General features: G+C 41.2%; 1 long non-coding RNA gene across 1 annotated transcript; it reads left to right on the top strand.

Annotated features, from left to right (window-relative positions):
- Positions 1–39,507: 39,507 nt before the first annotated feature.
- LOC122893460 lies at positions 39,508–143,497 on the top strand. The gene is made up of 3 exons (XR_006381636.1): positions 39,508–39,552; positions 119,882–119,979; positions 143,461–143,497. It is a non-coding gene; the product is annotated as an uncharacterized LOC122893460 (long non-coding RNA).
- The last annotated feature ends 682 nt before the right edge of the window (positions 143,498–144,179 follow it).

Below are 144,179 nucleotides of genomic sequence, written 5' to 3'. Positions count from 1 at the left end.
AGCCAGCAAACCTGCAAATGTAGGCCATTTGTTATAATACAGGAGTGGCTGGCAGTGTGCACTGTGCCCACACAGCAATTTAGAATGGGGTCAAAGCTTTGTCTTTGTCAATAGAGGATGTGTTTTAAAAGAAAGCCCCAGAAAGTTGAGTTGCCTGGGACATGTTGGAGATCATTGAGCATTCTTGAATCTCTTGAGGTAGAGGGAAAGTCTGGAATATTCCAATGGTGGTGATGATGATGGCAGCGATGATAATGATGGTAAACAGTAACATTGAGAGCCAGTGATGTTTCAGACAATGTCTTTGGGCTTCTGTATATGTTATTTCTTTGACTCCCTGCAACAGTCCTAAGATATAGGAACTATTATTATTCTAATTGCTTTTGTAAATAAACTGAGTCAAGAACAGTTTAAGTGGTGAGCTAGGAGCCAAACTCAAGTGGCTGAGCTCCCGAACCTATGCAAAATAAGATTGTTGCTAAATTAAAAAATTGAAGGACTTGACCAAATCAGGAAGAGTAAATCCCCAATTCAGAGGCTTTAGGAGTATCCAGGAAGACTATATTTCCTGCTTCTTTTCCATCTTTCCAGGCCCCTAAGATAGTACTTAGCATACAGAATAATGACAGTAATATTGATTGCTAATACATTCTGAGAACATACTCTGTATGTTGGATACCTTAAGCCTTTTGAAAGCATTATGCCGTGTAACCCCCTCGTCACCTCCTGAGTTGAGCACTGTTATTACATTCCACTTGCAGATGAGAGATTTCAGAATTTGCCCAATGTCATTGAACAAGTTGACATCAAAGCCTTTACTCACACATTTGAAGGCACTTAATACAAAGTACTTGATCTCCAAGTCTAAAAGTGCTAGGAGATTCCACAGATCCTTGCAAGACACTACAAAAGCATGTCTGTCCCCTTACAGAAATAACCCCAGTCTTAGTGTGGCTTTCAGTGGCTGAGAATACTTCCAGGATATTGTGTGCAGAGCTGCCGTTAAACATCCTTCTATGGCACCAGAGTGCAATGGCGCAGACCCAAGTGTAACCAAGAGCAGAGAGTCCAGGTAGGGTCAGGGCTGGACTCACTTCTCCCAAACAGCAATGAACTTGATATTCTTCCTGCCAATTCCTGATGTGGAGTCCGTTGGAAATAACCACAAGGCTCCCTTTTAGAGACTTCTTTATAATTCCACAAAAACGAATTACCAAGAAGTAAAATTCTGAAGTCATTTAGCTGTATATCCTGTAAGTATAATTTTAATAGCTTCTTTTCCATTAAAGCTTTGTTCTTTTTTCTCTCTCTCTATCTCTCTCTTCCTAACAAAGCAGCTCTCTAGCCGATTTCCTGTCTGTGGTTTTGAGTTGAGTTAAAAGTCGGTGGGTTGAGCCAGCAGCCCACGGTGAGCCCTCTCCGTACCATCCGCACACCTCATTTAGCACTGAATCATGCATTCTTCTGTCCTAATGTGTCTCCTGTATTGCAGCTTGTATTGTTATTTAAATTTTTGTGCATTTAAGTCTTGTCTCCTCATTTAGCTTGTAAGTTCCTTGAGGTCAGGGACTATGATTTATTCTTTTTTGCAGCCCCCACAGCGCTGTTCAGTACATTGCCAATGAAACATATTGAAGGAACTCTCTCACATGCTGAGTTCTCTGTGCCTCGCACATTGTGGTGACTTCATCATCTTCCTAAACTTGCAGTCCCGTCTCTATTCAAGACACAGTGATAGGTCCCCAGGAGGGCTCAGTAACAAATAGTGGGTAAAGGTCAGACTGCTTTGGTTTATGTACCAGGTCCACCACTCATTAGCTATCTGACTTCAGAAAAGATTTTAGCCTCTCTAAAGCTAAGTTTCCTCAAATACTGTGGTGATAATAATCATGCCTGCATTCTAAGTTTGGCTTAAGGATTGAGGAAGTAAACACATGTAAATCGCATCAAAGAGGCCCCGGTGTTTGGTAAATGATCAGTAAGTGGTAGCTGATGTTATTACCATTATCAGTGACCTTCAGCCAAAGACCACTAGGAGCAAACTTGAAGTTGAGCCACTCATGTTTATTAATCATTGCAGTGGCAGAGAATGTACCTCATAAGTAATCATGGGGCATCTCAGTAAGAGGGCCTTAAAAAGAACTAACTGTAGGATTTGGGCTTGTGGTAGATGATTTGGAAGCGGGTTTAAGGAAGCAGGGTTTGGCTCAGGATGGGTCCTGTTAGGAAGTAGGGATAATCCTCTGGGAATCTAAGGAAATCTTATTTAGAAGGAGAGATTAGATAGAAGTCAAGTCTCTAAATAAGTCTTACATGGAAGTAGGGAATGCCCGACAATGCTATGACTATTGGTTAAGAAGTAGTAGTCGCTTATTAACCAGGAAAGAGGGAAGTGTGGTTATTGTTGTGGTTTGGGCAATGTTCATGCTTTGACTTTATTCAGATGTGATTATGGAGTGGTCTTAGTTTTGTCTTCATGCATCATGGTCACCAAAATGGTCTTGTCTGAGGTTGATGCTCTGTGATATTTTTTGTGTTCAACAGGAGAACACCATGGCCTAGCTGAGAGTATTAGGCCAGTTCCTGGACTTACAACCATCCTATAAAGTAGGTATTATTATTAACAATTTACAGATGAGGAGACTTAGGCTGGGAGAGGCTGAGCAAAGTTGACCAACATTACAGAGTTGGAAAGTGATGGAATCTTATGAAAACCCAAGACTGACCAACTCTGAAGTCTGTGATGTTCAACTCTATGAAAACAGCTGACTGAGGATCCAGATTGGGCCTGGTGCTTTGCAAGTATGATCTCATGTATTCATGATCCTTCTCTCGAAATCTCATCTAGCATGAGATGCAAGACTAAAATAAACACCTATCATATAAAGCAGATTATGATACAACTATGTTATAAGTGTATAAAAAAGGGAGTCATACACTCATTTGTTGAATATTTCCTCCAATGGGGAGGCACCATGTTAAATGCAGATTTAAAGTTGAGTGAGTGAAATAAATTATATCCCTGACCAATTGCAGATTACATTTTATAGGAAGGAGAAACATTAAACAATTAGACAAATAAATATGTAATCATACAATCAGAAAAAAGCAAAAGAAGATCGGGAACAGACCTCTCTGGTAGAGAGCAGCAGTGTGAGGTGAGGACAGATGGTGGCCCTAGGTAGTCAGGGAAGGATCTCTGAAGAAGTAACATTTCATCAGGAACCTCACAACTGAGAGCAAGACAGCTTTGAGAAAAACCAAGGGAAGAGTATTCCAAGCAGAGGGAATAGAATGTGTCAAGGACCCATAGCTGGAGAAAATGAAGGAACTCCTAGAAAGGGAAGAGGATCTAGGGTGGCTAGAATATAGGTTGAGATGAGATAAAATAGGCAGGCAGATCATTTAAACCCTTATAAGTATTTTTTTTAAGATTTTATTTATTTATTTGACAGACATCACAAGGAGGCAGAAAGGCAGGCAGAGAGAGAGGGGGAGGCAGGCTCCCTGCTGAGCAGAGAGCCTGATGCGGGGCTCGATCTCAAGACCCTGGGATCATGGCCTGAGCTGAAGGCAGAGGCTTCAACCCACTGAGCCACCCACGTGCCCCAAACCCTTATAAGTTTAGTTAGAGAATCTAAAATTCTTTCCTCAGTGCAGTGGGAAGCCATTGAAGGCTTTTAGGTAGAAGGATGAATTAATTACACACTAGAGCCTATGAAGGGTTTAATAACAGCGGGGCATTGGAATCGGCCCATGGAAGATGGAAACTATGAACAAAGGTGGAGAATGGCATTCCAGAAAAAGCAGGGCATTAAAAAAAAAAAAAAAGGAAAAAAAAAAGAAAAGAAAAGGCACAGAATGGGGAACTTCAGAACATGTTGGGAGCAGCGAGTGATTCTGTGCTGCTGGAGAAGAGAGTTTTCCTGAAATTGGAAAGTGCAGTGGGAAGACAATCTGGGAAATTTTTGTTGGAGTTCAGCTGTGGGGCTTAAAGTCTAAATTTCTACAGAGAATGAGGAGTCATAATATCGAGAAATATAGGATTAATAGATGAAACAAAAGCCTTAAGTTCTTTTTTTTTATGTTTTCTTATTTCTATGGATTGATTTGTGCATATTCATTGGGTCTTTCCAGATTAAGACCCAGTGATAACAGAGCCAGGGAGACAGATTCAGTTTGCCTACAAATACAAACAAAGCAAATACAAGCTTTGAGGTTTATGATATTGAGAAGATTCATTGTCTGTATTGCTAATGCTTTATATCATGATTATTGTTATTAATGAAGTAACTGTTCTCAAAAAGTCTCATACTTCAAAGTTTTAGCTGCTAAAGAAGGCTAATCAGTATTCTGGACAAACATGTGGTCTTTTCTCTTTGTACAACAAAGACTTTTGAAAAAAAGTCTTTTCATAATACTGTCATTTTTGCCATATTTAGAAGCTCAAAAACACAAATTTTTGTACCTGAGTAGCTTTGTCCTCTGTTTGGACAAAATACCAGTATGGCTGTGGGCCTACTGTCTACTCCTGTGATAGGACCATTTGAAATCATAGGGAGGGAGAAGATTTCTGAGATCTTACGCTCTAACTGTAGGGTGTATTGTAATTGTTAGGATTCTTTTAATTCTAACCTATTTAATCTTGCATGGAGAAAATGTGTGTGTGTGTGTGTTTTTTTTTTTAATAAAAAAGGGGAGGCACCTGGGTGGCTCAGTGGGTTAAGCCTCTGCCTTCAACTTAGGTCATGATTTCAGGGTGTGGGGATCGAGCCCCACATTTGGCTCTCTGCTCAGCGGGGAGCCTGCTTCCCCCTCTCTCTCTACCTGCTGCTCTTCCTACTTGTGATCTCTCTCTCTCTTTCAAATAAATAAATTAAAACCTTTTTAAAAAAGGGGGGGACGTCTCTTATTTTTTATCCTACTGTTTATCTACCATACATATGTTACCATAAATCAATGTCTTCTGGTCAATCACTTCTTTCACCTCTCAGTCCATGGACTTCAGTAGAGCTGGCTTTTCCTTTGGCACAAACCTGGCCATGTAATTCAGGTCTGCCAGCCAGAGAAGCACATTTTTCCAGACCCTAGGTATTGGTGAAGTATGGCCAACTGAGAAGCAAAAGACTTTTACTGACAATCCTGTTGAAAGGGTCTCACTTTTGCCACTGAGAATAAACTTAGCAGGGAATAGTGCTGGGAGATCCTGGGAAACATCTTATGAGTATTAGAGGTGAGCCTGCCAAAGAGCTGAGAGGAAGTTCTGCTAGGGACTAGAGCTGAATGATGGAGAAAGAGAAACAGTTCATTACTTGAGGCCTTGATCAAGCAATGCCTGAAGCTGATATATCCCGCATTGTTCATTAATATGAAACAATAAGCTCTCTTGCTTAAGTCAATTTGGTTAAACTTTTCTAGGCTTGCAACTGAAAAATACAAGGGGGTCGTGAGGATTTTATGAAACTAAAGAACAGGAGTTCTGATGGGACTCAGAAAGGGCATGGAAGAAAAAAATAGTGACCCATGCAGAACCCCAAGCAGTTGTCTTTCTCTCCTCTCTGCTTCTGCCTAGGTGCCTTTTTAACATTTTCTCACTGCAGACTGGTCTCCTCTCTTCAACAGTTGCCTTTGCAGCACCTGGCTGTCAACAGCTCCTGGCGAGCGCATTACCCCTCAGTCACTGGAAGAGATTAACCAAGTCTCTCTAGGTTCTAATTCCAAATCCCCTGGAGAGAAGGCCTGAATGGCTTGAGATGGGTTGGGTAGTTTCAGGAATAAATTTTAGTATCTGCGCTCTGACCTCTATTATTATCAGCGCTTTGGATGGAAAATGTTCAGCTTCAGAAGAGATATATTACCTCCACTCTAAAGTCACCCTTCATTTGTCAGAGGTTTGGGAATAGGCAGCATGAAACTCATGCTTAGCACTGATAGAGATGAGCAGTCATGTCCAACAGTGAAATGTTTCTAACTTTGAGAGGAGACTTCCATAGTCAGTTCTTTGCAAATCTGGGCAGGAAAGATGGTGACCAACTGTTTTCCCAGGACTGAGGATTTTCCTGGAACAAGGGACTTTAGTGCTAAAAGCAGGACAAACCTGGATAGTTGGTCACCCCAGATTTGCTGTGGCAAGCTGAGTCTTTATCCTTAGACTAGGGCAGAGTGCTGGCCTCATGGTACTCCAACTAAAATTGCGGTTTGAGAAGTCACACAGTGGTATCAACCACCTTCTCCTTGTTCATACTTCTATTGGCATCCTGTATCTCGTATCATTGGACATAAATTAACAATCACTCAGTAACATTTCTGTCTGAGAGGAAGTTCTACTAGGGACTAGAGCTGAATGATGGAGAAATCATCCATTGGATTTGGATTGGATTGGTAGAGAAAAAAAAAAACATGTTCTAGTTTTGGCCTGGGATGTAGGGCTCATTGGAGAGGAGGTGGCTGCACAGAGCAGAGGCAGAGAGAACATATATTGATGTGACTTTTCCCTGGGCCTTTTGGTCCTCTACGGGGCTCTCAACTGTCACCAACACTCTATGCAACTCTAGGGACCTTGTAGTAGAAAGATGGATGCTCACTTCTGGTTCCACCATTGCCCTTTAACATTTAGACTTATATCACCATCATGGAAGATTTCCAGCTTACATTCTAGGGCTTTAATTTAGGAAAGTGGTGGGTGGTAGCGTGGCCGAGTGGTCTAAGGCGCTGGATTTAGGAAAGTGGCTCCTGACCTTGGCTGCATCACTTGGGTAGCTTTCAAAAGAAATACTCTCATGCCTCCTCCCTCCCTCCGCCCAGGCTAATAGATCAAAATCTCTGGAATAGAAGTTCAGGTTTTGGCAGTTTAGAAATGCTACCCAGGTGACTGATTCTAAGGGACAGCCAGGTTAAGAACTTCTGGTGTAAGGGACTGGTTACGAAGAATGGACTCTCTTGGTTGCTGAACCAAATTCATCAACAAGGCTCCCTTGTTATCTTGAAAAAAGCAAAGCCAGTGCTAGGTGTCCTGGGACAACATCTTGGTCTCCCAACCCAGAGTTTCTGAAAGCCTGCCTCCCTGAACTGGCGCTCATACTTCCTGTATTATCCCTCCTCACTCCACACAGTGCTTGGTTACCCTCTTCATGTTAACCTGTCTTCATCTTGTCCAAATAAGGCGAAGTAGGGCTGTGATTCACAAAAAGCATTGTATTGCAGAGTGGGGAGGATTCTAGGCTCCAAACAATGAAGATTTCCCAACACTCCACTGTGATTCAACCACCCATTTTTGTTCTGAACAGCAAAGGCCAGTGAGATAGACATCATTCAGTATGGACTTGGTTGCTGAAGTCCCAGCTTTACGCTTGTGACTCAGAGGACAATGCCTAGCAAAGGGGACCTTTATGAGCCGGATAAACACTCCAAAGATGTCAAATATAGTAATTCTTTCCAAAAGGAAATGGCATAGGTGGAGACAAAAGGGCATTAATAGGGCCTCATCCCCTATGCTTCTCATCATTAAGACCTGACACTCCCTCCAAACCCTCCATCCACAATCTGATGTTCTATGTGAAAAGAATGACACATTTGGGTTAGGAGAGAAAGAAATGATGGAGAAATATGGTAAGAAAGTGTGGAAAAGTGTCAGAACCTGTTAGAAACAAAATGTTTGGAGCCTAGATCACCAAAAGGACAGAAGTTGGGGGAAACCTATCTTTTTATTCCAACCAGTACCCTCAACTTTGAGGGGAGGGACCTGACTTTGTTTGAACAGCTGGAACAAGGAGTATAAAGTATAGTCCACTTGATATGTCTGGGTCTGCCCCTTTCAAGAGCTATTAAACCTCTAGCACCGGAGAATGACTGGCCTGCAAACAGCCTTGGTGCTTGTTGACTTTACTCGCTCACCTTACTAGTAGACAGATGGGGAAATAGAGGCTCCAGGACAGGGAAGGGACTTACCCAAAACATTTAAGCTAGTTCAGGGTGGGGCAAGGACTAGCTGCTATGTCTCCTGACTCTGGAGACAGTGAATGTTCTATTTAGAGATGGGACTTACCAGGAAGAGCGACAGTGAATTCCCACATCCTCACCCACTGCCAAGTGGACCCTACATTCGGTCTTTTAAGACAGGACATTTCCTTTACAACTGTAACCCCCCACTCCCAACAGGATCAATTCTAAGTAAGATTGTGAGATAATCCCTGAACCTACAGATGGATTTCATTTTGGAAGAAAACATCACACTCACAATGAGATTACACTGAGGACGTTCTCCAATTTTGCCATCCTGCTGAATGACTGTTTATTATATCATCATATGTCATGTTGGATTTTTCTGTTTTTCTTTTCTTTTATTCTTTTTTTCCTTTTTCTGAAACAGTAAACCACATTATTTCAGACCAGCAAGACGTGTCCAGATGGACTAGTGATTATGATAAATTTGACCATGTTTTCAAAGAAAAATGTTTTCATTATTTGAAGGGATACTTCCTAAACCTAGTTAGAAGTCTCAATTTCTTATGAGAAATCCTTAAGGCATCTTCCTTAAGTAACGTACCTTCAAAAAATATTTTTTAGTGCCTCCTATATGTTGCTGTGGTCGTTGTTGGCATGACAAAAATGGAAATAGTTAATTTGTGCCCTTAAGAAGTTGACAGTAGAGCAGGGATAGTAATCAGTTAATGAAGATGACAGTAGTTTCTAGAATACGAGAGTCTCTAAGATGGCTTCCACATGGATCTTTTCCATACAGCTTATGCCTCTTCCAATCTTCTGCCTTAGAATTTTCTTCATGCTTCTATTCTCGTATCCTCAGCAAATCTTTTCAGTACAGAAAGTAAAAGGGCAAGATCGGCCCAGCTCCAGTTCCAGGGATTGCAAATTCTAACTCAGTAACAAGATTTGATGAGGTCTTCTTTGCACACAGCCACCCCTAGAAGAGCACATACCCTCTCATCCACCAAAATAACCAACATAATGCATGTATCTACTGATCTGATAAAGGCAGCATCTCACACCGTGCTGATCTCTGTGAAAGACTTGAGGTTGTGCCTTCCCTTGGCTTCATCTCTAAATCACCTCCAGCCCCGAAGTCCCAGCCTGTCCCCAGGCGGCAGGGAGAAGGGGCTCCTGTTATCTGGCTTTGCTGATATGCCAGGCTAATGGCACGAAACTCTCTTGGCCGTCCAGAATGGAAGAAACAGAACACCAATTTAAATCATGAAAAAAGTCAGTGAATCTATCATCATTAATCTTGCTGTCAGTTTTAATTTTGGGGACATTACCTCACTCAACACCAGTTGAAAAGAGCTGCCAAAACCGATGATGTCATCATCACTAGCTCCGTCTGACCCTGCCTGCTGATTCTCAGAGCTCGGAGCAAGTTAATAAATCCCCTGGCACTTGGACACACAGTGGAGTTTTATTACAATGAAGGTATAACCCATGATGTTGTTTCAATTAAATGGCCTGAGAAAATACTTTCTTGTGTTTAGCAAAACTGTAAAACATAATTATCCTCATGCAGTTGGGCCTGTTCATTGTGCTGACGTGATGATTCTCTACCCCACTGCCCCCACCTCGAGCTCTCTCTCACACACACACACACACACACACACACACACACACACACACGTGTGCGTGCGCAAGCCTCCGAGAGGAGTGGAAAGAATTCCAAACATGGCTCTAAAGACAGCTGAGTATTCCACACAAATGTCTTTTCTAGGTCACCACCAAGAGACCTGGCCGGCGGCTGTGGTACCTGCAGAACTACAGGGAGGCATCCAGAAATCTTTTGTGTGAAAGGCAGCTGAGGGAATTCTGGGGCTTGGCATTTGAAATCTCAGTAAGAGCAGAACATTGACTCTCTTAAGAAGGGGCTAATACACTGGGGAAAACCTGGAGACCAACAGCTGCTCACTCCAAACTTGGACCTCGCTGCTCTTCAAATATTTATGAATAATTTCCTTCGACATGTTTGCTAACTGTTAAGGACATTAGTTTTTGCTGGTTCTTACTCATGGCCCATCTGAAGTGTCTTGGCCTGAGCCTCCTGTGAAGTCATCCTCTTGAACAGGCGCCATTGTCCTAGGGGCATTGCCATAGCGTCGGCGCATGGGGCCATAAACACAAGCCCTGGCAGATCCCTGTCCTTTCAGCTGGAGAAGAGCTGGGCCATAAGGTGAGAAGGCTCCTTCTTTCCAGTCCGGTTTTCTCTTAAGCAATGTGGCAAGTTTGGAGGATGCCACGCTTGGTACATGATGTAAAAAAGCAGTATTTTCAAACACCACTGCTTTGGCTTGATTATCTCTGTTCTTCAGCACTTCCTATATGATATTCTGCATGTGTGACTGCATGAATGTAAACATGCACACACACACACACACACACACACACACACATTCACACACACCCGCTTTAAAGTTTTCAAGTGAAATAAGAATTGATAAGCATAAGAAACCTGGGCTAGGTCTCCACAAGTTCGCTCCCTCTGACTTATTCCAAGTGACTCCCTACACTCTCCGCCCCCCCAGCAAGCTCCCATAAATGGCCCTCATCAATCATGCCAAATGATACAGTTGGCTTTGCACAGAGCACAAATGAGGATGAAGGGAAGACCCCCAAGCTCATTTTTCATGACCATCTCAAATAGGAACTGATCCTGGGTCTCCAGGGGTGAGCGAGCAGTACACAAATTCACTGTCCCTTTTGCCCTCCCAGATGGAGGCCCTTGGAGATTCTTTATTATTATTTTTAATGGTCTAATATAAAGTATATCCATTCACAAGATACATTGCCTGATCTGAGAATCCCTAACTGCATCCTGTTAGCAATTCCTGCTGTTTATGGAGTTTTGTCTTGACATACTTGTTAAACCTCAATAAATGTGTTTTTAATAACCATATGGTATTTAACATACAATAACTGTCTTATTAGGTCTAAATTAAATTCTTGCTCGTGACACTTTATTTAAAGTGTGACAGTCTTTTCCTGGCTAAAAAGGGATTCAAAATATCCACTGTGGGCACACTTCTTTGGGGGAGAACAGGATGTTCAAAAATCGTATGTTTTGATGATATGATTAAAGCAAAATTACATTTAGAAAAAGTCCTACATGGGGGATCCGAGTGAAAATGACAGTGGAGTTGTAACTGTACAGGAGATTGACTAGGTAAAAGCTCACATTCAGAATGCAATTATTTCATGCGTGATGCACGTAAGTCTCCAAGGTATGCTAAGAGACTCCTTGTCGCTTATCTCTCCTTTTGTTCTTCATGTTCTTTTTCACTGCCCAGCATGAAGGTGGTAGACGGTGCTGATTCTGGGCAAAATAACGAAGAACAAAAATGAGGTCGCAATGCACTTATGCTCTTTATAGGTGACCTTTACCCTTTTTTATTGTTTTTTGTCACTTCAGTCATTTTGTCCCTTGGTTACTCAGTTTCCCACCTAAGTGCCTGAAAAGGACTTACATAATCTTTCATGCTCCAGTGCTTTCCCTAACACTTTGATAATCCCCAATGTGGAGGGGTGAGCGGACAGAAAGAGGCTTGCAGACGACTGGCTGGGGAGATGCCTGCCATGGTTGGGTTTTGTTCAGGCAGGGAGGCTGCCCAAAGTGCTTTGGAGAAGTAAGAAGTGGAAGGTGAGTGTAAGTCACCCATGGGACTGGGTGAATGAAGTACAGGGGAGAGAAAGTTCCAGGGGGCAGTGACAGAAGTGAGAGAGTGACACTGAAGACAAGGACCAGCTGCTGCAGGAATCCGAGAAACTGAGCTGATGCCAGGACATGCTCTGTGAAGGGGGTGGCCTCTGAAGCCTTAGTTGGGTAATATTAAGCCCTGGTGAAAACCGAGGTCCCTTCAGTCTGGACAATGGTTCTGGAGTCCCCGACCAGCAGCTTCAGTATCTCAGAGAAACTAGTTAGAAATGCACATTCTGGGGCTCCACCTCGGATCTACAGAGCCCCAAACTCCATGTTTTATAAGTTTCTCAAGAGATTTAGGTGCTGTAGCTTTTTGAGATCCTCTGCTCTAGAACAGGCTTTCTCAGTCTTAGTAGTACTGACATTTGAGACCCAATAATTCTTTGCTGTGGGGGACTGTTCTCTTCATTTTAGGAGATTTATCAGTGTCCCTGTCCTTCCCCCACTAGATGCCAATAGCACCCCACTCCTCCCCGGCTGTGAAAACAAAAATGTCTCCAGGCATTGTCAAATGTCCTCAGGGAGCGAAATTGTTCCCCCTGGTTGAAAGCCACTGCTCCAGAAGAAAGAACAGCACGTGAAAAATCACAGCATTAGGAATCTCAGGGCGTGTTTGAAAAATAATGGGTATTCCAACACAATGGGCATTCTAGGTACAAGTAGAGAAGTGTTGTAAAATAAGCTACAAAGGGAGGCCCGAGCCTGAGTTTGGAAACTAGTGAACACTGGGTGAATTCGTTTGGACTTCATTCAGAGGGCAGGGACTTCAGCGAAGTCCCTGCAAGAGTTAGGTAGAGGGTGATCTCACCTAAATCGCTGCCTTGGACTACATTAGATTAGAGCAATGGCTTGAAGCTATTGTGAGAAATATATTTGTAGAATGATGGCCCAGGGCATATACATATACCTTCAGCAAAACTTTTACAAACAGTCTGATTTTTTTTTCCTGTTCTGTTCTCCTCTATATTGCTCTGTTCTGTTCTATTTCTTTTATTTCTTTTTTTAATTTTTTAAAGGACTTTATTTATTTATTTGACAGAGAGAGAGAGAGAAATCACAAGTAGGCAGAGAGGCAGGCGAGGGGGCGGGGAAGGAGTCTGCTCCCTGCTGAGCAGAGAGCCCAATGCGGGGCTCCATCCAGGAGCCTGAGATCATGACCTGAGCCAAAGGCAGAGACTTAACCCACTGAGCCACCCAGGCGCCCCTATTCCTTTTATTTTTAAAATGCCAGTTATGACACACTAAATGATTTCATAACATAACACAGTGCACTGCTTGAAAAACACTGGATTAGAAATGAAAGACATTGGAAACAAGGCCGCAGAGAGGAATATTTCAGTTACCCAGGAAAAAGATGATGGAAACTTGATACGAGGGTGGGCATGAAGCAGACGGAAGAGCTGGCAGGGACGTTTCAGCTATAGAGACTGTAAGGAAGAAAGAGAAGTCAGAAAAAAATATCATGGCTTTTGTCAACTTTTGTAATTATTTTTATTTCTTTAGTACAACCAACATGCATAGGTGCCTAAATAATAAAGTTGAGGAAGGTTTTCTTTGTTATTTCTTTACTCATTTTTGGCAGGGAGGGGAATAATGTTTCTGGCTATGGGACTGAAGGGTTGGGGCTGCCTAGCATGGTAGAAATGTCCAGGAAAGCACAGGAAAGGTAGGCTGTGGCATGGATGAGGGTTAGAGGTGGGGTCGTGGATTTATGAGTCGTGCCCGTGCAAGGCCTGGTGGATGAGGTCACCAGAAGAGAATGTGGTTTCCGACACTAATAGCCTCTCTCTGTGTATTGATATCTATCTGAGTAATAATATTCATTTCTAGTGTAATAAAGACCCACTCAGCAGATGGTATCACATCATAAATAAGTCAAGGCAAGCCCAAGATGTGATCCTTGCCCTTTGAGAGGCCGTATTTCATTTCGGCCCCCTGGTTTGAGCTGAATAGTATTTTCATGTTTATTGAGCACCAACTATCAACCACATACTATTCTAAGTGCAGAGACTAAAACAATGGACAAAATAAACACCCCTGCCAGCATAAAGCTTATTCTCCAGTAGAGGGATACAGACAATACATAAAACAAACAGACCAAAAAATGAAATACATATCATTTCAGATGGTGGTAAATGCTGTAGAGAAAAATAAAGCAAGGAAGGGGAGGGGACGCCAGATGGAGGGATCGCAACTTTAAATCAGAGACTCCTCTAGAAAAATTGGCAATTGGGCCCCCTCGGAGCCCCTGGTTTCTTGGGATGACTGACATGACCAGAGATAAAAGCATCATGAGACTAGCCCTGATGGTTTCAAGGCAGAGCATGATGGAAGGCTGTGATGGACATGGGCAAGAGGCAGAGGGTGGGGATCTTACTCGGAACACTTAGCTCTGGCTCCTCTCTTCACTTCAGCTTTGGAGACACAGAGGCCAGGGGAGGGGTCTCTTCAACATGGATTCTTGCCTTCATCTTACTACATTCCCATTTATTAACTCTTCCTTTCCAAAGTTCTTTCCCATCTTATTTTCCATTTAGAAGTCATAAAACTCTCTGAACATGGGAACTCAGAACTTAATCTCATGACAAGTGGGAGACAATGGTCTTGTGTTCTAGGTGTGACTGCTCATAGCTGACTGTGGGACACTGTTTCTATGGGATAAGAGCTATACCTCAGAAGAGGATTTTGTGGTCAAATACATTTGGGAAATGCTGAGCTAAACAAGTATAATCCTGTTTATACTAAACAAGTATAATGGAATTCTTTACTGCAAGACATCACAAAATCTTCAGTGTGCTGTTGGGCATTGCAAATCTCCAAGAAGGACACAGAGTATGCATGATTTTCCAAACTTATCTGGCCGTGGAAACCCTTTCTTAGGAAAAATCTCTCAAGGGACTGTTTTTCCTAGGTATACACTTTGGGAAATAGTCAACTGTCTGTATTGTATGAGGGTGGGCAAGTTATTTAGCCCTCCTGAATCTTACTCTCCTCATCCATAAAATGAGAATGTTGGCCTGCTGCCCAAAGAATGTCAGCAGTACCACAGGACTCTGTTGTTGGCCTTGAAGTTGCTCAGGATTTTATCAGTGACCTCAGTGAAGAGAAAAGAGATAATTATCACATCTGGAGATGACACAGGGTTGGGAAGGGTGACTAATAGGTCAGATGACAGAATCAAGACTTAAACTTATCTTGACATGTTAGAATGATAGGCCAAACTGATTTGCAGAAAATTTAATAAGGATGAATATATGTTCTGCTTTTAGTTTCAGAAAATTGATTTTTAAAGTATAAGATGTGGGAGAGTAGGTTTGACAGCAGTTTATGTTAAAGAGAGAGAGAGGGACAGAGAGAGAGAGCGAGAGAGCTGAAGATTTTGATTGACCACAAGACCAAGATGAGCCATCAGGGGATGTGGCTGCTCTAAAACTGAAACCAGTGAGGCTTTATTAACAGAAATAATTCCATTCCAAAGGACCTGTGGGCCCCCGGGGCTGGATCTTCTGCTTAGTTGCTACCTCGAGTATTAATATCTAACATTTTTGAATGTTTATTATTTGTTTGTCACTGTATCATGCATGTTGTGTGTATCATCTGATTTAGTCCCCACAATAGACACACGAAATGCCATTATTATCATAATAATAATTTCCATTCCACACTTGAGGACACTGAGACTTAGAGATGACATCGAAAGTGAGTTATGGAGCCTGGATTTGAAAGTAGGTAGATTACATCCAGAATCTGGGTTATTCTGGCTTCTATCAAGATGGCAAGAGATCTGGGAATCATAAAATTTGAGGGACTAAGTGACGTTGTTTAAATGGATGAAAGAACCAAAAATAGGCACAATCTCCTAACATATGAAAACTCTTCAGTTGGGGAGGCATCAACTCTTGCTATGCTACTGTATTGGGTGGAACTAGGAATGGCTGGTGGAAGTCACAGAGAGAAAAATTTCAATTCAATATAAGGAAAGACTTTTTAAGGGTTAGAGTGATCCAAACTGGATCGATAAACCTCATTGAATAGCATTCTCTTTCTTTCTCTTTCTCCCTGTCCTTCCCTTCCCTCCCTCTGTTCCCCTTTCTCTCTTCAGGTGGTACATGATCATGGGTTCCCAATTTTGGGAAAATATTGAGGGGCATTAACTGGGCTAGTAATTAATTAATTGAATAACTCAATATGTTTATAATTCTTAAAAAACTTTGGGTTACGCAAAATAATGTGACACACTCCCTCCTTTCAAAGAACTTCCTATTAAGTCAGTGAGAGAGACATGTAAACATGTAAACAAAGACATGTAAACAAATTATAGGTGATCCTAGACCTACAGTAGCTTGACTTGTGAGCTCTGCTTTCATGACCCTTTTTAGCCTAAATATCACCCTCTCAGAAACAACCAAAACTCATGTTTTGGGTAGTACAATGGCTGCCAAAGATAGCTTTATTACCTAAGGCATATAGAATGATTTTAAGTAGGTGGCACAAACTAATGGCATCAAATAAGACTGACTCTCATAATGAAGACATTAATTTCTTTTAAAATTCTCTTTTAATCCTTATGATTATGTCAGGACAAAGTCTTAAATTCATATATGCATGGATCCTAACATAGCATTTTAACAAAGAGAGACCAGGTCCCAAGTTTATGTCTCATCTATAAAATGGGAGTGGACAGGGTGAAAATAGGTACTAATCATAGGGTTGTAATAATTAAATGAAATGAATAATTAAATGAAATATTATATGTATGTAAAACAAGGCCTGGCATATACCAAGTTCTCAGGAAATACTGCATGTTATGTTTGCTTTGTTGCTATTGTCTTCTTAGACAAGCAACACTTACCTGGCTAGAATTTAATAATATGGCTTTGTTTGTATTAAATTTAATTTTATAGTTAACAGTTACCTTCTATATATTTTAATCGATACCCATTTCTTTTAAATTAGATTTATGGACGTAAAGAATCATAATAAAAGTGGTGCATGGAAAAGGCACAAATCACCCAGGCAGAATTGCAAATGAACACAGTTTAGAAACTACAGACCTGGATGATCTCTAAGGGTCTTTGTAGTTCTAAAAGTCAAAGATTGTACTGATGAAGGAGAGAAGCCCAGAGAGAATAGAAATTTTACCCAAGGTCACTGGGCTCATTAGTGGCAGAGCTAGGAGCAGATCCAAGACCTCCAGATGCTCAGATTCATGTTCTCCCCTCTGGGTCTTGCTCATGGTCCAAAGCCCTGGGACTTCTCAGCTGAGACAGTCCTGTCCCCTGGCAAAAGGGGCACTGACAGGGGTACAGTCTCACAAAAAAGTTCTGCTCACTCCTTCTGACTGCAGCAAACAGTGAACCATGTCCTAAAACCAAGCTGCCTGCTGGAATCTTGCTGCGTTCGTACCGAGTCCTGACACCACGTTCAGCACTGGGAATTTGGGTGGGCCTAGAGTGCCTTTAGTATTACTGCTCTAATTCAAAACATCCAAATTATTATTTTCTCCACAAGATGAAGCCAGGGGAGTGCTGTTAAGTGGAGAGAAAAGTGTTTGTTACGCTAGGCGTTCCAACAAAATGTCCTCCTTTGCCATTAAATCATAGCATTTCTAAATGAAATGATATTTTGCAAACTTTGGCAGTGCCTGAAATTTGGACATTGTGCAGATTTTTTTTTTCTTTCTCATTTTGTGCTTTTTCTCCATGTAATCCAGAGGACTACTATTTGCTGGCTTTACTTTTCTTATTTGTCTTTCCTTATGATTCAAGTTGTCTACTTTCCCCAAAGACCTCAGATAACTTCATTTTCTGCTCGTAACTTATCATTTCTAATAAATGGTGAGGGTGATAGAGACTCAAGAATATAACCATTGCCCAGATTGGTTGTTTCTCAGTATCCACCTTTCTCCAGGATTAATCATGAGGGACTTCCTAGGAAGAGATCTGTTTGTTACCATGATATCCTCAAACAGAAAATCAATGAAAATTGATTTATTAAAAATAGATATATGATATGTACATGATATATTAAAAATGTATGTATGCCATGAATATTACTCAGCAATAAAAAAGAATGAAATCTCGCCATTTGCAAGGATAGACCTAGAGAATAGAATGCTAAGTGGAATAAGTCAGTGAGAGAAAGACAAATACCATATGTGGATTTCACTTATATGTGGAATTTAAGAAATAAAACAAACAAGCAAAGGGGAAAAAATGAAAAGAAAGGGGCAAACTGAAAAGCAGACTCTTAACTATAGAGAAAAAAACTGATGGTTACAAGAGGGGAGGTGGGCTGGGGGGAATGGGTGAAATAAGTGATGGGGATTAAGGAAGGTACTTGTGATGACCGCTGGGTGACGTATGGAAGTTTTGAATCATATATGGTACACCTGAAACTAATATTATACTGTGTGTTAACTGGAATTTAAATAAAAGCTTAAAAAATCAAGTTCATGTAAGATTTTTAAAAAAATTAACAAAGGTGTATTGACATGGCAATTAAATCCTCAAAGACTGAAGTTGACCAATAAAATCTATGAAAATTGGCTTCGACCGTGTTAAACTCTCTATTGGACTAGTGCAGTCTTGTACACTCTGTGTGAACAATACTAATGTATATCCACCTGTTCTGCAGTTACTTCTGTTTCCATGAGGCTGCTCTGGGTAGAATTGATGTCCTCAGGTCCCAGCTTCTCTTTCCTCTCTTGGTCTTCACTGACAAGGGCTGCACTACTCGAGAAAGTAGTTTTTGCATCCACAGCCCCGTTGCTAGAGCTCAATGTCTCAACTTAGCAGCCGGGGAAATCCATTGACAGGCCTGGGGTGTGTCTGGTTCTACAGCTGGGCTGCTTTCCTCCTATGAGACCTGAGGGGCATGGAGTAGGTCTGAGTTCACAAGTCAGAAAACTCTCCCAGCAGTCTGGCTTACATTAGGGAAAATTCCCCTTGGGGAATTGAGAGGCCGGACTGGACTGTTGCCCTGCTCCCTGGCTCAGGAGCACACCATGCCTCTTCTCTCAGCATCTCTGGGCAGTGTTTCTTAGTAGGCTTGGCTCTATCTCTCTTTGGGCTCACTCTTTCTTCCTTTCTTGCCAGCTCTCCATCCCTAAACAATTATTTAGGCCTATAACCTAACTTTGGAATGTTTGGACTCAGATCTCAAGGCACAGAAATGATAAATAAGAACGACTCTGTTCCTTGGATTGGCCTGGGAATGGGAGATTCTCATTAATTGAGTATCTTGGTGTTCATTCATTTACTCATTCATCCATTCAACAAATATTTATTAAGAACAGCGCCAAGCACCATTCTAGGGACTATCTGTGAACAAAACAGACAAGAATCTCAGCTGACGTGGGAGCTTACAGTCCTGGGATCAGGACCAGCTTCAGAATTTGCAGGGGCCAGTGCAAATGAAGATGCAAAGTCCTCAGTTCAAAAATTGTTAAGGATTTCAAGACAGCAACAGAAGGGCATTAAACGAAATGTGAGGGCCTTCTAAGTGTGGGGCCTAATGGGACTTGCACGGGTTGCACACTCGTGAAGCCAACCCTGGCAGCGATAAGTGACAAGTTAACATGCACCCCGCAAGTGGATGGACAAAGCTCGGGTGGAACACAGTAAATCTACTTTCTACGAGGGGGACAATTGTTGGACTTTCCTTTGGTGATTCAGGGGTCAACACAGAATATTTCTGGGTCTCGGGTCATGTTAGATTATCATTTGTCATTGCACAGTTGAAGCGTTGCCTTTGTGACCTCTGAGTATCCGGATGATGGCTTTATGGACAGTGTGTTTGGGAATTTGGAAAGAAATAAGCAGCCCACAAATATGATACTCTTTAAGATTAAACTGAGTGGAGATCCTTCACCTGAAAATCCATTCAACATCCAAGCAAATAGAAGTACACAGGCCCTATGAATACGGAAATTGTTATAGCTGTAGATGTCAATTATTCTGGTAATGTAGGACAACCTGTTTGAAAGGTCCCAGTGGAATACCAGTGCAGTAAATTGGCTCAGGGGTTAATTTCTCAGATGATCTGTGTAGATCCTCAATGTGATTTTGAATGTCTGACTGCAGATAGCTGTGAATGGCTACTCCATCACCTCATGCCCCCAGCTTGCGCCAGCTCCTTCCTTTACCTCTGTTCAAATGTTTCCCTTCCATCCAAAAGACAAGAAAAGAGAGCCAAGTCTCTGACAGACTCTGTTAATTTCATTTCCGGAGAAAAATACCAAGAACATGATTTCCAACTCCAAGCCCAACTGACAAGGACGGGAACTCACATGAATGATGTCTGGCATACTCATCCTGGAGTTTCGTGAAAATAGAAAACTCATGCAGTCTTTGAAAATGAAAACTGACTGAGTAACAGCACTGGGTAGAAGAAGTTTCGTTCTCAAGGTGACCATTTCACAATTTGGACTTTTGGGGGACTCTTCTGTTTAACACGTAATGTGGCTCATCATATTATTGACTTCAAGGGTGTGGAAAGATCACTGAGTGAGGAGTCTGAATAACTGCTTTTGAGTCTTTATTATTAAGTCAAGTTTCTAGGTCTCTGAGCCTCAGTTTCTCATCTGTAAAATGGGGGAGGTAATAGTTTGCTACTGAATTGCAAAGTTCAGATTAATAGTATGTATGAAAGTACTTGCAGCACACAGAATACCTCACAATTGTAGGGTTAATAATCATTGTCATTGCTGTGGTTATTAGTTTCTATTCTCCAAAGTGAGTTCTTTAGTTGGCAAATGCCAAGACGGATGAAAGCAGGTGAAGCCTCCTGATTATTCCCTCGTCGGGGGGGCGTGGGTAGAGTACAAGATTTTGCCTGACGGTGATGGTTGAGGGCCGCTGAATCCTGTCACAGAAAATTTAAAGGCCCTCCCCTTTTTCATTTCCCTCCATGGACTTCTACCTGTAGCAATAAAAAATCCTGTGTTCGTGCCTGTGTCGCTTCATTTCAGGAGCTTGACTTTTATATGAGTCTTGGTCCCTGTGTGGGGCTGTTGAGTATTATTTCTGCCTCATCTTACCCACAAAGAAAGGGAAGTATGTGGCATTAAATGATTTGCCCGGGTCACCCAGAAAGTCAGTGCTGAAGTTTATGAAAGAGTCCATTGTTTTCTTCGTTCTCCATCCCAGTCACCAGAGGAAATCCCTGCGGAGTGTGGTCCTAGTGGTCTGATAGTCTGTCTTAGTTCCTCACCAGGACCAGAATCCACGGCTATCCCTATATGGACATGCATTTGACCTCCTCCCTGCCCCATTTAACTGACAGAACTTGTTTTCCTGTAAGACCAACACATTGTCAGCACACGGGGATTATAAGCAACATTCACCACACGCAAAACCCTTAAGGCTATATACTGGCAGTCATGGGGAGGGGACCTACCCCCATGACAGCAAAAGTACAAGCCTAGAAAATAAGATTGGAAGAACCTAGGGAAGGCTGCTCTGAGAACCATTTAGAGCTGACTTGAAATCTCAGGGTAGCCACTCACTGGCTGTGTCACTCTGAACAAGTTACAAAACCTCTCGGAACTTCAGTCCCTTCACTTTGAAAGTGGAGTCTTTTGCATCTACCTCAGGAGGATTGTTGTGAGAATTCAGGGAGCCTATACATGTGTCCGTAAATGTGGGCATACGTGGAGAGAAGATCGAGAGGAAGACAGAAGGAGAAGGGGAGACTACAAGCATGTGTTTAGCACACACACACACACAGCTTCCTTCCCTCAAATTGGCTTACTATCGATCTCAGCATTCTTGACTCCATGGCACTTCTCAAGGACTATCATAAAGACTGGTTTTGTGGGCTGCCTGGGTGGCTCAGTGGGTTAAAGCCTCTGCCTTCGGCTCAGGTCATGACCCCAGGGTCTTGGGATCGAGCCCTGCATTGGGTTCTCTGCTCAGTAGGGATCCTGCTTCCTCCTCTCTCTCTGCCTGCTTCTCTGCCTACTTGTGATCTCTGTTTGTCAAATAAATTAAAAAAAAAAAAAAAGACTGCTTTTGTTTGAATTGGTAACTACTTTGTATTCACGGAAAACTGATAATTAGTACTCAGAGAAGTCAAATGTCTTATGACTTCTTAAAAGAGGATAGGACCTGGAGCAGGTGGGCGTCGGACATTGTGTCCCAGTAGCCCCTATACTCTCCCATCATAACCTCCAAAGGACTCATTGCTATTGCTTGTTTCAATTTTTGTCTTTCCTGCCAGGCTTTCAGCCCCCTGAGGGCAGGGACTGTTCATCATTTCTCTACTCACACCAAGCCTACTACCTGCATATTCTAGCAAATCAATAAATGTTCCTGATGACTGATTGATTATAAGAGAGGCTAACAAGAATGAGGTTTGTGGATGCTAGGTTTAAAATGGGTTATTAAGAAGCTAAGTGCATTTCAGGTCCATTTCTGTCTTTTTAGTATCCATGTGCATAGAGCCGCCTGGTTCTCCACAGAAATTCCTTGTGAAAATAAGAACCTTGGTCTGGCAGAGCCATGTGTTCATTCATTCCCTCATTCAACAAAATACTTTCAGCATCAACCACACACTGAAGACAGTTCACGGTACCGGGATACATATACGAGTGACCCAAAGAAAACGAAGTCCCTGCATTCTAGTAGATTACAGTCTAGTGGGTGAAAACAGACAACAAACAAACAAAAAATACCCCATGTGTCATGTGATGCTAAATGCTGTGCGAAGGAAAGGGAAGCTGGGAGGGAGCCAGAGAGTGAGAGAGGTTCTAATTTAGGTATCTGAGGTGCTCTCCTATATTAGATAGGAGGATGGGAGCGATCACAGGCAAAGGGCAGTTTCAGCAGAAGCCTCAAGAAGGGAGGGGCTGAGGCGGTGGGTATTAGAGGAGGCGTCGGAGGATCAACCAAAGTTGATTGTCATGATTGGCTTTTGCTCTGATGGACGTTGGAAGCCGTTGGAGTAAGAAGGAAGCTATTAGAGCCACTACGGTGGTGTCACAGAAAATACGCTTCTGAGAGCCTGCTCAGGGCAATCCTGGCTCCTCTTTCAAGCAAACGCAGGTGACCATTCTTGTCTTTGGGCTAGAGAAACCGTTGGGGCTTTGTTTTATATCTTGGCCAAGAGTCTTGTGAAGTTTTTAATGATGGAAAATGCAGACCTGCAGATACGATTCCCATACTACCTGAAGGCCAAACACCTATTTGCTTTGCCCAGGCTGCTGCAGGGCCTGGCCGGGACTCCTCTGTTCTGAGAGGTCACTGGCCAGGAATCGGTCTTGGGAGCCAACCAAGGCCGATGCCAGCCCCCTCTCCACGCTCACACCCCAGACTCCTTCGCTGACAAATGGCAGAAGGGCTAGGGCAAGGGAAGACGAGGCTGCCACCCACCCACCGAACACACACTGGAGCAGCGAGACAGTTAATCTTCCACCTAAAGAAATGTTCAGGCAGCTTCAAGAGGACATATTTCCAATTTCTCCTGAGAGGAGAAACTGATGGGAAATTCGCACCTCCCAGTCAGTCCTCAGTTCACAGCGAAGAGCTCGAAAATTCACACAAGGAGATGTGAAGCAGATAAACAGAGCCGAGAGCTCCTCTGAGAAACTCAGAGACGCAGTGGCAGCTGGAAAACCTTGTTTTCCTCAGGTTTCCAAACTTCCCTCAACGAACCTCGCTGTTGGTCTCCGTCTGGTGTGAGATGATTAATTCTTTTAAACGATGTAGGGCATCCCAGGGATCCAGGGTTTCTTTTCTCTGTTCTGAAACTAGAAAGAAACAGATTTCATCACTACCTTCTCGTTGGTTTTGTGATCTGACCTCGCCCCCATAAATATTTATGCTGGCAATTGAAAATGACCAAGTGATGCTGTATTTACCTGGGGCAAGCTTATCCTCATTCATTCATTGTTTTTCTTTTGTACCCTATCTGCTTTGGCTATGGGACATACTTGTCTGCTGATCTAAAGATAATATTCATGTATTCTGTAGTCCCAGGGGTGAGGCAGTGCTTGGTAAGAGTAGTAGGAGCTGACCTAGACCACGGGACTACAAGAAAGTCAAGTAGGTTGAGTGGCTGCTTAGTTTGGAATTATCTCCCAGGGTCTTGTGAATTATTCAGTGATCCAAAATTATTTTTATTAAGTGCAGGGTGTTGGGGTTACAGAAATGAATAAAATGTGACCCTCAGCCTCAAGATCACAGATTGGCAAAAAAAACGGTATGAAATTAGGAGACCAATGTGACAGTAGTGTGTGTGATAGTGGCCTGCCCAGAAGTTCCCCACTGCCCCCCCACCTCCCTTCTTCCCTTCCTCCCTTTCTTCCCATCCCCCTTCATTACATATTATTGAGCACTTACCTGAGGCAATTTCCAGTTAACACATAGCACATTAGACCAAGTTGTTACCCTCAACACACTGACTTTTTAGATTATCCAATGTCTCTGTGAGAAATGGGTTTATTTTAGAGGATCAGTGGCTCCCAGATTACTGTTACTTTTCTTTTTTTTCACCCCTTCAGCTGTAATCTCTGGAAATATCTCAGCAGACTGTATGCAGTTTCTGGGAGTAGGAACTCAGTTTTTCCAATTTCCTTCTACTTCCTATTTCTCTGGCACATAGTAAGAGCTCAGTAAGTATTGAATGAAGTGAGTGAGTAAATGAATAAAATACCCCAATTACCACAGAGTGTCTGGGGAGACTTGACATTCCACCGGAAAATTGGATCCTCATAGGGGGCCAAACCAGATAACTCAAACCACAGCCAGAAAATTGACTTTGGTGTTTGAGTTGTAGGCCATAGATATAACTCAATAAAAATATGTGGCTGTGTTGCCCAGGAGGTTTCTAGACCCATCTAGGAATGATCCTCACTGAAAGTATTTTGGCAGCTCTTTTGTCAACTCCTTCCACTGCTTGAAAGCTGGGTTTTAGTAGCAAGACTATTTTACCAACTCTTACCTGGAAGGTTCTGATTATGCCCAAAGGGAGCCTGGCGATGACACGATGGAATCCACTGAGCTTACTGTCCATGCTGATCCCATACCCCGTTGCTCTACCTTTAGGTCTTTGGAGTCTGGCTTGCTCTGTGTCATGTGCTTGGTGTGGTAGAAGGGGTGGAAGCAGCTTGAATTTGAACGTAAAGGATTGAAGGTCAAGTGTCCATACAGGTGGTGTGATCTCGAGTTCTGTATTAGTTTCCCATTGCTACTATAACACATCACCACAAATTTGGGGGCTGAAAACAATACAAATTTATTCTCTTTGAGTTCTGAAGGAAAAAAGTAAAAAATGAGTCTTACGAGGGTAAGGCAAAGTGTTGACAGGGTTGTTTCTTCTGGAGACTCCCAGGTAAATTCATTCCTTGCCTCTTCCACTTCTAGAGACTGATGGTATTTCTTAATTTCTGGCTGCACCAACCCAATCTGAGCTTCTGCGGTCACATTGCTTTCTCCTCTCCTATGGTCAAATCTCCGGTCTGCCTCCTTGTTGCAAAGACCCACACACTGTGATGACGTTGGACTACCCAGATAATCCAGGATAATCTCTTCATCTCATGATCCTTCTGAAATGTCCTTCTTGTTATGTAAAGTGACATTCACAGGTTCCAGGGATTAGGTTCCAGGGATTGGAGATCATTGTTTGGTCTACTATAAAGCTTTTAGTCTTGCTGAAATTATGTATACAAATTATGGAATAAAAATGAATAAATATTCACATGGTTTCTACATCACTCTTATACTGTAAAGACCACTGAAACACAGTTTATTTCTGTTGTTGATATTGTCATTACTACTCCTCTCCTGAAGAACCCCACTACATTTGCCTGTCAAAGCAAGTTCATGGTCCTCAAACAGGATTGTTTTGGTGAATTCCCCCATCCCTACCCAGGCTCCAGTAAACTGTGAAACAGAGAAATTTGTTTGATTGTTACATTTCTTAAGGTGCACTTTGCATTCAGTAAAGTGAACAAATTTTAGCTACAGCTCAATGAATTTTTATATTTGTATGCATTTGAGTAAACAGATTCAGATCAAGATATAGAAAATTCCTAGTACCTTAGTCAGGTTTCTTCAGGCCTTCTCCCTCCCAGTCAGTTCCCTCAGGTAATTACTATCCTGTCTGGATGGTTTTTTTCTTAGTTTGTTCTTTTTGGTTTTTTTGTTTTGTTTTTTTGTTTGTTTGTTTTGTTTTGTTTTATTCAACAATTTGTCCTTAAGATTACTTTATTTTTTTGCAAAAAACAGGAGTTTATTATTTTTTCGATTGCTGTATAGTATTCCATTGTATGACTATGCCATAATTTATTTACTAATATTTGGGTTGTTTACAGTTTGGATGATCATAAGTGAGGGTGTCCTGAGCATTTTTGTACATGTCTTTTGGTGGATATAAGTCATCATTCCCAACAACCAAGGAAGTCCTTCATAAAGGAGAAAAATAGGGAAACGCAAAGCCAATTTCACTTTTAAATGCAATGTTAAAACATAAACTCTATCCAGACCCAGATGTGGAGTTTTAGAAACACATAACATGAGAAAGTGTTCTTATCCAAGTTAAGGATGTCAGCTCAAATCCAACAGAAGAATGTCTGAGAAGTTCACCGTCAATTTCATGGCCATGGTTTTGTCTGGGGCAAGAACTTGGTTCTCTATAGGAGCTGTAAGCACCTATCAAGTCCATTAGCTGACCTGCATCAGTTCAGATAGAAAACTCTGGCAGGAATGGAATCAAACTCTGGGCTGTCTCTCTCTCTCTCTGAAGAAGGTTGTCGGGTAGGTGGTAGTGGGCACAGTTCAAAGGCAAGTAGGGAGAACTGTGGTTGAAGAGAAAGGAGCAACCATGGGCAGCTTAGGGCTATGGAAATGTTGAAACAATCCATGTCAGTTTATTTTATGATCATTCCTCAGAGTTTCCATCTCACATTGGATTTTTTTTTTTCTGGGGCAGATTAAGAAGGGGAATCAATTAATGTGAATCTCATGTTACTGTAAACAGTTGGAGGTCTTAATTGGGCCAAGAGTGAGCAGGTGGTCCTTCCCCAGTCAGCTATCCTTTCACCTGTCAGTCAAATGAGGAGAGGGCCTCCATCGCTCATTAGGAACCATTTGTCACCTCGAACAGAGCTTTGAAAGGATTTCTTTGAACTTTGTTTGGGATTGATTTTCTGCATATGCTGAGCTGTTACAGACAAACTCTGGGCAACAGCTCCTCTGTAACAAATGCATTAAAAGAAAGGGTGAGAGGATTTTAATAGCCTCTAAATTACATAGCCTAGAAGGCTCAGATTCTTTCCCCACCCCCGTCCACCTCACCAACCCTCCACGTTCTGGCATTGCATCACAATGAATAATAAGAACTCTACCCAGTTCAAGAGAACTGTCTTGAACTTCTGCTTTTCTCCTCTTTTGAATTTTTCTTATCTGCCACTGGCTCCAGGCTAAAATTGATTCATAACAATGCTTAATTAAGAAAGGACTTTATTTATTTTTTTTAAAGATTTTATTTATTTATTTGACAGAGAGAGATCACAAGTAGACAGAGAGGCAGGCAGAGAGAGAGAGAGGAAAGCAGGCTCCCTGCTGAGCAGAGAGCCCGATGCGGGCCTCGATCCCAGGACCCTGAGATCATGACCCGAGCAGAAGGCAGAGGCTTCAACCCACTGAGCCACCCAGGACGTTATACCTTGGCTTTTTCTCTTACTTTTCAAGGAACCTTCAGGGAGGGGATTTACCTTAACAAGGGCTGGTTGGGAGCCCTACCCAGATGGTCCTAAAGATGCTCTTTTAGCCTTTCTTCCATTCTGACTCTTCTTAAGGTCAGGGGCCATGGCTGGTTTGCTCAATACTGTATGTCAAGTGTGCTTCCCTGTGTCTAGCACAGAGGTGATACTCATTAAATATTTATTGAGTTAATTAATTGATTAAAAAATAACTAATTGTCACTTTTGCCTTGCGATTGGAAGGTAAAGACACATTGTAACTTGTAACATTGTAACAAGGAGAGTAGCCATTGTTCATTCGCCAAATAAATAGTTGGGAGAATTCAGCTTTTATTTCTGATTTACTTGTTTTATTGAATATAAGTAAAACTTACACATTGGGGAAATTTTGGAAAACATACATAACTCTTAGGAAGTTGTGATATCCCCTTCCGTGGAGCAGGGTCATATTTAAAGAAGCATGAGTCATCCAGCCAGAAATAACCATCTTCACCTACATTTCTGTCCTATGTGGAAAGCCACTGAAGAGCTTACAAAGTGGTAACTCTTACTTAAATCTCTTCTTCCCCTATTTCTTCTTTGAAAGAGAATATTCAGGGTCTCCATTTTTCTGTCTGTCCCTCTCTTCTCTTTCACCTCCCCATCTCCCTCCAGCCCCCTCCCTAACAGAACATTGATCCCAGTGGTGACGGCTGCACCCATCAGCTTCCCAGTCCCCTTGCTTTCTCCACCATGGGAAGGTAGTTCTGTTGTGGCTCTTAAGTGCATTTTCAGAGATAATCTGTCTAAGTAGCTTCAGTTCTTTCTCAGAAAGCAGGGATGGATGAAAGGATGGAGTTCCCCTGCCATACACACATTAATAATTATCATTCCATCTCATGTATAAAATATTAGAAAATTCAATTTAAATCAAATCTCACTATACACACATAACCATTTTGTACTTTTTTGGTGACTACACTATAAATTACAGTATTGTATTCTACTTTCTAACTTAGTGTTTTGAGCATTCTCCCATGTAATTAAATCATACCCCCCAAAAATGATTTATAGGTGCTGCCAATACTCAGTCTTATGGAGGCCACATTGTTTTAGAGAATTCTCCTATTGTTGGCCATTTGGGTTGAAGTGGGTTTTTTTATATTTCTCTTCAATTCCATGCCACAGAGAAGGCATTGGCTCTAAAAAATGGACTTTGCCAGAAGACAGGAACCAGCATAATGAAAGGGGGGCATTTTCATTATGGACCTAGGTCTCAACATTTACTATACACATTTCCCTCTTGCTGGTTTGGCCTCCTGGGGGTCAGAAACTGAAGCTGTAATCAGTGGAAGCCAAGTGTGCAGGCTGCCAACTTGACTCACATTAGGAAGTTCCCAAATCTCCTGGGCTGTATCTTTCTTTAGAACCTGACAGATCCAGGCATAGTGCAAATTAAATAGGATGAGCGAAGCCAAATCTCCCCATCTTTCAAATTTCTAAGCGTAGGTCTGAAGCAGCAAGGGGACTTTTAACACTGACCTCTGGTAAAAAATGATAACACACTTCTGTTAATGGACCTGGAAAACCCCCAATTGCTAGAATCAGTGTAAGGGGAGCAGTGGTGGTATTTTGCATTCTCAGTTTTATTAGTTTGGTTCACTCTACCAGATTTTTATACTCTGTTCCATAGGAACTATGGAATGCCTATAAACTCTGAAAACTGCACTGAGCTTTGGGAATTGATCCAGTTCTGGTTGCTAAAGAGATAAAAAATAGAAAAAGAGGAGCTTGTCGGAAGATAAGCTTCATTTCCGTGCTTGACGGTCTTCATATGTGAAGCCCCGGGACCGTTCTGCCTTAGTTTATTTGTAAGGGAGATAAACGAACAATCATCTTGGTGGGAGTAGCGGGGAGGGGTTGTCTTTCACATGTGTCCTTCATGTCCTGCCATGTGTCCTTCATATCCCACTGCTGAGTAATCACTTGCTGACTGACATGGGCTTCCTGTGGGCAAAGGACTTTGGTATAAATCCATAAATCCAGATCCACATGGAAAGCCAACCTCATCCTTGAGATCCCTTCAGTGTTGGTTTTTGGCCAGAATCATGTTTTTGGATCACCAGAGAAGGCATGCTTTTTGGTGTGTTTCCTTTCACTCTGGCTAACTTTCTGCCTTTTTGTTAAGGAAAGGAGGTAGTGCATCATCTCCCTTGTGTGCTTACAAAGGTGGCCATCCTGGCATCATACGAAAAAAAAATGTGAAAAATGTGACCAAAACTGGGGTGGTAACATTAATAAGTGATCAGGTCCGGATGTATGGGAGACAGGTGTGAATGGGACACTAGTGTCTAATGGCTGTCTCTTTGTGGATGTGTCATAATTTCTTGACACTAAACATGGACAAACCAGAGGTTGTGTTAATTGGGAATGACAGCCTGTATCCTGCCTATGCTAGTGTTTTGTTGAGGTTGACAAAAGTTGACTAAGCCAGATACTGTGTGCTGGGAATTGGGCATTGTTTCTGACATGGACCTATCCTTTTGTACTAATATTAGCTCTTTAATGAGGTCATGCTGGTATCAATTTTTAATATATAAAAATTCGTAAATATCTGACCTTTTAGCTGCCGAGGAGGCCTTCACAATCTTGTCATCATCTGCACAGATTCCTGTTTTGCATGTTTTTCTCCTATCTTCTTTAATCTCCATGCTTTTTTATTGGTCTTTTTACATTTTTTTTTAAATTCAAAAATACCAGAATCAACTTTTATGTTGGAATTACATATCATTCCACTGATTTAAGAGCCTCTTTATTGGTCAGCTACCTCCAGGAATGGGATTTAGATTCCTCCCATCTCTGTGTTAATCTATTTATATCATTCTCTCTTTAGCGTCATGGCAACTTCAGATCATCATAGAAAGCATAGGGTTATTCTGGTAACACACTCTGTCCAGATCACTTACCCAATGAAGACCAGCACACACACACACACACACACACACACACACACACAAAACGAAAAAACCAAAACACTCTTTTAAAGACTTAGCCTGTTAGGGTGCTGTGGCAGATCCTTCCACCTTCTGCCTTGAAGCCAGTGCTGAAAGCAATCATTTGAGATACTGCGTAGGAGATACAAAGTATCTGGATCTAGCTTGCTATTTATGATTTTAGCACATCCATGCTATCAGAGAAACAGAATAGCTCTGTTTAAAAATCCTCGGTACTCTCGGGTCATTCCTTCATCTGCCTTATCGCATGTATACGGTGATAACTGATACTGAAGCTAAACTCGCAGAGTCCTGACTCAGCTATCACCAAAGAGTTAAAGAATGGAATTCACAGCTTCGATTTTCCTCACCTATACTTTGGGAATAATAGTTCAATGCACAGCACCAGGTATTGGCAAAAGTGTAAGTTAAAAATGACTGGATGGCTAGGGTACCAGGAGTTGAGACGACAGCCGGAATTGAAGATGTGGAGTAGCTTCACGAGACAATTTGGAGCGAGAGAGGAAACTGAAGCAAAATGGGTAATGGCTTAAGGTGTTGACTCTTGTGAGAATATTTCTATTTAATAAACTGGAATATCTTAGAGAACGAAAGGATTGACTCTGTAATGATAGAATACCAGGCCAAATGACAAGTGGTGAGAATAATTTGGGGGCAGGGGTTTTAGCACAGAGCCCTTAAGTCACCGAATAAACTATCCCCATTAAGAAGCCTCTTTAAGCTGAGTTTTGATAGTCAATGCCCTTGGGCACCAAATCGTTGAAATAAGGCAATTTCTCTGAAAGAGTAATTAGTGCCTTGCTGTAGCACTGCCCCTGGGGCCCTTGCTTTGGGACCACTTTAGAACTGAGACTGCTTTGTCACGGAGTGCTGCAAGTGATTGTCAGAAACAAATCCTCTTGGCATCCCTTTCCCTTGCAGCTGATGGTTTTAATTGGGCAAAATCTGGAAGCCTGATAAGAGTGAGGTGCAAAACCAGCTTTGAGTAATCGAATCTGCACCCAAGTTTTGTTGTTTTGTTGGCGGTGGTGTAGACCAGAACATGCACGGCACAGGCTCTTGACCAGACTCACAAGGATGTGGCTGGAGACATGGACTTCTCAGTGCTAAGTTGTTGTCATGGGCTGTTGTCACCTGTTTGATCCCAGGTGCCACTGGCTAGATACATTGGGAGATAGCTGATGGTGGTACCTGGCAAGTCTGGCAGTAGAAAATGAGCAAAAATTCCAGAAAAATTGCCAGATGCCATCCATACCATATTCCAGAAACTTCCCTGATCTGGTTCTTTCCTGCTTATCTACCCCAGCTCTCCACTATCCTCCCGTCATTCATTATTCTCCAGCCATAATGATTTCCACCCTCCTGTGTTTGGCTCTTTTTCATCCTTCAGTTACCATCTTCAGTATCACCTCCTAAAATCATAATCTCCCAATCATTCTACCTAAATTCTACCTATTACTCTACCTATTATTACTTCAGTCACATAGATTATCTGGAATTTTCTCATGAATTTGTGTATTTCTAGCTTATTTCTAGAATATAAATTTCTTTGAGAACAGAGGGTGTATCTGTTTTTTTCAGCACTGCCTTCCAGGTGCCTAGAGCAGTAGCTGGCATACAGTAACTGCTGAGTAAATATTTCTTGCATGGATAAATAAATAAGTGGACAAACAGGGGAGTCAACATGGGAACTGAGAGGTAGATATAAAGATAGCTTTGGGGCATAAGGCCATGAGCTGATCATTAAGAATTAAGCAAGAAAATAGTTATTGGGACCAAGTAAAATGTCAAGCTGAGCTTAGCAGTAAATTGATTTGATGAGAAGCCACAAAGCTGGTCCTTAGATTTGCTCTAATTAGCAGTCACTTCTAGGTTTATAGCCTGTAGTATGGCTGAGCCTATATGAGGCTTAAGTCCTTTCTAGAGATGGGTGGCTTGAGCTAGAAAACTAAGTGGACATTATAAATAAAATCTGAAATCAGAACATCAAATCCCAGGCTAGCATTGGTGCTACCCCACTCCTCTCTGCACTCATGGCAGACATTGCTAATAGAGGACAACACCTTTACGGCTAATCCAGCAACCACTGAGCACTAGAATGCAAAGTCCATTATGGCAGGACTTTTTTCTGTTCATTGTTTTACTCTCTGAACCTAGAACATTGCCTTTTACTTGTAGGAATGCAATAAATACTTATTGAATTAAATATTTGATGAGTGACTCAATCAGATTTGGCAAATGAGATACATTTTATTTGCTATCCCTGACCTAAAGCAAAAAAGATAAGGAATCAAAATTGGATTCAAAGGATTGTTATCACAAAAGAGTAGCAATTATTCTGACGATCCTAAGAAGTGTTTCCATGCTGAGAACAGGCAACTGCTTCACCATTACCCTAAAGGACAAAGCCTGGGGCTGTTGCTTCAATTGGCTATACATTTGAAGCAAGTCAGCTAAGATCCAAGATGCATTCTCTTTGTGTCAAATTACACTACTTAGCAAAAAATGCTATTGCAGTATATCAGTTTATTGTCATATACTACAAGGACACCCATTCAACATTTACTTACTGTCTACTATACACTTACATTGTCCTCCATGATGAGATTTTTGAGCCTGACTTTCTGTTTCCAAAGAGGAGCAGTTCTCCAGCAGTCATTTCTCAAAGAGTGACTGTTCAAAGAAAGATTTGTCTGGCTGTGATTTTATCTATTAACATACTGTTTATCCATCACAGGGAACATGGCTGGAATGGGCTTCATATGAAAGAACAGGATCTCTCTCTCTCTCTTTTTTTTTTTTTTTAAAGATTTTATTTATTTATTTGAGAGAGAGACTGTGAGAGAGAGCATGAGTGAGGAGAAGGTCAGAGGAAGAAGCCTCTGGAGCTTCCTCCATGGAGCTGGGAGCCTGATGTGGGACTCGATCCCGGGACTCTAGGATTGTGACCTGAGCTGAAGGCAGTCGTCCAACCAACTGAGCCATCCAGGCACCCCAGAACAGGATCTCTTTTTAATCCATTCATTTATACAATCAATTTTTTTGAGAACCTACTATGTGTTAGCCCTGTGCTGAGGTCTACAGTAATGAAAAATGTTTAATAATGAGAAAAAACAAATCTCGAGATAATCTCAGATAATGACAGATTATTTGTTTCAGTGGGGAAGGGGAAACAGGAACTTGATTAGAATGGGTTCAAGAAGGAACAAGATATTAGGAAATAAAAAGGTAATACAAGATAATTTTTTTAGGTGGGTTTTATTTTACAGTAAAGTTAAAAAAAGTGGTTATAAGAGTAAGAGTGCTGGGGTCAAGGGTTTTATTAAGGTGAGAGATCATTTCAGAGCTGATGGCAGTGATCCACTGGATGGGGAAACTTTGCAGGAATGATGTCTTGGAGGAGGCATGAAGGGCCAGGAAGTAGTAAGTACATGCACCTCTACCAGAATATAGCTTTTCTTTTGAGGAAGGTCAAGGCCATTTTATGCAAGAATGCTAACTTGTCCAGGAAGAGATAAGACGTTCTTATTCTTGTTCCCATCTGTGTTTCTTCATGCCAACCTATTGTCAGCCACATTGGGGAAACTGAGGCAGTTTAGTTAGCTGGCTCACAACTGAACCTGGAGATGCCGAGAGAAATGAGGCAGAATTCTTGTCTTCAAGGACATCTCAGTAGTAGACTTTGGGAAAAATTCATCCCTCTCTCCCTAATAAGGAGAGGTTTCTCTCAAAGAAAGATTTGATCCCGTAGTCGATTTCGTTGACTCATTTTAAATCCAGATTTTTACTAACCTTTCTTTCTTTTACACCCATTCTTGAGTATCTTGCCTTGAATTCAAAAACTTCAATTAAGTATTCTTGGCTAATAACTTCACCATGAAAATATCTCAAACTATTAAAGTCTTGAATAAAGTATTCTGCTCTTGACACTCCCCACAAACCTCATAGGATTTGAAAAACTTGAAGTATGCAGAGGGAAATCAGACTAAACGCTCACATATATTTTATTAGAAACATTTCTTTAAAAACATGAAGACAAGAAAAAAAAAAAAAAAAGACCAAATTCAATTTTTGAGCCTGGCACTTCAAGTTCTCTGCAGATAGCTCTATTCTAAACAGGAAAAATAAAATCAGCTTTGTTCCTGAGCATATGCTTTTGACATTTTTTTTTCCTTGAAGTCTGTGAATTATTAATAAACTAATTTCTCTTTATAGTTCAATCTTTGGAGATTTAAAGTGTTCACTCAAATGCACAGGGAAGAGACAGAGAGCTTCAGTTCCAATCAGCTCCAATCCTCTCCAGAGATGCTGGCCTTGAGGTATCTCTGAGTCTTTGATATCAATCTTTGATCCGACTGGGAATTTCTGATCATTTCTAGAACTAGTCTGTTAATACTACTTAATGCCCTGTTTAAGCTGGGCCATTTCTGCCAGCTGATTTTATGCTTTCACTTCGCTCCTGAGATATTTTATGTGTGTGTTTATGGCATATATATGTACATTTATCTCTCCATATAGTTATACTTGATGGATTATTTCTTGGCAAGTTGTATTAGAAGACAGGGTTTTTGATAACAGAGGATGCCCAGTGCATTGACAGCTCTTGTAATAAACCACGCTGGAGCTAAGAACCACCAAGAGTGCTTCTGCCCTCCTCGGTAGATCTTAGTGAAGAGAACTTTTGGCTGTGTTCTATAGAAAATAAGTTCACAAACCCCAGAGTTTCATGACAGTGGAATGGATGAGCTCTGCATTAAGTTCCTTCCATCTACCCTGCACCAGTGAGCATGTTAAAAGGAACAATTGGTTGACCGGCGGTCAGAGGAGGTGAGGGAGAGAGGATTCCTCCACCAGGTGAGAGTTCATATGTATTTTCTAAAGATTTTATTTATTTGTCAGAGAGAGAGAGAGAGAGCACAAGGCATGGGGAGTTACAGGCAGAGGGAGAAGCAGGCTCCCCGCTGAGCAAGGAGCAGTTGCGGGACTCGATCCCAGGACCCTGGGATCATGACCTGAGCTGAAAGCAGATGCTTAACCTACTGAGCCACCCAGGCATCCTGGGAGTTCACATAATTGAACTGAAATCACTTCTGACATTATAATTCCATTGCCTCCTGTGGTTTCAATGTATGGAAATTATCATTCTTTTTTTTCTTTTCTTTTTTTTTTTTTTCCTGTAGAGGGAGAAACTGAGACACTGACTTTAACTGACTTCCTGGTATCCAGCATACTGTATTAAGGAACTGAGCTTGCTTTCCTATCTATTTGATAGACCTTAGGGGGATTCAGAGTCTGGTTGAGGTCTTTTGCCTTTCTGATCTCTAGGCTATTTTATTGATCCAAAAGGAGAAAAAGATGGAGCAAACACTGGCCAAGCTATACGCACCAGCTCCTTGCCCCTCTCTCCCTTGATACTCTCGGAGAAAAGTGGCTTCATACTGAACCCATCCCTGCCTTTATTTTTTCTCTTCCGTCTCCTTTGACAACCTGCTGGATTACCAGTGTACAGTGATCCAGCAAGAGGCTCTCTAGGCCACCATGTTGAAAGGGCTGCTTAGCAGGAGCACCAAAGAATTCAGATTCTTTCCCAACATTGCCAGCTCCTGTAGACAGCAAATTTGCCTCCCTCCTGACAAGGCTTGCATCAGAATCTGAGTCACAGAAGGGAAGGGGGAAGGAGGAAGGGAAGGCAGAAGAAATGAAAGCTTTTCCTTTTTTATTTTTGAAACCAGTTCTATTCTGGGACTTTATTTACTTTTTTGTTGGGCTCCAGGGGTTAAAGGGCTCACAGTAATGGAAACTGGAGGCCACCACATTATTGCTCTTCCTCTGGACTCTCTGGGCTGATTTACTTGGTGCTGAGTATCAGCTTCCTCAGCCTTTCTCACCCAGGACCTCAGCCTTATCCAGCCCTATGAACTCCCTCTGTCCAGGACCTGGGAAAACACAGCTCAGGTGTAGCCAGTGCCAAGCTCGGCCAATGGAGGCTCAAGCGGTTGTCCATATGACACTGTGTTCACTTTTACCAGTGTTTACTCTTGTCCGTCAAGACCTAGAAAGCTTTGGGATGAAAGAACTTGTTTGTCAAAGAAAAACTTTTTGTATCTTTTGTAAGATTTGCGGTATTTCCAAATTTCCTTTTAAATGGTTTGGTTCTCCCTCTTCTTTCAGTCAAACTCCTGGACCTCTTCCAAAGAAATATTTCCACATTCCACCATTATTCATATTGTGGAAATGTGTGTGCAAGAGTGTGTCATCTCTTGTGGATTTGATATAATTTGCATCAGATCCTTCTCTGGAAGGAACAAGAATATCTTGGGAATGGCATGGAGAGTCCCTCACAGCACCGTATCAGGGTTCTCCAGAGAAATAGAACCAGGAGCTGGCTCACATGATGATGGGACAGGCAAGTCGGAAATCTATAAGGCAGGTCAGCAGACTAGAAACTCAGGCAGGAATTGATGGTACAGTTGTAAGGCACACATTTTTCTTCACTGGGAAGTCTCAGTTTTCCTCTTAAGGTCTTCAACTGATGAGATAATGCTTACCCACATTATCTGGTGGTAAACCCAATTAATTGTAGATGGTAATGACATTTAGAAAACACCTTCACAGCAATACCTAGGATAGCGCTTGATTATTTCCCTGGGTTCTAAGGCTAGCAAACTTAACACGTAAAGTTAATCATCACATGCACCAACAAGTACTCTCACTTATATTTACATACTCTCTCCCTAAATCATTCGCTTCCCTCGAGAATTCCACTCCCCACCCTAATCCAAACTGCTGTCATCTCTCCTGGACGAGTGCAACTTCCTAATTCGTCTCCCTGCCTACACTTTTCCCTCCACTCTGAAACTGATCCTCTACCCCTCTGCTTAAAAGCACTCCATTGCATTAGCCTGGATCTAGGCTCTCACTCCTTAACATCACCAAGGAAGCCCTTCAAGGTTGGGTTCTGCCCGCTTCTGCATACTTTCTGCATTCCAGCCACACTAGCCTTTCATGATCTTGTGTCCATCCCTTCTGCCATGGGGTCTTTGTTGGCTGCTTGTAACAGGGCTGTGGCTCCTGCTGGACAGCTTGTTCCCTCCTTCTGGGCATAGGTACCTCCTACTTATGGCCATTAGTCAACCTAGTCTCTTCTCCACTACCCCGAGTAGATCGAAACCTCTATATATTATCATAGCCCATGCTTCTTCGTTGGAAAATATACTATGTTTGGCAGTTAACATTTATTTGTGTGATTATTTGATTGATGGTGTATGCCCCCCCCCAACTCAGGCATTGCTCTGTGAAGATAGCAGTGATGATTAACTTGTACACCCCCACACAGCTAACGTCCAGTATGCCAGTATTATGTTGATTCACGGAGTATACTCAGTGATTATTATTGACTGAATATAAGAATGAATTGTGCTTTTCATGACAGAGGTCATGGAAAGGATGCTACTTACATCCTGCCCCTTTCCCCTACTCATTTTCAATTCTTGTTCCCACATCTTGAACACTGTGGCTACAGTTTTCTCTGACTTACAGCCTTCCATCACGGCTGGACACTAAGACTAGGAATTTCAAAAAATGGCCCAGAAATCAGTGGTGTTCATTGCATTTCCGCCCAGTTGGCTTCTCCATTAAGCTTGTCTGGTACCTAGAAGAGGCATAAACCTGCCCAGATAGCTTGTGTCCTTAGTCCACCATACATTTTTATAGCTTTGAAGATAGCCCCAATATTTTAAAATCAGCAGATTTCATCTAAAATATAAATTTATGATTTTTCTCTTAAAAAATGTGTCTTCCCTGAGCCTGCCATCTAATATGGCAAAAGTCAACTTGAGTTGAGTAGCTACTGTCTGTGAGTTCAGCTGAGAAAGGACAGGTGTCCTCCCCTGTGGACCTCAGAGTTTGAGACCCTGCTATAACTGACAATAAGGTACCGACAACCTTACGTTTTCCTCTCTTTCTTCTCCTCTTGTCAGCAATGAACTCCAAGGAACATCTTCTTGGGGGGAGGGAGAGAATGCAGTAATTTGAAAACAAAGAGCAATTTGATGTTGAGTCTGTGGATTCTCTCTGCTATGGGCTCTGACCCACCACAGCAAGGCTAACAAGCTGTATTGTTCTCTTAAGCCTTTTGATTTGGGTGGGCCAAGGGTGAAGCAAAGCTGTGAATTTACAAGCAGTTAATCTACAAAAACTGAAGCAATTGCTGTATCTGCTTTTGTCTGTAGAATGGGAGTGAAAATACTTAGCAGAATGGACAGCCAAAATGGCACAGAATGAAGGCCATGCGCACAAATTTTTTATGGCCTTACTTCTCCCGGGAACTTAAGAAAATTCCCTGAGCTTGTGACCTTCCATTGGATGCAATACAAAGGGTTGTTATTTTCTTGATTCTCATGCTTAAAGGGGGAAAAAAAAAAAAAGGAAGTCCAGATGAAAGTTAAAAATAGGGCATGTGAATTTAACGCAACTTTCTCTGGGATTGTAAGTCTGGTGAAAGGAAATAAAGAAGGAAGAAAAAATAGACACTGTATTAAATGAGCTTCCTGGAAAAATGTGATTTGCTCACAAATATTTATCTAGAGAACTCGTCAGACTAATTCCTCATTAACGAAAGTATCCTGGAATGTAGGTGGAATCCATCCGAACATCCTCAAAAGAAACTTGATAGCTCAGAAAAATCCCAGGCTTAGAGACATTTTCCCTGCTCTGTAGATCTTTTCCAACTACTCTTCTCCCTTAATAAGTACTTTTTTCGTATTATCTAGAACACATACATATAACACTCTCACCTTTCTGGAAGTCAGAATTTTGCTTTGGGTTATATGGCTGAGCGAGAAAACAATACGCACACCATTCCCCAAACCCAAGGTCTATAGTAAAAGAGCCTTTTCAACTTAGCAGCTATGATTCCCTTATAATAAACAAAGATTGTATTCTTCAATTTGGTCGAGGGCAGGGGTGAAGAGTCTAGACTTCCAACGCGGCCTCTGAAGCATTATTCCAATCAGGGAATTATGTTGCAGGTGGAGACACGTCCCTGGGAAAGAAAGCATCTGTGTCCATACAAATGTCATCAGTAATAAAGAAAGACGGGGAAGCCATGTGATTGAGGATTTGGATCGCATCCATATCAGATCTGCTTTTCGGTTGTAAAAACAGTAAGTTACCCTCAATTATTCTTATGCATTATGTGAAAAACTTTTCTTAGCTTTACCAGGGTCCAGAAAGAGACACAAGAACCTGGTGACTGCTTTAGAAAATGATAGTTTCTGAATTCTGCCTCAAACTCCAAATGCCACTTCCTGGTTCAGAAGCAAGAAGCTTGGGGGGAAAATAAGTTTAAGCTCATAAAAACACTCAAAGGGCATTCTGGTCATCAAACAGCTCTGAGCAAACTACATTTGCAAATGAATCTGAAAACATGTGGATTCAATTTTCCTTGAAATGCCCAGAGGTTAAAAAATTAAGGGGGGGAATGCTTGGCAGAAGGAGGCTGGGGTTTGGCTATGTGCACAAGTTTCTGAGACATAAATTGATTGTTTTGCCAGAGAGAAAATATTACCTGGTCCCCCTTCTCAATCACATCTCTAACTTAATTATCAATGGCCCCGTTTCTCATTGTGCCTGCAAAGTGGACAGGGGAGTTGAGCTCATCTGAAAGAAAGCAAGTTTAATTCATTCCCAGGGTGGCCTTATTCATGGCCGACCCAGGATCCCAGGACTGTCATGGGTTTCAACTCAGTGACACAGTGGCAAGGAAACCATCTGCTGGCAAAGTCATTTCTCTTCTGCTGATCGCTTCCCATCTGCCTTCACTCATCAAGTTTTACCCCTCTTTTCTCTTCTACCAACCCCCGAATAATACCTTTTTTTTTATGACCAAATAAACACAGACAAATGTGGAACTGCTTTAGAGCAAATCCAAACTGTTTTAAGAGATCATGAAAATAGAGTGGGTGGGGGAAAAACTCCATCTGTGAAAAAGCAGTGATTAGCCTTAAAACAATGTGAGGCCAACGGCACAGAGTCCCATTACAAGATGATGTGTGGTGCCTATGAGTGGCTGTTCCTGGTCTCTGAGGTAGCAAAATTGTCACATGTTTCTGTTGTTGCCATGGCAATAATCTGTAATTGTGCAGAAAATCCACAGAACTCGCAAGCAAGTCCTTAGTGGATTGGGCTGAGAGGAAAGCAGCCCCACGAAAGCCCTGAATTGATGTGGTTGTGCAAGTGTGTTGGCCAAGCGGGTCTACTTCAAGCTGACCTGATTTTGTGGATTTCCTCCCCCCCACCCCCAGCCCCTATCCAGCTACGGTGAACTCCCTCTGTATGTACGGTTTTTGCACTTTTATGTTCATCACCGGTGAGAGGTATAAATCCTAGTCAGCTAGGGAAATGCTTCAGCTCACTGCTTAGAATTCTGAGCACACAGTTTGGGATCTATAGAGTGGGAATCATGGCTGCTGGCCCCTCTAAACCTTAGACTCACACTGAAGACAGAAGCCTTATTTGTCCCTGAAGGTGAAAAACCATTAGAGTGTCCACAAGGCCAGGTGGCTATTTTTCCCCCAACAGAGGCACTGAAAACACACTGGGCAGGCGATGAGTGCAGCAAGGGTGTGTTGTTCCTGGGGTAGCTTGGCAACAGAGTACACACACATGTACAGCACATCCATCCGAAGGCGTGCCAAGACTCGCCTTCTAGAAGGCAGGCTAATACAAACCATGCCCAGAATATGGCCGGGAAACGGAGGGTAAGTAGCACTTCTCCTTCCTGCGCTAGATGCTGGATGACATTTATGTTGTATCAGCCGTCAACCCCAAATGGTTGAGGGCATGAGCGAGTATGGGGGCCCCTGTCAGAAAATCGAGCAGGAAGAGGGGTCAGACAAATCACTCTCATGTTCCAAACTTCAGGGAGAATCCCATGGGAATGCAGCTTCCAAGTAGATCCCATGAGAACATCTGGGATGAAGATACTCACGCCAGGCCCTAAACCCAGACTCGTTAGTAATAAGGTTTCATTTTTTCCCCCTCATTTATTTATTTATCCTCTCATATACTGTGAGTATGATTTGTTTTCCTTCTGCAACTGGAGAAAGAACACCGAGTGTACATTAGGATGCTTTCTCTCAGATACCCTCTCCTTTGAAGTTACTCCATTGCAGGCAACAGAAACTTCCTTTGCTTAATTTAAGCAGAAAGAAATGTAACATAGGAGAGTGGAGGGCTCATGGATTTGGGAGAAAGTCTTGAGAATCAGACTAGGAAACAGGAATCTAAAAGCTTAAGGATCTAAATATACAAACGGTCTCATCGTAGTTTGTCCCTAGAATATTGACTTTCAACTATTTCACTTTTCTGTCATTTTTCTCAAGATTTAAAATCTTGGGAAAGAGAATCAAAAAGGCCTAATTTAGACCATAAACCTAGTTCTCTCTTGGTGGGATGGGTGTGAGAGGAAAAGAAGAGAAAGTGTAGATCTTAACTTATAGAGTCTCATCAAGATTCCAGAGTGGGCGAGAGATAATTTCTCAAAACAAATCCTAAAGTGCACTCAGGCAGGGAGGAGATTGGGTATGGTGATAGTTGCGGTGTTGGCTTGGAAGAGAGAGCCCAAACACAAATGTTTAACATTGTACCTTGGAAGGAAAGACTCATAGTGGAAGTGTCGATCAACCGGCTTGCGTTAGTATGCCTGAGTAGAGATTTACTAAGAAAAATTGGAACAGAGGGGTAGGTGGACAGAGAGTGAGTGAAGCAGAATCTAGAAAATATTTTGTTTGGCATCCAAAAGAATTTAGAAAAAAGACAACAACCTGATTTGACACCAGCCATGCTAATGGGGCAGACTTCCTGCTAGTCAAAGCTCCCGGTTAATGTCCACTTCTCAGCACGCCTGATTACGGGTTGAAGTTGACCGATCAGCAAACTACTCAATTATAAGCCCATCTTCTCCCCGTGGTGCCACTAATTAAAACAGGAACCACGTTGCAGCTCACACACTCCATGGAGTTCTACCTTCCAAAAGCTGAATTAGTCACCACAATTAGCTGTTGTCCGTGGAATCAGCCCGCTTTTTCCCTTTTTCCAATCCCATTCCTGTTTGGTGTGAATTCATCTCTGAAAAAGCTTCCCTTGGGATTATTGATCTCCCGGTACCCTCAGCTGTGAGAAAGGAGCACATGTGGCGGGAGCTTTGAAATGCAACCTCAAAATGCAGCTATGTGGAAATCTCAGTGTTCTGGAATGCTCTGACCTTTTGTCCTGCCAAGTGCCTTTTTTTTTTTTTTTTTTCTGAAATCATGTCGTGAAGGGTATTCCTACATGAACTTAAATTTTAATAGGAGAGGAAAAAAAGTAGACATGGCTCTGTACCTATCCATTTGCAAGAAAGCTGTTCTTCAGGCAGCTGGGACAAACTATGACCTTTTTTTTTGTCTTGATAAACATAATGGGCCACTTCGGTAACTTCAGCTGTAAGTGCACTTCTCTGTAACAGGATGATACTTCCATGTGCAAGCGTGGAGAGCAAAAAGATGTTGAGAAGCACCATGGTGACAGGCTGGCAGAACAGGGCTTGCTACACAACTGCTGATAGTATCCCAAACTCTCCTGAATGCCAAGTCCATGGCTTCCTGACCAGGGAGGAGAACTTTTGCAAACTGCTCAAGGTCCAGTTCAAATCTCCATTAGTATTAAAATCAATACCCCTGGCTGGAAACAAGATGACACTTCTGGTAGCCTTCCAGAAAGACTGCCAGTTAGCCTCCAGCAGAAAGCTCTCTGCCTGCACTCCTCTTAATGTCCGCTTTCCCTTGAAAAGAGGCAGCTTTAGGTGCCTTTGCCTTTTAACAGAAACTTTCCCATTCAGCATTTGATCACTCTATTGTTTTTCCCCAAACACACTTCTGAATCTCTCTATCAAAATACTTTCTTCTTAAAACAACTGTGCACATTTAAAAGTTTCTAAGAAAATCACTGCACGCGATTGTAGAGGGGTGACCCATCTCGGGGTCACGGCACAGATTCAGTGCCATAAATGAGAACAGAATGTAGCTCAATATTCCATATAACACAATGGTTGAGTGCCTTGACTTGGGTTAAAAATATTTTCATTTCATTTATGAAATTACTAGTTAATTCATCTCTTCAGTTCTCAGTTTCCAAATCTGTAAAATGAAAAGAATAATAATGTCTACCTCATATAATTATTGGGAGGATTCATTGAAAGGAGGGTTAAAACACTGGGCATAGTGTCTGTCACGTAAGAAGTGCTCAGTATATGGTGAGAGTTATTATGAACAATGTGCATCTCAGACAAGTCTCCCAAGCAGGTGACCAGTCAAAGTGCGCGAGGAGGAAGGAGTGGCTAGAGTTCTGGAGCCCTTATGATATGCTCACAGTGCATGAACGCAGGAGTCTTGATGGTCTGTGTGTCTCCATATTACCCACATCTCCTTGCCACTTTGTTTCTACCACTTCTAGCTTTGATCCAGTCATGCCTTCAATCCCAAATACCCTGTCTTGGGTAAGATGTGCCCAATGGAATATGGGGAGCTGCATAGGAATAATAAAATCACACTTATTTATTAAGATTCTTTATCCCATGTGGCTTCAAGGTACTAGTCAGATGACAAAAATAGAGTAGGTAACACAGACATACACACGTACACAGGTTAAACCAAAGTCATCCTGTTATAAGGATACGTGTTCTCCAAGCCAGACACTCAGTGACTATCCACTTATTATCTATTGATGGAGCATCTTGGAGATGGAGATCATTTTGTGTTTTCCATATGTTACTGATCAATTTAGGTTGGGATCACAAACTGATATCAGCCAAAGTTCAAGTCAGTTCAGAGATGGAGAAACGGGGTCCACAAGTGGGCAGTTCCTCTAAGCCCATGCCTCTCTGACAGTCCATACTCCAAGCAGGGGCTAGGGCCTATGCTAGCAAGGATTTGAAAAAGCAGGACAGAGTGATATTAGGGAGATCGTGGGTGGGGTGCAGGAAATAGCGTGGCTAGCTCTCACACTGGCTCAGGTTGCTCACTGTCATATACAATAAATCTGCAGAAAATGTTAAGGCAATTAAATAAAATGAAGAGAATACAAATGTGGAAAAAAGCTATTGTAATTGGATATTCCAGAACTTGAGACCCAAGCATAATGTTTTTATAATAGTGTATATAAGAGAGTGTTCAATTCAATAACATAACAAGGATTATGTAATTGAACAACATTATTTCAAAATATTTTCTGAGTTGGATCTTATGTCCCAGCATCTCAAATACACACAGTTCTAGTTATGGGAATCTGCAGTGTTAGGACAATGAGCTCCAGCCCATGGAACATCTGGCTTCAACCAATGTTGCCAATCTCTTCTTTTTATGAGCAATCTATTTGGAAGGCCAGGTTTGCATGCTTGGTTCATTTGATTCACAGATCATTTGGGCCGCTTGTTAGAGCTAGTAGCCAGAGGTACCTGACTTCAATCTGTAAGAATACAAATGGTTGTGGTCTTTCCAATTAGCCACTTAAGTATATTTTGGGTTCCTGGTACCTACATAACACTCCATGATGGATCATGATCAAATCATTTACAAAAATACATATTGAGAAACAATGATGACACAAGTTCCCTGCTCTCACAAGCTTTCAGTCCAGCAGGGGAGACAGACATTGGATAAATCAACACCTAAATGGTTATTTAATTACAGTTATGAAGAATGATTCAGAGGAGGAGGATGGATGCTCACTTGGGCTGGAGGTCAGGCAAGGCTTCTCTGAGAAAAGCAGCATTGAAGACATCTAAAAAGATGGCTGTCTTGGTCAAAGGTAAAGGGAAGAGGCAGGAGAGGAGAAGTGCACTCCAGAGAGAGGGAACTGTGTTTGCAAAGGCCCTGAGGCAGAAGGGATAAGATATATTGAGGAATTAGAGGAAGGCAGATACGGTGGGGGTCTGAGGAGCTACAGGGAGCTTGGCAGAAGACGATGAGAAGGAGGTAGCAGGTTCGAACTGAGGACAACGATCTTGTTTGTAAAGGTACCACTTAACAGAGAAGCAGCTACTTTCCAAAAGTAAATTTTGTTAATCAGGCTCTCAAAAAAAAAAAATATATATATATATATATATATATATATATATATATATATTTATTTATATATATATTTATTTATATATATATTTATCTTTATCCTTCCAATTTATTCTCCTTCCAATTTATTCTCACTACTGGTGAAAAAAAAAGAAACATAATTGAAGATCTGTCCTCCTCGTTGCGGGTTGGTATAAAGCACAACACATTTCTGTTATCAATGTTTCCCAAGTTTCTGCCATTCGTGCGTTAGGCGGGGTTCTCCAAAGAAACAGTGTATATATCTCTGAGTTATTATGAAGAATTTGGGGTGAATCTGAAGGCCAAGAAGTCCCAGGCTCTGCAGCTGGTGAGCTGGAGGTACAGGAGGGCCTGTGTTCCAGTCCCAGTCTGAAGCCTGAGAACCGAGATTTCCAACCATGTAAGTTCTAGTCTGAAGGCTGGCAGGCTGGGGACCCAGAAAGAGCAGATGACTCAGTGTGAGTCTGAAGGCCAGAGAAGACCTAGGTTCCCAGCTCAGCAGGCAGGCCAGAGGAGTTCCCTCTTATGCAGTCCTCTTGTTCCATTCCTGAAATTGATCCAGGCCTGAAATTGACTAGAAATGGACTAGATGAGCCCTGCCCACATTTGGGAGAGAAATCTACTGACTAAATCCACCAATTCAAATGTTAATCTAATCCAGAAACATCCTCACAGACACACCCAAAATAATGCTTCATCAAATGTCTGGGTACCTTGTGGCCCAGTCAAGCAGGCATGTAAAATTCAGTCGCACAACCCTAATGATTTTTGCCACAGTCATGTGACACCATATCCTAGTTTGTATCATATTTTTGTTTCAATAAAATACTCTTTTTTTTAAACACTTTTACTTGTAAATGGAACTTCCAGTCACCACTGTAAATGGAACGTCAGTATTACCTGCCGTAAACTGAAGGCATACATAAAAATAGAGTGGTAACAAAACAGTATTATTATATATTTGATCATCATTGTGGCCTACTGGAGTGCTTAGCCTGTGGTCTCTTCTCCATTATATAAAAAGAGAGATTAGCAAGAGATGGAATAAAAAAAGATGCTCAAATACCCAACGGAGACTTTTCCCCTGACTCTCAATTGGTTTCAAAGAGAATTGAAAAGGAAGTAATTTTCTCATCGTATAATAGAGTGTAAGTAAAGTCATGTCGTAGTGCCACATGAAAACATCCACAAACCACTGGTGGCACATGGCCCACACTTTGGGAACCAAAGTTATTTCCTAGATAAATGTAAGCCAAAAGCGTACAGTCTTAATTCATTGAAGGAAGGCAGGCCAGTCCTTGCCATGGCAGTATATGGGTACTCTGCTTTTTGGAAATGAAGTAGACACTTTGATAAACTAGGCAGTTTTTAAATAGACAAATATCTCAGACATAAGCCTCTTTATCTGGACCAGGACTTGGCCCGGGTGGACCCTGAAACTAAGGGAATCAGCCAGAGAGAGTGACCTCAGAGAGAATCTTGCCGAAGAGTCGGGCAGCCCAGGGGTCACAGAGTCTGGGGTAGTGGGGTGGTGGATGACCACTAACAGAGGTGGAGTGGAGCTTGACAGCGGTCACAGAAGACTCTTAACTAGTATTCAGTAAGCACAAGCTCTAAAACTTGTTGATGCCCATGTCACCATTTTCAATTAAGGTGCCAGCCTGTTGCTGGTATCAGTAGAGACAAACTGTTGGTGGCAGAGACTGGGAATCAAGGACACGATCTTTGACCTGGGGAGGACTCATGAGAGCCAAGGAAGATCCGAGTTTCAGAAGGAATGGCCTGTTAGGCTGTTATTGGGTCAGAGCCTGAAGCATGAGGAGAATGAACAGAAAGATTCAAGCATTGAATCTGCAGGCACTTGGCCACCAGGTATGAGGTGGGCATTCAGCAGCCTCATGAAGGTCAATGCAGAAGGGACGCTGACCAGGTATTGGTTTGTATACACACAACGTAGCTAGCCTAGGCCAGTGGTTCTCAAAGTACAGTCCCCAGACCACCAGCAGCAGCAGCATCTGGGAACTTGTTAGAGGGGTGAATTCTCTAACCTCACCTCCTAACTACTGTACCAGGAACTCTGGGGTGGGGGTCAGCAATCTGTGTTGTGAGAAATCTTCCAGATGACTCTGGTACATGCTAAAGTCAGAACTACTGGTCCAGGGCAAAGGGGTAAGTCTAAGTGTGCACAGCTAGGGGGCAACAGGGTTACTTTCCTGGCAGGGAGCCTTTAATGAGAAGGCTCTCCCCTTGAGTCAATGTTAGTGTTTATCTTATTAATAATAATATTATTATTATTTTCTCTTTTGGGTAGAGACTTCTGGGAGAATTTGAATACATCTCCTAATATATCTGATGTCATAGATGAATATCTCCTAAGGGTTTTTGTTTGTTATTTTTTTTTCAATTTATTTATTTTCAGAAAAACAGTATTCATTATTTTTTCACCACACCCAGTGCTCCATGCAAGCTGTGCCCTCTATAATACCCACCACCTGGTACCACAACCTCCCACCCCCCCCAACTTCAAACCCCTCAGATTGTTTTTCAGAGTCCATAGTCTCTCATGGTTCACCTCCCCTTCCAATTTACCCGAATTCCCTACTCCTCTCTAACGCCACTTGTCCTCCATGTTATTTGTTATGCTCCACAAATAAGTGAAACCATATGATAATTGACTCTCTCTGCTTGACTTATTTCACTCAGCATAATCTCTTCCAGTCCCGTCCATGTTGCTACAAAAGTTGGGTATTCATCCTTTCTGATGGAGGCATAATACTCCATAGTGTATATGGACCACATCTTCCTTATCCATTCATCCGTTGAAGGACATCTTGGTTCTTTCCATAGTTTGGCGACTGTGGCCATTGCTGCTATAAACATTGGGGTACAGATATGTTTTGATTTAAAGCAAGGACTCCTCTCTATTAGCCTATGCCTAATGAGGCCCTCAATACTTGTCTGACATTGCAGCCTGCAGCCTCTGTCTTGCAGTCCTTCATGCAAATAGGGCTTAGTTCTGGTGAAGAGGGTGATTGTGCAACAACGAAACAAAGATCTTGGCAGATGGAGGCAGCATAGGAGGTAGTAGGAGAGGTGTTGGAGCAGAGGCACAGACAATGGATCCAGACAGACCTGGGTTTGAATCTTGGCTTTGCTAAATGTTGGCTGTTCAACCTAGGGAAATGACTTCATCTCTTTGTGCCTCTGTTTCCTCACAGTAATAAAACAATTTCATAAAGTTATAGGGAGGGTCCTGAGAGAGAATGTATACATGTGAAATGCAAGCTTACTTTAATTGCTTAATAGATAGATGTCAAGAAATTGGATCATTCTCTAATTCTTTCCCGTTTCTTGGAATCCATAGCAGGGTAGTTTACTGGGCACAGTCTGACAGATCATAGCCAATACTTACTGAAGTCTTATCAGTTAGATGATTTTACTGCATGTAACCAAAAAAACCTGGCAACCAGTGTAAATAATAAACGATTACCTCCTTTAACAGGAAATGCAAAGAAAGGAGGGGTTTTAAGAGGGATGCAATCAGAGCTCCAGCCCTGATGTTCTTGGCTTTCTCTGCTCTGTATGTCCACTTTCTCAGAGTGACCTCTTTTGTGGTCACAGGATGACTGCAGTAGCTGACCATAGGGGCTTCTCTGCTCAGATTTAGCAAGAAGAGAAAAAAATGTCTGTAGTGACCTGTCTTACTAGACAAACATACGTCATGTGCTTTCCCCTAGAATAATAACATGTACTGATTGGCTGGTTTTTCGGAAATCTGGAGGTTTGATCCAATCACTGACATCTAATTATAATGATTAGTTAGTCAAACTAGAACCATGTCTGAAACTTGGGAGATAGTAGTCTCAGCTTCCCCTGAGATTCTTGAGTGAAGAAGGATGAATAGCTAGAAATAAGAAAAGGAGAGCTAAAGAGGATCACTCCACTTTCCTACCTCCCAGGGACCGTGCTTAAGCATTTTATATTTAATCTTATTTGATCTTCACAACTACTCTACAAAGTATTGCTCTTTTAGCAACAAGGTGAAAGCACTCATTTGCTGTATATCACTGGCAGGGTTGACAGACCAGAATGCAGACTCTGACCCCAGAGAACCCAGAGCCATATTCTTCGCCTTTGTCTTGCCCAGTTGGCTGGCCTTTTTTGGGTGGGGGCAACACTTCAGGATCACAGTGCGGGGCATCCAGGGTTCCTGGCACTGGCCCAGTGAGGTGGACTCGTTTTTACCCCATGCTGAGGAATGATGGGAACACTCTGGAAAGAACTCCAGCTCAGATCTCAGGTTTCCAGTTATTTGTCTGTTGTTACCAAACACTAAAGACTTTAAAAATGCACTGTGGTCATATAGGCAGGAAAAATGACCTCATGCTTGCAACCACAAATCCAAAATGCTCTGGAATCTGTAAGATGAACTGCATTTTAATTAGAAGAGAGAAAGAGCAATGAAGACGTTTCTTTGGATATTTTTTCAAACCCTCCCTTGGCTTGCCTTCAGGCCAAAATGTGACAAGTGCCCTAAATCTGATAACAAACACACACTTCTGAAATCATTGTTAGCTTTCCTAAAAAGAAAAAAAAAAATCACATTAGTTTCCTGTTACCAGTAAGAGTTCAAGAATGTGTAGCCTTGAAATACAGCACATGGGGACATGGGGAATCATCCCCCATTAAATATTAAAAAGTAAATGTGGAGCTTTCAACCCATTTTCCTCTTTGCTTAGAAGGTTTTTTATTATGCTAGGTCCTCAGAACCTTGAACCAGGTGATATTAAAGAGGCTTATAATTTATCCCTAAAACCTAGTCATCAGTTATGGTTCATGTATTATTTTTAACCACTGGGTCAAACTTCCTAGCTGTTGATGAAGTTTTCCCAACCAGCAGTAGAGAGTGATCACGGATATCAGTGAGTTATTCTATCTTACGATCTGTAAATAGAAACTCTTACTTAACCTTTGACACAGAAGCATCTTAATCAAAGAGTGATGTCAGGGAAACGAGAGAACTTTTACATGTTCTTTGCTTATTATAAGGTACACACCTTCCTGAGAACCTAATATGTATTATTTCATTCAATACTCTCAACAGGTCAATGTGATTTTTATTCTATTATATTGATGAGCACAATGGGACCCGAGAAGTTAATTAACTACAGTTGACAAACAGTATGGGTTAAACTACAGTTGACAAACAGTATGGGTTTAAAGTGAGTCCACTTATATGTGCATTTCTTCAATAAATATAATATAGTACTATAAATGCATTTTTTTTACTTATGATTTTCTTAATAAAATCTTCTTTTCTCTAGCTAGTGTTATTTTAAGAATACAGTATGTAATACATATACAAACTATGTGTTAGTCAAGTATTTCTGTTATAGGTAAGGCTTCCAGTCAACAGTAAGGTATTAGTAAAGTTTCGGGGCAGTCAAAAGTTATACCTAGTTTTTTGACTGTGAGGGAGATCAGCACCCCAACCCCATATTACTATTCAAGGCCAACTGTATATGTAAGTTAGAATTACTTCTTCTTATTATTATTTTTTAATTTTTTATTTTTTTTGCTTTAAATATTTTTTGGGGAAAGGACACTACACTTGTACTCAATTAAGAGAAACATTTTTTACAGTCTTGAGGTCTTTTATTTTCTTTACATTTATCATGCCATGAATTCATAGGGAATGGGTTCCAATAGTTCGGGCTCCTGTGTATATATGTATATACATATATACATATGTGTATGTATGTATATGTATATATGTATACATACACACATACGTACACATATACATACACATACACATATATATACATATATATGTATATGTTCAAAAGTCTTTTGTTAGATTCAGTAGACATAAAATCATTCCATCAAACTGTTATGAAATTTATAAGTCCTTTCAAATTCTGTACTTAATATGAACCAGTAACAAATAGCCATGGAATGGCACTATTTTATGATTGACATTTTGAGCAACCATGCTTTAAAGATTAGGCTATTTATTATCTCACCTCGAAATAAATCCAGGGGTGATCAGGGTCAACTACCTAATCATGTTATCAAGGACCCAGACCTTTCTACCCCTCATCTTGCGATCCTCAGTATTGTCTCTCTTCTTGGTTCAAGATGATAGCCACAGTCCTCACTGCATTCTCAATGAACAATTTCCAAAGCAAGAGGGCAGAAGGAGAGGCAAAAAGGGTTTCCACTTGGGCTACTAACACTTTTATTAGGCCCTATAAACTTGCCCCAAACAGCAGTCTGTTCCTGTCTTTCTCTGGCTATGGATAACATGACATAACTATACCAGTCTCTAGGAAAGGGTCGTAGACATCCCTTGGTTGGCTTAATCAAACTGTGATTTGTCCCCTCAGGCTGGACCCAGAGCCACCTGACCTAAATTAGGACTTTTAAAACCAAGATGGATGCCAGCTCCAGGAATGTGTTTAGGGAAACCTTGCTATTTGTTTATGTTCTGGGCCTGCAGTCCTGATTTATTCAACTTACAAACCATACTCCTTCTGTTCTAGTAGAAGGTTTTCCTTCTACATATGGTTTTGGCTTTATGATCTGTGTCCTGTTAATCATTTGTACGAAGCTTTAAAACTTATAATGTGCTTTCATGTGTATTATAAACTTTGTATGTCAAAGCTTACATGTTTGAACTAATATTATGTCAGAGGGTAGAATTTCAACCCACAGATGATGTTTGAGATCGTACAGCAAGAAAGGGCAACATGAGAGCTCTGGCCGAGGGCTTCTGGCACTCTTCAGTGAGTTCTCCTTGAGGTATTTGACCATTTGCTCTGTGCTGATCAGTCAGTAGCATGAAAACCACAGTCAGCTAATCTTGGCAAAAGGTCAACAGATGATTTTGGGGGTGAATGGACAGGTTGTGTCACAGATATGATCTATTTTGGACCATGCTGAAGGGGATGGTCTTCTGTAGGGTGACCAACTATCTTGATTTACTTGAGACTAAGGGACTTTCCGGGATGTGAGACTTCCAGTTTTAAAGCCAGAACAGCTCCAGTTTCTCATTTTTTTTTCCCAATTTATTTATTTTCAGAAAAACAGTATTCATTATTTTTTCACCACACCCAGTGCTCCATGCAAGCTGTGCCCTCTATAATACCCACCACCTGGTACCCCAACCTCCCACCCCCCCCCCGCCACTTCAAACCCCTCAGACTGTTTTTCAGAGTCCATAGTCTCTCATGGTTCACCTCCCCTTCCAATTTACCCAAATTCCCTACTCCTCTCTAACGCCCCTTGTCCTCCATGCTATTGGTTATGCTCCACAAATGAGTGAAACCATATGATAATTGACTCTCTCTGCTTGACTGATTTCACTCAGCATAATCTCTTCCAGTCCCGTCCATGTTGCTACAAAAGTTGGATATTCGTCCTTTCTGATGGAGGCATAATACTCCATAGTGTATATGGACCACATCTTCCTTATCCATTCATCCGTTGAAGGGCATCTTGGTTCTTTCCATAGTTTGGCGACTGTGGCCATTGCTGCTAGTTTCTCATTTTAAAACAGAGGAAGTCCCAGGAAAGCTAGGATAATTTGGTCACCCTACTTCCTGGCTTCTGTCTACTCTCAAAATATGCGTTAGTGCATTTTTTGCCAGACTAACTTCACAGGCCCCTACTTTTCCCAGCGAATCCATATACAATGCATCTAGCTTTGTCTTGCGAATGGCATTTTCCCCCCCACAATTAAAATATCTAAATTAAGAGAACCACAGATACAGCTGAGATATTCTTTGCATCTCCCACAGCTTTCATGATTTCCATGGGAATATTTTGGAAATATTTTTTCCTTGATTGTGAAGAAAAGCATGCAGGAAGACCTTGTCGACTTTTATTTCTGCCTGCTTCTTTCCTGTCTACTACCAAGTCCCACATAGGCACATCGCACCGGGTCTTAGAACCCACTCGTTGAGCGGAATGTATTTGAACATGATTCAGCCTTTCGTTATCTACTCCTTAAACTACTCTCTATTGGAAATTACCTAGGGCCGTTTAAAAAATGAAAACAAATAACAAATTCCTGGGCCCTACGCTATGCCTGTACGCTATGTCTCTCCTTCCAGTGAGAGTGGGTAGGAAAGTGGAGTGAGGGTTCAGAGCCCAGGGACCTTTACCTCTCACAAAGTTCCCCAGGCATTCCTGACATGCTGCCAGCTTCCAAAGCAACTGGCTAGGATATGTCATTCAACCTGAGTGACAACTAAAATTGTAATTATGCTGCTAAAAGAGAACCTTATGGAATCGCAAAATTGCTCATTTGTGCCTTTCTTCCTTTCTCTCCCCCTCTTTCCCTTTCTTCCTCCTTTTCTTCCTTTTCTTCAGTGGTAGCAGTTCACATGAATGTTGGGGGCCATTTTAGGAAATGTTTGTGGAATGACTCTTAGAAATCTTTGAAGTAAATTTAAATATGTCTTCTAAAAATTCAGGCTATTTGCCACTTCGTGTCTGCAGGGATTTGAAGCTTGAACAAAAGCTTGAAAAAGTTGATCCTCAGGTTTATTCCTAGCAAGGGACATCTCAGGCTGTGTTATTCTTCCACTGTCATCGTTTCTCAGGTCTCTTCCTTCTCCTGCCTTCATAGTCCTCGCCACCTGAAAATCCGAGGACAGAGATGTGATTTACATTGCTCATTAGGCCACTGGTCTCTTGGCTGAGCCTGGCAACAGGAATGAAAATTAGTGACAAATCACAGCCTTGCTTTTTCTAATATGACAAAGGCAAGCCCCATAGCTGTAAAAGTTCTCATTAGGGCCTCTTTAACTGCTCAGACTGATGCTATTTTTTAAGCCACCAGAATAGTTAATACAATGTGTGGGACAACACGATTTCCATTGGGGCACAATCAAAAAGGAAGCTACTTTCCGCACTTTCTTTAATCTCTCTCCTTACATCAACCTGAAGCAGTGCAGGGGACCCCTGGGATTCCTGCTCATCAGCCCTGCCTCTTACAAAAGGGAGATTTTGCCTAGACAGTTCCAAAGAGTCCTGATTCAAAGGTAAAACAATTAGTACACATTAATCATCACAAGGATGGTACGAAAAACGTAATCCTCTTAGAACTGGAACTAATTAAACTGTAAGTAGCAATATAAAATAAAGCTTAAAAAAAAAAAAAGACCCCACAAATGCAAGATGAGAGGACACTGCTCTGAAGTCCCACGTCTCACTGCCAAAGAGGGTCCCCACGTATCTGCTATCTTTGGTCTTGATACAAAGCTACCCTGCCTTCCTCAGTTGCCTGTAAAACCCAAAAGCTCTTCAGGCAGGGACCATGTAACCATCGCCTCACGAACCTAGGTTTGTGAACACCTGGGAGATGCAGTTCCACAGTCTGATGTCAGATGGATTTTTTAAAGGTGGAAAGTTGCCTGAAAAGCCTGACATCGGCCCACAAAGAACTTCTCTAAGGAGAGAGAAAACTATTCCTTTTTTTTTTTTCTTCTTAAATGATCTTTGCTCAAATTTCCAAATGAGGCCAGCCCCTCAGCCAAAGTTTGATTTAGGCAAGGAATGTCTGCCTCCCTCACACACCACTCTATGGTTCTTTTTTTCTCTCTCTTTTCTGGGCTTTAGCCTATGAGGTGCAAACTGTCTGGGAAGAAAAGCCACACCAAAAGCTACCAAAAGTAACTTGCTTTCACACCCTATAACAGCTAGAAGGCATGTAGGGTGTGTCCACCAATGGGAAAGATACAAAGATACCAAGCGCCAACCAGAAAGATACAAAGACACTAAGTACTGCTAATTACACATTTGTACCCTTTGGTATTTTTCTTTGTTCTGTCTCCATCCCTCCCTCCTTTTTATACTCTCCCAGGTTCCCAGCCTTATCCCAGTACTCCTTGTCATAAAGACAGTCATTTCTAATTAGTATCTTTCTTCTTTGAGCCAACAAATCTCGTTTGCTCTGGATCTTCAGAGTATCTGAGCAGTGACTCAGATACTCGGAGTACCAAGGGTACCAAGAAACTCATGAGCTTCTCTCCTGCTCTCTCATAGAACAGATGATGCATTATTATGTCAGACAACTTCTTTCTTACAAAAATTAGGATAAGATGGATCAACAGGAATGAAATGAACAGAGAACCCATCCTATCACTGAAGATGTATGGAACTGGCTATTTTATTTGTGCATTAAAAGGGAATTAGAAAGGAGAGGACGATTTTTAAAACAAGGGATTTGTTTTAAACAAGGTTGTTAAAAACAAGGGTGGACTTTCATGACAGTGTGGGAACTCCTGGAGACAGATGTATCTTCCCAGAACCCTTATATCCCTGCTTATGAAGTTGGAACTTCTTCCAGATATAATCGGGGTTTTTTTCTACTGTGAGGGGAACCCAGTTTATAAATTTACTTCCTCTTGTTTATTTCGAAGTTCATGTTGCTAAATAAATGCCGAAGATTTTAAACTCTCTGTCTTTGTTCTCACCTTTTCCCACTTTCTTCCTCTCAGTATATCTCCACTAGCAACAAATAACATGATGCTAGGAGGAAGGCCAAGTAGTCATTGGCCTCGGCTGAGACTCACGCTTGCGAACTCCCCAGAGTCCTCCTATCTCAGTGCTGTGTGTCTGTAGGACATATTAGGGAGGCGTTTGGTTTACCCACCCATGGCAGAGTTCAGGTCATGTGATTATGAACTTTGTGCCCTTTCCAAAATGGAAAATATTCAGTTTTTGATGAGATTATTAGCTTTCCTCCTGTCCGGGTCCAACAAATGAAAACCAGATTTGCATGTATAAATAAAAATCAAGCGCTGAAATGATTTATTTAGTAAAGTTACTGTTTTGGAAACTAAATCCATGTATCGTGTCAAGATCCAATCTGCCCTTCACTCACATGGCAAAGGAGACTTCTCCGGGGTCTACTAGAAAAAAAAAAATATTGGGATCCTATTAATAGTTCACTCCTGCCACGTGAGAATTACAGTGGAATCCAGCTATGAGAATAAAAGCTCAAGATAATGTTTCCGAGAACATCCTGATAGTAGCATGTGCTATTTCTTATTGTATTCAAGATACACATGAATAACTCTCCCCCAGAAGGAAAGGAAACAAAGCAAAGGGCCACATATTTTCCCACTGTGTAAATTTCCTTCCTCAACTAGAAATAGTTAAAATTGGAAGGCAAATCCTATGGTCATTACATGTCAGAACGCTGACATGATGACAACTGCAAAGGCGTGTCGGGCTACACTTGGCGTGCTCTTTTTAAAAAAGACAATAGGCATTGAAAATTAAGCACTGCATCAAAGCCTTCCAACTCTATTGAGACAAGTCTATGGAAAACTCAAACCAAGACGCAGGGCTGTTCCTGCGTAAATTATGTGGAGGGTTCGATGCATGGGAATTGCATTGTCTAAGATGCTCTGGAGACAACATACAACTCTGATCTGAGTGGCATGTCAGAGCTAATGACTACAGCTAGTAGGGGAACCATCTGCAGCTAATTTTCGTCATCCTTGTGGCATTAAACTAAGGCTTGTAATTTGAATCAACTCTATAAATGCTCAGGGACCTCACTGTGATGCCATTCAATATACAGTGGGCTTGGATAGTGGATAGTGCCAACCCGGAACCTGTATGAGGTCCAAAGACCAGAGAGTAGAATGGACCAGAGGGAAAGGCCAGGCTTTAGACCAATCCCAGCTCTGTTATTTGCCAGACAAATGGCTTTAGGTCAATTATTTAATTTCTTTAATTCCTGTTCAGTTTCTTTATTTGCAAGATGGAAATAGAAATAGCTAGCTTCCAGGAGTAGTGAGAAAATCCAAAACATTGCATTATATGGTGGAGACTTGACAAATGCTACCATTTATTTATGTACTTACTTATTTGCTCACTTATTTACTTACTATAACACCTAATGCATCTCTCTCTCTCTCTCTCTCTCTCTCTTTCTTTTAGAAGATTTTATTTATTTGACAGAGAGAGCTAACATGAACACAAGTAGGGAGAGACAGAGGAAGAAGCCGATTCCCTGCTGAATAGGGAGGCTGACGCTGGGCTTGATCCCAGGACCTTGAGATCATGAGTTAAGCTGAAGGCAGATGCTTAACAGAATGAGCCTCCCAGGCACTCCTGTAGAGCCTAATGCATCTCTATACAGCAGTGATTCTTAATCTGTGGTCCAAAGACATATGAAACCTAAACTCACCCACCACCACTGAAATTATATGCATTGTCTCATGGTCTATGATCAAAATAAATGTTAAAGTCACCACTTTCTGATTTGGCTTCACCTATGTGTGGCTCCTACAGCACGGAAAGAAAAAATAAAAACACTTTGTGATTCTTTCCTTGTTCAATATATGCTGTACCTAGTTGTCTTCTAAAGTACAGTTCTGTGTGTGTCTGGATATGTGGATGTTCACATGGACATTCATGCTTCTGGGTTTGGGGAATGTTAATTTTATAATAAACCACAAGTTTACTGAGAAAAGACAGAACAATTGTGAGACCAAAAAAGTTGATGACAGATGTACACATAGAGAGAAGCCTGGGATACTGTGGGAAGAACACCAAGGAAGGAAACAAAGGGGATGTGGAGAACAGAGCTCAGACAATGAAGAGAGCCCACTTGGAGGTCCATTTTGCCAGATACTTAGCAGACACAGAACCCCAATGGACTTGAGGGAGGGTTGTTACTAGTAATGTATGATTGGGTGCTAGATACAGAAAGGGTATTTGGAGAGTCAGCAGGAAAGAATATATGTTATCCTTAAAAGACATGCCACACCAAGTTCTGGAAGAGAGAAACAAATGCCCAAGCTAGGGACCAATTAAATAAATTAGATAAAATAAGGGATAATTCAATAGGCAAAAGACTCAGAGATCTAGAAGAAGAAGAGAAACTCATAGACCTGTTACTTCTGAGTTCAGCTGACTTTCTTTGATTGAGATGCCAATGGTTACCTTGTCCTAGGGCCATGCCATGTTTGGTGCATGGTGATGAGGCAGGGTAAGCATGTCTCAACATGCTGGCTAGGGAATGAAGTCAAGGACTTGAGTTAAAAAATACACATATGTGTGTATTCATATATATATACACATAAATGCATACATACATGTGTAGAGTGTATTACTCAAGTTCTTTTTCTTTTTTTTTTTTTTAAGATTTTATTTATTTATTTGACAGAGAGAAACAACACATGCACAGGGGTGGGAGAGGAAGAAGCAGGCTTCCTGCCGAGCAGGGAGCCTGATGAGAGGCTCGATCCCAGAATGCTGGGATCATGACCTGAGCTGAAGACAGCCCCTTAATGACTGAGCCACCCAGGTGCTCATTACTCAAGTTCTTGACCAAAATCCTTGAGCTTCTCTTCTGCAGGATATAACTATGTGAGTGCATATGTACATATATAAATACAGCGGCAAACATGCCTTCGTGTTTACTGTTTGCTAGGCACTGTGCAAAAAATTTTAAAGCTCATCCCCATTTAATCTTTAAAACAACTGTATGAGATAGGCATTGTTATTGATTTCCATTTTATAGAGAAAGAAACTGAAGCATACTAAGGTGTTTTCCCCGAGATCACACACTTGGTAAATTGTTAAGTTGGGACTTCAGCTGAACAAAGGTGATGTTGGAGACTGCAGTATAAACTGCTGTACTATGTAGATACTTCTAGGGAAAATCGAGTGTTTTTACAAAATGCTAGGGTGATAATTTAAGCAGCAGCAGAAGAGCAGGGGACTCGGGTTTGAGGTTTGAGGCCGACTCTGAGTCTCATGGAACCATTTCAAAACACACCCCAATGTGAAGGTATGACCTCTTAACCTCATACTGTGCTCTGCCATGTTTTATTACTTCTCTGTGTACACAGAACTCTAAACAGAGAGGAGAGGTCAGCTTAGGAAAGGAGCATAAAATTATGGAAAGCCCTTTTATTTTTTCTACACTAGTCCCATAGGTCTGAGAAAGTCAAGGACTTGATATTTACCACTCGTTGGCTCTAAACAAAAGGAGATCCACACTCAGAACACAAAACAGAAGGAAATGAAATTCAGTACCTCCCAGCCATCTTAGTGATGTGGAAGGTCATACTCGAGCTCATCTTTGATGGCGGCTGGTTACTTCTCACGAGAAGTGACCAGCAGGGAGGAAGGGTCCCTTCTGTTATGAGCTTAGAGAATGTCTTGACCTTTACAGATGTCTTATGAAAGGAAGTCAGTATATTGCATATGCCTGAAGATTAGAAATTTGGTGAATTTTCTCAAAGGTCACAGAGGCTTCTGAATGCCCAATAATTCATCAAGTACTATACACTGTTCTGCCTCAGTTGCTTGCATTATCTTTTTTTCCCCCTGGAACCTCTGCAACTGGCTCCTCCCTGCATATTACTTCCACTTCCCACCCCCCTTTATTTATTTATTTATTTATTTATTTATTTATTGACTTACTAATGAGCACTACATTGGAACCACATTAAGACACAGATTGAACGGCACCTACCTGAGAATAGGCAGACACATTTCTGCTTCCTAAATACAGCTGCTGAGGTTATTTGGGACTTCCTTGGAGAAATAGGGATGTTAGAACACATTGATTTGGATGAACGCTAGTAGCCTTAGGCATGCAAAGCACTGTTCATTTCTTTGCTGAGGTTTTGGATACACTCTGAGGATATCACAGAATTCAGAGAAAATCTGTGACAGATTGGATGCTGGTAGATATGTTTATTTCGTTTATAATATTTTGTTTGTCTATATGTATTTTTTTCCTGGCCAGCATGCATTCCCCACCATTCCTAGTTACAGGAACTTCTGGAAATTACTCATGCCTGTCATTTTCATCACTATATTCTAAACTCATAAAACAATACCTGTCATGTAACTGGTATTCCATGAATACTTGTTGAAGAAATGAATAGATGGCCAAGTGTGAATTTGTGTCACTAACTAGATGGCCTTATCATATTCCAGCCTTGAGTTCCTAACACAGTGCATGATTATAGCCAATCCAAACAACTAATGTGAGCCACTCCTGTACTTGTTGTGTAGATGGGCTCTGAGATGCCATAAATCATATAGAGGAGCTACCCAAGGTTAAGTGTTCCTTTGGGGATCACACCAGGACAAAGGCATGTTGGGAAGGAAAGGGGGGCAGAATCAGTTACCCCTGTTCTTTAGTGTTGCCTTGGTTGGCAACACTGCCCTTTGATTCATCAGGACCTCCTCCCTAGGACCCCCTAAGTTGGTCTCTGCTGTTTAGTAAATGTCTATTCATGTACACACTGCAGTAAATATTTCCATTTTAACAGGAACTTCACCCCCATCAGGCATTAGTCCAAAGGAGAAAGCCTAATAGTGGACTCTTCAGAGAACATAACAAGCCAAAACAGGAGAGTTATTTGGAAGCAAGTGATTATTTTCTGTTCTTACTCAAATTCCATCATTTTGGCATTGTCTTTCTCTACCTCTACAAAAAGGGAGTCATTTCCTCAGTCACTATGGTGATATATTTTTATTTTTAATTGGAGGGACAAAGAGACTCTCAGGAAAGGAACCAGACCAGCCTAATTGAAAGAAATAAGATTTTTAAAGAATCCCTTTAGATTCTCGCCTACTTCCTACTACCATTTCAAATCAGCATTCTTAGTAACTTTGCTTTAGAAGAGCTCCCCCTCCCCTGTGGGTTTGTTTTTTTTTTTATGAGGAAAAGCAGCTCCACTTGTTAAAAAGCCTTTGCAGCTAGCGTATTTGAAAACTATATTTTATTTATTGATATTTCTAAAAAAAAAAAAAAAGACATACATTTTTAACAGAATTTTTGTTGAAGTTATATTTATGTGATATCAGCCCTTGGATAAAATGTGATAGTGTATACATAGTATAAATTAATGAAGTTCTGTACATACAGGATGAAAATTAATGATATATGAATTTCACTGTATGTATGTGTGATGCTCGATGTCCTCTTCCATGACTCTGGAATGAGCTGAGGACAAGAGTCAGCTGCACTGGGGTTTAATTCTCACTCTGTCCCAAACTCTCCTTGAGCCCTTGGGCAAATCAAGTTTTCTGAACCTCCGTTTCCCAGTTTTTAAAAGGATATTATTATAATTTATAGAATAAAAACACTGGATATGACCATCTGAGTTTGGATTCTGGAGAGGCTCTTACAAGCTACATGATCCTGTGAAACTCATTTAACCTCCCTGATCTCTTCATAAGTAACGGCATCTCCCTCACCAAGTTTACCTATTGAGAGTCATAATCTATGGACTCGTGCCTTAAGGTTGGCTATAAGAGGACATGGTAGGCAAAAACTCCCATTGTGATAACCAGTTTACAAAAATACACTTTTAAAAAACAAAAGCAAGCTATATTTACAAAGCAATGGGAACTAAATTAACATTGCAGAGGAGGAAGATCCCTAAATAGGACATTCAATGGCTTCTGGTAGTTTTCTTAATTGGAGACATTTGCAAATTCTAGGATTGGCCCAAGAATTGGACTTGAACCAGACTGAGGGATTTTATATAGGAAAGATAAATCAGCAGAGGTTTCGGCAGTCAAGAGCTGGTGTGATAAATCAGAAAATATAAGAGCCCCTAACATAAGAAAAATTTGCTGAGTTCTTGGAGGATATGGGAAACTGAGTGCCTGGGTGAGAAAGGAAAAGTGAAAACACGCACACTCTTGCAATGCACGTTAAGTGTGGCCAGTTGTCATAGTTTATCCGGGACCAAGGGGCTCCCCGAATGTGGATCTTTAAGTTTTAAAACAAAGAGAGTTCCAGGAAAACTAGAGTGAATTGGTCACTCTTAAGTGTTTAGTGAAAAAAAGTCCTGCTAGAGTGAGGAGGCCTAAATACACAGTCTCCTCCTCAAGGCACTTGCCAAATATTTAATTTGCAATAAGTATGGAACAAGAGGACTGAATCCAAAATATGCAAAGCTTACACTTCCAGCGTTGAGGAAGTTAAGCCTCAATCAAAAGCCTGGGCGGGCCAAGCCTGAAGAACCCAAGAGGGAATGAATCTTACTAAAGCTGAAATCCAATCATAATCCAACCGATAGTGGATGCAATTATAGTGATCAGCTCCTCACTGTATCTGTCCAATAGGGAAGGGGAAACTCTTACTGGTAGAAAGCATTATGTGGAGACCTTATGGTTCTTTTATCTCAATGTTCAGAAATAAAATAAAAAGAAATAAAATAAAAATTACTAGACCCCAAAGGAGCAGGAAAATGTGAGCAATAATCAGGAAAAAAAAAAATAATAAAGACTGAATAGAGACATACCTGTAGAAACCTGGGTATTGGAGTGTATGTGTAAGGAGTTTAAAATGACTATGAAAATAAAAAAATAAATAAATAAAATGACTATGATTAGCATGCTAAGGAAAATAGTGGGAAAATTGACAAAATAGATAAAAAGATGGAAAATTTTAGACTTTTAGTCAATAATTATAGTACATAAAAATGATCAAATGGACATCCTAGAATTGCAAAACATAAATATTCAAACAGCTGTCTGAGATAGTAGAAGATTTAAGTAGTAAATTCACAGCTAGTTAATGGACAATATCCAAGTTAAGGCACAAAGGGGAAAAAAAAGGAATAGGATGAACAAGAGGAATATGGGAAGCAATCAAAAGATACAAAATCTCTAGTTAGTTTCAGGTAGAGAGGAAACATTGAGGCAGAAGGAAATGTTTGAATAGATAATAGTCAAGAATATCCAAAAACTGATGAAAACTGTTAACCCACAGATTCAAGAAGCTCCTTAAACATTAAGATAAAAGCAATGAACTACATAGTCATATTTTATTTAAGCAATTAAAAATTAAAAGACAAAACGTCTTAAAGACAACCAGAAGGGGGGGAAACAACAAAAAACGATTGCCTTAAAAAAAAAAAAAAAAAAACCACCAATAAGACAAATAACTAACTTTTAATTATTACTGTTATTGGGGTCAGAAGACAATGGAATCACATCATTAAAGTGACGAGAGGGGGGAAATTGCCAATCTATAGCCCTATATGAGAAAGACCTTTTTAGATAAACCAAATATGAGAGAATCCATTGCAAGCAAAGAGATAGTCCAAGAAATATTGTAGGAAAATCTTCAGGCTGAAGGTAAATGATCCCTAATGGAAGCAGGAAGAAATATAAAACATCAGATAAGATAGATAGATAAGTGAATGTAAATAATTACGAACTGTTAAAAGCAAAAATAAAACAGTCTTGCAGAGTTTATAACATTATAGAAATAAAAAATAGGTAAACAATAGCACAAAGAGTGGAAGAGCAAAAACAAGGTTGTGAAGCTGAACTATTTCTTTTGTTACTTAGGAAGTGGTAAAAGTATTAACATAGACTTTTAAAATCAGGGTTGCATATTGAAATTTCTAGGATAATTGCTAAAAATAAAATACAGGAATATATAATTAGAAGGTTAATAGAGAAGAAAATATTAAATAAAAACACTTGAGGGATCCAAAGGATGCAGGAAAGTGGGAATAAAGAAATAAAGAATAAATATGAAAAAGAAAAAAACAGAAAGCCAGGAGGTGTCAGTAATCACAATCAAGGTAAATGAATTAAAAACTCTTTACAAAATTGAGTGTTTTGAAAAGCCTTATCTATATGCCATTTATAAGGGATAAAAGTTAAATGTAAAGTTGCAGCTGGGTTGCAAGTAAACAGATGGGAAAAGATGCATCATGAAACACTAACAAAGCAAAGTTAATATCACCATACTTATATTAAATAGAATATTTTATTGGAACATAGCAATTGCTCAATAAATTATTAGCTCAAATTATTAGAAGAGAAAAAGGTTATAAAAACCTGAAATAAAATGATTTGAAATTCTAGAGATGGTTTTTAAATTTTTGTATTATTTCTTTCAAGCTACTTTTCAGAATCTACCACAAAAATTTGGTTTTATTTGCTCAGGTGTATTTTTCTACTGATTATATATTTGTTGACATGTTACATACCACAATTAAAGCAAGATTCTATCTGCATCTTAAATATTTTCAATTTGGATTCCCTAAAATATACCAGGAGGGCTATGACACGCCAGCATGCTTGAAATTCAGGTAGCTGTGAAAAATCAGATTTTGGAGGTTTAATCCTTAAATTCTTAAATCATCTATGTTACAGACATTGAAACACAAAATTCTAAGGAGTTTAGATCTCTGCAGGCATCCACTTATTTTACAAGTGAAAGAAATGTAGCCAACAAAGATAAGGGTAAAGTGTAGATACTTGTTCCTGAATCATTGCCCAATTTTTTTTTTTTAACCTAACTATCATAGAAGACCTTTCTGAGACTCATTTAACAAGTATTTTGGAGCATTTTCTATATGAAAAGCACTGGTCTAATCATGAGGTATACAATGAAGCAAGGCCCTGCTATCCACAGGCTTTCAGTCTGATAAAGAACATAGATATTACATTTTTAAAAATTATTTTGCTAAATATTTAATGAGTAGAGTAGCATATAGTGAGCTTTTAAAAGAGTGGAATTCAACCTAGTTTAATTTTCATGGACGACTTTCCCAATGAAGGGGGTTAGAGTTAACAAGGGAAAGAGGAAAGAAAATAATATTCCAGAGGAATAGGAGAAAGTCTGATGACCTGAGATAGGAAGAAGTTTGGTGCCATAGGACCTGATAGAAAGCCAGGGTATCTAGAGTCCAGAGAATGTGTTCATGTGATAGGGAAATTCAGGGTGGGAGGTATAGTGAGACTGGAGATTAAAGGCATAGAAATCATAGGCCAGATCATGAGGAACCTTATAAAGCTTGCTAAGGATTTTGGAGAATATTTAGAGAACAATTAGGTATCACCAAAGAAAGGTAGAAAATTTTTCAGATTTATGGTGTGTGTAGTTTTTTTATACTATGATTTTTTTAAGCATGTGTATTTTCTTTTTTTTTTAATTTAAATTCAATAGCCAAATTAGTTAATTAGTTGCATATAACACCCAGTGCAGGTGATAGACATTAAGGAGGGCACACAATGTGATGAATACTCTGATTTTCAAACTTGTCTGTAAGATTCATGAGGACAAAGATGATACTGATAACATTGAATTCTCAAACCCTAACACAGTGCCTAGCACATAGACATTGAATAAATAGTTGATAAAATGTGGAGGATGAATGGATGGACAGATGGGTGGATGGATGGATAGATGGATGGATGGATGGGTGGATGGATGGACAGATGGGTGGATGGATGGATGGATGGGTTGGAGGGTAGATGATGGATGGGTGGGTGAGTGGATGGATGGTTGGGTGGATGGATGGATGGATGGACGGATGGATGGATGGATGGGTGGATGGGTGGATGGATGGATGGATGGGTGGGTGGGTGGATGGAATAGTACGGGAAATGGATTGAAGCAGATAAAGTGGAAGTGGGAACCAGTTCAGATACAATAAATGTCTAGGTAAAAGATAGTGGTAGCATGGCAGGAGAAATAAATGATAGTAGCAAAGATAGGGTGAAATGTACAGATTTGAGAAATTTTAAAGAGACAGATTCAACATAACTTGTTAATGAACTGAGTATCATGGCTTGGAAAGAGGTATTAATGATGATTTCCAGTTTCTATTATAAATACTTGGGTGGATGGAGGTGCCATTTATTAAACCATATAGGAGCAGGTTTGAAGAAATATTGTGAAAGTCCCTAATGTATTTTTCTGCCTTTCTGCAGAGACTGATGTAAACATAATTCGATCTCTCTTGGATGGCTGAGGAGTTTATAGGAGCAAAGCATCCTTATTTGGCTCAGCAGGGAATATTGCCCAGGGGTATTGACAAAGACACAGAGCAATAGGCACTAAAGCAGCACCATATGCAAAATAAATAAATAAATAAATAAAAATAATAAAAATTTTTTAAAAATTGAAGGCTTATTAAATTTGTGATTTATTTTGGAGTGAGGTGTTGTTTTCTGAAATCAGTTTGTTTACTTAACAAATCTGTATCTTATTCTCATAGATTACCATATTTCACGATTCTAAGATACAAATATTTTCACAAATGAATTCGCGATGTGTCTTACTATGCATAGCACCTTCCTGAGATCTACTGCTTGTAGCAAGGGCATGCAGGTAGTTTGATTTGGGGGAATGGGTTTCCAGAGCCAGAGTGAGTGTGTGAACAGGGCAGGAGGGAATGCAAGGCAGTGTTATTGCATGGCCATGGCTATAGGCAATGAGTAATTCATCCTGCACCTTCTGTGAGCAGCCTTATAAAATTTGGCTCAGAACCATCTGCCTGAGGATGTTGTGTCTAGCTGGCCACAGGTTGCTCCACGAGGCATGACATGTCCACAGTTTTCATTGCACTTATTCCAGTACCAAGTGCAGGCATCCCATACTGCAGGGTCAGAGGAGTTCTGAGGCACAGAGCAAGATAGAAATGGGCCAAAGGCTGCACAGAGCTGTTGCATGTGAAGTGGTGCATAAAAGGCCTGTGTAGTTTATGGTCTCATTGCAGTCCTTTCTTTCTTCCTGCTACTTCCAGTAATGGTGTCCCTTAAAATTGGTGCCATCTTAGATTTAATGGAACCTGGTAAAATGTTGACCTTACAAAGATGAATTTTGTTGAAGTGAGATTTGAATGAACAACGCGTTTGTAAAACTAAATTTAAGCCATTGGAGTCTACAAGGCAGTGCTTGCAGTCCTTCTATTTCTTGCATTCATTGGAACCATACCAGTAAGTTTCCATGTCCGAGAGTTTGTCCACTGGTGGAATATATTTTACCTGAAAAGAACAAGTAGAAAGGTAAAATGCTATTCTATCATATAAACTGTCATGGAGGAAGAGTTTTCATTTTTGTTCTTAAAGAAATGATTCCTGGGCGCCTGGGTGGCTCAGTGGGTTAAGCCTTTGCCTTCGGCTCAGGTGATGATCTCAGGGTCCTGGGATCGAGTCCCACATTGGGCTCTCTGCTTGGCAGGGAGCCTGCTTCCTCCTCTCTCTCTCTGCCTGCCTCTCTGCCTACTCGTGATCTTGCTCTGTCAAATAAATAAATAAAATCTTTTAAAAAAAAATGATTCCTTTTTTTTAAGTAAAAACTTTTCTAGAACCCTATTATCTGTTTTATAAGGAATAAAAATGGGCCAAATGGAGACAAAAATGGAGATGAAGCTGTATTTGGAGGTTCCAGGACCCCACAGCTATAATGACTCCTTATCCCCTCTGTGGGGCTTCTGAGGTTTCTCACAGGGAAACTAGAGTTCCACCAACAGGATTAGGAAACTGTGATTCACAAAAGACTTGCTCCTCCCAACCCAAGTCATTTATTTAGTGTCCTTTCACTCTTATTTTACAAATAATTCTAGCGAATTTGATAATTTGGTTTCCTAACTTATAACAGGTTTATCAGCAATAAGTTACATTTAGAAAAATAGCTACTAAAGGCTGACATGGTGATCTTTATACAGAGAGATAGCTGGAGGCTAGAATTTTAACTGCAAAATTAGAAAAAAAAAAACCCAGCCTTTAAAAAAGGGACAATATTCAGGTAAATTTGGCAGGTGGACAACGATCCAATCCAACTAATTATTTGTGAGTGTGTTGGAGTACTTTGGGAACATGGAGGAGATATTTAGGATTTTAAGAGCACTTTTCACATCCTCTATTCAGTATAACTCTTAAGGTGCTGAAGTGTATAACATAATTTATAACAATTCTCATCAAAAACAGCTTAAATCAAATAGATTTGATATACACTGTGTCCAGCTTCAGTTAGGTGGAACATTTGTGTGAGGAGAGCACTTTATTTCTTGAAGTTATTGAGTAAATAAGACATTGCTGTGTGCATTAGTATGCTTCCATCTCTAAGTAATAGAATATCCGACTGGAACTGGTATACAGAAAAAGGGTGCAGCGGAAACTCAAGACGTTTCAGGTAGGGTTTGATCTAGTAGATTACTGATACTACAAGGATCTGATTTCCTTCTGTGCTCCAATTTGCTTTCCATGTCCCCATAGGTCTGGCCCACTTAATGGCCACAAAATAGTGGATCGCTTCCTTATTCATGTTCAACAAGAGTTGGGTGGAGAGTACTGAAGGGAAAGAGAGGGGAGTCAGTTCTCTTTCCTTAATCATTAAAAGATTCCTCAGTTTAATTGGGACAACAGTTTGTACTGTTTGTATATCCAACACTGATACGGTAGGGATACTATAGCTGTGCCAGTAGAGATGAGGTTATATAAATTGATTTAAACCAATTAAAGTCTACCTCTTCAGCCAGAGATTATGTTAATTCCCATGAGCCCCTTGGTAACATACATAGAGAAATAAATGTTTGCAATGGTAAGAGACCATATCTACAGCATTGTTTTCTGAGGTTAAATATTGATCAACTGGGCTCTGAGCTCCGTAAAGTCGGGAATCATCCCTCTCTTATCCATTGCTATAGCCCCAGGACGAGGAGCAGGGGCTATTATCAGGGAAGCTTAATAATATTTACTTATTTATGAATAAACAAAAGGATTTTTTTCTGTTTAGAGAAATGCAAAAGATTTCAATTTCATTTTTCTACTTTTTGATGTTCCCTGGTTACTTGTTCTAGCCTAACAAGAAGCAGGAAGTATAAGCAGCCGTTGTCGCACAGGAAACATTTTCTCCTGAGATGCTAAGCACTAGGTCCAAAAACCAAATAGGATGAAATCCGTTGGAATAAGGTAAGATGAAGTCACTTATTTCCCCAATCATGGATATCAAAAAGAAGAGAGAGGAGGAGAAAGAGAAGGGAAGGGGAGGGAGTAAAGGAAAAGGAAAAGACAAAAAATAAGAAAAAGAAGGAAGCAAAGAAGAAAGGAAGAAAGAAGAAGGGAGAAAGGGAAGGAGGAAGGGAGGGAGACAGAAAGGAAGAAATGATGGAAAGAAGGGAAGGAGGAAGTTTTAATTAGAATCTGCTTCCAGGGCGAAGACACTTAGTCTATGATCTGAATTTGCTGTGTGTGTGTGTGTGTGTGTGTGTGTGTTTCTTTTCCTGAGAGAGTAAACATCAAGCCTAGTCTGAGGCTTTAAAATTGACCAAAGAGCTATGAGAATGTGGATAGCAAGCTATAAATCACCCAGTCACTTGGGTGTGGATAAAAATCCCAGGCCAAATACCCAAGTGTCCACTTCATAACAGGAATAATAAGGCTATGTGAAAACATGACGCAGACCCCGGGCTATAGGTGTTGTTGTTGTTGTTATTGTTGTTGTTGTTTTTGTTTTTCTAGAGGAATGCCTGGCATGTTTATATGCATGTATTAGAATTGTATCCAAGGAGGGGAAAAAACAATTGACTTTCTGACTTTATAGTCTGTCATTGACTTTTAAGGTATTTCATAAAATGAAGTAATAACTTCAAGATCAAGGGCATTTTCCTTTGGGTCTTCATCAATTATTTCACTTTCTCTTGGCAATGGCCTCCACCCACTTCTTCCGAAATATCACCGGGCTGACATCGCACTGGAAAAACTTACTCCTTCTCTTTGCCTTCCTGAATGCGTGTTTCATACATTAAATTGTTTTAATCATTTCAACTTTTACTAGAGTTTGGCAATTGGATGCTTTGCTGAATTGTGTGTTCTCAATTTAGTGTTTTTAGAATGTATTTAAGTAAGTTCCAATGCACTTAGTCATTGCTATTCAAATGAGGGAACCATATTTCAAGGAACAGGGCTCCGGGAGAAAGATGAGGTGAGTAATGAGTGATAAGCAAAACCCATCTATCAAGACACATTGGAGGCTGAAACAGATGGTGGAGAAATGCCCCTGAGTCCATTCCCGCTTGCCCTGAAGGGCCTACCAGTTTTATTTCCAACAAACATACACCTTGGCTGGCTTCCTCTCATAGCTTCTGGCTGATGTTTCCTATTTTAAGATCTCAGAGAAGTGGGAAACTCGCTCGTTTCTCAGACTTCAACTCATAAAAAAGCCAGCCCTGTGGGAAAGATAAAGGCCAAACTTAGGAGCCCCAAGCAGGTGCTGACATTTATCATTTACTGGAGGGAGGGGCATTTACTGGAGGGAGGGTTGGCACCGCACCCATCCTTAGCACTGGTTTTCTATAGAGTGTTAGGAATAGGACAAAGGAGCAGAGACACTGAGGGCAATATTCAAAGCAAATAAAGCTTGGCCTCTTGGCCCTACTTTTATTACTCATCCTCCAGGGGCCCAGGGCCATTGTGGCCTCGTGATTGTTCAAGTTCCAATGTTGAACTGAAGTTTTTTTGAGAAATTCACTCCACTTCTGAGATTCTACGTCTTCACATGTAAAGTGGACAGGATGAAACCAGCTTCTCAGGAACGATGGGTGGCTCGCGCAAGATAATGTGCATAGAGGACCTCATAGAGACAGTCATAGGTTAATTGTGCTTCTTTTTTTTTTTTTTCCAATTTATTTATTTTCAGAAAAACAGTATTCATTATTTTTTCACCACACCAAGTGCTCCATGCAAGCTGTGCCCTCTATAATACCCACCACCTGGTACCCCAACCTCCCACCCCCCCGCCACTGCAAACCCCTCAGATTGTTTTTCAGAGTCCATAGTCTCTCATGGTTCATCTCCCCTTCCAATTTACCCAAAAGCACATACCCTCCCCAATGTCCATAGCCCTACCCCCCTTCTCCCAACCCCCCTCTCCCCAGCAACTCACAGTTTGTTTCGTGAGATTAAGAGTCACTTATGGTTTGTCTCCCTCCCTATCCCATCTTGTTTCATGGATTCTTCTCCTACCCACTTAAGCCCCCATGTTGCATCACCACTTCCTCATATCAGGGAGATCATATGATATTTGTCTTTCTCCGCTTGACTTATTTCGCTAAGCATGATATGCTCTGGTTCCATCCATGTTGTCGTTAATTGTGCTTCTTGCCCAACATTTCCCCTACCCTGGCCTCTACTGGCAGAATCTGGGGAGCTAACAGTGAGCTTAAGGGTAGGGAGGCCTCTACCACAACTAGATGTCTAGGACCTAAAATTTGGAAAGTCACTCCTTAGGCAGCTTGGCAGTTTGTATCAAATCAACGGTGTAGGTCATGAGAGCAGTCCCGTCTCTGGGAATTTATTTTAAAGAGACTTTCCCCTAAGTTTGCAAGACGCACGTGTAAGGTCCCACATGGCATTGTTGTTTATAATGACAAAGAATCGCACACACCCAAATGACCATCATAGGGCACTGGTTAAATATGGTATATTCCTATAGTGAAACAGTATTCAACTTTTAAAAATGATGGAATAATTCTGTTTTTATTGCTATTAACTTTTGTCCATGTCACATTGTAAAATAAAAAGATGAGTTTACAAACCAGTATGCAATGTACAATTGCATATATGAATATATATATATATATATATATATATAGCTGTAGCCATATTTATAACTATGCAGAGTCAGACAGCTACAAAGAAGTATCTGGAAGGATGTTAAACAGGATTTTAACATTGCATTATCTCAGGGTAGAGGCATCAAAGTAAATTCTACTTTTTTCTTTGTACATTTCTACTTTGTGTGAATTATTTTTAAACAATGGACCTATGCCTTGTTTAATCCAAAACACTAAAAGTAGGTGGCTCCTAAACATTTCTGTGTTAGTGTGAAAACCTGAGCATAGATATTTCTATCTCAAGCTCTGCTTAACTGTAGCTCATCTGTACATCTATCCACTGGTATAATTGCCTAACTAGCTGATTGTTTTCTCGCTAGATTGGAATCTCTAAGACCAGGATTTTACTTTTACCCCAACCTTAAGGCCACATGCCATTGCACTAATACTCAATGAATATTTTCAATTTTTAAATCTAGAAGTATGGTGACCTGGAAACTATCCTAAATTCTGACACGGCCTGGCAGTGAGGCCATGATTGACGTGTTCTCCTGAGACAGCTCATCCCAAAACAAAACTGGAAGGATCACCGAGGTTCCTTCTATGCCTAACCCTGTGATTCTGAAACTGAACTTGTCTAATCCTCATAAATCAAGTGAAATCAAAGAAGACAACATACTTAGATCAGCTTTACAGACTCCAAAATGCTGTAAAAATGTAATGTGGGATTAAAAATTAAGAAAACAAACAAGCAATACCAGTGATGATCATAGTGACCCATTGTATGTTGAGGCTGCCTTAGAGAAAGCCAATTCCAGTAGGATCGGAATGATTTCTGATTGCCCTGCATCTCTCCCTGCCCTCACATCTGGGCCTTAATTCCTTGTGGAGTTAACACTGATACTCACTTTGGGGATTAAAGCAGGACCTGACCTGCATCTGCTTCACATTGCCCATGCCCTAGATTGAAATGTTAAAGGACTTGGAATAAAAAAAAAAAAAAGTTGCATTTTCAGTAACAGCTTCACAGTAACGGGGGAATTAATGTCAGCCAGGCAGTGATTTCCCAGTGGTTGGGTTTGTAGCAAAAGTCTTCAACTTTTATGTGTGGCCTGTTTGAAGTTGAAAATTGTTGTTAGACTCTCCAAAGTTGTTTGAGGTGTCACTCATCCTTCCCTTTTGTGTTGGGGCGAGGATGTGAAGCTCAGCAGCTGGGGATAGTTCTGTGACTACCACCCCCAAGGCAGGTCTCTGCCAGGGCCCAATCGAGCCCATCTCCTAGGGAATTCAAAGCTTTTGGCGCAATGCAGCTCTGCATCCGTCTGCAGCCTTATCACCCACTACTCCCTTGCAGGAACTCTTCACTCCAGGAAGAGGGAGGATCTCATGGCCCCATGAATGTGCCATGCAAATGCACATGCCTGGCATTTTTATTCAACGTGCAGTTTTCCCTCCTAGAATATCGTTCTTCAGAGAGGCATTGGCACAGGGTCATAACAACAAATAATGATCATGTAGCAACAATAATACCAGCAGCAAATGTCTTATTTAGCCTGGCTAAGGTCAGATACTTCATATAAGCTTCCCTCTTTGGATGGTCTCAATAACCCCACCGGGTAGATACAAATATCTTTATTTTATAGATGAGGCAGTCATGGCCCAGTTCGCTTAAATGAATTCACCAAGGCCATCTAATTAGTAAGTTGGGATTTGAATCCTTGAGTCTTACTCTAGAACCTGTGCTCTTTATCCTTGTCAACACCTCAAAAAGCCCAGTTTTGACAGCAGAGAGATCTGCCTTTGAGCTCTGTCTTTGGCACTTACATCTGTGTAAACCTGATCAGGTATCTTTACCTTCAAGCCAAGTCTCTGTCACTTAAAATGTAGGGTAAATACTGTTTCCCTTGCAGGGCTGCTGAGAGAACAAGAGTTTACAAATGTCAGATGCCTAACCAATGTATGAGAGCAACTATCACTGACCTTGACCTTGATTCATTTTCATCCTAGCCATTTCCAAGGACTATGCTCTATTGTCTTCCGGCTACCTGAACCCAGGGCGATGGTTCCTTCCTCTTGACTTTGTATTATTCAGTAGAGGTTTTATGTTTGTCCACTGGAAAAACAAAGGGAGCTGTGAGGAATCCAAAAATCTAAATCTTAAGTATTCCTCTGCTCATCAGCCTGGAAAAACCACATATCCCAAGATCTGTGGGCCTGAGGGGACTAAGAGACACAGAATCCCATGCAGACATCTACCCATAGGGAGCAGGGTAGCAATTCCATTCATGGACTTTGAAGGCAAAGTTGAAATTCCAGGTCCTCCATGCTTGGGTGAAGCCAATAGCTCTTACTGTAAGATGGTGCCCTCAGTGCCCATTTCAATGCCCTGCTAGTTTGACATTCTTATCACAGAGGCTGAGAAGCTAAAAATGGCTTTGCCTAGACTCTGTTGCAGGTACGGCATCCACACAAGACTTGGAGACAGCCCTGACTAATGAGAGGTAGTGACTATGTTCAGAGAGAGCAAATCTTCATTGTGAAAGAAGCTTCTTTCTTTCTCAGAGGGCTGTGGTACCATTTCCAGTATCCAGTTGCTAGTGTCAGATGCACTGATAGATGGGCAATACAGGCAATGGTATAAGTGGGTCTTTCTCCTGGGTGTGTCTGTATCCAGTTAGTAGTGTGCCGATTCTCTGTACCCTCCATACCAAAGCTCTGGCCCTCTGGGAGCTTCTAGAAGCTACATATCTTTTACAGACTTAACTGTTTGAACCAGCTCTAATGGTTTCTGTTCTACTACCAAGAATCTTAACTGATACGCTAGAAGTGTTATCACAGATAATTACTTAACTTCTTTGAGCCTCAGTTCTCTCTTCTGCAAAATAGCAATATTAAAAAGATTGCCTCAAATGAAATATGTCATGCAAAATATTTATCACAGTATATGGGACAAATGAGCTCTCACAGAGGATAAGCAGGTAAATAGGAAATTAGAATTAGGTGTGATACATAGCCTGGGATGGTAGAACAGAACCTTGAAGTCCAAAGGAGGAACACCAAACACAGATTGTTTGGTCAGAAAAGTCTTTTTGGAAGAAATGAAACAAAAAAGCAGTGCTTAGCTTGAGATCTAAAGTATGAATCCAAGATAGTCATACTCAGATCGTATGGGGAAAGGGAAATGATGTGCAGCTAGGCCTCTTTTAAGAAGAAGAAACAGAAAATGCAAAGGCCCATTGAGAGAAGAAAACATACTTTGCTTAAGCAATTGAGAGAGGTTTACTATGACTGCAGGGCAGAGTATGAGGAAGGGACCAGGAGATGATATACGTAGACCAGATAGTGAACAACCTGGGAAACAGAGGAGTTTGGAATTCATCTGCCTTCTCCAACATCTCCTCAAAACCATTAGTCTATGGCATGCCTAATTTTGCTCCCTCAAGCCACCCTTTTGTAAGTACACATAACCTCAATCCAACCAGACACAAACCTCTGGAGGATGGAGAAAGTGTTTTCTACTTCTAAAGGGGCACTGTCTTGCCTATGTAGCTTCCCCACAAACACTTAACCATTGCCCTTGGTGTTAAACAAAGTTTAATTGAGCAAGTACTTTTGCATGGGGTATTTTAGAAAATAGTAAATAGCTTTCTATTTAAGTAAGGACCTCTGAGCTCCACCCAACACATATGGAAAGTTTGTTCCTTTGAACTAGCATGCATTCTGTGTGGGGAGGGTGTTTACAAAGTGAAAGACTCATGGACAGGGTCTTTCTCTTTTTTGACTTTTTTTCTTTCCTACTATGACATTATTTTCTAGCCAGTTGAGTTTTTTTTTTTTTTTAACTTAGAAATCATACGATAAGGTTGAAAAGGTCAAGTACAAATTTGTTTGTTTATTTAATTAAGCGCTATACCCAACATGATCAAGTCCCCTCCATCCCAGATCAAGAGTCACATGCTCTACCAGCTGAGCCAGCCAGGCGCCCCAAATCTGTTTGTTTGTTTGTTTTTGTTTTGTGTTTGAATTTTAAGCTTTTGTTTCATAAGATGGTATTTCAGCATTCCGAAGAATACACTAGCCTAGAGGGAGTTTCTGATTGCAGGGTGAGAAGCCAGTCTGTAATCACCCTGGTTATTGCCCCGTAGGTTTTTGGAAGAAATCCTGGAAGGACTTTGTAGATGCCTGAGGAAGAATTTAGACTGGAATTAAGGGCCATTTGGTGGATAGTCATCAGGTATCTAACAAATGTTGACATTTCTTAGGCTGAAGAGGAAGCAAAAATCTTTCCGTCTCCAACAGTATTCTAAAGCAAGCTCATAGCAGCCTATGAAAACTAATGATTAAGTGTTCAGAAATTGTTCAAGCCTTTGTCAAACCATTACCATAAAATCATCCACAGTGGGAGTCTTTACACTATGGGAATTGGCAAGTGTTACAGATCAGGGCCTCTTCCCTCCCTTCCCTCTCGAAGCTGGTCTAGCCCATCTTGAGGAGTAATATTTTGTATATCCAACTGAAAAGCCTGTACATGGAAGCACTGGGAGAAACTGTATGAAGGCTAAATTCCATATGAGCAACAACCATGTGTGTTTCCTTGGAGAATATGTCCCAGGACAGTGTATGACCTTGGGCCTGGCACGTAGTCAGGGTTCAGTCAACACCTGTTGAAAAGATGCAGTACTGGGGGACTGAGGACACCTCGGCAGTGGCAGTAGCTCCGCCCAAGCCAGTCCCCTACCGGAACCCTTCCTGAGCCATGCACCCTCTAGGGTCACTCAGGAAACGGGGTTGTCATATTGCTTGTGTCATTTCACTTTTTAAAGACAATTCTAATGCTCTCCATGTACTTAACAACCACAGTAGACTTTAAGATCTAGGAGGCAGGATTCGTCCAATTCATTACTTTTAACATTGAAGGTGTTCTATAAACTTATTTCTAAACAAAAGAAAAATATGTGAGGTGAACCTGATAACCACTACACTACGGAAACAACAAAAGAAAAATATGTGAATAATGATCTCATAAGAGGATACCACACTTCATGCTATCTGATGGACATTGCTTTATTGATACCATGGCATCCCTGTGAGTAGGCAGAAATGATCCTTCCAAGCACTGAAACAGTGCCTGGCACGTGGGGGCACTAAATAGTTGTTGAGTTAATTATTAATTTATCATCTCATTTCATAGAGGCAAAAAAAAAAAAAAAAAAAAAGCTTGTGGAAGTTACCTGACATAGTTCAGTTTTCGTTTCCACCATTTCTATTTATATTATGTTGCCTCTATTAGTTGTCCCTTAACTTTTAAACATCCCTTATGGGCAGGTATTTTCATTCATGTTTGAGGGGATGGTGGTACTGTGGCACAGAAAGTGCCACATGCTTGGCATCACAGAGGGATTTGAAGGTAAAGCTAGTATAAAATCTGCCTGTCCAAGGATTCTGAAGCCAGGCTGTATATCATCTAAGACTGTGCTGTATTTTACTTGCTCATTCATTCCTTCAGAAGGAGAGCAATTGATCAAAACAGACTAACAAAAAGCACCGTACCACAGCACATTCAGAAATACCTCTGAAATATTGTCACAAATCCCCCAAGTTTGTTTCTCTTGCCTGAGACACCTTAAAACATGCTGATGATAGTAAAACTTGTGCTTTGCCACTTAATTTACTAAAGATTCAAGTTGAAGTTTCAAATATAAAATTACAGGAAATTACCTACTTTTTCTTTTGTGAATGGAATTTTGAGTTCTTTTAGTCATCTGAGAAGGTCCTGATTTTCCATGAATATGGAAATTCCATGATTTTTCTTTCCCTAGGACTCTAACATTTCAAAATGGCCACAAGACTCCTGTATGAATTATGAAAAGGACACAGAATTAAGCATGATGACTTTTAAATTTATGTTGTAAAATCCAGTGTTATTCCCAGCGCAGTGCCTCATTTCCGATGAAAAGCATGCTGCCAGCTTCCCACTTCTTCTGTGGACGATATCACCACTCATTTTATTAAAGCCACCAGACACTCATGGAAACATGCATGATGTCGTTTTTTAATGTGGGGGAAAGAATTTTGGAAGTGGGAGCTAGTTAACATTTCTAAAACATGTTTTTTTTATTCTTGCCTTTCCCTTTTGACCTTCCTGAGGATGCATGTGGGTGTTAAATTGTTACCAAAGGGAGGGGCTGTTGTAACTACAACGGGATCCACACACACAAAGGCACACTTTCCCACACATAGGACTTGGCTCTGCTACACGTTAATGGAATGCTGAATGGAAAAGATGCAGGGTGTTTTTGATCCACAGAGAAATGCAGCCAGGATAGTGTCCATCATTTCTTTCCTTCTTTTTTTTTTTTAAACAGCCAGATTAACATTTGGAAGGCAATGTGTGTGAGGGAGTGGGTGTCGCTGGCAAATAATTTTCCTCTCTTTTAAAAATTACAAACACAATATAGTCTGTTTATAAGCATTAAAATAATAAAGAGGAATATAAAATGAAAAGTAGAAGCCTCCCTTTCCCCCCACCCATCTCCTCTCTCTCCCACATGCAACCATTACATCGCTTGATTTTGTCTGAGCAGAATTTTTCTCTATTAATTCAAGATCCACATACTGAGATCCTACAATCTGGGTTAGTCATCTCATTCAAGGGTGAGAGTTTGGCACAAAAAATGTGCATTTATACACACTATCCTTTATACATACTATCCTACAACTTGCTTTTTTTTTATTTATAAAAATGTATTCTGGGTATTTTTTTCTGTCAGAGCAGACTTCTAAACGTAGGCCATGCTTTTCAAGGCATATATAACAGTTTGTTGTATTGACTGTGCCTTATTATTATTATTATTATTTAACTGATGCTATCTTGATAAGCATTTGGATGGCTTCCGGTCATTCCCTATCACTCACGGTGTCTCCTTGCATCTTTGTCTTTACACGTTTGGGTTGTATTTCTCTTAAGGCTGATTTCTGGGAGCAGAATTTTTAGAGGGAGCAGACTATGAATAACCGTAATGCCAGGGGGAAATGTCTCTATTTAAAAAAAGAAAGAAATTTCATTGAGCAATGCATGGCAAGACTCAGCTGCATATAAAACAAGAATGTTCCAAGATTTGTCCCTATTGCCATGCTGTCAGTACTGGCAACTCACTAGATTCACCTGGGTCAGAAGAGTCTTTGGAACAACCTGTCTTTAACCTCCACCCTGACAAATTATATCAGAATCTCCGGTGTTAGGGTCCAGCTATATGTGTGTATTTTCTACAGTTCCTTGAGCCAGATTGGGAGCCATTGCTCCAGTGGTAGTCCGCTGATAGTGCCTTCAACATAGCAATGTGTGTGCCATTTATATTGTTGTTCTATCCCTAAGTATCTAAATATATGTATTAAATGTTCGAGCATATACATGTATGTATGTACACTTGTACCATGTATGTTTTATGTAGTTGGAATAATAAGATTTTTCTGGGGGCGCCTGGGTGGCTCAGTGGGTTAAGCCGCTGCCTTCAGCTCGGGTCGTGATCTCAGGGTCCTGGGATCGAGTCCTGCATCGGGCTCTCTGCTCAGCAGGGAGCCTGCTTCCCTCTCTCTCTCTGCCTGCCTCTCCATCTACTTGTGATTTCTCTCTGTCAAATAAATAAATAAAATCTTTAAAAAAAATAAGATTTTTCTGCCTTTTGCTTGGCTCTTTGGTACATTTGGCCTCAACCGCTCCCAGCTAGCCCAGAAACATAGTATGTGTCATGTACAGTTCTGCATGTAAAGAAGGATCAGGAGGATGATCAAAGAGACAAATGGGAACTTTAATGGGGGAGTGGTGAGAAGTCCTAGATGCGATTAAAGAGAAGATAAAAGGGCCATTAAGCAACTGTGCAGAGTAATTTTTAGACTGAAAAATTGTAGACAGTCCTGTATAAACAGAATCCATGTAGGGCATTAACTACCAAGGTAAATGACCCTTTGTCTTCCACTGTATTTCTTCAACTTACGAAGTTTTGTTGGCAGATGGTGGAAGGAGGCAGGGTATGTGAGTAAGTGTGGGGGGGAGAGTTGTCTTATACTGGCTGGGGGCAGTTACTTAAAAACACCATACATTTATAGTATAGTTTGCAACACGATAATTACATTCATATACATTATTGTATGTGACCCTTACCTCAGCCTTAGAGAGAAGCTGATGGTATCTCCATCATTCAGAAGAAACCGAGGCCGAGAGAGAAGGGATGAGGTTAGGTTCATAACACTAGCACACGGTAGAGCTGGAACAACATCGTACTTTAAATTTATACCTAAGTTGAACTATCTGATTCTTCGTCTATATTCTTTATGAAAATACACAAGTGTCAGCATCGGTAAATAGAAAGTGGTAGGCACTGTGGCAGTTAGCTCTGTCTAAGTGCATTCAAAATGAAAATGCTTAAAACACTGTGTGAGAAAAAAAAAATTGGGGGCCAGAGTCAATAGACAGGCTTTCAATTGGTGACCATAATTTTAGAAAATCTAGATTTTTTCTAATAGAAAACTAGAGGAAGAATCTGCCTTAGAATTTGACAGCAATATTTGCTAAACACTCCAGTAAGATGTTATTAGAAGCAGATTATAAACATAGATATATGTTGTCTGACATGGACACCTTCTAGAATCTTTTCCTTTTTGTGTTTCAAAAATATGTATTAAAACACTAATTTATAAGGCCACTGCCTTCCAATCTCCTTTTGTTAGAAGACCCGGACATTCCTAAGCATGGTTTTGCCAATCCTGTAATTTTTAGGAACGTAACTTCCACGGTGGTCCAGGGTTTGCTATTTTGTTGCCTGGAGAGGGAACACGTTATGACCCATTTCCTCATAAGTTTGGATCATTTACCCAATTAGTCAGTAATCATCTTGCTGAGAACGCACAGGGCGGTATGTTGAGATGAGGGACCAGTAACTGGGAAAGTTCTGGGGTTGAGAGAGTGGGAGCAGACTGAGGTTGGAAATAGGAGGGAGAGCCAAATGAAGGCAAGGATGCCAAAATCAAGGTAGAGAATGGGCAAGGCCAGTGAGCACAGCCCAGTCCCCAGCCTGAGCTCTGAAGCTGAATTATTTTAACCTTATACAACAAAGAGGCATTTTGTATTTTTTTCTTTAGCATTTTCTTCTGTTGATTTTTCTCAACCATCACATGAATTCAGGGGGGAAGATAGTCTTAGCTCTAATGTCAAGATTAAGAGCAGCAGAAAATGGTTCAATAAACTGCCCAAGTGCAACATTAATACTGTGGCCAAGACCAGAACTCACGGTTCTGTAGGTAGTTCTTGTGTCTATATCTCATATTTCCTATTTCAAAACTGGGTGGAGGCTGGCCCTCTGGTCGGGACCTTCTGGCCTCAAGACTCTTTAGTAAACGGAAGGACTTGTCTTGTAGGCTCACATTTGGACATTCCGGGCGCCAAGAGGAAGAGGAAGGTGAAAAGGAACTCGGTAGGTGAAAAGGAAAATGACAGATAGTGGAAGTTTTCTGTGTGAGAAGAGAAATTTGTTTCTCCCCAGACTGCTAGGGAAGGGAGAAGGGGGCAGGATATCTCCGTGGGTGTGGGTGTGGACTATGGACATGGATCCCATATTATGTTGTTAAGCAAAGCTGTTTACAATCTTTGAGGCTGTTTTAGGAATGAGATCCATGTCAGAATGCTAAAGGCAAATAAACATTTTAATGATTTTTTTAAACAGCAAATTCTGGGAACTATAGATAGGAACTTAATTTTAACCACACTCGACCAAAATTTAGGACAAGCTGTTGACTAGAGGAGCTTTGGAGCCTGAGCAAAGAATGTGGTGAATTGTAAGAGCAAACATGGGTTCACTAAGAAGGAAGTAGACAAGACTAACTTTTTCCCTTTTAAAAAAAAAAACGGTATTACCACATTAAGAGACCATGGGACACAAATCAAGTTGATCTGAATGTTAGTCAAGTTTTGTCAGAATTTCCTTTTGGAAAAATTGGTGGGCTGCACACCAGATATTAGTTCTGATAAATTTTACATTTGTTGAACAACTAGTGATTTTGCATTAGTGGCCATGAATTTGAATTCCATCGTATTTCAGGCTTTGGACAAGTCACTATACCTACGTCAATCGTGAAGCCCAATATGTGCAGTCATGTAGTACACTCCAATACTATTCAAGAGAAAATCATCGTGGTCAACCTAGGGCAGGGTCTCTGTTGGCATGCCACTTGATTCTGTCATGATTTGGTTCCATTTAACACGTTAGGGAGTATTTCCCTAAATACATGCTTATGACATTTTCAAATGCAAAAAACTTGAGGGGACTATTGATATGATGTTATAAAGAATGATTTATCAAAAAACCATCCGGGGCCACTGGGTGGCTCAGTGGGTTAAGGCCTCTGCCTTTGGCTCTGGTCATGATCCCAGGGTTCTGGGATCAAGCCCTGAGTCCGGCTCTCTCTGCTAGGTGGGGAGCCTGCTTCCTCCTCTCTCTCTGCCTGCCTCTCTGCCTACTTGTGATCTCTCTGTCAAATAAATAAATAAAATTTTAAAAAAAATCATCCATAAGAATTGTAAATAAGAAAATAGATGAGAAAATGAAAAGAAATACATGTCCAGGGGAAGGTGGAAGAAATGAAAAGAAATACATGTCTAGGGGAAGGTGGAAGAAATGAGACTCCCCATGCTTTCCCTCTGGAGTGAGGGCAAGTAGGTGGTGAGGGCTTTCAAGTCATCCAGCCATGCCTAGGTGGCCCAAGATGCTTTAAAGCAGAAATCTCAGCAAGCACACATTCAGCTTAAAAGCAGCAACATGACTTTGGAAAAGGAGGGGAGGAAGCCACATCAAGGTGGAAAAAAAAAAAAAAGCTGCAAAGAAACAGAGAGTGTAGGAAGTTGGAAAGAAGAACAGATTTTAGCAGGTGTCCTGAGGCAGACGATTCGTAGAGGAAGAGATCAACTGCACAGAACTTCCCCGCCCCCACCCCCGAGAGAGAGAGAGAGAGAGAGAGAGAGAGAGAGCGCAAGTTAGTGAGTGAGAGCCCGTTTCAGGGGGATGGACGGGGGAGAGGGAGAGAGAGCATCTTGAGCAGGCCCCATGTTCATTATGGGGCCTGAGGCAGGACTCAATCTCACAAACTTTTTTCTTTTTGTTCTTAAGATTTTATTTATTTATTTGAAAGAGAGAGAGAGAACAAGCACAGGTGGGGAGGGGGTCAGAGGGAGAAGCAGGCTTCCCACTGAGTGAGGAACCCGACACAGTGCTCAGTCCCAAGACCCTGGGATCATGACCTGAGCCAAAAGCCAAAAGCAGATGCTTAGCCGACTGAGCCACCCAGGAACCCCAACTGAACAGAACTTTTGAGAAGCATTTTAACTGCTTATTCCTTTAAAAGTAGAAACTCACAGTTAAGAAATTTATAATATTTCTCAAGATTTTTGGAGTTAAACAGTTCTATCTTTGAACACACAGAGAACAGACTGGGCTATGTGGGGTCTCATTTTTGGCTGGTTTAAATGATCATGGCAAGTAGCAAAACTAACTTCCACAGTCATATAAAAATGGAAGAACCTCAGGATTTCATCCTGCCCTCTTGTTTTCTCATCTTACCTCTTTTTCTAGGATATTCTCCTTAATATCTAGGAGCTTACTACCAAGAAACATACCAATGACTATTAGCTTTATTGCTGAATCCCAAACCTGTCCTCTGAGTTCTAGCTTGGAATTCTGACAGCTAGATGGTTGGAATTCCCAAACACTTCAAGCTCTGCTCATGCTATAAGGAAAACATCAACTCTTCACCACCTGGAGGGGAAGCCTGTAGAAAAAGAAACACTCAGTTTTCTTAACTGCAAAATGGGAAGCCTCAGTTATGAGATCTCTAAGGCTCTTTTCAATGCTAACATTTTATGAAAAAAATGGCATAGTCTTATTCTCCATTGTTCTAAAAAGACCAGGGTAGAAATTTACCAGGAGGCAGATTAAGATGTCAGATTAAAGGGTAGAACTTTTCCAGTAGGACTGCCTCTATAGATAGTGAGGTAATTAATTCAGACCAGCTATGGGCATACTATGGGAGGGACTTCTCTCTACAAAGATTATACTGACAACTCTTGATGTCTTTTTTAACTCTAAAAATAATACGTATGTATGTATACACACACATATACATACACACATATAATATAGATTTTATATGTATATAAAATATGTATATATGCATATACATATGTTTTATATATAATTTAAGTTATATAGAATTTAAGCATTTCTTCACACTGCTATGATTATGAAAATTTCTCATATGAACTCATCCCACCTATATGGTAAATTTTATAAATTCCTATCTATTTTTTTTAATTCCTTTTCTGCAATTAAAAATTGTATTTACTGGGGAGCCTGGGTGGCTCAGTGTGTTGGGCTGCTGCCTTTGGCTCAGGTCATGATCTCAGGGTCCTGGGATCGAGTCCCGCATCGGGCTCTCTGCTCAGCAGGGAGCCTGCTTCCCTTCCTCTCTCTCTGCCTGCCTCTTTGCCTACTTGTGATTTCTCTCTGTCAAATAAATAAGTAAAATCTTTAAAAAAAAAATTGTATTTACTGTGGGGGTGCCGGGGTGGCCCAGCTGGTTAAGCACCTGACTTTCGGTTTTGGCTCAGGTCATGATCTCAGGGTCGTGAGATCAAGCCCTGTGTTCAGCTCTGTGCTCAGTGCAGAATCCTCTTGACATTCTCTCTCTATCTTCCTTTGCTCCTCCCATTAGTGCTTTCTCTTTCTCTCTCTCAAATAAATAAATAAATCTTTTAAAAAATTATATTTGCTATATATTCCACCAACTTAGACATCTTAAGTTACTTCACTTCTGAATCTTTTTATAATTATACACAACAAAGTGGTTCTTTTTATTAACTATATCCCCTCTAAAAAGTTACTAATGGGGTTGATAATGCAGTTCCTACTGTAGCCTACTTTGGTACTGTGAAAAGTAAGGACATGATGCTAACCAGTCCTAGCCTGTCCCAACTAACCTTGGTCACAGTGTCTCATTAATCACTATATTTTCCATAGCAACAAAATTGCACATTCATAAAAAGCAATTGCTCTTAGCAAGAGTGAAACCCCAAGAGATGGAGGAGGAGAGCATTATTTTTTATAATAGCTAGAAGACCTAAGTTCTATTAGAAGAAAATAGAGTAGGAAAGCATAGTATAAAAAATGATGCCTTCCTTAGAGAGGGTTCCAGAGGGTAACTGGGCATGTTGGCTCTGGGAGAGATTGGACTTTCTGTATCGTTCAAGGTAAGGGAAAACAGCAATGTTCAGAACTCTGATGGTTGGTCCTGTTTGTCACATGGCAGTGTCTTACCCTAATAGTGCAGTGGAAAGTAATAATCATAACGAATATAGTTGATAAAATTTATTCAGTGCCTACTGGATGTCACAATGTATTAAGCATTCATGCATACTTTATTTTATTTAATCATCATAATAATAGTCTCAGGTAAGTCCTATTTTTATCACCATTTTTAAGTTGAGTGAACCAAGGCTTCATGGTTTGTCTGCTCTCGTAGCTGGTGGATCTCTTACTCCAACGCCCACCTTTTCAGACCGTTGGCTATATTGTCTTCCAAGTCCTGCACTAAAGTTGATCTCCAACAATAGAGTGCTCATTGGTCATTGGGGGAAATCATTATTAAAGGTCATTATCTCTCCTTGAAATTCATCTGGAGATTTTATAGCTTCAGCTTAACACTCAAAAGCTCATGAAAAAGATTGAAGAGTGTCCTCAGGGGGCCAAAAAACAGTAAAGTTGTAAAATATGGTCCCTAGCCCAAGACTAGAGTCTTATATAGGCTAAGCTACATACGCAACCTGATTAGAAGTAGTTTCTGTGGTCCACATTCTGAGATTTAGGAAGTAACGGAGTTAAACTGAACCCAATTAGGGAACTTATTGTAGAATGTCCTACACACACCTGTATTGGAATCTAGCCTTCAGACACATTAGATGGACAGACATTGAACAGATGCATTGATGGATGGAGGGAAAGTTTAGATGATGGAGGGAAAGTTCATATTTCAGGGTGACCCCAAAGTTTGGGCAAGATTTGGATAGTTGGATAGTAGTTTGGATAGGGGTGAGGTGTGGGCTTCATTGGCTTGCGTCTCACTTGGCACAGAGGTATAAATCTCAGTTTGGCTACTTCAGTAATACTTTTCTGTTGAAAGAATCCAGTGAGGGAATGTTCTTCCTCAGAACTTCTCATGGTTGACTCCTCACCACTCAGTTCTCAAATCCTCTGTCAGCTCCTCAAAAAGAACTGCCTCATCTCCACACATGAATTCACCCTGGTTCATGCCACTCTCCACTCCATTGCCCATTTCCTGTTCTTCAGATATTTGTCAACTCTCTGTACCAAACATATTTATATATTTATTTATGTGTTTATTGGCCTGTCTCACTGAACAGAATGCAAGCTGTCAGGGATCGGGGAGTTTGTCTTTCCATCTACGAGGACATGCCCAGAGCTCCCACAGGGTGGATGCCCAGTAAATGCTGGTCCAATGCGTGCTTGAATGAAGGAAAAAATGGTAACCACCAGGATGTTTGTTAAAAATACAAATGCCTGGCCCCAACCCTAGAGACACTGATTCAGGGGATCATTTGGGGAGATTTAGGAAATGAGAATTTTGTGAAGCTTTTCATGGGATTCTGACATGCAACTGGGTTTCAGAATGACTACGTCAAAAAAACACAAAAAAAAAACCCAAAAAAACTTTTGCCCTCAAGCAACTTGCAGTCTTCAAGGCAGACAATATCACTGTTGAGGGAAAGAAAGACAAATCCCTCCAACAATTTGATCACCACAGTCCCAAGCTTGAACGCCTTTGGCTTTCCTGAATGACAAGGGGGAAGAAGAAAGAGAAGGAAAGAAGGGAGGAAGGAAGAAAGGAAGGAAGGAAAGAAAGAAAAGAAAAGGAAGAAAGAAAGGAAGGAAGGGACGAAGAAAGAAAAGACAAGACAGGAGGAGGAAGGAACAGAAGGGAAGGAAGAGAAGGAAGGAAGGAGCGGGCAAGGGAGGGAGGGCGGGCAGGCAGGCAGGTAGGCATTAAAGAAAAGAAGACACAGAGGAAATGAGAAGGAAGCAGCAAGGATAGGGTAGGATGAGCAGGTACACAATGAGAGACTCCTATCAGCAGTCTGTTAGAACAATGATAAAGAAATACGAAGGAAGGTGCCGAAGAAACAGAAGTAGCTGCCAGAAGTTAAATACACATCTGTTAAGAATGCTCTTCTCATATGCAGGGTCAGAAAAATATGTACAAATGTAGCACCTCACTGACTGACAGAGAAACCTCAGTTCTGGCACTGGGAATCTTGTTTTCTTGACAGCACTTTGTTTTAAAGCTGGAGGCAGAGAAATGTCTTATGCATGTCCTTAAACTGGAAGGCCTTTTGTTCAGGATACTTATACCATTTGCAGATAATGATGTGCATAGCAGTTTCAGCTGTCTGCATATGCATTTTTATGTTTTTTTATGACAGCTCTGCGTACTGAACTAAAAGGCCATTTAGAACTGTCAGGCACTGACAAGCATTACCCTTTACATTTACAATTCTGTTAGCGTGCATTGTCAGGTGGGCTCACCAGACTGCAGAAATGTGATTTCCTTTGAAACCTATGTATGACTTTAATTTAATACAGCAGCCTCAAAAAAGGAAAAAAAAAAAAAAAAAAGGAAAAAAAAAAAGACAGAGTGTGAGCCCAAGAGAGCTTTATTAAGTATTCTTTTTCCATTAATCTCCGACTTTTTTGTTTTTACAAGACCTTTCCTTTCTTCCTCATCTTCTTTCTCCCGCTTCCTCTTCCTTCTCTCTCACCATTATTTTCTCTCTTCTTCCTTCTCCTCTGTGGAGTCCTTCATGACATGCAGGAGGGCAGGCAGCCTAGGGAAATGCTTTTACCTGTCTGATCCAAGCCAGACCATCTCTTACTTTCCATATGGCCTGGGGTTAATTTTCAGTCAAACCGATTTTTAAAAGATGTTTGGCTCAGTGTATGGCTGGGCAAATAGTCAGGACCTGGAGAGTGGGAGCATGGAAAAAATCCACTTATTCCAACAAATGACTTCTCATTCCCCATTCTTACCACCACCTGTCTTTGGGAGTCCCTTTCCCTCCTCCCAGACATTTATTTCAACAGTACAAAGAGCCCTTCCCAAAAAGGACGCTGACATGGGCACTCTGAAAGTCTTGAAAGCAATGTGAAACTGTGGTTTTGCCCTGTAGGATTTTACAGTCCCCCAGGGTGGCTGACTGTGTGTGCATGAAACAGAGAAGTTTCTGCTCAGACGGGGCTGAAGGGAAATACCCACAGATTTACTGCAGAATGATGAAGCCTGAGCTTCAGAGAGCTCCCCTCGCTTGTCTGACCCGTATGCATTCTGAGGGTGGTTGGGAGCGGACGAGAGTTCTAGATACAGATCTGAAGCTGAGTTGCAAACAGGTTGTTTTTCTTACGTGAACGCTGCTGATAAATTGCTTAAAGAACTCCCGAGGAAAAAGGGGCCCGGGATTTTCAATCTCCCTTTGGTAATCTAATGTTGTAATCTGATTTGTATTCATAATTTTGTATTCTTTATCTTATAAAGAGTTCCCCATATTGTGTAAACCTCAGATCTGATAACCTTAGACCTGACCCCAGTTCTGAGATTAGGTCCTATACGGAGTTCAGAAAGCATGGATCAATGTGATTCGGGCAATCAAAGTTAGAGTTTCTTTAGAAAGCTAGTCTTCACTGGGCCCTTAATTAGACCCATGATTTAGCTAGCAGAGAGAAGAGATAGACCATCATCAGTGAGTGAATAAAAAGAGTTTCAGGAACATAATGGAGGTTCCTCAAAAAGTTGAAAATAGAGCTACCTTATGACCCAGCAATTGCACAACTGGGTATTTACCCTAAAGATACAAACGTAGTGATCCAAAGGGGCACGTGAACTCGAATGTTTATAGCAGCAATGTCCACAATAGCCAAACTATGGAAACAACCTAGATGTCCATCAACAGATGAATGGATAAAGAAGATGTGGCATATATATATATATGTATATATATATATATACACACACACACATACAGTGGAATACTATGCAGCCATCAAAAGAAATGAAATCTTGCCATTTGCGACGATGTGGATGGGACTAGAGGGTATTATGCTTAGCGAAATAAGTCAATCAGAGAAAGACAACTATCATATGATCTACCTGATATGAGGAAGTGGAGATGCAACGTCGGGGGGTTTGGGGGTAGGAAGGGAGGGAGACAAACTATAAGAGACTCTTAATAGCACAAAACAAACAGGGTTGCCGGGGGGAGGGAGTAGGGAGAGGGTGGTGGGATTATGGACATTGGGGAGGGTAAGCGCTATGGCGAGTGCTGTGAAGTGTGTAAACCTGATGATTCACAGACCTGTACCCCTGGGGCTAATAATACATTATATGTTTATTAAAAAATAATAAAAAATATTGAATTATTTTGTAAAAAAAAGAGTTTCAGGAAAATATTGGTGTACAGATAAGATTTTGAGAACTAATGTTTTCGGCAATGGACAGGTATTTATTTTTTTACTTTGTAAAATTGAGATTTTATGCAAAATGTTACATGCACTGATCTTCAGTGCATGACTTGAGGAATTTTTTTTGTGTGTGTGCCTAAAACCATGGAACCACACCCAGATCAAGAGGTAAAACATTTTCAGCTCCTCAGAAATGTCCTGGCTTCTGAGTATAAAAACCATAATTCCCTCCATCAGATTTTTCAGAAAGGCAGGGTTGGATATCCTGGGGAGTGCTAAATGTAGTATCAGGAGATCACCTTTTATCTTGACCTACTGGTAGTATGGCTATTCAAAAAAAGAATCCAACCCTCAGGGTAGGGAGATGCTTCCCCTCCTTTCTTCACCCCAATAAGTGGGAACATTCTGGCACCCTGACGGCAATGTCCAGCTTTATGAGTGGGTGGCAGAAAGTGTTATCCGTTTTCTAGAGGATGACTTGCCATTTCACGGATACCTGCAGATCCCCCACCCCATTCGGTCCCTATGATTTTGGGCTAAACACTGCCTTCTACGTGAAGTTCTTTGAAAAATTGTATTTGCCTCATTCAGTCTGTGAGGGGTGTCACATCAAGTTCCAACACCTTTCTATGAGTTTGCTAATCAGTGGCTTTGTCCTCTGGCAGCAGAGATCCAGTGAGGCTGAGCAAGAGGGAGGGGGAACAAGGCTAGGGACAGGGAGTGCAAGGCTTCCTGTCTTCCATACCCAGAGCCTGACTATGAGGCAGGCTGGTTGAAGCTCCCTCCTGGAGGAGAAAAGGTAAAAAAGAAAACACAATCCATACAGTACACTCCGTCTCAGCCCCTCCTCTTCTGTCTCCTCTGTGTCACTAACCTCGAATGCCCTGCGGGAACCAATTACAGTATTCTAATGAGCGCAGTTTCCAAACCGCATTTGGCTTTGGCGGGCGTGTTACCTCCTCCTCCACATGCTGACCAGCCACCCTCTCATCTCAGATCACCTTTCCCAACGACGAAGCTGCCGGCCGGGTGCTTGCTAGCGGGCTGGACATCTCCCTGTAGAGTCACCAGGGTCAGGGAGCCATCAGGCCAGCTGTGTGAATACTCAAGAGTTTGCAGAAAGCAAAGGACTGTGGGCCTTGTGGGCAAGGAGTAAAAACCAGTCAGGTTTGTGCCTCGAGACAGACACGGTTCACACCTGCTTGAAATAGTCTCTAGGGATCAAAATGAAAAGGCACTTAAAAAAAAAAGAAACAAAAAACACCTCCCATGACCTGGATATGATTATGGAGATACATCGTAATAATGGTGAAGGCATGGACATCAGAGTTATAAAGCCTCACCTGAGACTAATGTCCCCATGACTTCCTAGCTGCGTGACTTCCGGGAGGTTCCCTAATTTCTGAAACAAACTTCAGTTTCACCGCCTACGAGATGGGGCTAATAATAGTCCCTGCTTTGTAGGGTGTTTGTAAATGTTTAAAGAATTGTGTATGCAAAGCTCTTAGCTTACCGACTAAAATGGAGCTGTTGTTCGTCTAATATAGCTGGGTCTAATACAGATGGAATAAAACACATCTAATAAAAATGAAATAAAACACATCTTTATATCCAAAGATAGAATTAAAAAACATGAATTCTTGTGCCTCGCTGGCAAAGTCCTGCCCCCACCCCCTCACTCTGTCCTTGTCTCTGCCGAGGTCTGATCCCAGTAGTGTACTCAGCACTGTGGGGACACCTCTATTCCAGGTAGCTGTTACAAAGCGCATGATAGATCTCCATGGAGCTCGTACTCTCCCAGATGTTTCAACTGAGAAAGGGACATTTGTGTTCATGACATACGTGTGTAGGTGCATATGTAGGTATGAACATGCATAAAGAGGCACACACTATGATTCTCCCAGGTGAGGAGTGGGCATAATGGGGGTGGAGCAGGAAGGGAGATAACTTCACAATTTACTCTGACTATTCCTGGCTTTCACCAGAACTTTTAAAATTAGGTATAGTCAAGCTTAGCTTGTGTAATAAAAATAGAAGTGCTACAGGTGTATTTGAGTGGTCAAATGTTACATGCCATGCTATTGCTGTTGTTTGAGGTCCTAGTGGTTCCCCACACCCTGCAGGGGCTCCCTGTTGTGCCACTCCTCACCCAGCTCCTACAAACGAAACAGCTACCCTTCGCTACGCTACCCCGTGTTACCACTCCTCTCCTGACTGTTCGCAAGAGACTGTCACTTAAAACCTCTGACCCTCTACCCATCGGTTGTAAGGATTTGTGAATTCTATAATCCTGTAAAGCATCTTCCAAAAAGTAAGAGAGAGAGAAAGAGGGAGAGAGAGAGAGAGATTGTCTCCCAATTGTTTATAAAGAAAATCCAGGTTTACAAAGAGGTAATTTGGTAATTTGGAAAGTGACTGTTTCCTTTGTATGGGATGCTGAGAATGTATTGAAACATTATAATCATTTCTCTCCCTTGTCCACTGGACATGTCTGCTTCCTTCTTTTTTTTTTTTTTTTTAAGATTTTCTTTATTTATTTGACAGAGGGAGAGAGATCACATGTGAGTAGGCAGAGTAGCAGGCAGGGGGGGTGGTGGTGGGGGTGGGGGGTGGGAAGCAGGCTCCCTGCTGAGCAGAGAGCCCCATGCGGGGCTCGATCCCAGGACCCTGAGATCATGACCTGGGCAGAGGCTTAACCCACTGAGCCACCCAGGTGCCCCTGTCTGCTTCCTTCTAATAAGCCACAGAAAGGAGAGCAAGAGGCCGTAAGGACCAGTGCTGGCAATTAAAGATCAAGACCAAATGCAGATAAGCCTTCTCCAGTGCCGAGCCAAGTCTGTCAGCAGCAGCAGCGGGTCTGCGGCAATCTGAAGGGATCTCCCCCTGCAGTATGCTCTCGGCAGTTTGCATACGTGAACGACCACAAGCCTGTTAAGGTGCTTGTCATCTGCAGGGAAGAGAAGACCAAATCCACAGAGCCACGGTGTGAGCCAAGGGGGTACTAGGGATGAGAAGCTGAACAAAGAAAGATAAGGAGAAGGTGATAGACATTTTTTGGTGCCTGAGCCTGCCGAGGGTCAAGCAGAGGCTGTCCACATCCTCCAGTGGCCTGACTTTTCTGACCTAGCAACTTTGAGTAGCCTGTTCCCTAGGCTCGAACACTCTTCCCCCAATTAATGGCCTCACTAACTAGCTCTCCCTTCACGTTTCAGCTCCTAAGACTCCTGCTCAGGAACGTCATCTTTGATCAACCTGAATAACACCCATCATAAATTGCTCCCTTGTCCTTTTCTCATAAACCTAAGTTATGTCCCTTCATGGCCCTTGTCCTATCTTCCCAGGATTATTACACCTTTTGAGTGTCGGACTCTTGTTTTATCTCCCTGTTCATAGTTAAGCACAGGGTCTGGAGAACAATAGGTGGTCAATAAACATTTGTTGGATGCAATGACAAATTAACTAAATAATGGAATCAGGCAGTTGCCATAGGCATCCTATAACAAACACTTACGCTTATAAACCTTTACTTCCTCTGCTCCATCTCCCTAAAGTTCCCCTTCTCCATTTATCCAAATCCTCTTCAACTTCAAGACCCAATATGAACAACAGGGATCATGACGATATTAAATTACTTCTAGACCCTGTACTGGAAATCACATATACATGTAATCTATCTTCATAACCCTATTCTTACTGTCAAATATCAAAGGGCAGACACTCAAAGATCCTTCAGGAATGCGGGATTCAGCCATCGGTGTCTCAGGCCCCAGGTCTGCCGGAGAATTGAAACAGTGAGGACAGTGGCCTGGTTCTTTGTGCTTTGCACATGGTGTCTCTTTAATGTGTCTGTATTTTAAGCTGAAGGGCAGTGGCTGCGGCTTCCTTGCTTTTGTAATTCTCTCCAGCACTCTGGGACTCCTGGCCTCTGCTGAGGAGGGAAGAGCACAGAGAGATTCGTTATTGCTTTTCTGATGCTTTCGGTTACTCAGTCCTTGGGGGGCTGTAGGTAGAGAAGAGGCCTGGAATATGTGGTAGCCCTAGATGGAAGGTGTGTGATGGGGTATGATTCAAGGCAGTGAAAGTTACTCTTTCCACCTCCCAAGGCCCCACACCCCCATCTCCCTCTTCATCACAAGCTGCCAAAATACAGGGCAGAAAGGGGATGGTATCCTCAGGAGCCTGCCTACTGTGCACAAGCGGCTCCAGCAGGGAGCTCAGCCTCTCCACTAACAAAACTGCTTCCTCACCTCCAAAATGGACATAAGAATAATTCACATCCCACAAGGTTTTGAGAGGATCCCATGAAATAATGCATGTGTGTGTGTGAAACCTTCACACAGTGCCTGCTACAACATGGCATTTTCAAAAGGCAGTGGTTATTATTTGTATCTTTTACTTACTGAATGCCTAAAGTAAACAGCATTCTAAATTCAAACCTAGATGTTTCTAATTCCTCACTATGTTCTTTTCACATCAGCCCTGATCAATTTCAGGAGGTTTGCCGGCACTGTGAACAGAGAACAGGGAAAAGGGAAGATTAATTAAGAAACAGTTGTAAAAAAAAAAAAAAATTTTTTTCACTGAATATCGAATGGATGTAATATTAACATACGTAATTACTTCTCAACTTCAGAAGCTATAATATCAAAGATAAAAATCATGTCAGCTTCAATCTTTTTCTCATTGTAGATTCAGACCATTACATTAATGACTAACTTTCTGAGCTGTATAATTTTCTCTTGGAAAGATACCTTTTTTTGGAGCTAAGCACAGAAGCTCCTTCCCAGGCACACCCTGGACTTGAGGGAGGGAGGGGGGCCTCCCCTTGGAGGCCACTCCCCTCCCCTCCTACTGCCCCATTGTGGCGGGTCACTCCCTTTGTGTGGAAACAAAGGCAATTAATCACACAGGCAGCCAAGTCTTGCCTTTGGCTGGCTGTGGAACTGGCTCCCAGCACTTCACTGGGGGCTGGGAGCCCTGGTGAGTAAGTCCATGGAGTGTGCGTGGGTTCAACATTGCCCCAGTAATTGCCAGCCTCTGGGCCTTGTCTTGCTCCTAGGGAAGAGGTCTCAGAGTGTCTGGAAACTAGGCCTTTGTTCATTTTAAACAGAGGCCCTCACTCCCACCGCTCCTCCCTTGGCCCTCTGGCGGAACCTTCCACCAGAGTGACAAAGAACAGGGTCTGTGGAAACCAAGGTTTGTAACCCTCTCCTTGGATCTAAGTCAGTGCTTCCTCCTGCGAGGAAAGACAGGAGAGATGTCCTGGGCATGTTTGCCAAATAGGAGGCCAGCAGAACATCCTCCTAGGTTCTACCGCTTACTCAAGATCTCAGGAGAGAACTGGGACAAGGAGGAGGACCCCATTTCTCAGGCATGATATTCCGGAGCCTGTGCCGTGTCAAAATTGCTGCTAAATGGATCCTTAATTAAATATTCTCTTTGTACGGCTCTCTGAAACAATGCACAGAATGGGAGGAAAACAAAGGTAGTTTGGCTTTTTTTCCCTCTTTTTCTTTCCTTTTGGTGCCCATCCTTCCTTCAAAGACTTTTCCCCCCACTTCCTGTCCCCTTTCCCTAAGTGTCCAGCTTTGTCTCCCTAGCTGCTCAGAGCACCCCCTTCCCAAAGTGGCATCTTATCTCCCTATTCTATGTCAGGTACAAGATTTTTTTTTTTTTTTTTTTTTAACGTGTCCTCTGGTTCTTTCCTTCTATTAGCTCTGACTCAGCAAAATAATTATGGAAACATAATTTTCTACTTGTTTATCTGTTGCTCCATCACATGAAGATGCCAGTAAGTTTAAGATGGGCTCACTTGTCATGGAGGCTACATAAAATAAAATCCACAAAACACTGGCAATCTTTTTGGGGAGCAGCTGAAACTGAGGTTTCTAGAACAGTCTTAGTGATTCCACCTGGGAGAGGTACGCCCCGAATCCTGAGGAGCTCTGCTCAGAGAAAATAAACAGTGCTCCCCCCCACCCAAATCAAGTCCATCCTTGACTTGGCGCAAGTGTTAAAATGAAGACCCATGTAGTGTACGACCAAATATTTAAGTTGTAACGGCAGCTAACTGTTGAACAAAATCCTTTCCCTTCCCAATTTGACACATAGTTATTCATAACATTTAATGTTCTAGTTTAAAATTCTTAGACTCCTTAGAATTAAGCATCAGACCATGGGAAAGCAAGACTTGACCCTTGGTGCCTGGTCTCCCATTCCTGCCTCTTGTCTTCACACACCCAGTGCTGTCCTACATACACTGTGAGAGGCCCCATGTCCACTATAGATACCCTGGTCTGAGTCTGTTACTCCAACAGCGTCCCCTGCTCAGGGCTTGTGATGCATATGTCTGCACAATTTTCCCACAAGAGAAAGCCTGTTCAGGTATTGAAGGTGAGTTCAGAGTCCCTTGGACACAGATCATTCCAAGGTCATTGGTACCCAGAGTGTGGTCTAGAAGGAGACATGGCATAGGCTTCAGATGGGCACATTCCCATGTCCTGTGGACAAGATCCGGGGAGCTCCCTCTAAAGCTCAGAGCTCAAGGCAGGATTCTGCCTCCCCAAATCTTAGGACGACACCAACCTAAAGGTCAGATAGTCCCTGTTTCATGCATGTACTTGGAATGGAGCTGCTTCTCATATGGGCAACTCTAGGTAGGATGCTCTAAATAGTTTAACTTCAGAGATGGTTGCTTTTATAATGGCTGGTGAGGCAAATGAGTTCACATTAAGAAAGGCAATCCCTCCTGCATAGCGCTGACCAACACATGGTAAGAATTTAATAAATATATTATGGGTGAATAAATGAATGGCCTACTAAAATCTTATAAAGGGTTTCATATATGAAAGGAGTGACCAATGGTAGAAGTTTCAGGCACTAATAGCAGAAGAGGAAGACTTTGATTGACCTGGAAACCTTGAGAAGAACCTGCTTATTAGAGATGACCCCTCTGTAATAGCTGAAAATAGAATCGGTTTCTGCTCATAAAGAACACATGGCTGCACCCAGATCCCAGAAAGTACACGCATGATGCAACTGAATTGAGTATTGTTAAGGCGGGATTTCTCCACCTATCTTCACTATTGACATTTGAGGTAGGATCATTCTCTGTTGGGGGCAGGGAGCAGGAGGGCAGTCCTTGTGCATCATAGGATGTTTAGGATGTTTTCTGAGCTCCTACCCACTAGATGCCAGTAACATTGCCTCCCCCTTGTAACATCCAGAAGTGTCTTCAGACAATGCCACGTTTTCCCCGGAGGGGCAAAAGAACCCCACTTTTCCTAGATCAGCATCACCTGCCCTCTGCCAGCACAAACATGAAGCAGAACTCACAGCACCCAGATTCATTGTCAGAGGAAAACAAGAGTCAGGGAAAACTAAAATAATGTTGCAGCTTGCTTTGTTTCATCAGACTTTAAGATCATACAGCAAATGGAGATTTTAAGCTGAAAAATGAGAATGGAGAGTAATAATGTTTAAATCTCTTACAGCGAGAGCTTTGGTAATTTCTGTTCTTTGTTTCTTTAGTGCTAAGGAAAGAGCCAGGGTGGATGTGTTAAAATCCCAAGCCTAGAATGAGATAAACATAGGACAAGAAGGCATATGCCCAGAGCAAGTCTACTCTAGCCTCATGTAAGCTCTTTTGGGAGATTCAGGAAAAGGGTTCTGTGGTCCAGAGAGTGGGCTCCATTTCCATGGTCCATTCTCCAGGCTTTTCCCCTCCTGGCCATCCTCCTGTGTCTGCTACTTCTTATGTCAAAACAGAAAGTTGTGACTCAGTGACTTAGTGGTTTGCACATGTGTGCCCGTCATGATTTGCTGAAACCAGAACATCATGAAGTTTTGGGCTGCATGGCTATTCATGCGATTTTGGGTCCCAGAAACCCTCGGGATGCAATTACACATATTACTTGTGTTAGAAGGACAAAAATTATTTATGCATGAGACACAGTTTTGCCTTTTACCCACTTTTTCTGAGCAGGAAAGGATTATATTTTGCCGAGTTAGCTTCCAGAATCTTTTTCTGTTGTTGAGAAGCTAGTTACTAAAATGAAAGAAGGAACTAATTTAAATGATATCACAAAGAATAAGAGTGGGTAGGGGATAGAAGAGCTACATTGCCTGTGAATCTGCAAGAATGCTTGGAAAAGAAAAGGAGGGAGAGAGATTTAGGGGGATAGTTGTCATACATGTGTGCTATTGATGGTCAAAAACATTTTTATAATATTTTTAAATTTAGGTTTTTATTTTTATTTTTTAATTTAAGTTTTTTATTTTAAAAGAATTTGTAGATGTTTCATCACGTATTCAGATTCTTTGGGATAGGAGATAGAAGCTCCTTAAATTAAAGCTTTGCTACAAAATTGAGTTTTTAAAAACATTTGAATAACACAATGATAAGCCTGAGCTATTGTGGGATCAGGGCTAACTCATGGGCTCAACTTGGAAGTGATTGATTGTAGTAACTTCTCTGTCAGACTAACCTTCACTCCTACTGTGAGACCATTATTTCACGTCTAGCTCATCTCTTAATTTAGTTCTTCGGACAAGAGGGCTGAGGAAAGATTTGTCAGGTGATGTGTAATCCACTGTATCATTCATTATATACAAATTCATTAAATCAAATTCATTAAACTATCATGTCATGGGACTGAGATTTGGTGACATAATGAAGAGGGGGACAGAGCTCCTACTCTCAAAGAGCTTACAGTCTTGTCTGTAAATCATTTGTTATAAATACATAGGATAACCCACATATAACCTAAATGTGTATTGTCAAATAAACCTGGTATTTTCATAACAGAACCCACTCCGGAACTGTACATAACCTTCTGTAGAATCATTCAGATTTGTAGAATTTTCCAACTGAATTGGATTGGTATATATAATGTGAAAAACTTTGTTAGAACTACTCAAGTCCTCACAGTTTTTGGACATCTCTAAAATAACAGGACTCAGAAAGATGTTTATTACATGTTTATTACATTTTGTACTTTCCTGGCTAAATCTGATATGGCTCCAGCAATAGAAGAACACATCTTTTTCACATAATGACTCAGACTCAGAATCAACACAGTTTCAGGAGCTGGGCAGGCAGATGAGAAAATACCTCACCCTGATGCATGCCCTCCATCGTGTTTCAGCCCGATGCCACAGCAGACTCAAAGGCTTTCACTGATCCTTAAACTAACTGGGAGAAGAAGCCTTCTATCTATTTTTCCCTCTGGGTCTAGAGACATGTTATAATCCATTAACAGCCTCTCTGATTTTTCATCTAAAGCCCTTCCCTTGCCTTGGATATTGACTAACATTTTCCACTGGTCAGAAACTTTGTTTATACAGCTGATCGAGTTAACGGTTCATCTCCTCTGCTTTGTAAGCACTCCAATTCTACCATCATCATAACTAGGATTGGTTATTTTACTTGGCAGAATTATTTCAGTAATACAAGATAACCAAATTGGATTGGTGATCGATCAGTTTGTTCAGCACTTATTCCAGTAAATAAAACCAACCAGGCTCCAAATGGTTGAATTGCTGTTGCAGGAGAGACATAATGTGAATCAAAGCTTGGAGACCTCAGGGAATTTCATAAAACCCAACCCTGCAACCAGATGATTGCCCTGTAATTGTTACTGTATACCCAAGACCCATACATTTTAGTCTTTGCTGGTGGCAGTAGCTAGTTTTCTGTGGTACGTGGATGAGAAATACCTCCATTTGTGAAAGTTGCCTTTGAAAACCACTAGACTCAGGGAGAAGTCCAGAGACCTAAATGCTGCTGCTCCCGATGGTTAATAGCTGCTCATTTTTCTATTTCCATTTCTGTGTAAAACGCTTATATGGAAGGATTTGGAGGGCCATTGTAACCTTTGTATTGATGAACACAGAAGATTGCCTGTTGAGTTAATAAGTGAGTTTTTTAAAATTAACATATAATGTATTCTTTGCCCCAGGGGTACAGGTCTGTGAATCATCAGGCTTACACATTTCACAGCACTGGCAATAGCACATACCATCCCCAATGTCCATATCCCAGCCACCCCATCCTTCCTCCATACCCCCTAGCAACCCTCAGTTTGTTTCCTGAGATTAAGAGTCTCTTAAGGTTTGTAGTGAATTTGTTTTTAAATATCTTTAGTTTGAGGGGAAAAGGTGATTTAAGGAAAAAAACAAAACAAAACAAAACAAAACCCAAAACGTGATAGGAGCCTTATAATTCATTATTAAAGATATAATGGAGAATTTATCAATAACCATCAAAATGTATTTTAAAAAATCCTAACTTCTAGAGAGGGTTTTACCACTGACTTGCTATGTGAAACTGAAAATATCTTGTTTTGTACTTCTGTTTCCAATAGAATAAAAGTCATATTTATGGTTCTGTCTATATCACGATTTATCATGAAAACCAAATAGAAGATTGTATATGGAAGCACTTTCTGCAGTCTAAAAACGGTATTTAAAGCATTGAGACTGCTAACTAGGTTCCCAAATTGTGGGATGCATAGTTGATGAGATGAGAGCCATGCCTAGGTATTCAGGGGTTTACTTTAGGAAAAGGACATTAAGTGATTTTGAACCACATAGTAAGACAGTTAATCCTTTCTCAATTCTCAGTCACTCCGATTCTATGAGAAGCAAGTTTTAGGTGCTAGCATGTCTCAGTACTTCTTTAACACTTGCTAATCTCCCTTAAAAAGAGAGCTCAGGCTTGGAGCTTTGAAGAGGCAAATGTATTTAGCTAGGTTTTAATAGCATGGTTTAGTTTTCCTTGCTTGTGTGTTTTTGTGGTAAACTCCTTAATGGCAAATGGTAATGTTTTTCCATTAGTAGCAGTAATATAAAGTTTTATTTCTATGCAACTTTAAGTGGGGAAAAAAGAAGCATTTTAAAGAAAAATATTAAGTAAATAATAGTCAAGTGATACATGAATTTGACAAAACTTGTACAAGTGAGATGAACATGTTTGAAATTTGGGGATGTATGCACTAGTAAATTTGATGCACAAGCCAAAACCTAGTGCGTTTGTCTTCGAGATAGTTAACACTTTTTATGTTACTGTGGCTCATCCCTCAGCATCCTTGAACAATCCTGCAAAAAAACACTGGGGAAAAAAGAAAGGGAATTGGAACTTTCAGCTGCCATTTTAACTTCCACTGATAAGCCCTTCCATTGAGAGAATCCAGGCACTGCAAACCCATTTACATCTTCTGAACTTTTCAACATTAAAAGTTGGCCGTGTTGACTAGTGCTAAAGAGATAGCCCCCTCTCCAAGAGTCCAGTCTGTCTCACTAACCTGGGAGAGGGAGCCAGGCACACAGTGAATGACCTGGCGTATTCGGACACACATATGCAGTATATCAACCTCATTCAGAACGGGCTTCAACACTTTGATGAAATACATCTTGCTCCGTCCTCTAGGGACTGTGTGAATCCACAAAAAAATGCAATTTTGAAGAAGTTGTGGGTAAACTAATTCCCTGTTTCAGAGTGTTTTCTCACCATTTTCCTCTCTCTTCTCTCTCTCTCTCTTTCTCCGTCTCTCTCCACGTCTCTCTCTCTCTCTCGATCGGGAAGGGCATAGAAAAATATTCAAACAGTTGTGTCAGAACAAGAAGGGCATTCTTTGCCATGGAAAATTTGTTGGTGGGTTTTAAAGATGCTATTTCTAAAAATGTATGGATGAACTCAATTTAGAAAAAGTGGGGAAAGCACATGATGACATTCAGTCAGCTTTGGGAGCCCATTTTTTTCCGTATAATGTTGTGATGAATAAAGTCCCAAAGTAATGATTTCCACTTGTTAATAAATAACTCTTGCTAGAAGTGAGGAAGTCTTGAAGGAAAAGAAATAATAATGAAAACACCACCAGGATCATCTTCATTCCTTTCAAATATGTTCAAGTCCAACCCTAGAAAAGTAATGGAACCCCCATCCCAAAATCTAACGCCACTTCTCCTGTGAATTTTTTAATTGATATATCTTTATTCCTTCAATCTTTTAGCCAGTATTTATATAATTATTGTCACGACGATAGATATTTGATACTTTCATAACATATTATTGCACTTTAAGGAAAACACACCCTTTTGTGCTATTCTTCCTGCCTGCCTGGGTGTAGAGCTCCTCTTTAGAGCAGATGTTCTTGGCTGTTACGAAAGGGCTTTAGAATGCTGGATTCAGATGAAGCTTGGAGGCGAGCTCCAATTATGTCATATGGTGTCAGTGCCCAAGTTACAACACTAATATAACCAGCTTTTTTATTATTTTTAATTTTTTTTTTGGTTTTAATTATCCCCATGTATACTTCAGGGCTCTCATTATGGAAAGCCAGGATTAGAATTGCTATTATGTTTTTTTTGCCTGAACGGGACAGAGAATTTTTTTCAGGGTCTGATTTTAAGAGTATTGGGAATTTCTTAAAACAAACAAAACCAAAACAAAACCAAAGACCTCTCTTACTGCCGGGTCACCGATGAGGAAAAGTACATTAATCCCATAGACTTCCAATAAATTCTTATTGAATGAATTAATTGGATAAATAAGCTAACACCACTTTCTGTCTTTTATTCAGTTCAATTATAGCCTTCCCGATTTCTCCCATTCTGATTTTGGAACCGTTCATATTGATGTTACCTAGAAAAAAAAAATGAAACTGTGGCTCATTCACAGGAAGGCTGTTTAATCTTTCCACATTTAGGCCAGTGCTCTTCCCACATTATTATCAACATGAATTTACCTTGCATGGAGATAATGGAAATAAATTTATTGAGATTTTTTTCAGAGACTTTTTTGTTTGTTTGTTTGTTTGTTTGACTAGAAGAAGGGTCAGCCAGCTATCACTCCCACATGCCAGATCCAGCCTGTTCTGTGTTTTTGTAAATAAAGTTTTATTGGAACACAACTATGTCCATTAGTTTATGTATCCTCTAAGCTTTGTCTCCACAATGCAACCAGATAGACTGTCAAGCCTAAAATAACTACTATCTGGCATTTTACAGAAAAAAAAAAAAACCCTTTAGACTAAAGGGAATTTTAGGAGTAGAGAGGAGTCTGAACAGTATTATATTCCTTAAATTCTATTTAAAGTGCTTGTTTCAAAGATGGCTTTCGATTGGCTCAAAGCTATATGGGCTTGCTTTTTTAAAAAAAGATTTATTATTATTAATAAATTATTATTATTATTATTATTATTTAGAGAGAGAACACATGAGAGAATAAGGGGAAGGGCAGGGGGATAGGAGAGAGAGAAAAAGTCTCAAGTAGACTCCCCACTGGGCATGGAGCCTGATGCAGGGCACGATCCCACAATCCATGAGATCGTGACCTGAGCCAAAATCACAAGCTGGACCTCTCTGGGCTTGCCTTTATAAAAGTTTTGTTATACCATGGAAGGCATACATCAGTTCATTAATATTAAGTTTTTACTCTCGTTTTCAATAGTAATGAAAGGAATGATAATTGTAACAAACGCTGCCCTTTTTGACAGAGTAAGAGAATTGGTGAGGTAAAATTTGCATGTATACACCTCACCTGCAATCTTTCATTTCAAGATTAGACCAGATGTATGAATGCCACAAAGGAAATCAATGTGTACATTCCTTTCCCCAAGTGGTTCAGTTTCAAATGACAGTATTAGTGAATCTCAGAGAGGTTCAGAAAGTCCTCCTGTTTTCTGGAGATCAGGCCTATTACACCTGCTTAAGTGCTAAGGTATTTCCTGATAGGAGTCGCAAACTTTGGTACCCTAAACATGTGAATACCTCTGTCAGAGATTTGGGGCTAACTTGGGGCATGCAGGGCAGAGTCGGGGAGGGCTCTTCTGTTCAGAAAATAAGTCAAGTGACAAAGGGGGATACATTTGGTTTTCTCTGCTAGTTCCCTGGCAAGCTGCTTGGATTATTTTTCTCTATTTACCACTCACCTTGGGTGAAGGCTCCTGGCCAGTGAGCTTATACCCACGAGGCAGCATTTTGAACCTTGTTGGATGCAAGAGGGAGCCCTGGGCAGAGCACTGGAGAGAAAAGAAAGGAGGTTGGTCAGAGTAGCCAGCCACCTCACTTGAGAAAAGAGAGTAATAATTAATTACCATTTTATTTGTGTCTATTATATGCCACACTCTGAGCTAATTTAATCTGCCCCAACAATGGCAGCTAATTGAGTCTTACCCACAATCCATTATATGGTTGTAAACCAATCCAGTATATGGTTATCCACATTTAAAGATGAGGAAACTGAGGCTCAGAGAGGTTAAGTGATTTGTTCAAGGTCACACAGCTGGTAAGTGGCAGAGCAAGGATTAGGTTCCAAGGACCCTATTCTTCAAAATGCTAAGTGAGGGAATTTTTGCTGAGGATTGGGTTTCATGAGTGGGTGATGTCATTCCACCCCTGACCTGGAGTTGTTCAATATAAAAACCTCCTCTTCGAGGAAGTTATACTAGACGACCTCAAGCAGAAAGAATTTTTGCTGTATTAAGTCGAGGAACATTCTCCACCCTCTGTCTGATTTGGCTTTTCCCAGAAACCTGGGTTGCTCTTTGGGGTATGGAATTGCTTTCCCACTAAAAGGCAGAAGAATGCCCTACCATGAGAAGCGCAATCCGGATCACCGTGCTTTTGACGACACCAACGTCAGGTCCGATGAGGATGTTCAGCAATCCCCAGCTTTTCAGGGGACAGAGCTGCAGCTGCAGAGTGTCTGGTCAAGTACAAGACTTCCCAAGCCTCTCAGAAAACCTCTCCCTAAAAACCTATGGCCCTGCTCCTCGGGCCAACCTGTAGGGAATGCCGGCAGAGCATCGACATGCAAAAAAGGGAATTAAAATGAGAAATGGTATAGGATAGAGGAAAAACAGAGACACACAGTTACTAGATGGAGCCAGAGGGCTTGCCTGGAGCACTGGCCAAGGAGCGTGTGTGCAAATAGACTGGGCCGTGCTCACCATCACAGCGTCCCAGAGAGGCTGTGGGCTGTGGCTCAGCCCTTAAACTCCGTGTTTGATTGCCAAGTCTTTTGCCTATGGCCAGGGTCTCAAGGAAGCTGCCATTTCAGAGGAACAGCCAGAATCTTTTTGGGCCCCTGGAAGAAATGACGAGGAAAACTTCGGGAGAAGGGTCCTGGGGAAGGGCTTCTGTTCATCAGGATGGACAATTTTTTTTTTTTTTTTCCAGAAGAAAGAAATAGATACAGACTGTCCCCTCAAATAATCATACCATGATTGCAATGCAGTGATTCTCACTAGTCATGATCAGGGGTATTTCAAGATCACCCTGTGCCAGGCAGAGCGCTCTGTGCCTTCCATGTATTATCTCATTAAATCTTCCCGGTGACCCTAAAAGGTAAATGATATGATATGCTCATTTTGGAAAGAATTACTGAGATCCTGGGCTGCCCTGGACAACTCAGGAATCACCAACCACATGTGACTTCGGAGCACTTGAGCTATCCTGTCAATGTAATGTACACACAGATTTCAAAGACTTGGCACAAAAAGAAAAAAGGGGAAAAAACCGAAATAGCCCTATTGATAATTTTTAATCAATTACTTATTGAAATGAAATTTTAAATGGGTCAAACAAAATCTATTACTAAAATTTACTTTAAAAAAATTTTTTTTTTACTTTTTCTAATGTGGCTACTAGAAAACTTAAAATGACACACAGACCTCACAAATACGGCTCTTACTCTATTTCTCTGGGACAGCTGTGGTCTAGAGCAGAAGTCACCAAATGATGGCCCTCAGCCCAAAGTTTGGGCGAAATGTGGCCCACAGCCTGGTTTTGTACAGTGTCTAAGCTAAGAATGATAGAATGACTTTTATGTTTTTAAATTAACTATAAAATTAAAATGGAAACAAAAACAGCATGTGACAGAAACTGTATGTGGCCTGAAAAGCCTTAAATATTTATTCCTAGCCCTTTACAGAATAAGGTTGCTGACCCCTGGTCTAGAGGATTGACAGAACAGGCCTCAAGGACCACAGTCTCCAGAATCTGTGCTTTATCCACTCTGGATAGTAGCTTTTACTAGACATCAGACGTTGCATGGAATCTTTATATAGCACACCTCATTTGATGCCAAGATTAAATAATATTTAATTAATAATATTTACTAAGAATGCTATTATAATATTACATAAGATTAGTAATATTATTATATCCATGTAACAAATGAGGAAGTCAAGGCTTATAGAGATTTAATAACTTGTCTTAAATCACGCAGCTAATAATTGATGGGACTGGGCTTTAAATCCACTTCTTCCTCAAGGGTACACCTGTAGGCCCTTTACTATATTGCCCCTAAACTGGTGTTTGGTGGGACTCACCTCTTCAGGGCTAACTTGGTTAGCCCTGAGTTATCTAGTCCTTGAGAGGGTGGTTTGTTTTTCCTCATATAAACCAATTCAGAGACCAGCATGCTATGGCCCACAGGGCAAATTTGGTCCATGTGGTTTTGTTATTGTTGTTGTTGTTTAATAAAGTTTCATGGGACAACACAAACCCTGCCCTTTTGTTTACGTATTATCTGTGGGTTGTTTCATGATACCATAGCAGAGTTCAGTAATTGCGACACAGACTAAGCATCCCACAAAGCTGAAAACATGTATGACCTGGACCTTTACAAAGGAAAGGTTGAGTTGAACCCTAACTAGAGCAAGGATCGCATTTGACCTACCATGCCTAACATCGTGTGGGGTTGGTGAGCTCAGTAAACCTGGAGTGGCGAAGTGAGCACATGACTAATGATGGGGAAAGGAGGGTCGGGGCAGTCTCCTCTCCGCCTCCTAGTGCAGACTCTGCTCTGTTGGTGCACGCACAGACTCACTCCTGACACACTGCATTCTCTCTTGTTGCGGACGTTGGCATTCTCCCATATTCTTTCTGTACTTCCTTCCACAGAACTTACTTGACCAGGGACTTGTTGATTACATTTTACCTCAAATACACAGGGAATTTAAAATTAGAGGAAAACAAGCTTGGTGAAACCGAAAACACTTTGCAAACCATCTGGGATGTTCTCTTGTTCGTTCTGGAGCTGAGTGCCACTGTCCCCCGTGGAGGAATGATTTTCGCAAAACCCTCTTCAGTTTCAGGACAATGGGACCCTTAACACTTAAGTAAAACCAACAGGAGTGTGCAGGACCTGTCTCACTATGGCTTTGGAAAGGAGTTGGCAACCGACTGGATGTGAAATAAAAGTAATTCAGGAACATTTTGGGGAGAGCCAAGGCAAGAATTATTGTGTGATGTTGCCATGGGCCATTTCCAAACTATATAATAGCTGGGTCATATGTAACTATTACTGAGCATTTCCTATGTGCCCAGCATTTTTGTAAGCACCTTCTACACTTTACCTCAATGAATCCTCCCAGCAACCACACGAGATGGTCCTATGATTGTCCCCATTTCAATTTCAGGAAACTCAGAGTTAGGCAGCTCCAATCATTTTCCCCAAGTCCACACAGCTAGCAAGTGGCAGAGGACTTATACTTAGGACTAGGTAACTCCAAGACCTGGCCCCTTACTATTATCCTACACCTGACTGCCCATAAGCCCCCTTAGCTAGGGCTCCCCTGGCTTGTGACTCACAACAGAGCTGGGCATATGGCAAGCAGGTAGCTAGTACTCACTTCTTCACTTACATATTCAGAAGTAGGTGTTTAAATCGACTTGATGCTAGGCACCATGGTAAGTGGCAGGTATTTAATGGTGGTCTAAGAAAAATAGATTTTAAAAAAATCTTTTAATTAAAAAAACAAAAAACAAAAAACAACAGGCAGAGTTGAGTTTTGTACCAGTTCTATGTTTAGGGGATTCCAAACTCAGAGAAGTTTTGCCTATTTTATTCCCTTCGCTTATCCATCCCATCTTACTTAGGACGATTTATGTTTCTGTCTTGTTTCTCTGTCCCTCTCGCTCTACCCCTTTCCTCCCTTTCCAAAAATCCCAGCCCTGAAACAGTGTACATATTGTGAAAAAGATTTCTTAAACCACAGGGGTGATGTAACTCCAGGCCTGTTTTTTCTCTGTCACACACACAAAATATTGGATATGAGTGAGATTTTTAAAAATTGGTTTTTAAATGTGATGAAAAGAGTGTCCTTTTCACCAGAACAAAACAACCCCTAGCACCGAAGCCTCCTTCCTGATATGGTTGACGTCCAAAGATGAGGAAATCTGTACACTGGGCCTTAGCTTCCAACAAAGTACGAGGGACACGGGGAAGCGATAGGTTGGACAGAGCTTCGATGTTTAGAATGAAGCGGGAGGCTCCCTTTGGGCTCCAGAGGCCGTGGTTCAAGACACGGCCTGTATTTAGATGGGCAGCGGCCCAGAAGGCTCAGTTGCAATCCAGCTGATATGACAGGGTTTTTGCCATGGAAAGTGTTCGCGTTGGAGCGTTTCTCAGCGACTCACTAGCCATCAATTACTTAAGAGTCAGATCTTGGCAAGAGGCCCCCGTTCCACAAAGTATGTCATTCTGTGTTCACAGAAATGGAGTTTACAGTCCTGCCGCTAAATTAAAACTGGTGCTTCCAAATTAAAAGCAGACAGGACAGATGTGCAGGGAAGAAACGGAGACTCACATCTTTTGTGAATCAGCTAATCATTGTGCCAGAACTTGAAATCAGCTTTTCCTGTAGAGGCCTCAACTGTACCACACCTATGTAAACCGCACTAAATGAGGTGAAATTAACATTTTACCAGATATTTCTTTCACTCTGCCATCTGGAGGAGGATAAAGAGCTCAGTGAAGCCCTGAATAACAGGGACTCTACAACGTGGGAACGTGGGGTCAGCACCCGAGGGAGACCACATCTACCTGTCCCCCATGATATGGAGCCATTTAAGACACAAGGAGTGGATGAAAAGCACATGAGTACAAGCGGGACACTCATAATGACACAGGGATCAAGCACTACCCCAAAGCCTTGGGACATGCATTCCTCAGGGAAGCATGATGAAAAATGAGGCTTTCAGGACCTCAGCATGTCCCGTTAATCTATTCACAATGTAAGCATTAGCTTTAATTTATTAAGTACTTATTATATAAAATTTAAGAATTTTCAATATGATCATGTGACTCCCTGCTTAAGGACTTTCAGGGGCTCCCCACTGCTCTAAGGATAAAGACCAATATCCTTTCTTGAGTCACTAAGTCCTATAGGGTCTGATCCCTGACTCATCTGATGCTTCTCCCCTCTCTCCGTGCTCCAGACACACCGAGTTTCTCCCATGAGCTGTGTTTTCTTGCACTACTGGTTATTCTCTCTGCTGCAGTGCCTTTCTGGCCATCTTTTTTTTTTTTTTTAAACATCTTTATTGAGAAATAATTCATATATCATAGATTCACCCATTTAAAGTGTATAATTTAGTGGTTTCTAATATAGTCACAGAGTTGTGCAAACATCACCACAATGTATTTTACAACATGAAAAAAATATTTTATTAGTTTATTTGAGAGAGAGAGAGTGAAAGAGAGAGAGAGAGAACATGAGCATAGGGTGGGGGGAAGCCAGAGGGAGAAGCAGACTTCCCTCTGAGCAGGGAGCCCAATGTGGGGCTGGATCCCAGGATTCTGGGATCATGACCTGAGCCAAAGGCAAATGTTTAACCAACTGAGCCACCCAGGCACCCCTATTTTACAACCTTTTTTTCACCCTCAAAAGAGATGTCCTGCCCATTAAGAGTTGCTTCCTAGTTCCCCCCAACCTCTCTCCACCTCCAGCCTTAGGCAATCACTGATGTACTTTGTGGTTCTATTCTGTCTCTGATTGTGGACATTTCATACTTACCATAATGTTTTTAAGGTCCATCCACATTGTAACATGTATCAATATTTTGTTCCTTTTTATTGTCAAATAATATTTCATTATATGGATAGACCACATTTTGTTTTTCCACTTATCAATTGATGGACATTTGAGTTGCTCCCCCTTTTTGGCTGTCATGAATAATGCTAATATGAACATTTGCATACATACTTAAATATTCACATGTGGATATATGCTTTCATCTTTGGGGTTTATACCTAGGAGTGGAATTACTGGATCATACTGTAACACCACGCTTAACATTTTGTGGCAACCACCATCTTTTGATCTAACATTAACTATTACACATTATTTAAGCCTCAAAGAAGTGTCATTTCCTTATAAATGAATTCCTGTCCCTCCATTCCCTCCTGAGTATTCCAGTTACGTATCTCTCATAACTTACTCTATCTTTTCTTTCATTATCCTACTAGGCTGTTGTATTTTATGTGCCTAACAATTTGATAGATATCTGCCTCTCCTGCTAGACTACTTATTAGACGGCTCTTTAGCTCACCACTTTATCCCCAGAGCTCATGCTAAGGCATCGTTGTAGCCTGCAATATGGTTCCCAATAATCCTACCCCCTGGTATTCATGTTCTTATGCAATAACTTCCCTTTGAGTGTTGACTTACTAGTTTGTTTTGCACAATAAGGTGGAAATGACAACATTTTATTTGAAGAACTAAAACTCTTGACTTTCTGTCTCTGTGTGATCATTTGCTCTGGGGGAAGCCAGTGTTTGCCTCATGAGAACACTATATAGAGGTCCACTTGGCAAGAACCAATGCCTCTTACCAATAGCCATGTGACCATTTCATACCAGAAACAGGTCCACCAGCACCAGGGAAGCCTTCAGATGATTGTAACTCTAGCCCATGTCTTCTAGCAACCTCCTCAGGGATCCTGAGCCAAAACGACCCAGATAACTCTTAGAATTCCTGGCCCATAGGAAGTATTAGGTAATAAATATTTGTAGTTAAAGCTATGAAATTTAGCTTAATGAGTATATTTATACTGCCTGTAACATACAAAGAGCTCCATAAATGATGAATGAATAAACGAATGAATGAATGTAAGAATAAGAGATGAAAGCCAAAGTTTTCTCAAAAATAAAGACATTAGGATCTTTCAGATGTAATGTTTTGAATCTGAGCTCATCATATTCCCCCATAAACTTGTCTTTCTCCTTTTGTCCCCATCTTCATGATAGCTGTCACCATCTCTCTGGAGTCCAAGGTAGCAACCTGGGCAACATCGTCAACTCTTACCCCCTCTTTGCCTCTTACTTCATCTGCGTTCAGTCCCTCTCATCTCTTTCCTGGGTTATACCCTTGTCACAGACTTTCCTCCCTCTGCTTCTATATTAATGCTGCAATGACCCTTTAAAAATAAGCCACCTTTTTCATCACCCCAATTAACAACCAAACCAATAAACACTGTTTACTAGGTCCTTCACAATCCATTCTGTGCTTTTCTCTGTAGCTTCCATATCTCACCACCCTCCATTTGAGTAGAATAAGCTTCCTCTTTTCCTGGAGCCCATCAGGACTTTCCATATGCTGTTCCCTTTACTAGAACACTGTTCTCTCCATTTTTCTTTAAAATGGCTAACTCCTACTCTCCCAGTTTAAAAAAAAGAAAGAACTGTATTAAAAGCTGCACTTATTGAACACTTCTTAGATTTAACTCTTTATATCAGAATTTCATGTAATGGCCACATCACTCCTAAATGGTACACATGCTGGCCTACAGCTTACTGGCGAGGAAATGGCAGACCAAAGAAGCTAAGAATAAGAACAGATCTATGTGACACCAAGTCAGGAAAATAAAAAACAGTGTCATGCCACCATCTGTCATAGCAGAAGATTGCCTCACCCATTGAAGCGAAGTCCCAAGGCCTGAAGTCCCAGCTCCAAGGTGAAGGCTCGACCACAAAGAACCATGTCATTTCATGTTCACATTTTTTTAATTTCCTTTAACTATTAATTTATTTTTAAAAATGTTTTAAGGTGAAATTCATATAATATAAAATTGACCACTTTAAATTCATATAATATATAAATTGACCACATTTAGTGGCCACAATTCTGTGGCGCTTAGAACATTTACAATATTGTACAACCATCACTTCCATCACCAAAGTATATTAATTTATTTTGGACCTTGATTGCAGAGAGTTGACTTAGTCACACTTCTCAGTTCATGACACATTAATACCACCATCAGGGCAAGGCTCTTTTTTAAAATCACTTATTTGATTCCCTTTTATTCCTTATCGTGGGAGCTCTGCCCCCAACCAGGCTAACATGTCTAAAGTCTATCTTATTGTTTATCCATGCTTTGTTTAATAAAATCCTCATGCACTTCCAACTTTGATCTTCAATTTTTCCCCAACATTAAGAAAACAACAGGGGTGTACAATTCATCTGTCATTAAAGAAAAAGCTTTGTTTTGTAGAAAAAGTGCTAAATAAAGAGTCGAGAATCCTTTGTTCTAAACCAGGGGTCCACAAACTATGGCCCGAGGGCCAAAGCCAGCCTTCAGCTTGTTCTGTAAATAAAGTTTATTGGAATGCTCCAATGTTCATGTGTTTATGCATTGTCTGTGCCTGTTTTCTCCCTACAATGGCTGAGCTGAGTAGTTGTGAAGAGACTGCCTGTCCACAAAGCCTAAAATATATTTACTGTCTTGCCCGTTACAGAAAAGAGTGGCCAAGTCCTGCTCAAAACCACTATCTGTTGCCTAAAACTCTTTGATCATTAGGCAGATCTTTGCATCTCCTGGACCTTAATGTCTAGTCCTCAAAATTGAGGCCATGGTACTAAAACTATAGTTTTTCAGTCCTCTTTTTAAATTTTCTTTTTTCTTTTTTTCTTCTATTTCCCATACTGTAGGATACATATTTTCAAACAAAATATGTATAAGAAAACCCAGTGTGCAAAATGTAACAGCGAAATTTCTCTGGTAGAAGCAGAGTCCTACCTGATGGTAGGACCTCTCCTATCTTTCTATTAGCTTCTGAGATGCCTTACTGATATGCGAGGGCTCTGGGGACCTCCTTAAGAAAAACAACTCACGTCCAGGGTCAATCCCTTCCATGGCATGCTGCTATTGTATGATAGAATGGAAAGTGATGGATTTAGGAGTTAAATTCCAACTTTGACATTTTCTGTGGGGCTTGAGCCAGTCACTTTAACTTCTCTGAGCCTTGGTGTCCTCATCTGCATAGGAAAATAAGGATAAATAATCCTGACATCATGCTGGTCATAAGACTCTAAGATAATATTTCTAAAATACCTGGCACAGGAATCTACACTCTGGGGGGCTACAAAGCATAAAAAATAATATTTGTGAGAGAGAAGCCATGTATGTGTTGCTTTTTCTGTGCATGTTGGCCCTGGGTCCCCATTTAGAGTATAAGTTCCTTGAGTTCCGTGATCATTGGTGTCTTCACTTTTTGGATATTGCTACTGAGACAGGAAAGATGGGCTTTATTACTATTACTTCTTAATTTCTATCCCTGTCCCAGAATGGTGTTCATAGTGCCTGGATGAGTGCTTGACTTCCACCATTAGTGGTCGGCAGGCTCTAGGCTAAGACTGTGCATCTTCAGTCACATCATGCCCCAGAAGAAATGATATGTCAGGCCATTGTTTTCTGCAGGTGTTTAGCTCAAATTAATAAATTTTTCAAGTTTAAGTTATTGAAGGGAAGAGACCTAAATAAGGCTTAGAAAGGCCCACAATGTGTGTAACCAATTCTGAAAATACACAGAAGTGAATAGCACAGGCCTTGAGAGGACAGTAGAAAGGGCTCTTCATAGCGAGTCACCCCGAGTTGAGTCAACCTTCATGTCCTGCAGGCCTACGGCAGTCCCCTCACTTCTCTGAGCTTCAGTTTGCTCCTAGGAAACAAGGCTGAGAATCCTGACTGACCTCCCAGGGTCATTGTGAGCATTAAAGCCTGATCCAATTCCGGGCAGATGGTAGGCACTCCATCAAGTCTTCCTGTAGGGGTTGGCATAGTGTCACGATCAATAAGATGAGAGCAGTTTGAATATCAAAAATTGTCATGTTACATTGAAGCTGTTTCTGCCACGGTAAGAAGCATCAATATACTCAGGGTCCCTTTGAGGGTGCTGGGCACCCTGAGAGAGCTGAAAGGGGGAAGAAGGCTGAGGACAGGTAGGGACACATTGACAAAGGGGAGTGAAAAACATGACACCTAAGAGAATCTGGTATCTACTAATGGATCCTGAGCAGGAATGACCAGTGGTTTAATCCAAGTCAGAATTGCCCTAAATGAAGTCAGACGGGCACTGAGTCAAAAGTAATAACCAGCACCAGAGCCCACAATAGGCACTAACCCTGAGCCAAGAAGTGTGCTAAGCATTCCATACCTACTGTCATTTAAACTTTTTACAATGACAATGTGATTTAGGCCCTTAGCCTAATTGATGGTACTGTGGACTTCCCGCAGAGTGAGACTGGGGCCCTAGAACCAGCCCTGGCCGAAGCGCGGTGAGTGGGCACACCGTGAGCCCCGGCCGTGCGGGGGGAGGTGAGAGCCGTGTGCCTCGTTTGCCTTCTTTTCCTCTGCCACAACAAACTTGAAATCCACAGGTGGACAGGGCAGTGTCAGAAGACGGAAACGTCCCAGATCCCTGAGTTGCCTGATAAAGAAATCCCTCCCCCTGCTTGAATGAGAAATAAACTTTTATTACGCCGAACCCCTGGGCTCTAGCGGTTTATTTTTCACTGGAGCAGAGCTTGATTCATCCGGACCAAAACAGCAGCTAAGGCTTATTTAGGACTTGCTGCTAAGGACTATATATACATATGTATACTTTACATATATTTTTAACTTCATTTCATCCTCAGAGCAGACTTCTTATTTTATAGACAGTAAAAGCAGTATATATTATCAGAGAATACACAGTGTGGACGAGGCAGACCCCAAATTTGAGCCCAGACCTTCCGATGCGAGAGCTGCCTTCTGCACCACTGCACTTAGTTGCTTCCCTACAGAAGAGAAGGATCGCTGAGAAGTTAAGGAACTTGCCCCAGATCCTGGAACTCAAAAATGGCAGCACCGTGACTCAAACCCCAGGGCTGTCTGGTTTCACATTCCGTGAAAGCTGGCACTCGTCTTTGCTCTCTGGCTTTGCAGTGTGGGTCCAGGTCGGTCCAGAGCGAGCCTTCCGTGGCTTTCCCTGGTTTTTCCACTCACCGTCCGGCATGTGGGGCGTGAAAACACTTTGTGCAGTGGGAAGGGCCATGCACACGTGACGTGGGGGCACTTGCAGCCGCTGCATGGATGTGGCAGGGGCAGGGGCTCTGTCTGACTCGCCTTGCGCTCAAATCCCTGTTAACACAGGAGGCTGCAGATGCTCCGGCCCTTCCTCCGGCTGCGTCTCCCACTGTTGCGGCATTTCTCTGTGCAGGGCTTGCGGAACTCAGCAGCACCAGGATGGGCAGTCCCCCGAGAGGCCAGTAGTTCTGCTATCGACAGGTAGATTGACTTTCAAAACCACAGTGTTGGAGCCTGGGGGCACACTGTGACTCATATTTCCTTTCTCAGTCTATAATGCCACAGAGGTTCAGAGAGACAACGGGAAAGTCAGGCACAGCCCTACCTGACTGGGTAATAAGGAGTGGACTGTGGCTTGAAGGGAAAGAAATAATAACACTAGCTAACAATCGGGGGCACGTTGCCAGGCAGTGTGGGAATAATGGCATGGAATTCTCACAGTAATACTGAGGGAGGGGTATTACCTGATCTTACAGGATAGAAAATTGAGATTCAGAGAGCTCTTGTGACCTACCCAAAGTCATACATCTAAGAATTGGAAAATTATATTGGGTTCCTCTGGAACCAGGCATCTTAATTTGCTTGGCCCTTTCAATGTTCAATTGCCTTCTAAGTGCTTTTCTATGTGGGTTCACTTGACAGTTCTGCTACAATAAATAGTCCATTGGGGTTCCTACTTTGCAAAAAGCATTTGTAACTGTTAATTTACTTGATCCTCACAAAAATTGTGAGTAAGGGAGAATGTATCTATTACCTAGTCAAGGACACTTGAACACAGAGACGTAAACATCTCACCCAAGGTCACACAGTGAGCAGCAGCAGGACCTAAAATTGAGATGTTCTGAAGCCTGATCAGATGTATTCCCATAACCCCTGTCTCTTCTTGGAAGCCCAAGACTGGAAAGTGGCCAAGAGCATTGGCTTAGTCATGGGGCCATCTTGGATTTGAGTCCTGCCTCAGAGCTCAAGAGTTGTGTGGATCTGTACTATATAAAGTCTTCCTGAGTCCAGGTTTCCTTGGCTAGAAAGTAAAGAATAATAGTAATACCCATCTCATGGTTATTTTTGAGGATTCAATGTAAGTCCAAGACAGTGTTCAAGAGATAGAAGCTATTATTTTTCTTATACTATAAAATCTCTTCATCTGAATGTTGCTGTCTGAGAAAAGATCACACTGAAAAAAATCCATCATGACTATGATAGAGCCTGAGACTCCTACCAGCTCATGTGTGTTTTCATGCTCTCAGATTTCCAGGGAACCTGACTTTGCCAATTTTGTGGATTCCATGGGAAATCATGCCATCCGGTCCGCTCCTCTCTGGCTTCTGGCCCTTTAGGAGGAGAGGTTGGGTTTGGGCTGAATTAAAGACCCTACCTACCCATGGATGGCTTCACCGTCTACACAGGCTTGGTTGCTGCTGTCCCTCTCAGCAGCTTCAGCTGCTTTCCTGATAACAGTGTTATTCTGTTTGGTCTTCTGGGAGTCCCACCAGCATCATTAATCAAAGCACCACGTTGCTTACTCGTACTGAAGTATCCTCACCACCTCATCAATCATAAAAGCAGCAAAGGGTGTGCTTTGGATTTCTAAGGAAAGCTCCAGACAGCAACCAAAAGAAAAAAAAATGTGAGGGGGAGGGGGAGCTTAATTATCAGCTGGTCCTCGGCCCATCACTCACGCTGGAAATGTCTTTACAGCTTTATTTGGGTTGTGTCTCTTTTTAAATCCTAGTAAACAGCCGTTAAGCTAAAAACCCTCATTGCTCGGCACAGGGAGCCCCACTGGTTTTCAAGCTATTATTTTAATAAGGCCTATTTTACAATTAAGGCACCATGGGCTTTAAATTACATATAAAATAAAATGTGGAAATTGAAGCATTAAGTGTGTGACTGCCGTTAGAGAAACAACAGCCGCTCTTTGTGGTAAAATGCTGTCTGGTGTAAAAGGAATGGAACAGAAGGCTGGGGTTATGTACCACCATGATAATAAAAAAAAAAAAAAACAACCCCAAAAAAAAACCCAAAACAAAATACACACACACCATGAGAAAGGTCTGTTCAGTCTTCTCCAGGGAGGAGTTGGGGTCTTGACTAAATGGAACTACATAATAATAAGAGCAATACCATGAATATTATTGAAAGCAACACACATTTTTTGAGCATTTTGCTATGTGCCAGACACCAGCTGAGAAATGTCTCCTGCACAGTGCGGTCCCCACACAGAGTGTAATTGGGGGGGGGTTAAGGAGGAGGGAGGCATACCATTCTTCACTCCATGACCAGGAAGGACCTGGAGGCTTGGAGAGGACACCGCCTGCCTGAGGCCTCCGTGTGGGTAAGGGACAGAGCTAAGACCTAACCCCGAGTCCCTGAGGAGGTGGTGTTGAAGGTCAAGGGGAAGAGTGAGCCAGGAGATGAGCCATGCGAGATGAAGCAGAGTCTACGCGTAGCCCCACAAGGGGAATGCATTTAGGGACTTCAAAGAACTGAAGGGAGATCAGTGAGGTTGCAGGGTGGTGAGAGAGAAGAGAGAAAGAGAAATGGAGGGAGAGAGAGAGAGAGAGAATAGAACAAGACACAAGCAAGGGTCAGCCCGATCATGCTGCAATAATAAACAGGTTTCCTTCTAAGTCTTGGGAGAACTTGAGGCAAGGAGGCTCATGCTCCCATTTTAAATAGACTACTTGGCTGCTAGTGAAAATGAATTAGAAGTGCGCAAAAAGGAAAGAAAGAAGACGAGTCAGGAGATCGTCACAATAGCCCAGGCACCCTAAAAGAGGTGGCAATGGATGTGGACACTGGATAGATTCCAACTCTGTTTTGGAAGTGGAAACAGCCAGGTTATTGTCAACCACCCATCTCTCATCCGAATCCTTGTCATATTATGGTCTGGTCCTTGTCCTCCCAGGAGAGGTCCTGTTCCCTCCCTCCAGCAAAACTCCGTGTTCTAAACCAGTCTGCCCCTCCCTTCCTGGAGGAGCCACTGGTTTCTTAAAGAGCTTTGCTGGTCTTGCCAGCTGCCAACTCCTTCCTCTTGTAAAAAAATAAATAAATAAACACATACATGGTACACACACATACACACACCCTCACTTTTTTTTTTTTTTTTTTAAAGATTTTATCTTATTTAGAGGCACCTGGGTGGCTCAGTGGGTTAAAGCCTCTGCCTTCAGCTCAGGTCATGATCCCAGGGTCCTGGGATCGAGCCCTGCATTGGGCTCTCTGCTCCGCAGGGAGCTTGCTTTCTCCTCTCTCTCTCTCTCTCTCTGCCTGCCTCTCTGTCTGTCAAATTTAAAAAAAAAAAAAAAAAAAGACTTTATCTTATTTATTTGAGAGAGAGAGAGTATCCAAGCAGGGAGAGGAACAGAGGGAGAAGGAGAGGGGAAGCAGACTCCCTGCTATGCACGAGCCCAATGAGGGGCTTGACTTCAAGACCCTGAGATCATGCCTTGAGCTTAAACCAAGAGTCAGATGCTTAACCGACTGAGCTACCCAGGCGCTCGCCCACCCCTCACCCCCCACCCACACACATGTTTAAGCTACCATCCACTCCCACCACCCTTTCCATGGTTGACATTTAAGTCCAGGGTATTCAAAAAGGGCTGGAGGGTTATTCTCCATGTAAATGAGCTGGATACAAATCAGACCTGCTTGCCTCCGTTGGCAGCTGTCAGCAGAGGGTGATGCACTCGTTTGTCACTCATTTGTCTTTACAAAGCATCACAGCCCCACAGGCAGGAGGCATTTACAAAACAGCACTGAGGGATGGATGGTGCCTCTGCCCCAGTGGCCAAGGATACTCTGGTGGCAAGCCTTCCTCCTCCCTCAGAAGATTAACCTTCTCTCCAAGGAACAGAGGGTGTGACCAGCTGTGTCATAGACTTGGAAGCTTTTCACTTCTTGTCCACCAAATCCAGCTCCTGGGTGGTACTGAGTCAAATTCATTAACATCTGACAGCTGTTCAGTGGCTTATGGAAAATGACTTGCAGCTTCATGGTTTGATTCCCAGTTTGGCCCTTTCACAGCTAGAAGTTCCCCTGAATCTTTCCTTCTGAATCTTTCCTTCTGAAAGGAGTGGTTCCTTTGAACTCTGCTTATGTCTCGGTATTAACGGGAAAGATTCAGAGGCCAATGCTGGCAGAGTGGAGTTTGAACCTTGCAAAAATGCTCAGTGTAGGGCTTTCTCTCCTAATGCCCCTGCAAGTATATTGGGAAGATTCTAAGCAGAGCTATCTACTGACTTGTTTGTCAGACCCACCTATGTAAAATCTTCCATTTGCAAGAATTGATTCTCTCACCCCCTCAATCCACATGCTTCTTGTGGGAGAAACAATATTTTTGCAATGGGTTTTCTGCGCTGCCTTCAGCTAATGGAAGACTCCCTCCCCTAGGAAAGTAGAATTAAGAGGAAGGTCTCAGTGGAGCCAGTTTCTTGAACAAAGGAAATAGAATCCTGCCGGCTGGGGAACATCAGGTTTTCCTCCAGGTAGTGTTAGGGAAATGACTACCACCTACCACAATAGAAAAACCCCAAATCTCAGTGGCTTAACACTCTAGGAGTATCTTTCTCATTCACGCATGTAGGAATGCTACCCGGACACATGGCCTCCAGGTTGTCGTGGCAGAAGGAGAGAGAGCTGGAGGATCACAAGGGATGTTTTTAAGGGTCAGGTTTTAGATCATTTCCATTTGCATTCCACTAGCCTGGATGAAATCAGATGATGCAAACGTAACTACAAGAGAGGCAGAGAAATGGAGTCTGTCTGACTCCAAGGAAGAAGAAATATTATAGTGATTACGTATTGCCTCACCACATAGGTGAACCGGAAAACAAGGAAAGCCAGTCCCCAGAGAAAGGGGGAAATGAAGTAGGCACCTGCTACAAACAGCCTTGTTATAAGGAAACCCCCTTGTGTCCTGAGGCAGTTCAAGGGGTCTCTGCACCTACAGTGAGTAGCATACCAATACAGCCTTTAACATCCATGGCACAAAAACACTTTAAAAGACTTGAAGATGACATGGCTCGAGGTCAAGCCCAGCTCCTCATGGTGATAAAAAGGTGAAGTTCTACACATTTCCAACTCTGGGCTTCTAACCACAAATGACTAGGGAGGCACAGGTGTTCTGGTGCTGTGGAGGTCTGTTGGGTCACATTTAAAAAGATGAAACTTTTCATACCACCAACTGAGAGTGTCCCCTTCAAGGCAGTCAGGGTTTATTTGTTTATTTATTTATATATTTAGAAAGAGCATACTGTTCTCTTGCAAAGGTCACATTTTTTTTTTGCATTTCAGACAGAGAGCTGTAAAGCAAGAAGGAAGAGTGACTCCAAGAGCAGAGCGAAGGAAGCAAGTGCACCATCAGCATCTGGATGGTTCTATGTACAGATAGAGTAAGAGCAACCTGGGCGCTGGCGTCACAGGCTCTTACGGCTCATCCTTGAAATCCCGTCCTAAGCACTTCATTTATTGACTTCCTTCTCAGTCTTCCCAACCTCATCTTCTTGTCCTTAACATTTCATATTTAGTGATTCCTGTCAATTTCCCCAGACTGCCTCCAGTCTGTTTCTTTCTGTCCTGCTGCACCTATCAGCTCAAATTGTCCTTGACCTCCTCTTCCTCAAATAAAATTCCACTCACTTTCCTCCAGCCTTCTTCAAAGCCATCCCTGTGCCACCAAAGATGATCAGATCACCCCCTCTTCTGTGACACCATAATCTTTACCGTTGCTCTGTCTTGAATTTATTTCATTGTCAGTTGGTCTCCCCTGGCCCTGTCCAACCTCTGAACTTGAGCCTGGGCACTCCTTGAAGATAGGCTTATCTTACTTATAAACTACTTGCTATGGAGTCACCTATTGTCTGACACAGGTAAACAAGCAAGTAAACGAGTGAATGAAAGAATCTATAAATCTTGCTCCCATACTTGTACACACAAACTCACTGATATGCTTAGTGGTATTAGAACATTAGTTCCACTGGGGAAGGGACCAGGTTTATCATGCCCATCCATATCCCTAGTGTGTAGATTAGTGCCTGGCATATAGTAGTTTCTCATTAAATGCTTGCTGAATAAATGAGAGAACCAAAAGATCAATATACATGTGAAAAAAATTAAGTCCTTCCCAATATTACACCTCTGATTTCTTGGAAAGTAGTCTGGATTTTTAGATAATACTTTCCCCTGTGCCCTGTTACAGGAGGATGATAAATTGGTTTTACTTCACTTAAAACTCTGATTAGTTGGAACACCCTATTGATAAGAATTCAAATTTGGTTCCGTGGAAAAGAGCACTGCGATTGATTAGTGATGCTTGTCTTGGAAAAAGTAGAAGGAAGTGGTGACGCTCTTTCATCTCCAAACTAGAGAAAATTCCAAGGTAATACTTAAGTAATACTTGATAGTGTAGTCCTTGCTGGAGATGTCTGTATGAGAAATAAAGTAGGGCTGGAATGATCAAAATGTCTACAGTTCCCAGGTAACTTGAATTTGAAAAAAAAAAAAAAGGCAAAAAGTTTTAAAAGAAATTAGTTAACAAGCTTCAGTTGTATAGGTAAATCGATCAATTTGCATTGCCAAATTTGCAGGCACCAAAATATGGGACCATAAAAACTAGTCATCCAGTCATGCAATACACAGACTGAAGCAAGTGCTTGGGTGCCTTGGAACAAGTCACCTTGAGATTCTCTGTGGCATTACATTAGTGCCATTCATTAAGTATTTCTAATATTTCTTGGCATTACATTAGTGCTATTCGTTAAGTATTTCTAGTATTTCTTTTGCTAAGCAAATGATAGGATTGCATTTTCTCTGACTTCTTAAAGTTGGGTGTGGTCATAAGATGCATTATTAGCCAGTGAAATGTGAGTGGAGCTGACATGGGCCTCCTTTGGGTAAAAGCCTCCAAGGGCTAGTATATGGTTTGCTCTTCTGTCCCTTTCCAGAGCAACCGGCAAAGCTCCAGATGGTAGGGACTTTTCGTCAGTCTGAATCGCTGAATGAGGACAGCACAGAGCAGAGGCTCCAGCTGATCTGCTGTGGATGTTGAACATGGAACAAGAAAGAAACCTTTGTTAACATTTTTAAGTCACTGAAATTAGGGATTTCATATTTATTGTTACAGTATAACCAAGTCTGTCCTGACAGATACATTCTCCAAATAAGGGAATTTGCAATATGCCACAGCGCAAGGTAGAGATAAGACTAGTCGCTAAGGACCAGTTACTTGGCTAAGCATCCCCTTCTCTAAACTGTGGCTTCTGTTCATCTGAAATATTTAGGAAAAGAATCAATAGAGGGAGAAATGAAAGCTCTACCTCCCACTGCTCCCCGTCATGAACCTTGTGCTCCAGCCGAACAAAGCAATGCACTGTTCTTTATAATCACCCCCAGGCTTTCTCATTTCATGCCTTTGTTCCCACTGTCCTCTCTCCTTAGAAAACCTTTCTATCACCTTGTATCCAAGTCACTCCTGTCTCCCAAGGACCAGCTACAGTGCTGACTCCTCCAAATGTATCTTCCCACACACTAGGACTGATGTCTCCCTCTTCTGAACTCACAGAGTACTTTACCATTATCTCTCTTATAATGTTTCATTGTCTACCATAAAGATTTAGTGGTGATTATGTAAAAGACGCAAGGGAGGGAGGAGAAAGGCAAAAGAGAAAAAGATAAAGGAGCATATTCAGGGGACTATGGGTGCCAAGGTAGAAACAACTTTTGCAAATTTAGGAAATCGGTCTTTGTTTCTCTATTTTGTATTTTCAGCTTCCCTGCACAAGCTACTCCTTCTCTGTGCTGCCCCATTTTTCCTGTGCCCTATCATTACCTCTTCCCAAGTATGCCTTCTGATTAGCTATGATGGGTTGATTGTTCCAATAAGATGTATTCTTGCTAACAGGTGAAGGAACCTGTGATCCCTGCTGATTAAGTTACATGTACTTCCGTTGTTCTTCCTTTCATCCCTTGGTGGTTCATGACACATGTTGATGGCAATTCTACCGTCTCTAGGATATACAATTTGAAAAATGAAAACCTTATCTACTTTATTGGCCCTTTGGATACAAATTAATTCACAGTGGCTGGTGCAAAATTAAAATCCTGGATCTCTTGTTCGAAAATTACTGAGAACTTCAAGATGGCAACAACAGAACATTAAACCTAAGGTGAGGCCTTTCCAGGCATGGGGATCCTGTATAACTGCACAGGTTGCATACCCATGAAGTCAGCTCTCTGTGATTGGGGAGCTTTCAATGCCTTCAGATCCTACAGTGTAGGTGGTGGCCAATTCCAGTTATATGAAGATCTTCTCCAAAGAGGCAACATCTTCATCTAGCTCCTTCTATCTACTAGACATGTTCTAACCATTGCATGAAGACATTGACTGCCAGAAATCAATTATCTAAGGAGTCTGACAACCTTCAAGAATGTAACCTGCTCCTCTTGTTCTCTGAGAGAAAATGGGATGCATTTCAGCATCAAAGCGGCAACTTCACTCAGCTTCTTCCCATTACCCTTCAAGATGCTGCCATAGATTGAATGATTGTGTCCACCCCAAATTCCTATGTTGAAACCTAATTCCCAATTTGATAATATTTAGAGGTGAGGCCTTTGGGAGGTGACTAGGTCATGAGGGTGGAACCTTCACGAATGGGATTAGTGCCCTTTAAAAGAGACCAGAGAGTTTTCTCACCCCTTTCACCTTGTGAAGACATGGCAAGAAGAGCGCTATCTACAAATCAGGCATCAGTCTCTCATCAAACACTGAATCCGCTGGTGCCTTGGTCTTGGACTTCCCAGCTTGGGAACTGTAAGAAACAAATTTCTTTTTTTTTTTTTTTAAAGATTTTCTTTATTTATTTGTCAGAGAGAGAGGGAGAGAGAGCGAGCACAAATTTCTGTTGCTTATAGCCATTCAACTTGTGTTATTCTTTTATAGCAGCCCAAATGGACTAAGACAGAGTCCAAGGAAGAGTTTTGATTGTCCTCATTTTCCTCTAAGGGTTTCTATGTATTCATCTCCTAGAGCACTTATCTATTTCTTGGCAGAGTTGAAAGTTTGCCCATATCTTCTAAGAACTGTGGTCTTGATGGCCTGGGAGTATGTTTTATTTTATCTTAAAAAAATTTTTTTTTCCTACCTAAATCAAAGGGAGGTTGAGAATACTTTTAGCTTATGTTGTCTAACTCCTCTACAGTTCAATTCCACATCAAGGTAACAGAGAAACTGTGGAATATTCTCCAGTAGGGCAGGCCAGCAGGAGTTCCCAGCATGGATCTGTGATGCTTTGTGATCCACTCACAGCTTTGGAGAGTACACCACACACAGGGGAGGACTAGTCCGCTCTGTTCAAAATTCCGGGAAACACCAAAAGATTGTTACAGGACCTGGAAGTCATATTGCTATTGTCCTTGGCTTGCCTTTGACAAACTAAGTCAGTAAGTTTGGTAAGTGAGTGTGCAGGGCAGATGAGGTCAATGTGGTGGCTTCAGTCCCCGTGGGGCCAGGACCAGGAGGCTCTGCTTGGCGATCCTATTCATTTACAGTCCACATCTGCAGTGATTAGACCAGCGAACACTCTGGTGGATTGGTACCCATGTCATACCAGTTGTTACATTTTACTTCCTATTATCCCTAGAACAAACCACACACCCATTTTCAATTTGGTATTTCTACTCTATACCAATGACTTAGAATTACTAGGACACTGGTGTGCTGAAGCCGGCTCAGACCAGCTTACATAACTCCTCCTGACCCTACAATCAGTGAGACAACATTAGTACAGAATCAGGCATAGTGAGAGCATTTACACCACAGAAATCAGCACACACTACAAATCAGGGCTTGTCTGCTTTGTTTACAGAGAGCCCGCTTATTAACTTCATCACGTCACGTATGAGAGATGTGGGTCTCGTTTGCTTACTTATTCATCCATTATTTCACCATGATACAGTAAAACATTTGTTGCTATATAACTTAACCCTTATACAATGGCATTTTCAAGAGTAAGGGGACGCTATTTAAGATTGTACCAGTACAAGCCAGAGTAAATGAAGACTGTCTTGGACAATCCAGAATGTGTTGGCACCATTTTGCATTGCTTCCATGCACTGTGCTTGTTGTTGAGGATACAACAGCTACATGGGAGACATGGTCTCTACTGTTCTGACATTACAGCCTAGTGAGCTAAAAGAACACATTGGTAAATAGCATTATTTTCTGTTTCGTCTTCCATGAATAGGATCAAGAAGTTGAATCAAATACTACGAAAACAGCTATGTAAAAACAGGTTTTATCTTACTGATCTAACCTGAAGAAATTTTGAGTTATGACCACATAAAGCAATTTGGTTGTCCTAAAAAACAAACTGTAAACACTATTATGTTTCAAGTGATCACCCTAAAAGGCTGTGTATTTATCCCAGTGAGGCTGCCATTACCAGAATACTCAAGTCCCAAGGATATTTTGAGAAGTTTTGATGGCAGGCAGTTTTCATCCTTGTAGTATAGATTTAACTTTTGAATTGGAGTGGAAGTCACCTGGCTTCACATTAAGTGTGATGAAGAAAGAAAGTGGCCAAGCCGGGTAGAACACTTTGGTTTAAAGCAAGGAATCCTAAGGTCATGAGATGAAGTTTACCACATGGTTACTTAAAGTGGCTTTAAAAATGGACACTAGAGAAAGCTTCTAAGTTGAAGTTTTACTCAGTTCATCTGGATAAGTATTCTTTTTTTTTAAATTAACATATAATGTATTATTTGCCCCAGGAGTACAGGTCTGTGTATCATCAGGCTTACACATTTCACAGCACTCACCATAGCACATACCCTCCCCATTGCCCATAACCCAGCCACCCTATCCCCCCCTCACCCTCCATCAACCCTCAGTTTGTTTTGTGAGATTAAGAGTCTCTTATGGTTTGTCTCCCTCTTGATCCCATCTTGTTTCACTTGTTCCTTCCTTACCCCCTACAATCCCCACCCTGCCTCTCAAATTCCTCATATCAGGGAGATCATATGATATCACTTATTTCGCTCAGCATAATACCCTCTAGTTCCATCCATGTTGTTGCAAATGACAAGATTTTGTTTCTTTTGATGGCTGCATAGTATTCCATTGTGTGTGTATATGTATATATGTATATGTATGTGTATATATATATATATATACCACATCTTCTTTATCCATTCATTTGTTGAAGGACATCTAGTTTCTTTTCCATAGTTTGGCTATTGTGGACATTACTGCTATAAATATTCAGGTGCATATGCCCCTTTGGATCTCTACATTTGTATCTTTGGGGTAAATACCCAGTAGGGCGATTGCTGGGTCACAGGGTAGCTCTATTTTCAACTTTTTGAGGAACCTCCATACTGTTTTTCCAACATCTGCTGTTTCCTGACTTGTTAATTTTAGCCATTCTGACTGGTGTGAGGTGGTTTCTCATTGCGGTTTTGATTTGTATTTCCCTGACGCTGAGTGATGTGGAGCACTTTTTCATGTGTCTGTTGGCCATCGGGATGTCTTCTTTGCAGAAATGTCTGTTCATGTCTTCTGCTCATTTCTTGATTGGATTATTTGTTCTTTGGGTGTTGATTTTGATAAGTTCTTTATATATTTTGGATACTAGCCCTTTATCTGATATGTTATTTGTGAATATCTTCTCCCATTCTGTCAGTTGTCTGATGTTGTCAATGTTTCTAGGAAGAAGTTGCTGTGGCTGAGGTCAAAGAGGTTGTTGCCTGTGTTTTTCTCAAGGATTATGGTGGATTCCTATCTCACAATGAGGTTTTTCATCCATTTTGGGTCTATTTTTGTATGTGAAGTAAGGAAATGGTCCAGTTTTATTCTTCTGCATGTGGTTGTCCAGTTTTCCCCAACATCATTTTTTGAAAAGACTTTCTTTTTTCCGTTGGACCTTATTTCCTACTTTGTTGAAGATTAATTGACCATAGAGTTGAGGGTCCATTTCTGGGACTCTGTATTCTGTTCCACTGGCCTATGTGTCTGTTTTTGTGCCAGTACCATACTGTCTTGATGATGACAGCTTTGTAATAGAACTTGAAGTCTGGAATTTGGGTACCACCAACTTTGGTTTTCTTTTTCAACACTCCTCTGGCTATCTGGGGTCTTTTCTGGTTCCATATAAATTTTAGGATTACTTGTTCCATTTCTTTGAAAAAAATGATGGTATTTTGATAAGGATTGCATTAAATGTTTAGATTGCTTTAGGTATCATAGACATTTTCACAATATTTGTTTTTCCAATCCATGAACATGGAGTGTTTTTCCATTTGTGTGTGTGTGTGTGTGTGTGTGTGCCTTCCTCAATTTCTTTCATGAGTACTCTATAGTTTTCTGAGTACAGATTCTTGGCCTCTTTGATTAGGTTTATTCCTAGGTATCTTATGGTTTAGGGTGGAATTGTAAATGGGATAAACTCCTTAATTTCTCTTTCTTCTTGTTTAAAAATGCAATGGATTTTTGTGCATTGATTTTATATCCTGACACTTTACTGAATTCATGTATGAGTTCTAGCAGTTTCGGAGTGCAGTCTTTTGGGTTTTCCACATAGTATCAAATCATCTGCAAAGAGTGAGAGTTTGACTTCTTTTTTTCCAGTTTGGATGCCTTTAATTTCTTTTTGTTGTCTGATTGCTGAGGCTAGGACTTCTACTACTATGTTGAATAGCAGTGATGGTAGTGGACATCCCTGCCATGTTCCTGACCTTAAGGGACAAGCTCTCAGTGTTTCTCCATTGAGAATGATATTTGCTGTGGTTTTTCATAGACAGTGTGTATGGTATTGAGGTATGTACCCACTATCCCTACATTTTGAAGAGTTTTGATCAAGAAAGGATGCTGTACTTTGTCAAATACTTTCCCAGCATCTACTGAGCGTATCATATGGTTCTTGTTCTTTGTTTTATTAATGTATTGTATCACATTGATTGATTTGCAGATGTTGAACCAGCCTTGCAGCCCAGGAATAAATCCCACTTGGTTGTGGTGAATAGTCCTTTTAATGCACTGTTGGGTCCTGTTGGCTAGTATTTTGGTGAGAATTTTTGCATCTGTGTTCATCAGGGATATTGGTCTGTAATTCTCCTTTTTGAGGGGCTGTTTGTCTGGTTTGGGGATCAAGGTAATGCTGGCCTTATTAAAGTAAGTTTGGCAGTTTTCCTTCCATTTCTGTATTTTGGAACAGTTTCAGGAGAATAGATATTAATTCTTCTTTAAATGTTTGGTAGAATTTCCCTGGGAAACTGTCTGGCCCTGGGCTCCTGTTTTTGGGAGATTCAATCTTCTTCAATCTCCTTACTAGTTATGGGTCTGTTCAGCTTTTCTCTTTCTTTCTGGTTCAGTTTTGGTAGTTTATATGTCTCTAGGAATGCATCCATTTCTTCCAGATTTGGCCAGATTTGCTGGCCTATAGTTGCTCATAATATATTCTTATAATTGTTTGCATTTCTTTGGTGTTGGTTGTGATCTCTCCTCTTTCATTCATGACTTTATTAAATTGAGTCCTTTCTTTTTTTCATTTTGGTAAGTCTGACCAGGAGCTTATCAATCTTATTAATTCTTTCAAAGAACCAGCTTCTAGTTTTATTGATTTGTTCCACTGTTCTTTTGGTTTCTGTTTCATTGATTTTTGCTCTGATCCTTATTATTTCTCTTCTCCAGCTGGGTTTAGGCTTTCTTTGCTGTTCTTTATCCAGCTCCTTTAGATGTAGGGTTATGTTGTGTATTTGAGACCTTTCTTGTTTCTTGAAAAAGGCTTGTATAGCTATATACTTACCTCTCAGGACTGCCTTTGCTGCATCCCAAAGATTTTGAACCATTGTGTTTTGATTTTCATTTGTTTCCATGAATTTTTTCAATTCTTCTTTAATTTGTTGGCTGACCCTTTCATTCTTTAGGAGGGTGCTCTTTAGATCCATGTATTTGAGTTCTTTCTAACTTTCTTCTTGTGATTGAGTTCTAGCTTCAGAACATTGTGGTCTGAAAATATGTAGGGAGTGATTCTAGTCTTTTGGTACTGGTTGAGACCTGATTTGTGATCCAGGATGTGATTCTGGAGAGTGTTCAATGTGCACTAGAGAAGAATGTGTATTCTGTTGCTTTGGGATGGAATGTTCTGAATATATCTGTGGTGTCCGTCTGGTCCAGTGTGTCATTTAAAGCCTCTATTTCCTTGTTGATCTTTTGTTTAGATGATCTGTCCATTTCAGTGAGGGGGTGTTAAACTCCCCTACTATTACTGTATTATTGTTGATGTGTTTCTTTGATTTTATTATTAATTGACTTATATAATTGGCTGCTCCCTTGTTAGGGGCATAGATATATAAAATTGTTAGTTCTTCTTATTGGATAGACCCTTTAAGTATGATATAGTGTCCTTCCTCATCTCTTATTATAGTCTTTGGCTTAAAACCTAATTGATCTGATATAAGGATTGCCACCCCAGCTATCTTTTGATGTCTGTTAGCATGGTAAATTGTTTTCCACACCCTCATTTTAATTCTGGAGGTGTCTTTGGGTTTAAAATGAGTTTCTTGTACACAGCATATTAAAGGATCATTTTTTAATCCATTCTGATACCCTGTGTCTTTTTTTTTTTTAAAGATTTTATTTGTTTATTTGACAGAGATCACAAGTAGGCAGAGAGGCAGGCAGAGAGAGAGAGAAGGAAGCAGGCTCCTCACTGAGCAGAGAGCCCAATGCAGGGCTTGATCCCAGGACCCTGAGATCATGACCTGAGCCGAAGGCAGAGGCTTTAACCCACTGAGCCACCTAGGCGCCCCTACCCTGTGTCTTTTGACTGGGGCATTTAGCCCATTTACATTCAGGGCAACTATTGAGAGATATGAATTTAGTGCCATTGTATTGCCTGTAAGGTCACTGTTACTGCATATTGTCTCTGTTCCTTTCTGGTTTGTTACTTTTAGGCTCTGTCTTTGCTTAGAGGACCCCTTTCAATATTTCCTGTAAGGCTAATTTGGTGTTTGCAAATTCTTTTAATTTTTGTTTGTCCTGGAAGCTTTTTCTCTCTCCTTCTATTTTCAATGATAGCCTAGCTGGCTATAGTATTCTTGGCTGCATATTTTTCTTGTTTAGTGCTCTGAATATATCATGCCAGTCCTTTCTGGCCTGCCAGGTCTCTGTGGGTAGGTCTGCTGCCAATCCAATATTTCTGCCATTGTATGTTACAGACCTCTTGTTCTGAGCTACTTTCAGGATTTTCCGTTTGTCACTAAGACTTGTAAGTTTTACTATTAGATGAGGGGGTGTGGACCTATTTTTATTGATTTTGATGGGGTTTCTTTGTGCCTCCTGGCTTTTGATGCTTATTCCCTTTGCCATATTAGGGAAATTCTCTACTATAATTTGCTCCAGCATACCTTCTGCCCTCTCTCTCTTTCTTTTTCTTCTTGGATCCCAATTATTCTAATATTGTTTTGTCTTATGATATCACTTATCTCTTGATTTCTCCCTCGTGGTCCAGTAGTTGTTTGTCTCTCTTTTGCTCAGCTTCTTTATTCTCCATCATTTGGTCTTCTATATCACTAATTCTTTCTTCTGCCTCATTTATCCTAGCAGTAACAGCTTCCATTTTTTATTGCACCTCATTAATAGCTTTTTAAATTTCAACTTGGTTAGATTTTAGCTCTTTAACTAAAATTTTATTAAATTTTAAATTTTCTTAAAATCCCCAGAAATGGATTTTATTTCTCCAGAAAGGGATTCTCTAATATCTTCCTGTTTTTTTTTCAAGCCCAGCTAGCATGTTGGATAATTGTTGTTCTGAACTCTAGTTCTGACATGTTACTAATGTCCATATTGATTAAGTCCCTATCCATTGGTACTGCCTCTTGTCCTTTTTTTTCTTTTGAGGTGAGTTTTTCTGCCTTGTTATTTTATCCAGATAAGAATAGATGAATGAGAGAACAAAATATTAAAAGGGTGACAAAGACCCCAGGAAAATATATGCTAACCAAATCAGAAGAAACCAGGGGGAGATGTAAGGGGGTGGAGGGAAGATATCTATCTATCTATCTATCGACCTTATATATATAGATAGACAGATATAAGATTTATATAGATATATATAAATCTTATATCTGTCTATCTATCTATATATATATATATATATATATATATATAACTAGTGAATAGAACAGAGCCATCTACTTGGTTTTTGGTGTATTCTGGTCTCTTAGAGGAAATTACTTCCAAAAATTTTAAAGAAAAAAACATATATATACACATACATATATATGTATATACATATATATATATATATATATATACATACATATATATGTATATACATATATATGTATGTATATACACACATATATGTATGTATACATACACACATGTATATATACATACATATATGTATATATATGGGTAAACATGATGAAGGGATGGAATATGACTGTAGAGATGAAAATCAAATAAGATTCTAAAAGATAAGAAGTTGGCTGGAAAAAGAAAAAAAAGAGAAGAAAAAAAAAGAGAAGAAAATGTAATCAAGCTGGAGACTAGAACAAAGACATGCGCTATATTTAGGGTGTATTTTGATCTATTAGAAGAAATTGTGTCCCAAAATTTTAAATAAAAAAACCCCAGATGTATACAAAAAATAAGGTTAAATACAATGAATGGATAAAATATGACTATAACAATGGAAGTTTAAAAAAATTTTTAAAGAAGCTGTTGATAAGATAAAACAGTTAAAAAACATTAAAATAGGAAAGAGAAAAATTTTTTAAAAATAGAATAAGAAAAAATAAAATTAAAAAAATTTAACTTTGAAAGACTGAAGGATCATGGGGAAAATAACCATGAATTCTATGTGTTTCTTTCCCTTAGCTTTGGAGTTCCAGAGTTCTCATTGATCAGTGAACTTGGTCTTGGCTGGATGTTCTTGCTGATCTTCTTGGGGAGGGGCCTATTGCCATGATTCTCAAACGCCTTTACCTGAGGTGGAATTGCACCGCCCTTGCGGGGAGCCAGGCTAAGTAGTCTGCTTGGGTTCACTCTCAGTAGCTTTTGTTCCCTGAATGCTTTCCGTAGAGCTCTGGATGGTGGGAATGAAGATGGCAGCCTCCTAGTCTCTGGTTGGAGGAGCTGAGAGCTCTTGGCCCTATCCCTCAGTGCGCCACTTAGAGAAAAGTAGTCAATCTCTCCCATCTCCCTGTTCTCCAGCTGCACTTTGTGCTCACCTGACCAACTGTTTCTATCTCTGGTACATGGCCCCATTTGGAGTCTCCAAACCCAGCTGATTCCTCCAGCACACTCCTGCACTGCTTCTCCTGAAGGAGGAAAGAGGGGGTTTCCTCGCATCTGCCACTTGTGAGGTCTCTGCCTGAAGAGTAGTGGCCTGACTGTGCCTTGGATCATGATTTAAGGTAATCCCGAGCTGAGAGCTCACTCCTCAGCTCCATCTCAGCAACAGGCTTCCCTGCTCTGATATCTGGGAGCTCTGCCACACTCAGACACCCCTGGTCTTTTTGTGACCCCACAGGTCCTGAGACCACACTGTTGCCATGAGGGCTCCACCCACACTTAGCCTCTGGAGCGATGTCCTTCAGTGGAGCAGACTTCTAAAAGTTTGACTTTGTGTTCCACCTCTCTCTCACTTGCTAGGAGCCAGCCCCTCCCCCCGCAGTCTATCTTCCTGTTGCTTCAGATTCACTTTTCTGCTTGTCCTACCTTCCAGAAAGTGGTCTCCTTTCTGTTCCTAGAATTGCTGCTCTTCTTCTCTTTGATCTCCTGTTGAGTTTGTAGGTGTTCAGAATGGCTTGATAAATATCTAGCGGAACTCCTGGGACCTGATGATATTTCAGTCTCCTACTCCTCTGCCATCTTGCTTCCTTGGATAAGCATTCTTAATTTTTAAAATCACCCCAAGAGCTTTTGGCACCACCTTCAGGTAATGAAGAAAAGCAAGGCTGCCGTGGAATGAAAAAATCCAAGTGGTCTGATATTTATGTCATAGATTCACAAAAATCTTACAGATGTAAATTTTCAGGCTACTAGAAGCATTAAAGCAGCCAGTCAAAAGTCCAAAGTACATATGGTTAATCTTAAAACATTTCTGTGAAGAGAGAATGGTTGCTGGTTTACTGATCTTTAAATGGTGCTCCTTGCAACACAAATTCCTATTAGTAGAAACCAAGCTCAAACCCAGGTACTATCTTACATTCTTTCAATCAACACAGAGTGATGGAGCAACCTCCCATATTTCAGGGCTTGGCCTTGGGTGTAGGGCAGTGAGGGAAGTCACAATGCTCCTGTTTTCTTGGAAGGCACAACTCAAAGAGATAGGCTTTATTCAAACAACATACAAATAAGAGGACACTTTCAAGCTTCTGTGCTAAATGCCATGAAAGGCAAGTTCAGGACCCCCCTGAAAGAGTAGGATCCTCCTGAAGAAGTAAGGTTCAAGCCAGGATGTTAAGAATGAATACGAATTGACTGGTTAAAGGGAGAGAACACACACACACACACACACACACAAACACACTGCAAGAAGAGAACAGCATGTGCAGAAACTCAGGACTCACGTTACTATCAGGGATCATGCTACTTTAGGGATCATGTAACCAAACTCCTCTTTTGATAAGTGAGGATGGTGGAAAGGTCAAGTCTAGAGATCAGATGTCCAGACTCTTCTCATTCAGCATGTGTCTCAGAACCTTCCTCTCTCTTTGAATTCCAGATGTGTCTGGAGTGTGCAGAGAACCTAAGGGCTGGGGTGTGTGTGTCAATATGTGTTGTTCTTAACATTAGCATCTGGGGCTTGCACACACATACACACACATGAACACTCATATACCCCATGTAGGCACATATATCCACATCTGTATGTGTGTAAACACGAAAGGAAAACTGAATTCCACTCCTGGCCATATTGGCATAAGTCACTATCTCATTCTATACCTCAGTTTCCTTATCTGTAAAATAGGGACAAGTCTTCTGGTCTAAAGAATGCCCTGAGTTTTAAAGAGGTACCAATCTGATGATTAACATGAAATCATTAAGTATACACAGTTCTTTGGTGTATTATTATTAAGTAGCCAGAAAATTAAATGATGATTTAGAGAGAACCCTTATGTGGTGACACTATGACTTCACTTCCTTCTTTGTCTTTTAGTCTGGAAATTCTTTACCCCATATTGCCACTTGGTACAGGCTCTAGAGATCTAGCACCATGAGAACAGTCCCACCAGGCCAGGCTCAAAGCTCTTCCAGGTAGGGTTCATGGTCATGAGCTTTGGAATCAGAAATAACCCAGATCACTCTCCTGGCTTTGTTATTTCCAGCTCTGTTGCCCTTAGGAAAGCTTCTTAATCTATCTGAGCCTCATTTCCTCATTTGTAAAATTTGAATACTAAGATTTGTGAGATGTAGAGGCTATTGTTGGAGCCCCTGGGACCCTGTATGACACCCAGTAAGCCTTAGGAAACTTCCCTTGACAGTGCAGTGCCTTGTTTCCAGGATCAGCCTTATACATTGTCCAACATGCAGGAGTCCTGTGCATTTGTGGTGCCGGCATGGATCTGTCATTCTGTGAACTTTAAAAAGTCTTTCAGAGGTACCATTTGTAATTTCGATCTGTCCCATGTCTTCCAGTTGATTTAGTTATTTGTTCATTCATCAAACATTTATTGAGCATCTACTATGTGTCAGACACCATTCTAGGCACTTGGTATACATTGTGGACAAGATACACAAAAAGTGCCACTCTAGGAGGAAGAAGATAGAAAATAAGATGTAAATACAACATATTAGTAAATTCTGTAGTATGCTAAAAGTGATGATAGTGGTAGGGAGTGAGAGAGCAGTGTAGTTGTTCAATGGGTATAAAGTTTCAGTAATACAACATGAGTAAATTTCAGAGATTCTGCTATATAATATATTGCCTCTAATTCATACAGTATTGTGCATTTCAAAGTTTGTTGAGAGGGTAGATCTCATGCTAAGCATTCTTACCACACACACACACACACACACACAAAACCCAAACAAGCAACCAACCAAAAACCAAAAGGATACAAGGAAACTATTGGAGATGATAAATATGTCTATTACCTTAATTATGCTGTTGGTGTCACAAGTATTTGAATATGTCCAAATTCATAAAATTTTATGTACTCGTTATGTGTAGTTCTTTGTATACTAATTATATCAAATTATATATACACACTATCTATTATACATTAAATTGTTAGATAACAAACACATATCAATTATATATAAAGCTCTGTACAATGCAAGGAGCCGTGAAAAATTATCAAGAATGCCAAGGTTTGGGTAGCAAGTATACCTCCTCAGGTTGCTAAGGGTAAACTTAACTGGAAAGAGATTACTTCAGCAAAGATTTTCTTTGAGGTGAGAGATTGAGCTTTGCAGCTATCTGGGAAGTGGGGAGGACAGAGAACATTCCAGACAGAGGGAAAAGGAGCATGGATGGCATATGGGAAGAATAACAAGGAAGGCAGTATGGTGGGAGCAGTGTGAGAAGGGTGGAAACTAGGAGAGGAGGCTGAAATGTTTAAAGAAAACCAGATCACTGAGGGCTTTGGAAGCATTGTTTAGACTCTGGATTTTACCCTGAGTTTATTCAAACATGTATCAGGTTTCTCTTTCACAGACAGCCGCACATTAGAAGCCATGGTGGCTGGGAAGAAGTCAGAAACTTAAAGAAATAACAATTGGTTGGTCCGTTTGCTATTAAAACTAGTGGACAATCAAGGACAACTATTAATGCACCTTCTTTTGTTTATCTAGTCAAATATAGAGCCCTTCCCTTGATGGTTGCTGGACATAACTGAAAAAAACCAGAGAGAGTCCCTATCCACATGGAGATTTCAGTGTAAATAAGGGTCTCTCCATCTTGACACTATTAACATATTGGCCCATTTAATCCTTTGCTCTGGGTTAGGAGGGGGCCATCCTATCCATGGTGGAGAATTCATCCCTCTACCCACTAGGTGACAGTTACACTGCTCCCAGTTGTGACAATCGAAAATGTCTCCAGACATGATAAATGACCCCAAGAGGGGGCAGGCAAAATCATCCCTAGAGAATCACTCTTCAAACTGGAAAGATGGAGTGGACTTTTGTCATTATTTTTGGCTGGTAGCAGCTAAACCTTTTCCCTGTTATTTTGCAGTCCTTCACTTTATGAGATTTAGAGACAGGCCAAGTCTTTTTCCATCTACAGAATCTAAAAATACCAGAAACTTGCTTTCAAGACTCCCCTGTCAACGAGGGCATGCACCTAGGCTTGGTCAATCATACATACTTACTCCTGGTTTCATGCCCAAGGATAGAGCTGCAAAGATGCAGGAACTGTGGGAAATTCTTTGGCAGTGATGGTGAGCACAGCAAAATGTACTTTGCAGGAAAGCAGAAGAAGGATGATCTCCAGGACTGCCTGGTCCAAGTGTACAAGTTCCAGACAGAGTGCTCAATGCTGAAGAAAGCACGGTCCTGCTCACACCATTTTGTGGTGGGTTGTGGTTCATCTTCCAGGATGGCAGTTTTTTGGTTCCCTCAGCGTTTTATCCTATATCCTTTCGATAATTTTTTTTTCTGCACAAATCAGCCCTGTTTAATTTCTGTTGCTTGCCACCAAGAACTCTGTCTGAGACAGAAGATAAGACAGTCAACAAACAATAGTTGATTTCTGAAGACAGAGACCCAAGAGGGTTGGTGTCCACACCTTGGTCAGAATGAGGTATTACTGAGTAGTTGCCATTTATTTGCGTGTTCTTGTGTATTTTGATATTTTAACATCTTGCCCTCATGAGTTTTGGATTTTTTAAAAAGAGGACACAATCGGAAGTCTTAAGTGCTCACAGGCACTGCTTCAAGCCTTTCCTGAAGAGAGACTAACAACTGGGGAGGAAGGGGACAACATGGAGACTTGGGTCATTGCCTGACCTCAGAGGTCACCACTGAATCCCCCCTACCCACAACCCCCAAACCTCTCTTGAACTACAAAATGATTGCAGTCATTTTACTTGGCCGTTCTGGTGGTTTGCCTTGGACCAGTCAGTTGACCTTGTTCCTACATCTACTGGTTGATAACTGTTTGAATCTGGCCCTTCATCAAACAGACTCCATGAAAGAATTAAATCCTGATGTCTTAATGCATCCTTTGTGTGTAATGAGCGAGAGATTTATCAAATAATGACGATAGTAAGAAGCATTGAGAGCCAACACCAAGCACACTCCTGTGCCAGGGACTATCATAGGTGCTGGGCACAGACAACTCTTCCCTTAATCTTTGACTTAACAATGTAACGCAGCTACTGTTATTATCTTCATTTTCTAGTTGGGGAAACTGAGGCACTGAGTGGTTAACCAACTTGGCCAAGGTCACATGGCCAATGAAGAGTAGAGCTGGGAGACTGATGATTGATTGATTGATTGGCTGATTGATTTAGGGACACCTACTCCTTTCAACCTAGTGATTAAATCTCCTGGCCTTGAAGCCATGTGTTCAAATGCTCATTCTACTCCTTGCTAACTATGAGAACCTACTTTTAACTTCAGTTTTCTTGATGTCAAAATAAATAAAAGTGTCTAGTTTCATAGGGATATGAGGAGGTTAAATGAGTTACCACATGTAAAAATTGAGAATGGTGACAGGCGCTAAGTAGACATTCAATAAATGTTAGCCAATATTATTATTATTATTTCTTCGGACAGCAGAGCTTGTGCTCTAACTACTACCCTGTATTGCTTTTCTTGCTAGAGTCCATGTCCTCAGTTCCTTAGATGAACGGTCGATACATATTGACAAATGATGAAGGAAATGAATTAATGAATAATTGAATGAATTAGTGAAAGATGCACAAGAGGATCGGATCTGACCCTACTGGGTGGTGTTTGGAAGGGAAATACAAACTCTTATTTCTTAGGAAACAAAAACAATCACCTATGCTTACTATCATTAATAGATCAAGGCAGGCACCTTCTTTCAAAGGAAAACACCGCTTTGTCTGTAGGGAAGCCAATAGCAGGACTTCAGACCTCCCACGCACTCAGAAGCGCTGGTCCCTCTCCTACTTTCTCTTTGCTTCTTCATTCACAGTCCCCCAACCTGTGCTGTGAATTTCATGGCTATAGCTTATGCCAGTAAAAGCCTTTCATCCTCTGCTAATGTGGCATTTGTTTGGTAATATGCAGGAGAGAGCATTAAAAATAAATCCAGAAATGGCATCTTATAAATTTGGATTTTCTGTTCTCATAATTTATAGGAGTTCATGTTAGAGAGCACTGTCTTATGCATAAACACAATTTCTTTGTGAGCTGATGATGGAATTTATATCAAAGGGGGTCGAACATAGACTTCATGAACTCAGCATCCGCTATTATAAGCTATTTCATGTATAACTGGAGACAAATGATCTCGCCCCCTGTTTGTCTTAACTTAAAATTCAGTTGGTTTGCTCGAATTCATTTCCAAGGCGCAGGAGTGGGGGCAGGGAACACAAGATTTATACACCTTTAATATAATCAATTCTAAACATATCTTTAGACAAATAATTTAAAAATCTATGCATCACGAAACACCTCTATTAATTTTAGGATACACAGTTTGGTGAATTTTGATGTGATTGTGGCTTTATGTGTTTAAGATTTAAAAAGAAAAAAAAAAAAATCCTGCGTCTCTTTCCTTCCCCCTCAGAAAGAAATTTTAACAGGAACATTTTGAAATAAAATCCCACAAGGAAACAATCCCCTTAGACAATTAAACTGGGAGAAGGTCCCCTGAGGGCAGACCAAAAAAAAATCCGTAAAAATAATTGCTGTTCTGGGGTCTCTGCTGTATTTTGGTGGGGTGTAAGGAAAGACAGCGGGTGCCTGTGCACTCACGGAAAAGACACACACACACACACGAATAAGTGCGTCCCTCCACGGAGCTGGCTTGTGACACTATTGTGTATAACTACCTGGCCACACTTGGGGCCTTTCTGGCAAACAGCAGTGATTTGGAGACTGTAGGCAATATAAAATAACAATCAGGTCATTTACAAGGTTCTGCCAAATATTAACCTTCTATCCAATTCTCCTCCAACCTTTCAGAGCCCCTAATGTGAACCAGGCCAGCTCTCACGTCGCTTTACAATATTCTGGAATGGGGGGTGGCAGCCGTGGGTGAGTGTGGGGAGCTGGTACACAGTTGTTAGAATATTTTAAGGGGGTGTGTTTATACCAAGATAATGATGTGGTTTGTTGTTTTGTTTTGTTTTAAGTGCCAGAAAGATTGTTTAATTGCCCTTCTCCTCCTTAGGGGAAACTCAAAGGTTAATTCGTCCAAGAAAGTGGGGTTTGCGTTTGCCTTGAAGATAACAGAATTACTGGAGCTGTGGTCGAGGGTATAGGAAACTGTGGTTTAAGGCCAGGTGGCCGAGAGTGTTTTGGCAGGGAGGACTGAAGTTATGGTTTTGTGTCCGTGTTAGGGAATTGCTTTGGACGAGAGTCATGCAATACTGTGTTTAATGCCACACTTAGGAGCGCACTCAGACGGTTAATGTTGTATTAATATTTATTTTTAACATAGTATAGTAATTATTTTTAGCACTTTAAAGAGATCACAGTTTGGACCGTGACTTCCACTTCTTCACTTCTCATTTTTTCGGTAACCGTCTTTGGGCCCTTACCACGAGCTAGAACACCACAGTTCACCTCCGTTACGGTCTTATTTAATCTGTATGATAACCCCGAGAGAGGCGTGGATACTGTTGACATCTCCATTTCAGAGATAAGGAAATGCTTTTCCCAGGTCAAAACAGCACTGAATACAGAGCTGGATACAAATTCCCCTGCCCAGCAGCCCACCGTCTTGGGCGCTATGTACCTTCTGTCTTAAGAAGGCAAGACCCAGTCGTGTCTGGATCTTTTCTGCAGGCATGTCTAGTCTTCGCTTTTAAATGCCAAGAGGCAGAGGCTACAGAGCTCATCTGAGCCATGTCACAGAGAACTACACTCAGATCATCTGTGATCACCGAGATGCGACGGGGGAGTCACTCCCAAGTAAGCCCCTCTGAAGAATGGATTTTATTCATTGTCTCTCCCTGCTGCATAAATCCTAGCCAAGTTTTCCTTCCCCCTCTAAAGACTGATCCTACCTTCCTGCTGAAGGCCTTGGAGAACTTCAGTGCCATTTCCAGCTTGAAACTAGGCCAGGGGAAGTCTCGAACAATAACCACCACAACAAAACTGTTCTCTCTGGGTCTTCTCTGGAAATCAGTATCATCACTGGTTCAGTGGAGGTGAGGTGACATTTCTTGTCAGCCAAGACACCACATCTTGCATTTAGTTGGTCTTCTTTGAACATACGCCTTTCTTTGTGGGGTGGAAGGGGACGGGGGAGCCAAATCCTTTTGCAAATGGAGTGTTAGAATAAACAGCTCTGTTTGAATGTTGGGTTGGTGTTTTAAAGCGAGGACCAATGTATGTAGTCAGGAGACCCAGTTTTAACAGCAGGGCTGTTATTTTAACAATAGGTTACCAGATCCATTGGGCAATCCAACTAAAAGCCCGTATTTATTTCCCTAATTTTATAAACATTTAATAGGTCCTTATTAAACACATCAGCCAGCATGATTTAATAACACAATCAGTCTAGAAGTTTAAGAAAATTGAAAACAGGATTTGAATGTAATGCAGCCACAATTACTGGAGATTATAGGGAATCATTCCCATATGTCTCCAGTGGAGAGCTGCTAATCCCTGTTTGCGTGGAGGTGATTTCTTTTGGAACCCTGCCCAGCCTTCAACAGCACTAGTGCTGAACAAATTAGATTTGAAAGTCCCCAATTTTATGACTAAGGTAATATACTCTGTGAATTTAGAGAAACACTAAGTTCCTATTTTCACTGGCTCTCAAATGCTGGACAGAGACCTTGATTTCATTTAGTTTGGCTCCACTTAGAATATGGTCATAGGTTTGAAGGGGTCAGCATATGTTTTGGTGTGTCTTTCATAGATACGCTTACTCCTCTCCACCCATAATGCTGAGGCATTTGCATCATGGCTCAATGAATGACGGCAGATCTCAAGAATGTGCTGCAATTAGACTTGGAAGAAGGCCTGCTGTAGGGGCCTGGGGACCCACACCCCCTCCTCTCTGCTTTTGAGCGCCCACCCCATTCCCTGTCCTCTGCTCGTGGGCCCTCTGAGGGTCTTTTTGTAAGCTCAGAGAAGGACAACCTGTAAATTAGGCTTTGTTTTTCCTATCTTTCTTAGCTTTTAGGAAAAGGATGGATTCTTTGGGTAAAACAGCAAGGGTCAGTAGGCTAAAAATTAAAGTTCTAGGGACTGCAGTGGGAGGGACAAAGCTGAAAGTAGGTTTTCTAGGAACCTGGGATAAGGCTGGACAGTCTCTACCTTGATGTTCTCTTCCCATCTTGTCTCAGCTCTTGGTAGCACTACAAAAACAGAATAACTGTGACTTGCAGTCACTCCCAACTACTTCCTACAGGCCCACACATTGTAGTATTCATGACTTTAAACCTCATAATCCGATTGGGAGGTCATCATCAATGACACTTTAGAGAAGAGGCAGCTGAGATTCCATCAATTGCAGAACCTTGCTGTGGTCTCAACGAAGCAAGGATTCAAACCCAGAGGTCTTCGATTCCAAAGCTCCTATTCTTAATTGTTATTCGGAACTTGCTTCCAACAGTGGTGAAGTAAATGAAATGAGTACAGTGTCTTATGTGTGTATGAAGAAAAATTATGTTTTCCTAGACATCTTCCCACTTGAACCCAGAGTTCTGGTTCACAATCTCTTCCTGACTTTTTTTTCCCCCCTCTTTAAAATGGTTTCTTTGGCTTTGAAGATAGGGAAGCAGCAAGAGAAGGAGGAGTCAAAGGACTAGAGAAGGAATTTGGGGTAAGATTTAGAAGTGTTGCACAGCTTGCAGAGAACAAGAGGAAATGAGATGATAAATTCTTGAGTTAAGATTTATCGACCACTTACCATGTGCCTGGCAGTGTTCTAAGCACCTTTCCTCTATTTCCTTTCATTTTAATCCCCCAACAATCCTGTACAGTAATTCTATCCTAAATGAATCCTTACTTTAACCACGTTAAAAAATTTGTTCCGAGTTACTCATCTAGTAAGTGACAGCATGGGTCTTTACACCCCGGCGTTCTGGGTCTGATGCCCACTCTCAACACTGTGCTCTGACAGGTGTGTATCGAGTAGCCCCTTCACTCCAAGAAATACAAGTGAGGAATTCATGTTACTTTCTGGTCAGATTTGTTTGCTGAACTATGTTTGTTTGGCCTTCACTGGACCCCTTTTCTGAAGGTCTCAGTAGACTTATCTAAGCAGAATGGGATGAAAACACTTATGAGCTGATTTTGCAACTCAAGCCCACAGCCTCCTCCTCATCACACACACACACACACACACACACACATGCTACAGCTCACAAACAAACAAATCCCTTACTATACATGTAGGTTATATGTGCCAAATATTAAAATAGAGTGAAGCAAAGTTAAACCCTTCAGGCAATCAAGAACACCAGAATTCTCCATTCACCCTCCATCTCAGAAAGGGATTCAATGACTGCCCTAAAGGCAGGATGTTTGAACACCCAGACATCTGCATATAGATTTTCCTTTTGTTCTTTCCTTTAATCTAGAGCAGTTGGTCCCCCAATTCAGCATGCTTTAGAATTACTGTACAGAATCGAATGCAAAACCAAGGATCTCCACTGAACGTGCAGGACCCTGGCGATCCTGCCTCCTGTGCTGACTGAGCCCACCCCAGGAGGGACCTGGTTCGGTGGCATATGCTTAGAGGCTTTTGAGGAGTCCCAAACACTTCCTTCTCTGGAGTCCTTTCCGCCAACTCTGGGCGGTAACCTTCTGGAGCCTGGCCTGGTGAGGGGTCCTATTTACATTACCATTTCATTGGTGGTGACAAGGCACCAGGAAAAGTTCCATCTTAGTCAGATGGTGCTGTGCTCTATAAAGAACTCAAACCCAGGGGCGCCTGGGTTGCTCAGTGGGTTAAAGCCTCTGCCTTCAGCTCAGGTCAGGATCCCAGGGTCCTGGGATCGAGTCCCGCATTTGGGTCTCTGCTCAGCGGGGAGCCTGCTTCCTCCTCTCTCTCTCTCTGCCTACTTCTCTGCCTACTTGTGACCTCTCTCTCTGTGTGAAATAAATAAAAAACTTAAAAAAAAAAAAAAAAAAAGAACTCAAACCCACCCTGAAATACGGTTCCTGGGCCACAGAAAGTAATGCAGCATCTTTTATCAACACCCAACTTTCACCATCGACGACTCAAACAGCTTTTAGAGCCACTCAAGATAGCAGCTTGAGTATTTAACAACTTTTTAGAAGAAATAAAAAAAAAATAAGTTGAACTGTCTGAGAACAAACCCAACTAAGCAAATAGGTAGGCTTCTCTGTTTTCAAAATACAATGCCTTCTTGAGTATCATCCCATTCTGTCACTGTGTCATTTAACCAAAGTATTCCAGTGTAGATTTTCTACCAAATCCTCGGCATTAATTCTAATTTCACAGTATGGCTCACTGGTTATAGAGCATGACCCCCTCCAGGGCACGCCTGCCTGGCTTTGAATCCCCACCCTGCCAAACATTAGCTTTGTGACTTCATCTCCGTTTGTGTTTTCCTGTCTCTGAAATGGGGACAATAATGGAATCCAACTCTGGAGGCAACGACTTAACCATTTTTGCTTGTACAGCTTAGTGGTATTAAGTCCATTTTCATAGTGTTGTATAACCATCACCACCATCCATCTCCAGAACTCATTTTATCTTGCAAAACTGAAACTCTGTACCCATTTCTTTCCTTCCCCATAGCACCTGACAACCACCATTATACTTCCTGTCTCTCTGAATTTGACTACTTCAGGTTGCTTAGGTAAGTGGAACCATCCAGTATTTGTATTTTTGTGATGGGTTTATTTCACTTAGCATACTGTCCTCAAGGTTCATCCACATTGTAGTAAGTGAGCAAATTTCTTCTTCCTTTTTAAGACTGAAGACTATTCTATCGTATGTATATACTATATTTTATTTATCCATTCATCTGTTTGCAGACACTTGGATTGCATGTACAATTTAGCTATTATAAAGCAAGGCACTATGAACATGGGTGTATAAATATCTCTTTGACACCCTGTTTTCAATTACTTGGGGAATATAGAAGAAATGGAATTGCTGGATCATATGGTAATTCTGCTTTCAATTTTTTAAGGAACGGCTCTTCTGTTTTCCACAGTAGCTCCATTGAGCACCCCCACCAACAGATCACAAGGACTCTAATTTCTCCACATTCTCACACACCCTTGTTATTTTTCTGTTTCTTTGATGGTAGCCATCTTAATGGGTGAAGTGGTATCTCATTGTGGTTTTGATTTGCATTTCCCTAATGATTAGTAATGTGAAGCGTCTTTTCATGTACTTATTGGCCATTTGTGTATTTTCTTTGGAGAAATGTCTACCCAAGTCCTCTGCCTGCATTTTAATTGGGTTGTTTGTTTTTTTGTTGGTCATTTGTAGAGAAAGACATTGTCTTC

Source organism: Neovison vison, chromosome 1 (assembly GCF_020171115.1).
Source record: "Neovison vison isolate M4711 chromosome 1, ASM_NN_V1, whole genome shotgun sequence".
Taxonomy (NCBI): Eukaryota; Metazoa; Chordata; class Mammalia; order Carnivora; family Mustelidae; genus Neogale; species Neogale vison.
This window is presented reverse-complemented; position numbering and strand designations above follow the sequence as displayed.